This window comes from Pipistrellus kuhlii, unplaced genomic scaffold (genome assembly GCF_014108245.1).
Source record: "Pipistrellus kuhlii isolate mPipKuh1 unplaced genomic scaffold, mPipKuh1.p scaffold_m20_p_2, whole genome shotgun sequence".
Taxonomy (NCBI): Eukaryota; Metazoa; Chordata; class Mammalia; order Chiroptera; family Vespertilionidae; genus Pipistrellus; species Pipistrellus kuhlii.
In genome coordinates, this window is record NW_023425515.1 from 179,925,293 (window position 1) to 180,063,782 (window position 138,490).

Here is a 138,490-nt window from a genome sequence, read left to right on the forward strand (position 1 = left end):
CTAACGGTTGTCTTCCCAGTGTGCACACAGGCTGGTGCTCAAACTTGGCTTCCCCTTGTGTGTACACCAACACACGGTGGCCCCTGGGTATGCACCATTCAGCACAGACTCACACACACACAGCACCACCCGTCCACATGGAGGCAAGCACAGCCTCACAAATCACTTCAGCGTGTTCCGCTCTGCACCCTGCAGTGTGCTTGCTCACGGAGACAGACAGGGCTCTCTGCCGCTCACACACAGACACCCCAGCCCCAGCCCCTCGCCACAGCCTCCCGCCCCCCTCCCTCGGCTGTTCAGGGTGGAGAGGGGCTGGGAAGGTAGGAGGCTGGCTCAGCCCTTGTTCCCTCCCTCTGCCCGCTGGCTCGCTCCCACTCCCTCCCATCTGGCAGAGCCAGCCAGCACAGCCCTGCTCCAGCAGCCCTGGCTTTTCTGGGCAAACTCTCTGCGGGTTGGTCTCTGCTGATGCCGCATCAGCAGCAGCAGCGGCAGCAGCAGCAGGGGCGAGGAGGCTGCGGGCGACTGCCAACGTGGCAGACGGCGGGCAGGGCGGCAGGAAGGAAGCTGGGCCCGTTCGGCGCCCACTCACGGAGGGAGACAAAACCAAGGTGGCTGGATGAGCAAGCAAGGCAGCTGGGCAGGGGGACGGCGTGCCCGGCCTGGGCTCCGGGCCCACACTGGCCCCAGACTCACTGGGTGACCTTGGGCCACGGGCTCCTGCTTCCTGGTCCTATTTCTCCTTCAGCAAGGGAACATTCCAGACTGGACACTCCTTCCAGCTCCCAATGCTTATGTCAGTGCAGTGCGGACAACTCGGGAGGGAGACAGGGGTTAACACCGTGCCCTCAGCCTAGCCCCTTCCCTCTCAGAGATGCATCCTTTCTGTCCTCGCCTCTGCACAGCTGTCACTGGTGACAAAATGTGTACTAGCTCCCTTTGACAGAGAAGAAAACGAAGGTTCGACCCTAGCCGGTTTGGCTCAATGGATAGAGCATCGGCCTGTGGACTGAAGGGTCCCAGGTTCGATTCCGGTCAAGGGCACATGCCCGGTTGTGGGCTTGATCCCCAATAGGGGGAGTGTAGGAGGCAGCTGATCCATGATGCTCTCTCATCATGGATGCTTCTATCTCTATCTCTATCTCTATCTCTCTCTTCTTCTCTGAAATCAATAAAAAAAATAATCATTACATTAAAAAACAACAACCAAGGTTCAGAAAAGTCAGTGATGTACCCCATATTCCCTAGAGTGGCAGAGGTGGGAGAGGAACACAAGGCTCTTGATTTCATCTCTAAAATCAATGCTGTGCGGCCTCTCTCTTCTTCCAGTCATCCCACATACCCCACGGCCCCTCTGAGAATCCCCTCCCCTCCCCCCGCCCCAGCCCTGGGCCCCGCCAGAGCCACCTGGCTCTGCCTGGGGAGTCAGGGTGCAAAGGCCGGACAGGCCTCCCACCAGCATTCCAGCTGCCACTGGGAACACAGCTGTCAGCAGGGACCAGAGAGCCAAAAGCCGCCTCCCAAGCAGGCCCACATAATTGGTACATTGTCAACTCAAAACAGAGCTGCTGTGGGATCTCGGGCAAGCCACAGTCCTCTCTGGGCCCTGGCTCTGCCGCGGGTTGGGCTGGATCATTCGCAGGGCCCTTTCGGCTTGGACAGTCGCCTAGGGCGGGACCAGGAGAAACGTGATGGGGGAGCTGCCTGTACCAAGGTCCCTGCTGGCCACGTGTGTGTCTCAAGTGCTTGGGACAGCGGAATTGGGCCCCTGCCTCACCTATAGACTGGGGGTGCGTCTGGTCCTTCTCTGGGAGAGTTTGCAGGACGGATGGATGGAGAGACAGATGGATAAACAAAGGTGTGAAGGAGAAAAGGGAAGAGAGGCCCTCAGCCAGTGCTTAGCACCCCCTGAGGAGGAAGGAAAACACAAAGCAGGAGGCTCTCCCCCTACCCACCTCCTCTGTTTACTCCATAGACCACCCCTCTCCGGAGGCTAAGGGCAGTCTGTGGGGAGGACGTTGTGGGACACACACCCGCAGGGTGCTGAGTGCGGTGGGACCTGTCCTGAGCACTCTGCAGGAGGCGCCCAGCTCACCTGGGGGTGAAGGAAAGCCGCTGAGAGGGGTCACAGGCGTTGAGCTCAGGCTTCTGGGGTAAGTTGAATAGGCCTGGTGCAGTAATGCACGCTGGAGTGTGTGTCTGTACAGGTGCCCTTAATGGTCCCATTCTACAGAAGCCCACACCCAGAGGCGGAGCGCTGGAGCCAGGCCTCACACCCAGGCCTGCCTGACTGCAAAGCCCGTGTCTGTGTGCTAGGCCACAATGCCTCCCAAAGGAGCGAATTGCTAATGGTGGCATTTCAGATTTCAGTTGCTGTGACAGCAGACGAGGGAAGAGGTTCTGGACAGATGGTTCCCAATCGGGCCCCTGCCTCGGGCTGTCAGGGCAGGCAACGTGCCCTCCCCTCCATTCCTCTTGTGCGTGGGACGCAGGCAGGTCGCCCCCACACCCTCCTCACCACCCCCCTCCAGCCCTTTGGCCGTGCCTGGGCGACCCGCATGAGCTCAGCTTCCCAGCAGCCCTGCGGAGGAGTCAGCCAGGGCAGAGGCTGTCTCTGCCCTCTCGCTGCTTGGCAGTGCCAAGGGAGGCGGGGCTGCGGAGGGGCTGGGGGAGCTCCCCAGCCATCAGGCCTCCTCCGGTCCTGTCCCCCAACTCCGGCGCCCCCTGGGGTTCGCTGCAGCGGAGGAGGCTGCGACAGGTGGTGCAGGGCTGGGGCACGGCGGCCGGCCTGTCCCTGTTGCTGCAGCCTTGTTGAGCTGCCATTAACAAGTGGCCGGAGGTTGCCGTGTCTCCATGGAGACCAGACAGTCAGTGCGGCTCCTCCGGGGTGAGGGCCGTGATTAGTGAGTGTCAGCTTTGCCAGCCCTGCTCTTCCCACCGCCCTCCGCCGGCTCTGAGACAACAGGCCTGGGCGGGGGCGGCGAGGACGGGGAGGGGGCTGGGGCTCCCACAGGCGGGGGGGTGGGGGGGGGAGCTCCCAAGCCCAGCCCCAGGTGCTATGTCTTTGTCTCCCCCTGTGGCGCCTCCATCCTCCCTGCCTCCCCTCCAGATCCATCTTCCACTCAGCCCCCAGGGCGAGCTTTCTGCAACACAAGCTGAATCCCAATGCGGCCTTCCTCAAGAACTCTCCATGGCTCCCCATCCATCCCCTCGAGGCTAGGAGTCAAATTCCTTATCTCCCATTCAGTTTCTTCTTTCCTTCCTTCCTTCCTTCCTTCCCGCACTCTGGCAGCAGGTGCACGCAGTCACTAAAGCAAGCAGGATCCCTGACTTGAAGGCACTTCCAAATCAGCGAGGAAGACACTCTGTAAGTAAAATACAAACCAGCAGCTACCCGGTGACAATCATGAGAAGGGCCAGGAGGGAGATGGAGAGTGTGTATGGGTAGAGAATGATTATTTTAAGACAGCATTTGCTCTCTTCCTCTTGTTTTTATTTACTGGTGTCAGGCAGGGGACAGAGACACATCACTGTGTAGTTCCACTTATGGATGCATTCATCGGTTGCTTCTCGTGTGTTCCCTGACCAGGGATCCAACCCACCACCGTGGCTTATCAGGTCAACGCTCTCACCAACTGAGCTGCCCAGCCAGGCTGGTGGAGAGTCATTGGTAGGGGTCAGCCCAGCGAGGGCGGCCAGCATGGCTTCTCTGAGGAGGCCATATTTCAGCAGAGTCGTGGGCATTGATGGGGACCCACTCTTGGGGAGACGGAGAAGTGGAGCATTCCAAGAACAGCCTGCCCCAGGCCCCAGGCCCCAGGCCCCAGGCCCTGCCCTGGCCTGCCCCTCCGGCCCCACCTGCACCCCCACCCGTGTTTCCTATCTATCAGGGCTAACCCAAGGGAGCCACCTCTGAGTCCTCACCAACTCTTTCTTGTCCCCTGGGCTCACCTTCCATCAGTCACATGTCCTGTCAGTTCCCTCGCCCTCTCCCTCCTCATTGCCACCGCAGACCCCGTCATTTGCCCTCCGGCTATCACTCCCCCCACCCCCCCAACGGTTTTGGTCAGGGGGCTGCGTGTCCTCCGTGTGCTGTGCTCTCTGCTGGGACCTTTGGACACGGCTGTGCATGGGACCACACAGCCTGCTCTGGTTAGAGTCCTCGGGGAGGCGGGCACGCCCACAAGTGCCGGAGAGGAGGAGGAGGAGGAGCTTCCAGGGGAAAGTGTGGTGAGCAGAGACCTGGAGGAGGGTGAGAAAGTGGCCGAACAAAGGGAGAGGAAAGATATCCCCCGTCCAGGAACAAGCTTGTGGGTGGGCGGATCGTGAGACAGGCCAGGGCCTGGCCTCTAGGCTGGTGGGGAGCGGAAAGCCTCAGGGAGCATGCTCAGAGCTGCTCCCCGACACCCAGGCTCTCCCCTTCCGGTTCACTCTCCACACTACAGTTAGAATCATCTTTCTAAAATAGGCACAACCCTGTCCCTGCCCAGCTCCGGGAGTCCTGCTCTGTCCCCAGGCCTTTAAAGTCTAAACTCGGCAGCCAGGCCCTTGAGGCCCTGGAAACCGCCTTTCCAGCCTCATTTCCTATCGCTCCTCCCAGCTGACGCTGCTCGGCCACACCCGGACAGCCACATCCTTCCCGATCGCTGGGCCTTCGTCCGTGGAGCACGTTCCTCCTGGAATGGCCTCCCCACTCCCCCAGGTGGATTCTTCATTCGTCAGGGCCCACAGGGCCGTCCCTTCTCCGAGCAGGACCTGACCCTGTCTCCCAACAAGAGCCAGTGTTCGGTCTGCGCCCTTCAGTGCAGGCAGTTAATGCTCATCGAATGCCTCTTCATAGGCGCTAGGCTGGCAGCTAGACTTTAGAGAAGAACTTTGTGTTGGTGACATTATTTAATCCTCATGGCTACCTTGTAAATAAGTATCTTGTCATCACCCCCACTTCACACATGTGAAGGCGAGGCCCAAAAGGTTAAATGACTGGCCTGGTTTCCAAAGGTAGTATGGTTCGTCTAGGTCGCCGTGGTCGGCAAACTCATTAGTCAACAGAGCCAATTATCAACAGTACGATTGAAAAACATTTTTTTAAAAATATATTTTATTGAGTTTTTACAGAGCGGAAGAGAGAGTTAGAAACATCCATCAGCTGCCTCTTGCACACCCCCTCCTGGGGATGTGCCCGAAACCGAGGTACATGCCCTTGACCGAAATCGAACCTGGGACCTTTCAGTCCGCAGGCGGATGCTCTATCCACTGAGCCAAACCGGTTTTAGCTGAAATTTTTTTTGAGAGCCAAATTTTTCAAACTTAAACTTCTAACACCACTTCTTCAAAATAGACTCGCCCAGGCCGTGGCATTTTGTGAAAGAGCCACTCTCAAGGGGCCAAAGAGCCGCGTTTTGCCGACCACGGGATAGGCTCCCCAGAGCTAGCCTAGAGCTCTGTGCACTGGAGGGGAGAGCAAACGTGTGTGGGATGAATAAATAACTTCAGCTGGAACACTACTGGAGGGTTGTGAGATGGGCTCACAGACAGGTTTCTAAGGGTCAATGGGAGCCCTCTCTCTGGAGTGGATCTGGTTATCCTCCTGGGATAGACACCATGCCAGCCAGCCCCCGGCTCCTGGCCCACCCCCAACCGGGATCTGCTGGTGACCTTGAGATTCCCACTCCTTGGCTAGCAGCCCCTTCAGAATCAGATCCAGCTTCAGCTACCAGCTGTGCCCTTCGAGAGAGCTGTGTGACCTCAAGCAAGTGGCTTTACCTCTCTGAGTCTGTTTCTTCATGTTCTAAATAGGCTGAATGGTGCCCGCTTTCCAGGTTTGTTGTGAAGAGCATGAGTGACAGCCATTTTTACTTTCTCCCAACTGTCTACCATGTGCTAGGCCGGGCTTTGCCATTTACTCCTAATTAGTCTGGCTCTGAGGCCCAGGCAACCAGGGAGACGGGAGCCCCTCTGTCTCAGAGGGCCCCCTCTAGTCCAGCTGTAGTGCCTCTTCTTCACCGAGTGAGAAGCCAGATACACCAAGAGGCCATGCACACCAGAGCACACCCCTAGCCCCTTCTAGGCCTACCTCTGGGAACCCAGATCCTAGAGTCCCTTCGGGTAGTTTCAAGGGCCTAAAAGGACCATTGCCTAGTCCAGACCCCACTGTCAGGGTGGATTCCTAAGCCTGAGAGAGACGGCCAAGGGGCAGCTCTGTTCTGGGGACGGGTGACTAGAGCTTGAACCTGCAGATGGTGGGCTGGGGAGGGGATGGGAGAGGAGACGGGCCTCCGATGTATCCTTATCAGAGACCAGCTTGCCCTTACCAATCGTCACACATGCCCGTGAAGGCAGGAATTAGCGGTATTTTCCAGATGAAGAAACTGAGGCTCAGACCAGAGGAGCAACTCCAAACGTGTTCATTTCACTGCCTCTGAAGTGGCAATGCTCTACGTTCACATACTTCACATCCATTATCTCCTTCCATTTCCACAACAGCCCCAGGATATAAGGAATGGCACCATCCCACTTTACAGATGAGGAAACGGAGGCACCAAGGGTTAAGGACTTCCTAAGCTCAGGCGGCTCATGAACGGCAGACCTGGGAGTGGGGCCTTGGCTATGCTCTGACCTGTAAGCTCGGCTGTGTTTTACCATCATCATAGTTACAGCTCCGTTTCTGAGTCTGGCTGGCAGCCACTCTGCCTGTCACCTGCCTGCGGAATGGGTATGGTACAGGGGCTCTGAGTGCCCCCTGGTTGTAAGGCCAGGAAGAGGCCAAAAAGTGAGCCAAGCCGGAGGGAGGGAGGGTCTTATGGGCAAAGCTTTGAGGGCTGGAGCCTGACTCTGCTCTGAATCCTCTGCAGCCCAGCACAGCCAGGCAGGGCCCTGGGGGCTGCGCAGAGAGGCCCCCGGGCCTGAGCTCACAGCCATGCCTGCTTCCCAGCCGGCGGCCTGAGAAGATGGTGCTTTCCCAGGGCCAGAGCAGAGGCGGCCCCAGGCCCCCCCTAAAGCCCAGCTGTGGGGCGGCTGCCCGAGCTCCCGCCAGCCCCTCCTCTTCCACTCCCGGCCAAGTTGCTGCTCTGTGGTCACCTGGACCCAATTTCCTCCTTCCTGCCTCCTCCCATCGCTGGGAAGCGCCCCCAGGCTGCCCTGCCAATTTCCAAAGGCTTCTCCCCCAGGAAGCCATGTCTGCCTCCCCCCACAAGGCCCCCCATCCCAGGTCTCCTACCCCTATTTGGAACTGCAGCTCCTCTCCCGTCAGCCCCACACACAGAATCACTTGGACCATCCGCCCATTTTCCATTTGGTTCCTGGCTGAACATTGGGTCCCTCTGGCCAGACTGCGAGCTCCCTGCCCCAGGGCGGTTATCGCATCCTGCGCCTCCCTCTCCCCCCACGGTGCCCGGCAGGGAGGAGCCCGCAGGAACTGAACCTTGGTGCTCAGAGGCCCGGAGCCAGCGTCGCTGTTCTTCCAGTGTGCGAGGTCAGCCTGCGCCTCCTTTTGGCTGAAGAGATCCAGGGAGCCCAGGGAAGGGAAGATGTTGGCCAAGGTCACCCAGAGGTCAAGCTGAGACTCAAACCCAGGCCTTCTGACTCTAAGGCTCGGGCTTCTGACACGTGACCTGCATCGAGTTTCTAACCTCCCAGGCCCTCATTTTCAGGAAGGAGACCCAAAGAGTCCCTGGCAACGTATTTTCATAACCGGGGGCGGGGTGGGGGTGGGGTAACTTTGCCCCAAATGCCGTATCTGGAAAAGCTCAAAAGCGATTATTAGCCCAACCTGCCTCCATCCACCACCTCCGTCTCATAAACAGAGACCTAGAAAGCAGGGTCACACTGAGCTGGAGCTGGAGCTGAGATATTAGATTCCACGTCCAGTTCTTGGAAGAAGAATTAAGCATCACCAACGAACTCATTCATTCCACACAGATTTCTTTTTTGAGAGCCTAATCATGCCTGTGCTGAGTGCTGAAAACATAAGAGTTAAAAAAGAAAAAGAAAAAAAAAGGCAGTGGTAGCTGGCAGGAGCATGAGGGGGCTTCTAGGTATAGGAAATGGGTAACATCAGAATGTTCTATGTCTGAATCTGGGGACCATTACATAGTGTGTGCAGTCTGTGGAAATTCACCAAGCTCTCTATTTTGATATATAAAAAATATAAAAAGTTTTTTAAAAGACAGTCACAAGCATTGAGCTCACAGAGCAACAGTATACTGGAGGAGATGACATATTAAACAAGTAATTACAGAAATGATTCTTTAATTACAAGTGTACCAAATGCTACAATAGAGGGTGCTATGGGCTGTGGAGCAGGAGGACCGGATCTCATGCAGGAGCAGTCCTGGAAGGCTTCTCAGAGGAGGTGAGGCATAGGATGAATCATAAGGAAGCATGAATTCACAGTGTGGGAATGACTCTCGGTCCCTACCTCGAACCACACAAACATGAATTCAACCTGAGTCACAGACCTAGGTGTGAAAGCTAACACTACAAAGCCGCTAGAAGAAAATATATGGAAATATCTCCCTGACCTTGGGACAGGCGAGGACTTCTTAGGCATCAAAAGCACGAAACATGAAACGAAATTGTCAGGGGATGGTGCAAAGCAGCCAAGACAGAGAAGACAGTATGTGTGAGGCCCAGAGGAAAGAAGGGGCCGGCTCCGTGGGAAGAACTGAGAAAAGGCCAAGAGAAACGAAGCGTAGGCAGCAGGAGAGTGACGGGAGAGAAAGCCCTAGAAGCATACAGGGGCCAGACCATCCGGGCCTTCGTGGGCTGGGTTAGAAGCCAGGGCTTTATCCCGAGGACGCTAGGCAAACAGAGAAGGTTTCAATAGGGGGAGTGGCAGGAGCGGCAACTGAAGCAGCAGCTGGGGAACGTGTGACCTTAATCTAGGTTTGCAAAACCGAGCATTACCCCCTTTGATGTACGCCAGGATGGCAAGGTGTTGCCCACACAGAAAGGAGAATAAAAGGAAACACTCCCCTTTCTCCCTGCTCAGCAACCGGACAGGCCAGGCTTGGATTCTGCTTCCTTTGCAAATCAAGAAGCAGCTTTACAGCTTGAAAAGTCCCTTAATCCATGTGCTGGGATGAGGCAGGGCATGGCAGGTGGGGACTTGGGCTGCGAGGACCACGCCCAGCCCTGGCCTTGGGGGAGCGGGAGTCTGCCAGCTCCCACCCACACTGCCGGCTCCCGAGACAGCCCCACCGCACCCCTGCTCAGCACCCGGACCTCCTCACCCCCGCACCCCTCTTCCTCACTCCCTCGGAGGATGGCAGAGTCTCTGCCACAAAGAAAGAACCCTGAGATCAGGAGTTTCTTCCATCCGCTCATACAGAAACCAATATGCCGGAGCCAGAGCTGAAGGAGGACTTAGCCATCAGGTACCGGCAGTGTCCAGCTTTCTTATCACTCGGGTCTCCTCCCTGCAAGGTACTCAAGAAAGGCACTGACAGTGGTGACTCCATTCCATTCAACCAATGTTTATTGAGTACCTGCTGCGGGCCAGGCTCTGAGTTGGAGTTTAGAGCACTATAGCCCTAGCTGGTTAGTTCAGTGGCTAGAGCGTTGGCCTATGAACTGCAGGGTCCCGGGTTCAATTCCTGTCAAGAGCACATTCCTCAGTTGCAAGCTTGATTCCCAGTCCCCTGGTCAGGACGCGTGCCGGAGACAAGCATTTGATGTGTCTCTCTCACATTGATATTTCTCTCCCCCCAAAAGAGAGAGAGACAGACAGACTGAGACAGAGAGACAGAAAGAGAGAGAGACAGAGAGAAGAAGGAGGAGTAGGAGGAGGAGAAGGAGGGAGGGAAGGAAGGGAGGAAGGAAGGAAGGAAGGAAGGAAGGAAGGAAGGAAGGAAGGAAAGAAAGAAGGAAGGAAGGGAGGAAGGAAGGAAAGAAAGAAGGAAGGAAAAAAGGCACTATTGTTCCTGCTCTCAGGGAATTCTTGGGGTAATGGGAGAAAGGGCACAACATGACATGTGCTTCAGAGAGGTGCAAAGTGCAAGCGAGTGTAGAGTGAGGCTGCTTTCACTTGGGGAACAGGGTGTGAATATCAAGGAAAATCCCTACCAGGAGGTGACATTTGAGTTGGGTCATAAAGAATTAGTAAAACTGACAGTAAGAAGTGCCCTCGGTGGCAGAAGAAAGTGTAAAAACTACAGTGACTGTTCTGAGTCTCAGGTACTGTGCTCAGCGCCTTATGCATTCATTGCATCCTTCCAAGGGTGCTAGGAAATGGGTATTATCATTACGCCCATTTTCCAGATGTGGTAACTGAGGCTCAGAGAAGGGAACTGATAACGTTTACAGCAGGTGAATGGTGGGACAGAATGGAGAACCAGGTCTCTCTGCTTCCATGCTCTTAACTTCTACTATATACTAGTACAGTGGCCTGGGCAAAGGGCCTGCGGAGGAGAGGGGCAGGCGGTGAGGCTGGAAGCGCGGAGGGAGGGGTTGGGTGAGGAGTGTGGGCTTTATCCAGAGGAAAACAGGGAGCCGCGGCAGGTTCCTTCGTTAGTGAGGAAAAGGGTAGAGAGGTATGGCACCTCGATCAGTTTTCTGTTTTTAGAGGCTCCCTTTAAATTCAAGACATTAGAGACAGAGAACCCTGTGTAGGAGTTGCTGCGAAAAAATCCAAGAAAAGGATAGGGATGGAGGGCTGAAGAGGAGAGGCACTGGGGAGGAGCCATGCAGAATCTGGAGAGTGATCGGCTGTGGCAGATGAAGCAGGAGTCAAAGATGACGTCCCAGAACGGCACTCTTGTTCCTGAACGCAGGCCTGTGGCTCCAGAAAGAAGCCCACTGATTGGTCTTTAACAACAGGGGTCCCTCCTTACTTGTGGGGGGTGTCCAAGACCCCCGTGGATGCCTGAGACCCCAGGTTAGTACCAAACCCTTTATGTACTGTTTTTCCCCCTGTACATTCATACCTATAATAAAGCTTAATTTCTAAATTAGGCACAGCAAGATGTTCACAATAATAATAAACTTAACAATTATGCCTGATAGGTGTGGCTCAGTTGTATGTTTGTATAGGAAACCATGAACCCAGAGGTTGCTGGTACAATTCCTGGTCGGGGCACATGCCCATGTTGTAGGCTCAACGCCCAGTAGGTGGCGTGTAGGAGGCAGCCAATCGCTGTTTCTCATTGATGTTTCCAGCTCTATCCTTCTCCCTTCCTCTCTCTCTCAAATCAATTTTAAAAAAATAGAATTCTAACCATGTGCTCTAGTAAAAGTTATGTGAATGTGGTTTCTCTCTCAAAACATCTTACTGTTCCATACTCACCTTCTCACTTCAAGGAAGCACTTTAAGCTTCTTTTTGGCATGTCCAAATTGCCACCACCACTGTGCTTTCACTTTGGGCCATTAAGTAAAACACAAGCACGATGCTACAGTGATAGCTTTTTTTTTTTTTAATTTTATTAATTTTCCACAGAGAGGAAGGGAGAGGGGTAGAGAGCTAGAAACGTCGATGAGAGAGAAACATCGACCAGATGCCTCCTGCACACCCCTCACCGGGGATGTGCTGGTAACCAACGTACATGCCCTTGACAAGAATCGAACCTGGAACCTTTCAGTCCATGGACGGATGCTCTATCCACTGAGCCAAACCGGTTTTGGCGCTACAGTGATAGTTGATCTGGTTGATAACTGAGGTGGCTACAAGTGACTAACAAGGTTTCAGGGAGTGTATACATGTGGATACCTGTACTGGGCAGGACAGAGTGGGTCAGTGAGAGATTTCATCATGCTACTCAGTATGGTGCATTATTGAAAACTTATGAATTGTTTATTTCTGGAACTTTCTATTTCATATTCTCAGACTTCAGTTGACCGCAAGTAACTGAAAGTGCAGAAAGTGAAAAGGCTGATAATGGGGACTACTATATCTCCCTCCCCTCACCATGGCTCAGCTCCACAGACGGTCATGAGAAAGTTACTCCTGGAAGGTGCTTTATTCTTCTCCAAGTGCTCCTGTAGACTCATTACCTGTTTACGTATTCATTCACCTACTGTTTGTTTGTTTTTAATATATTTTATTGATTTTTTTTACAAAGAAGGGAGAGGGATAGAGAGCTAGAAACATCAATGAGAGAGAAACATCGACCAACTGCCTCCTGCACACCCCCTACCGGGAATGTGCCCGCAACCAATGTACATGCCCTTGACCGGAATCGAACCTGGGACCTTTTAGTCCGCAGGCCGACGCTCTAGTCACTGAGCCAAACCGGCTTCGGCTCACCTACTGTTTATAAATGGAGCCCTTGCTGTATGCCTGATGAGTTGGGAGCTGGGAATAGGCAGGAAACAAGCTGGCTTCTCAGTGGGTGATGGTTATAACGCTTGGGGTCTGGGTTTGAATCCCGGTTCTGCAACTTCTTTGTGCGAAGTCCTGGCTCAGCCTCCAACTCGCTGTGACCTCAGGTGGCTTACCAAACCTCTCCTTGTCTCAGTTTCCTCGTCCGTAAGATGGGGAAGCTAACAGCACCCGCCAAAGGGATTAAGGGGGTCAGTCAATACCTGTAGTCTCTGGCACCGGGGAAGCATTCAGTCAGTGTCAGCTGTTATTATTACAGGGTTCACATTTTAGTGGGGAGACGGATCCAATTACACAATTAATTATTTAATTACCGCAGTGATTAATGCCCTGCAGGAGCAGCTCAGTCTGGAGGTGAGGGGAGGCTCCCCAGAGCAGGGGACGGTTCTGCTGAGCCGAGCGGAGTGAGTAGGGGCTGGCCAGGTGAGGCGTGAGGTGGGGGGCGGGGGGGCATTTGAGGCAGAGAGGTCTCTGTGTCGGCATTTCTGTAACCTCACCTCTTTGGAAAACAATGCTGAGAAAAGCCAGTCAGGCGGATACTCTGTCCCCATTTTCTAGAAAGGGCACGGAGATCCAGCGGGGAACAGCTAAGCCATTCGCTGGTCCGTGACCCAGCCTCCTGGAAGAGTCTCTGCCCGCGCCGGTCCACGGGGCTGGAGGGGACAGGCCTGAGAGGAGCCCTTTGTCCCTCTGCCCGCTGGGCGGGAGCAGGCGAGCCGGAGCCGCAGCTGGCCACCAGCAGCTGTGGCGGCCAGAACTGCATTCCTTCCCTGCCAGCAGAGCAAGCCCAGGCTCATGTCAGGGACTGGAACGGTTCTTTTTGTCTTAAAAAAAAAAAAAAAAAAAAAAAAGGCACTTTAGTCAACATGAAGCTTTCAAACAGACACAGCCCCTCACTGTCCTCCCTAATCCCAGTCTCTCCAACTCCCCAGGGCAAACCCCAAGGCAGCCAAGTTTCTGGGAAAGGGAATGAGGCCTGGACTTGGAGTCCAAAGGCTTGGTGATGAGGCCTGGCTCGGCTTCCAAATTTGCTGTGTGACCTTGGGCAGGTCACCAGCCCTCTCTGGGCCTGCGTGTCCTCTGCAAAACAGGGAAGGGAGGGAGGGTTGGATGACATCAGGTGGGGTGGGGAGCCCAACCACCGGCTCCAGCCAGCTGCAGCCGCTTTCCTGCCCTTCGCTTGGAGGCACGGGGCCTCAGGGGTCCGGAAGCTGGGGACAGGCAGGCTTTCATCTCTGCTGGCCCAGGGTCGCCGCAGGCTGGCAGGCCCCACATCCCGAGATCGCGTTTCAGGCTTAAAGGGGCCTTCCTGTGACCTCGGCTGGCCGCCCTGCCCCTGCCCCCTCCTCCCCATGCTCAGCAGAGGAAAGCAGGCAGCATCCCGCCCAAGGTCACCAGCCGGCAAGTGGCTGTCCTTCGGCCTGCCCTTCCCTCCCACCCATGGCAGCCCCCGCTGGACTCCCTCTGCAAGCCTCAGGCCTCCCGGGCCATTAGGAATCTGCCAGGCAAGGCGTGGTCTTTTTCCTCTCTCTTGTTTCTTGGCTTGTGTTCCTGGCTCTCCAACAGCCGCCTCCTGCAAAAGCCTCCGGGTGCGTGCACAGGAAGAGAGAGAGAGAGAGAGAGAGAGAGAGAGAGAGAGAGGGGGGGGGGGGGGGAGGGAGGGAGGGAGGGAGGGAGAAAGAGAGAGAGAGAGAAAGAGAGAGATCTGCAACCATATTTTAAGTAAAAAAGCAACCAACTCCTTAATCCTTCCCTGTAACCTCGGATTCCTCGGGCGGGTTGGCTCCAGCCGCTGGGAAGGAAGGCCCTTCTGGGGTGAGAGGTCTGGGCTTGTGTCCCGGCCCACCCCGTCCTCCCCGCCCCTGTTCTCCTCCAGGCTTGGGTCTGGCTTTTGCAGCGTGTGCTCTGGTTTAGCGGGCGGAGAAAGCACGGGCAGGCGGGCGGAAACTGGTGGCTGGGGCCTCTGCCCCTCTGCCACTTGGCCGCCTTCTGTGGAGGTCCCGAGAGCGGGATTCACCACTAATCAACTGCCTCCACTCCTGCTCCCATCCCTTCGTTCTCCTGCCGTAGGAATTACTGATCTCTCCGCTGCCAGTCCCCTGAGCGCCGGCTCCCATGTTGCCGCTTCCCTGTCCAGCACGGCTAACCTTTCTTTCGGGGGAAGCCACACACTTCCATACTCCAAACCTTCATCCATCCGCTCAGGCACCTTGGTAGGGGTGGAACTCGGGGTCCCTGCCACGTCTTGCTGTGTCTGCAGAACCCTTGATCCGCTGCAGCTCCAGCGCCTGGGTCAGTGCTTGACACACAGTAGATACATGGTGTCTCTTGAATGAATGAATTCAAGCCATAAATAAGTCTCTAGGAATATTCAGAGTGATCTCACAAAAAGGACATTTGATTATGACAAATCCCCGTGAAAAGTGCCGTCCCAGCACCCTGAGAATCTAGTCCAATTCTCCATCCCTTTACTCACCAGCTCCGTCTAAAGAGTTCCTTCCTTCCCACAGCTTTTTCTCCTGCCCTGGGCCCTCTGCAGGTGACATTCCCAGGGTCTGCCACACCCTCCCCCACCTATCACCGGCTTGACTCCCTCTGGCCTGTCACCCTGTTAGGTGACCCACTGAGCCTTATTTTCAGCCCAGCCAGCATGGCTCAGTGGTTGAGTGTCAACCGATGAACCAGGAGATCACAGTTTGATTCTGATTGGACTCAATCCCCAATGTGGGGCACGCAGAGGCAGCCAATCAATGATTCTCTCTCATCATGTTTCTGTCTCTCTCTCCCTTCCTCTCTGAAATCAATAAAAAAAAAATATTTTTAAACAACAAACAACATTTTCTAAAAATAATTTGATGTTTGGTAATTTTAAAAAAATATATATTTTTTATTGATTGCAGAGAAGAATAGAGAGACAGAAACATCAATGATGAGAGAGACTCATTGATCAGCTGCCTCCGGCAAACCCCATACTGGGGATTGAGCCTGAAACCCTAGCATGTGCCCTGACCAGGGTTCAAATGGGCAACCTCTTGTTTCCTGGCTCGACGCCAAACCACTGAGCCACACCGGCCACGCTGATAATTTGTAAAAAAAATATTGAAATAGTGTTAATGAACAAAATTACAACTTTTTTTTGTCTTTTTCTATTCTTATTTTTAAATTTATTTCAAAGAGGGAGAGAGAGAAACATCTATGATGAGAGAAAATCAGATTGGCTGCCTCCTGCATGCCTCCTACTGGGGATCGAGCCTGCAACCCATGCATGTGCTCTTGATCAGAATCAAACCCGGGACCCTTCAGTCTGCAGGCCAATGCACTATCCACCGAGCCAAACTGGCTAGGGCTCCTATTCTTACTTTATAGTTAGTAGTGTTTTTTTGTTGACTTTGCATATGGGCTTGGCTGACAATTGGTGACATAATCCGGCTCTGATCTTTAAATCTCAGTCAGCCTGGACATCAAATACTCCTCCAGGAAGCATTCACTGAATCTGGTTAGGTCTCTTTTTGGTAGCCACAAAGCTTCTCTAGATGCTGCTGCTTCTTCTTCTTCTTCTTTTTTTTTTTTTTTTTTTTTAATATATTTTATTGATTTTTTTTTTTTGCAGAGAGGAAGAGAGAGGGATAGAGAGTTAGAAACATTGATGAGAGAGAATTACCAATCAGCTGCCTCCTGCACACCCCCTACTGGGGATTTGCCTGCAACCAAGGTACATGCCCTTGACTGGAATCGAACCTGGGACCTTTCAGTCTCCAGACCGACGCTCTATCTACTGAACCAAACTGGTTTCGGCTCTGGATGCTTCTTTAATGTGAATGTTTTTACTTTACTTGTTGCTTCTTTTGTTTTTAATATTTTTTAATTGGTTTCAGAGAGGAAGGGAAAGGGAGAGATAGAAACATCTATGGTAAGAGAGATCGGGCCTGCAACCCAGGTGTGTGCTCTGACTGGGAATCGAACCTGTGACTCCTGGATCATAGGTCAATGCTCAACCACTGAGCCATGCCGGCTGGGCTTTACTTGTTGCTTTTTATGCCCCCACACCAAATCTGTAAGTTCTCTGAGGGCCCAGTTAATATCTTTCCACCTCTACACCTGCAACACCCAGGGCCTGGCTCTCTAGCCTTAATTTATTCAATCCCTTTTGCAGGATCTGCACTATACAAAGTATTCTATGTTCCCATTTTATAACTCTGTTTGAGGAACTCCTACTCATTCTTCAAGACCCCAATCAAATGATCCCTCCTCCATAAGCCTGCCCCAACCCCCAGTTAAGTTCTATGCTTCTGTGAGCTCACAGCTCCTGCTGAATTGGCATCTCCCTCTTTAAATTTTTTTAAAAATTTATTTATTGGTTTGAAAGAGAGAGATATCAATTTGTTGTTTCATTCATTTATGCATTCACTGATTGCTTTTTTAGGTGCCCTGACTGGGAATTGAACCCACAACAATGGCATATCGAGACAGCGCTCTAACCAACTAAGCTACCCGGCCAGCGCTGGTGTCTCCCTCTTTTTTTTGTAATTTTTATGTATGTGTCTTCTCTTTCAGCAGATTGGGAGCCACTGGCAGGCAGGACTGGGTGGATTGACCCTTGGGTCCTCAATGCCCTGCATAGGCCTGGCCAGAGCAGACAACAAGATATGCTCATTAAATGAATAGACTAAGAGGTGTCACAAACGAGGGAAAATTTAGGCAGGATTTGGAAGGTAGGAGGAAAGAGAATAACATATACTTACTAAGGGCATAGAGTCAGTATAGATAAAAACAAATAATCCTATATAATAAAAAGGCTAATATGCAAATAGACTGAATAGCGGGACAATAGAAACAACTGAACAACCAACCGGTCTCTATGACGTGTGCTCACCACTAGGGGGTGTGTGCGGAACATAGCAGGCGCTGGTCGAGACGGGATGGTGGGGCAGGTGAGCAAGGGTGCCAAACCAAGGTGGGACGCTGGTCACTGTCATTGGGGCAAGCCTCTGGTGCTTGCACCCATTGCCAGCGCCAGCCCTGCTGGCAGCTGGTGCTGGAGCCATCACTCACATCCGCTATCATGCCTGGTGCCGGTCCCAATCACTCGGTGCCATCAGCAGTGTAAGTGGTGGCTGCTGGCCCAATTGCCCCTGAGGCCTTCTCCACCTCCCCCTGCTCCTGAGGGGCAACTGAGACAGCAGCCACCACTCGCACCCAATGCTGGCGCCGACCCCAATTGCTCTGTGCTGTCAGTGGATACAAGTGGGACTGGCACCATTAGTGTGTGGGAGCAGGGCTGCTGGCACACAGGGGACCAGGGGCAGAGGTGGGCAGGGCCAGCTGGGGGTGCAGAGGATGGGCTGAGACCCGCCCCTGTGCCTACTACAGCCTCCCTTTCAAGGTGCACGAATTCGTACACTGGGCCCCTAGCATTAACAATAATAATGGCCAACTATCACTGAGCACACCACAGTGTAGTGGGTGAGAACAGAGGTTATGTCCTGCCTCTTACCTTGGGCAAATTATCTAACTTTTCTGTGCCTCAGTCTCCTCATCTGTAACATGGAGATAGTAATGGTGTCTGCCTTATCAGGAATTAAATAAGCCAATATGTGCAAGGTGCTGAGAACTGTGCCAGGCACACCTGGACATGTTTGTGTTTGCTGTCATTGTCATCCCCTCCGTTGCTGAGCACTGTGGCTGTGCCAGGCCCTTTCATCTGGCATCTCAGTCCCCACCGCAGCCTGAAAGGCAGGGACTGTTGTGTCCTTTCACAAAGAAACGTGGTGTCAGCAGGCCACTCCCTGGGTAAGCGGCAGAAACGGGGTTTGAACCCTGGTCTCTCAGGCCTGCCGCCCACCCAAGCTCCTTGCCTCTGGCACCTGCCTGCAGAGGAGGGGGAGGAAGGGAAGATGGCACAGTGGGAAGGCGGGGAGGCTTCACCAAGCGGAAGCCTCGGGAGCAGAGCAGCAGGCGTTTTTCTAGAGCTTTCATTTCCGTCTGCCTCTTCTGAGCAGGTGAAAACCCCACAGAGGGCTCTTCACGCAGCTCTCCCTCCATCCCTCCCCCTCCCGGCGCCGCCTCATCCTGAGCCGGGAGGGGGAGGTCAGGCACGCAGCGTGGGGCGTGCAAGGGAGGGGAGCGGAGAGGTGGGGGCGCATCATTCCAGATCCTTCCCTGCAGCATCCGCCTCGGCCCCATCAAAGGCGCTCCGGGAGGAGAGAGCATTCCAGGTGGAAGGAATGGCAAATGCAAAGGCTGTGGATTAAGGATGTGGAGGCGGAGAAAGCCTTGGAGCTTGGCTGGAACTGAGGATGGGGCCCCCTGGGATTGCTCAGTGGAGAAGAACTTGTTTGACAAGAGAGGAGGGAGGGAGGGAGGGAGGGAGGGGGAGAGAGAGAGAGAGAGAGAGAGAGAGAGAGAGAGAGAGAGAGAGAGAGAGAGAGAGAGAGAGAGAGAGACACCAGCTGAACTGAGAATTCTGCCAGAGGTAGGGGAGTTAGTGACTGGAAACCATTCTAGACGCTGAGCACAGAGCTCTCGTCTTCCCCTCAGATAAGGGGTGGCTTGGAGGGGTCAGGGTGATTCCTTCTTGGTCTCATCCCCTAGAATCCCTTAGCAGGCTTCGCTCTGCAAGCTCTGTGCCAGCCACTGACTCATGACTTCTTGTGCAATTTCATGGTTTCTTCCCAGCTCTGCGAGACCAGCGGTATTCACTCCATTTTGTAGATGAGAAAACTGAGGCTCAGCCAGGTTACATAACTGGCCCAGAGTCACACAGCGTGGAAAAGGCAGATCTTGGACTCGAACCCAGGACTATTTTTCAGAGGAGGTTATTTTGCCTGTGATATTGGTTTGGGCTGCTTTCCCAGAGTACTTGCCATCCCCATAGCAACAAGAAGAGGAACTCTTGTGCTAACGGCACTTTATAATTTATGCGGCCTTATTTTTTTTCTGCTCCCCACAGCAGCCCCACAGGCAGGGCTGTTAATGTCCCTATTTCATAGATGAGAAAACTGAGGCTCAGAGAGGGGGTGTGACTTGGTCAAGACCACAGACCCAGTAAGTGGCACAGTTGGGACTCAGACCCAGTTCTGGGGACTCTAAATATCGTTTATACGCCTGGCAGAGGAAGAGGGTCTGTTTCCTGCTCTTATCAGCCTCAGGGGACAGGGAGCAGACCTGGGTTACTTTTTAGAATTGATGTGAAAGGAATGAGGATTGGCTTTGGGAACCTGGGGACTTGCTACTGACAGTGAATAATTTTGTTTGTAAATCCTCATCTGAGGATATTTTCCCATTGATTTTTAGAGAGAGTGGAAGGGAGGGAGTCACAGAGAAAAAAACATCAATGAGAGAGACCCATCGATTGGTTGCCTCTCGCATGTGCCCAGATCAGGGCTGGGAATTGAGAGGTATGTGCCCTTGACTGGAATAAAATCTAAGCTTACACACTCTCCACTGAGCCATACCAGTGAGGGGGCAGTGAATAATTTATCTCTCTAACTCTGGGTGATAACTCTCTTTGAGTAGAAGAGCCAGGGCTTGCCCTCAAGAACAGCACCCCCCCCACCCCCCACCCCCCCAAAAAAAGAAGCAAGGTTTGATTTAAATTCCAGCTGTGCTGCTTCCTGGCTGGGGAGCTTTTGGCAAGTCACTTAACCTCTCTGTGTTTCCTTTATCTCATTTGTAGAATGATGATAGTAATAGGATCTAACTTGCAGGACTGGCCATACAGATTTATTTATTTATTTTAAAATGTTTAGTTTTTTAAAAATTGAATTTAAAGAGGAAGGGAGAGAGAGACATCAATTGGCTACCAGGGATTGAGCCTGCGACCCGGTCTAGTAACCAAACAGATGACCTCTAGGTGCATGGGATGATGCTCAACCAACTGACCCACACCGGCCAGGGCATGGCTAACACATATGTAGCTCTTAGCACATAGAGGGCACATAGTAAATAGTCACTGTCAGTGCTTATTATTACCACCATTAAAATGACAGCATTACCCCCTCCGAAAGCAACTTGTCTATCTTTACTGTCTAAAAGCAGAAACTAAGGCTCCTATCTTCAAGCAAATCTCCAGAATCTTATCTAGTATAGGTAGTAACAGCTGATCTCAATAATAATAATAATAATTATTATTATTATTAGGAATTAACATTCAGCCCAGCTGGTGTGGCTCAGTGATTGAGCAGTGATCTATGAACTGGGAGGTCAGTTTGATTCCGGTCAGGGCATATGCCCAGGTTGTGGGCTCAATCTCCAGTGTGAGGCCTGCAGGAGGCAGCCAATCAATTATTCTCTTTCATAATTGATGTTTCTCTCTCTCTTTTTCTTCCTCCCTAAAATCAATAAAAAAATAAAATATATATATTTAAATATTTTTAAAAAATTTAACATTCAACAACCGCTTACTATGTGCCAATCACTGTGCTAAGTGCTTCATGTTTATTATCTTAGTAGAAGCCTCGTGCACAAAATTCGTGAATGGGGGGGGCATCCCCTCAGCCCGGCCTATGCCCTCTCACAGCCCAGGACCCCCTGGGGGATGTCCGACCGACGGCTTAGACCCACTCCCTGAGCTGCTGCAGAGGCAGGAGAGGCTTCTGCCACCAGCGCTGTGCTCGCCAGCCATGAGCCCGCGTCTGGCTGAGCAGCCTCCCCCTGTGGGAGTGCACTGACCACCAGGGGGCAGCTCCTGCATTGAGTGTCTGTCCCCTGGTGGTCAGTGTGCATCATAGCAACTGGTTGTTCTGCCATTCAGACGATTTCTATATTAGCCTTTTATTATATAGGGTTTAATCCTCACAGCTCTGGGAAATAGAAACAATTATTATCTCCATTTTATGGATAAGGAAACTGAGGCTCAGATAGGTGAAGTGGTATTAACTGTGATTTGAACCCAGGTTTTTGTTTTGTTTTTTTCAATCCTCATCCAAGGATATGTGTGTTGATTTTAGAGAAGGTGGGGAAGAAAAACATCAATGTAAGAGAGAACAACAATTGGTTGACTTCCGTTTGTGCTACAACAGGGGATTAAACCCACAAGCTAGGTATGTGCCCTTACTGGAAATTGAACCTGCAACATTTAGGTATATGGGAGATTGCTTTAAATTTATATATATATATATATATATATATATATATATATATATATATATATATATATATATATATTTTTTTTTTTTTTTTTTGATTTTTTACAGAGTGGAAGGGAGAGAGATAGAGAGCTAGAAACATTGATGAGAGAGAAACATCGACCAGCTGTCTCCTGCACACGCCCCACTGGGGATGTGCCAGCAACCAATGCACATGCTCTTGACTGGAATGGAACCTGGAACCCCTCAGTCCGCAGACTGACGCTCTACCACAGAGCCAAACCGGTTTCAGCTGGGAGATTGCTTTAACCAACTGAGCCACACTGGCCAGGGCTGACCCCAAGTTTGTATGGCTCCAAAGTCTTCTATGACAATTAGGGTCAGGTGACAACTTGCCCAAGTATAGACTCTTATGTCAGCTTTCTCCCAAATGCACCTATCGGCTGGATCTGTTGCCTCAGGTTCACCTCCCTTTATGCTGGGAAAACCAAGCACCATTTTAAGGAGTGCCCTCATGTGCCAGATTGCTCTGAATCTTCCTCTCCATCTTATGACTCCCTATTATTATCCCAATTTTTCAGAAGCATAGCTGAGGCACTGAGAGGTGTAGTGACTGCTCAAGGTCACACAGTAAAATAAGATTGCAGAGACAAGATTAAAATCCAGATGGGCTGGCCTCAGAGCCTGCATTCTTTCAGGAACTACCAGAAAAATACAGATACCCTCGGAGAATAGCCCCACTTTCAAAGCTAGGTTCCCTTCCCATTGCCACTGTCTCTATTGGCCTTGATGTCTTCCATACCCTCTCTCTCGGCCCACAACACTTCTCTCAACTACCTGCTGCCTAGCTGAGCCCTACTCATCTAGACATCGCCTCTTCAGGAAGCTTCCTCTAACCCCGCCCCATCCCTTGACATTTGCTCTTATAAACACATTGCACTTTGCCTTCTTGTTCCTTATCACAGATTCTAATTGTATTTTGATCATTTGTTTAACCACTGACTTCCTCACCAAACTCTAAGCTCTATGAGGGTCTGAGTCTGTTTTGTTTGCCATTGGAGCTGCATCACCAGCAGGCTGCCCTACATGATCAGTGTTTTATAATTTTTTTATTCAACAGATGAATTTATGAATGAACAAATAGCTACTAGGCACTTTACACACATGCCTCATTAATTGCACAATTATTCACTGAGTCCTCACAACTACCCACGTTAGAGTAGATGTAGGTGAAGCTCAGGGATCTAGAAAGTGGTTGAGCTTGGATTGAATGGAAGGTCAGTCTGACTCCACTGAATCTCTGCACAGCACCTGCTGTCTCCCAGCACCCAATGGCCACAGACAGGATTTAAATAGTAATTTATTGTCAGACCACAAGTCCCATTTAGTGCCTGGAGGTCATGACTCAGCCAGCACTGGGGCCATGTGGACACCACCCCATTTGGTGGTCTCTGTCCTTCTAAAGTCTTAGATAGCTTCCCCTTCCCACTTCCTTCTTGACTTCCTTTTTTACAGAGAGGGAAAACAATTAGAAATTACAGCCAAGGCAGCCTTTCTGGAAGTAACCATGCTGAGTGCAGAGACCCTGATTTAAGTCCTGGCATGGATACTGCCCCACTGAGGGCCCACAGTGGCGTCACTGCCTCTCTCAGAGCTTGTGACCTCCTTTGAGATTCTGTCTGGGTTGCTGACCAACCTGTCATCCCTTACTCACTTCCTGATTCTTAGGATACCAGAAACAGCCCAGGCACACCCAGAGGAGGATCCCTTTTCCCCTGAAACCTCAGTGATTGATAATAGCTTTGGGGTTGGGGGAAGGGGCTTTGTGCCAGTCTTGGGTGACCAGAGAGAGGGGAAACTGGCCCAGCACCCTCAAGACCCTCCCTGGAATGCTAAGGGTTTGGGAGAGGGAAGTCTTTCTCAGGGGACACCAGGCCTGCAAGGGAGACATAAAGGAGAGCAAACCTTTATACTCAAATATATAAAGGTTTGAGTCCCAGGGTTGATTCAAATTCCCTGGGTGACCCAGGATAAGTCATAAAGTTTCTCTTCTCCAAAACAAGAACACTATCTGCCTTACAGAGTTGTGCTACGAGGTATCTTTGCTAACTTGCGAATGTCACACATGGATATCCAGCTGAAGCCTTGTATAATCAACAAGGTTCACATATACCCACTCACGGGGTTGCTCCTATTTCTCAGGGCAAACTGAGACCCAGATAAATTCAGGAAGTAGTCTGAAGTCTCAGAGTTAGGTGAGGTCTGGACTAGAGTCCAGGTCATCTGATCCCGGCCTTTCAGAACCATCTCCCAGTCCCAGGACCCAGGGCCTTTCCCCCCCCATTGGATCCTGTAGTGGAGATCCGAGCCAGTGACTCACTCTCTCCACCCAACTTTCTGCCCCACCTGAGACCGGGAGGGAAGAGACAAAACTATGCTCAATTTGAGGGGTGTCCACAGCAAGTTCATGAGCTTGGCCCCTCCGCCCCACCAAAAATACTGGTTCTTTTCACCACTAAGAACAACAGTTAGTCTTTAAATACACTTTTTGTGTGTTTTTACACTTTCTTAGGTGGAATTTTCCTACTTTGAATTTAGGAGTTAACTTAATGTCACCCCCACCCCCCCGTCACTTGGTTCGCCCCTCGCTGTTTACTCCGATTGCGGAAGTAGCTCGGGTGGAGCTCCCGGGACTGCTCTCGGGAGTACGTCTTTTGCGTGGCTCTGTAACTGGCGTTCCGCTCGGGCCAATGAGCGGCCAGGAAGCCCCAGGCGGGTGGGGCCGGGAGCCAATCAGGACCGTTGGCGGGGTGTGGCCGCGTCCCAGGGCGGGGAATCCCGTAATGGCGGACGCGGGCCAGTGAAGCACGGCTGGGGGCGTAGCGCACTGAGCGGGGTCCGGCCGTGTGGCAGCCGCCCGGGCGGCCCGCGGGGACAGACCCGAGGTGGAGAAGGGCGGCCGGCCGGCCCGTCTGTCGCTGAGGGCGACTGCGCCAGGCCAGGTGAGCAACAAGTCCCAAAGGGCGGCCCCGCCGGGAGGGGCCTGGCCGGGCCGGGCCGCCCCTCCCGAGCGGCGCCGGGTCCTGCGGGAGTGGGCGCCTCGCCTGTCACGGGCCCGCGGAGGCCGGGGAGCGGTGTGCGCGGGGCGGCGTCTCCCTGTCCACGCTCCTCCCCAGAGCGGAGGGATCCTGGAGATAGATCCCCTGTGGGACTAGGGGGCACCGAGCCCGGGAGGTTTCGGAAGTGCCCTGCCCTGCCCTGCCCTGCACTGGCTCCGCCACCAACGCGCGTGTGACCTTGGCCAAGTCCCTTCCCTCCCCGGGCCTCAGTGTCCCGGTGTTTGAAGCGGAGACTTTGCAGTCGTAGGTACATGAGCTGGGTCCCAGAAGTTGTCTGAGATCTTGGGAGCCTCAGTTTCCACCTCTGGGCCACGAAGGAATTGAGGAGCTTTGTGAAACCCCTGGCCTGCTAAGTTGCCAAATGGCGGTTGGAGTGTGTGTGTGTGTGTGAGTGTGTATGTGTGTGTGAGTGTGTGTGTGTGTGAGAGAGAGTGTGTGTGTATGTGTGTGAGTGTGTGTGTGTGTGTGTGTGTGCAGGACGCTCTGCAGAGTCAGGATAGCGATCTACAGGGGTTTTCCACGAAGACGTGGGATGGACCCCGGAGTGTGATGGAGTGACATCTCGGTCCTCCAGGATCCTAGAGCCTCTGAGATGGGAGATATTGCCTAGTTCTCCATAGAATCAGAAGAAGAAGGAACCTCGGAGCCTCTTGGGGCTCTGCTTGAAATGTGTGCCCCAAAGAATTCAGGATGAGGAGGAGGAGGGAACATGCGTGGCGCTCCTACTGTGTGCCAGACCTTGAGGCATATATATTCTTCCATGTTTACAGCTACCCTTGAGAATGTACCCATCAGGAAAACTAAGTGAAGGAGTTCAATAACTTGGCTCACGATCACCCAGGAAGGTGCAGAGATGAGGGACATCTCTGTCCATCTCAGAGAAGTTAGCTTTGTCACAAACGGGGTGAGGGGTCTGAACCCAGACCCTTCGGGCATGAAGATAATCAATAAGCTGGGTCTTGATGTCCCCTTTGTTCAGTCTGTGAGTGATTGGGAAAGTCCATGATCTAAGTGGTAAACGCCACTTGGAAGTGTGTTAGAACCTGGGAGAGCTCAGTTTGGACCCTGGCGGGATGGCCTGTAGAAGGAAGGTCACCAGCTACCCACCGGTGGGTAGGCTTCACACTTGTCTCAGAGCGGTGCCAGCCTGGTCATTTTTCCTCCTCCCTGTGAAGGCCAAGTTCTCTTGGGATGGAAGTAAGTTCCCATTTGTTAGTTCAAAGGCCTTTGGATTCTATGAGTAAAAATAGTTCAATAGCCTTCCTCTGATTACGCATGTTTCTTTCTTTGTGGTCCCTGTTATCAAAGTTTTAGCTGATTGCAGATTGTGGACCTAGATTTGGGAGGTGGCTGGGTACTATAAATGGCAGCCCTTCATTTTTCCAGACCTCAGAGCTTTTGGTTAATCAAAATGGTAGGATTGTCAATGTGCATTGTTCTCGGGTGTCAATGGTAGGGAGGAAAATTGGAGGAGGAAGTTGCAGAGAAAGAGGGCGTTTCTTAGCAGTGGAGCCAATATGTATTTCTTTGTTTGAAATTCTAAAACAGAAGGCAGCAACTGCAGGAGGAAGGAAGGAAAGGACTGTGAAACTTCCCCCCCACCCCGTTCAAATATATGCAAGAACTGTCCCTGTCCAACTCTGCTTTTACAGAAAAAAATCAATTGTAATTTGTTCAACGTTTAGAAATTATAATCTGGAATAAGATGATTTTAGATCTTAAACACAGATAAAAAATTTTAAAAATCAGAACACTTTACTGGGTTTGTTACTTAAAAAGTGTTTGATTACAAGTGTATGTTACTTATCAGTAGATGATTATCTTTCTCAAAGAATTAACCAGCCGAAACCAGTTTGGCTCAGTGGATATCTATCCGATAGACTAGGATCGGTCTGCAGACTGAGGGGTCCCGGGTTCGATTCCGGTCAAGGGCATGTACATTGGTTGCGGGCACATCCCTGGTAAGGGGTGTGCAGGAGGCAGCTGGTAGATGTTTCTCTCATTGATGTTTCTAGCTCTCTATCCCTCTCCCTTCCTCTCTGTAAAAAAAAATCAATAAAATATATATATATATTTAAAAAGAATTAACCAATTGCAGTCCTTGGTTCTGTTATAACTATGATTTAAATTACCGTATTTTTCGGACCATAAGACGCACTTTCCCCCCCCCAGAAGTGGGGGGGAAAAGTCCCTGCGTCTTATGGTCCAAATATAGCCTACACATATATTTAAAAAAAAAAGTTTTTTTACTTGCCCGGCTCTGTGTGGTCTCTGTGTGCTTGCCCGGCTCTAAAATGGTTCTAAATGCTGCTGTTTACTTTACAGGGTTGATTACATGTGTTTATGACTGTGATGTTGGGTTTTAATGCACATAAAATATTTTAGGACACTATTTGTTTCAGAATCTTTTTTTCTTCATTTCCCTTCTCTAAAAACTGGTGCGTCTTATGGTCTGAAAAATACGGTAGTGCATTTTAACCTAAGAGGAGTTGATATAGGAATTGGGTGATGCAAATGTCACCATTACTTAAAAAACACATGGTATTTTAGGGTTTTGACATTTGTTAAAAATCTTTTTAGTGCTTTATTTTAAAGGATTGTGTACAGTGAATTACTTATAAGACTGAATTTATTGCATGTGAACATCTACCTTTATTCTCAGTATTGGTTATATTTTCCATATAATATTTAATTTTAATTAATATACCAGTCCAAAGTACCTTGTGGCTTAAAAGAATTTATTTTCTCGGACTGCAGGTGTTTCTGAATTTAGAAGTTTTTGGATTTTAGAAATGGAATATGGTACACATCCTGTGGTTATGTAGCATCCAGAGAGGTATGGGGCAGCACCTTGTAATCAAACACTTTACTATTTCTGTAGTAAAATGTCAGAATATTCGAACCAAGTGGGGTAGATAAATACTATAAATAGCCTCATGTCATTTCACATTAGGTTTTGCTGCCAAATGAATAATGAAAAACTTGGTTTTTGCATTTTGGAATTGAAGTTAAGGGATGGTAAACCTCTGTGGATAAAATTTATATGATGACAACCATTACAAGAAAAAACGTTGCAAACCAAGTTAATTTCAAAGTATGGGTTCTAAGAACAGTGTTACATAGAAGAGACTTTTTTTGTTTCTTTCATATAATAATTTTATTCTAATTAATATGTGCCAGTGTGCATTTTTCCTTAAGTACTAAAAATTGCCCCCCCCTTTTTTGAGGATCTGCTTCTGATGCTCCTTAATCATTTCTTTAAATTATATTTATTTATTTATTTATTTTTGTTAATCCTTACCCTAGGATATTTTTCTCATTGCATTTCAGAGAAGGTATAAAAAAGGGAGGGAGGAGAAGAGACAGAGGAGAGAGAGAGAAAAGCATCGATATGAGAGAGACACTTTGATTGGTTGCCTCCTGAACAGACCCCGACCCAGACCAGATTATGTACCTGGGTTGTAGGATTGAACCTACAACCCAGGTACATAACCTTAATGGGGAATCGAACCCGAGACCCTTCAGTGCGTGGTCCAGTGCTCTAACGATGGAGCCATGCCAGCCAGGGCCAAAATTCACCTTTTAATACACTCAGTGGTCCATGTTTTAGATGTTTGACTAATACTCCATTACCCCCATCCCCTTTTTATTTATTTTAATTTTTTAAATATATTTTTATTGGCTTCAGAGAGGAAGGGAGAGGTAGAGAGAGACAAAAACATCAATGATGAGAGAGAATCATCAATTGGCTGCCTCCAGCACACCCCCTACTAGGGACTGAGTCCACAACCCAGGCATGTGTCCTGGACTGGAATTGAACCTGAGACTCTTCAGTCCACAGGCCGATGCTCTATCCACTGAGCCAAACCAGCAGGGCCTCACACCCTTTCTAATGTTTTAATTGATGGAGAGAGAGAGAGAGAGAGAGGGAGGGAGGGAGGGAGGGAGGGAGGGAGAGAAACATCATGTGAGAGAGAAATGTTGATCGGTTGCCTCTCCGCAGGTGCCCCCTATGGGGATCAAACCCCCAAACCTGGACATGTGTCTTAACTGGGAATCTGACTGTTGACCTTTCAGTGCCTAGGACTACGCTCAACCAACGGAGCCACATTGGGCAAGGCTACCCTCTTTTTAAAAAAGTAATTTACAGTGTCTTATCCTCCTCTTTGTATAGCAATTAAGAGAATTGCACCTTTTCATTTAATTCAGGAAATACTTATCAGGTGAGGATATGAGTTTCACATTTGCGGAATTTAAAGCTGATGTTCCCTTCCGGGAGATATTTTAGTATAAGTTATCACTGCTGGATGGTATTTCTGGCAAAATTTTTATTTTTGCCCTAGCTGGAGGCTCAGTTGGTTGGAGCATTGTCCTGTACATCAGAAAGGTTGCAGGTCTGATTCCAGGTCTGGACACATACCTAGGTTGTGGGTTCGATCCCTTGTTGGAATGCATATGGGGGCAGCCCATCGATCTTTCTCTCTCAAAAAATAAAAATAATTTAAAATTAATAAAACACAGCCTTCTGTGAGGATTTAAAAAAAGAGAAAAAAATTATTTTTAATTTATGAAGCCTCCACAATTTGCACATCTTGGAAAAGAGTTTTCTAAAATACGTTTAATTTAGAATATTTTTATTTTAAGTGTATGCTATATGAAAAATGTGAGTTGACTAGGCTTATGAATTTGGGTGATTTCTTTAAATGGCCGAGGACCTCTAAGTGCATATTACAAAAACTCCGTCTACTCTTTACTTTTCTTGGACATGCTAACTATAGACTGTGGTGGCTGGTATTGTTGGAGGTTAAGAATTACTTCTTTCTAAAAGAAATTCTATGACAGCATGAATTTGAGAGATTCCGAACTTCAGGATTCCGCATATCCTTATTCTTCTCTTCGGGGGTCTCCACAGTTCCCGAGAACAAGACTGTCACTGTCTGGAAGGTGGAAGGAATGTGGAAAGGTCTATCAAGAGTTGCAGGAGGAGTTGGTGTACAGTTGGATTAGGGAATAGGAGCAATTCTTACCCAGATTACTCCAGTTTCTTCTATTTCATAAGCACGGATAATATTGTAAAAGGATTACAAATTAGTATACTAACATCTTCTACCAAGACTGTTGTGATTATTCTTCAATATAGGAACTCTGTCTTATACTTCTTTTGTATTCTGTAATGCCTAAAGGCCAGAGAACCAAACTTTTTTTGCATCAGAATTTACCATTTAAAAATACTCATATCTGCCGAAGCCGGTTTGGCTCAGTGGTAGAGCATCGGTCTGCGGACTGAAAGGTCCCGGGTTCGATTCCAGTCAAGGGCATGTACATTGGTTGCGGGCACATCCCTGGTAGGGAGTGTGCAAGAGGCAGCTGGTCGATGTTTCTCTCTCATCGACGTTTCTAGCTCTCTATCCCTCTCCCTTCCTCTCTGTAAAAATTCAATAAAATATATTTTAAAAAAATAAAATAAAAATAAAAATACTCATATCTGGCCCTAACTGGTTTGGCTCAGTGGATGGAGCTTCCGCCTGTGGACTCAAGAGTCCCAGGTTTGATTCCGGTCAAGGCCATGTACCTTGGTTGCAGGCAAATCCCCAGTAGAGAGTGTGCAGGAGGCAGCTGATCAATGTTTCTCTTTCATTGATGTTTTAACTCTATCCTTCTCCCTTCCTCTTTGTAAAAAATCAATAAAATATTTAAAAAAAAACAAACTCATATCTGGCCTGGGAGCTTTGGTGTCAATCCACAACCAGGATTGAGGACCACTGATAAGCACATTATAGGTGCTCAATATATACATATTGATTAATTCACTGGCATAAAGTGGGTAGTGTGAAAGAGGCCCCAGATTTTTTATTTTATTTTATTTTTTTTTTATCAAGTAAAATAGCTCTCCAAAATACCAATACACAACTTAACAGTTGGCAGATCTGGAGACCCATAGTCAGTTCATTGCTAGCTACTCTCAGCATTACCACCCTGATTTTGTGGCCTAGGCATGATTACTTTGTCAATAGGCTTTTCAAAGTTTTGTTTACTTCTCGAGTGGTGGCCTTACTAAGATCTATTTGAGTGACAATTGCCAAATGAGGAATAGGTAGAAGTATAAGATTGTTGGGGTTTTGGATGAGGGAGGTGGACTGCTAGACACCAGTGATTCCAGGGGAAGAAATATGGAAAGTTGTAATTTGACTGGGTCTCCAACACATAATAAAGTGTATAAACATAATTGGTATTCTATAGCTTTTTGTTGACTGAAGAAATGAATGGCTCTCTGGAAAGAGGCATATGAGCTGTGAAATAAGATGTCTCTTACTCATCCTTCAGAACTGAGCTAAGATGCCATCTATTCCGTGAAGTGTTTTCAGGAAAAAATGGGTGACTCCCTAGTATGTTTCCTCCTTCCTTAAAGCATTTATCAGATTATCAGATCTGTTGTCAGACAAATTATAAAACTCTTTCCCTTGTATGATTGGTGTTCAACATGCAATAAAAGATACAATAGATGCTAAATTATGGCCTTCGTTTTCTTCATTTTAGTAGGCTTCTCTTTCTTCTAATTCATGGTCTTTTTTTAGTTCAGATCAGCAAATTTTTATTACTAGAGGCCCTGTGGATGAAATTCGTGCACAAAGCGGGGGAGGGTCCCCCAGCCCAGCCTGCACCCTCTCCAATCTGGGACCCCTCCAACTGTCTGTTTAGGCCCGATCCCAGTAGGATCAGGCCTAAATGGGCAGTCGGACATCCGTCTCACAATCCAGGACTGCTGGCTTCCAACTGCTTGCCAGCCTGCCTGCCTTCCTGATTGCCCCTAACCGCTTCTGCCTGCCAGCCTGGTCACCCCCTAACCACTCCCCTGCCAGCCTAATTGATGCCTAACTGCTCCCCTGCCAGTCTGTTTGCCCCTAATTGCCTTCCTCTGCAGGCCTGGTCACCCCTAACTGCCCTCTGCTGCAGGCATGGTCCCTCCCAATTGCTCTCCCCTGTAGGCCTAGGTCTCTTTTTCCCCCTCCCCCCCAATAGCCCTTCCCTGCAGGCCTGGTCACCCCTAACTGCCCTCCCCTGCAGGTATGGTCCCTCCCAATTGCTCTCCCCTGTAGACCTAGGTCTCTTTCCCCCCCTCCCCCCCAATGGCCCTTCCCTGCAGGCCTGGTCGCCCCCAACTTCCCTCCTTTGCCGGCTTGGTCACCCCTAACTGCCCTCCCCTGCTGGCCTGATCGTCCACAACTGCCCTCCCTTGCAGACCGGGTCCCTCCCAACTGCCCTGCCCTGCTGGCATCTTGAGGCAGTCATCTTATGTTCACATGAGGGCAGCCATCTTGTGTGTTGGAGTAATGATAGGATTATTAGATAGGATAGAGGCCTGGTACATGGATGGGGGCCAGCTGGTTTGCCCTGAAGGGTGTCCTGGATCAGGGTGGGAGTTCCCTTGGGGCGTGGGGTGGCCTGGGCAAGGGAACTGTGGGGTGGTTTGCAGGCCGGCCATGCCCCCCGCCCCCCCAAGTGGAGGCCCTGGTATCTGGGATTTATTTATCTTCTAAAATTGAAACTTTGTAGCCTTGAACAGAGCCAAATCCTGCTCGCCCTGTGGCCGTAGCCATTTTTGTGATTTATTTATCTTCTATAATTGAAACTTTGTAGCCTTGAGTGGAGGCCTGGGCCCATTAGGGTGTGCAGAAAGCTTGGCTTCCTCCATTTCTGGGGAAACCCAAGCCTCCTGCTCACTCAGTGGCTGCAGCCATCTTGTTTGGGTTATTTTGCATACTTGTTCCTGATTGGCTGGTGGGTGTGGCTTGTGGGTATAGTGTGACTGTTAATTTGCATGTTACTCTTATTAGATAGGATTCTGAGAGGTAGGTCTTTCTTGAATATTGGGGTACAGTTTCTCAACCTTGACATTATTGACATTTTGGGCTGGTAATTGTATAATTGTGGAGGGCTTCTGTAATGGTGGGAGGGCATTGTAGCATGTTCAGCAGCATTCTGGGTCTGTACCTACAACTTGTGACAACCAAAACTGTCTCCAGATATTGCCAAATGTTTCCTGAAGGGCAAAATTGCCCGCCTGTAGAACTACTAAATCATGGGTAGGGGTGATATATAGTTATAGAGAGAAGTGAGTATAAATGTCCTTATGCATACACTCATATTCTTTCTTTCTGGTTATATAGTCTTTTGGATAAGAAAGAAAAATGAGGGAAATCAGGAAGTGACAACCTTAAAATAACCCCATTATTTTTATTCTGTTCAAATTTTATTTGATTTGATTTAAATATATTAGAGCAGTGCAGATAGCCGAATTATTTATGCCAACAGATCTATGTAAAATCAGTCTCTACCACTGATTAGATGGAGTAAAGAACTACTAGGATATTACTAACTTGCATAAAAGAATTTCAGAAAAGTTCATAGCTGAAAAGTTGAACACCTAAAGAATAATTAGCATTGGTTTTATAGAGAATTTGCCAGCACTTGTCAGGATCCTTTGCTAATTTTTGAGTTTCATGGCTAAAATGTATCTTTTGATGGCCCTGCATAGATACTCTGTAACTCTAAAGAACATCTTTAGGCCCCGGCTGGTGTGGCTGAGTTGGTTGAGTTGTCCCATGCACCGAAAGGTCCCAGGTTCAATTCCTTTCAGGGTACGTATCCAGGTTGTGGGTTCCCCGGTCAGGAACCCACAGGTGGAAACTGATCAATGTTTTCTATCACATCAGTATTTCCCTTTCTCTCTCTCCTTCTTAAAAAAAAAATCAATAAAACATAGTTAAAAACAACCAAACACAAAAACAACCCACACGTTCACCCAACAGGCATGCTTTCCTAAGCTCATTGTTTTTTATGATAGGTAGATATTCAAGGCTGCAATCCTTGGTCCCTGTGGGCATTCATAAAACGATGACAATTTAGTAGTAACATTTGGGGACTTCATTCTTCTTTGGCTAACTCTCCACAAATAGTGTTATAATCATTCATGTCTTAGTAACCATTAAAGTGAAGTTGAATGAGTGTTGTTTTTTTTTTCCTGTTCCCTTAGAAGTTATGAATGGTACTCTTGAGAATTCAAATGTATAGTTATGAATGGTATCTCAGAATAGTTTCCATTCATGTATATGAAACACTCTTTTTAATTTAGAAACCAAAAAATTGAATTAGAAACAAGAATTGTTGAATGCTTGCAGAAGAAATAATGTTCAGATAAAGAAGTATCCCAGAAAATTTTGATCTTCATCATGATTTCCACACACTAATAAAGAAATTGATTGCCTGTGATATTATTTTTCAAGCTGTTTTTCTTTTTTGGCAAAATGTTGAAAAGTCTGAGACATACTCTCTTAGTTATAAGAATAATTCCACTTGAACAGAATTAAGTTTCTTAGTTTGTGAGTATAGAAGACATTTTGGAAAGAAGCAGTGGTTCTAATTTGAGTGAATATGTGTGTATATGCATATGTGTATGTATATACATACTTACACACATAAATGATGGCAGCATTTAAATGTTGTAACTGATATAGTAAAGTAACAAGAGCAATTCTTTTACTCTCAAGCATTTAGAATTGAGACCCTTTTCTCCCCTGATAATGCCATTGCTCTAGCATAGGGGTGTCGAACTCAATTAGAGAAGGGGCCAAAATCTAAAATCCAGCCTAAATCGCGGGCCGAATGGTTTACTGAACAGTCATAAACTGTCATTGTGATGGAAACGCAGCGGAGTGCAGTGATGACAGCTTGGTGCGGGCCACATTGCAAGGCCTGGCGGGACGGATTTGGCCCGCGGGCCTTGTGTTTGACACATGTGCTCTAGCAAGTACTCAGTCTATAAACTTTCTCACAAATTGTAACTGTGTGAAAGAAAGTCTTATGTCATGTCCATTGATGTTCCCTTCTATTCACAATTGAGAACTGGAAGTAAATTTCCCTTTGTAAGAATACTAATAGTCTTGCCGGGACCAGTTTGGCTCAGTGGATAGAGCGTCGGCCTGCGGACTGAAGGGTCCCGGGTTCGATTCCGGGCAAGGGCATGTGCCTTGGTTGCGGGCACATCCCCAGTGGGGGGGGTGTGGGAGGCAGCTGATGGATGATTCTCTCTCATCGATGTTTCTTACTCTCTATCCCTCTCTCTTCCTCTCTGTGAAAAATCAATAAAAAAATATTAAAAAAAAAAGAATACTGATAGTCTTTAAAGAATAGTATTTCTGATGACAAAGGCATCTGTGGAATTATGAGAAGTATAAGACCAACTTTGCCCCCTTCTTTATTTTAATTTTTCTCCTTTATTTTTAAAGTTCCTTCAACATTCATTGGGTGATAATTTGTAAAGCACAGTGCTCCACTTTGATCTATGCTATTACAGTCAGTCCTCAGCACTTGAGATAAATTCTGTTATATTAGTAGCTACATTTTATAGATAAACAGGCTCAAAAAGGTTACTAAGTAACTTCCTTAGAGTCACTCAATTAATAATGCATTTGAGATTGCACCTTGTCTTTTTTTTTTAAATCTTCACCTGAGGATATTTTTTCCATTGAGTCTTTTAGAGAGAGTGGAAAGGATGGAGAGGAGGGTGAGAGAGAGAAAAACATTGATGTGAGCGAGACACATCAATTTTTTGCCTTTTGCAGGTGCCCCAATGGTGGGGGGTGGGGGGTGGGGGGGAGGATTGAGCCTGCAACCAAGGTACATGCTTTTGACTGGGAATTGAACCTGCAACCCTTTGATCTGAGGGCGGACATTCTAACCACTGAACCAAACAGGCAGGACAAGTAAATCTTTTTTTTATTTTTTATTTTAAGATATGTTTTTATTGATTTCAGAGAGAGGGAGAGAGACTAAGAGATAGAAACATCAATGATGAGAGAATCATCCATCAGTGACCTCGAACCAGCAACTCAAGCATGTGCCCTGACTAGGAATTGAACCGTGATCTCCTAATTCAGTTTGACACCCAACCATTGAGCCACACCAGCCAGGCTCCTGTCTTTTTTTTAAATGAGATCTTTTAAAAGGTAAAATTTACATACAGTGAAATGAATAGAAGTTCAAGTATATTCATTATGAGTTTTGACAAATGTAAACAAGTGTAGCCAACACCCCAAACGAGAACATTTTCATACCCCTTCAAAGTTTTCTCACACTCCTTCCGGTCAGTCCCCACTGTCTTTTAGACAGCAGCCAGTGTTCTGATTTCTATCACATATTAATTTTGCCATTATTAACTCACACTATGCACTTTTTTTTGTCTGAATGCTTCTGTTCAACATAAAAGTTTTTGAGAGTCCTCCACATTGATGTGTATATCAGTATGAACTTAAGTCTTTGATACATATCTAGAGTTCTTTCCAACAAACGGTCGCTTCTAATTTGCTTATTCTTATATCACATCCATTTTTATTTTTGCTTTGATAACCACATGTAATTTATTTCCTTTTCCTAATATCCTAGATATATTTGTTTATAAAATCTCTTTAAAATTACACGCTCATTGCAACGAATGACACGACCAGAAGTGAATAAAAAATGAACGTTTCCTCAGATTTATTTTTATTTCTGCCTTTTTTCAATTATGAAAATGATGCTCTTTGGGGGGGAAAAAAAGCCATATTAAAAAATAAGAAGCAGAGAATAAGAATCACCCATAATCCCTCCAGTTAGCATTTTGATATATTTTCTTCTTTCCCTGCACTTTGTTTACCATAGCTGAGACCACAGTTGAGGAATTTTTAGGCTTCCCTTCTTATATTAGTCTTGTCATAGCCTCTTTAATCAGTTCTTGTTATTTCAATGTTCATGCCTGTGGCCACCCTAAAGCTAAGTAGCTGGTAGGACCTTGTCAGGCAGCATGTTTGAATACTCAGCCGTACACTCCTTCATTACTAACCTCATTCTCATATGTACTACACCCAGCATTTCTTGTAGAGTAGGAGGCAATACAGTTCTGTGGTTATGAGTGTAGATTCTGGATCCCTCCATTTGGGTTCAGATGTTGGCTTCTCTGCCGGCCCATGTGGCTCAGTGATTGAGTGTTGACCCAGGAACCAAGGGGTCACTGGTTTGATTCCTGGTCAGACCTTCTGCAAGCTGCTCTCCCCACCCCCTGCCTTGGGGGTGTGGGGATCAAGCCCGCAACCTGGGATGTGCCCTGACCGGGACCTCTTGGTTCATAGGTTGATGCTCAACCCCTGAGTCACACAGTTGCCAGCCACTGGTTGCTTCTTGTATGAGCCCTGACTGGAGAGTGAACCCACAATCTTTGCATATTGGGACAGTGCTCTTCCAGCCACCTGGCCGGGGCTGAATTATTATTTTTTATATTCTGTACTCTCCATCTGAGTAATGAATTTTAGCACTTTGTTTACTGAATTGGGTAGTAAACTATTACGTTTTTTTGTTTTGTTAATACTTACCTGACAATATTAATCCCCATCTGAGGATATTTTTTCCATTGCTGTCAGAGAGAGGGTGTGGGTGGGGAGTGAGAGAGAGGAACATTGTTGTGAGAGACACATATTGCCTGGTTGCCTCTTGCAGGAGGTGAGTTTAAACCCACAGACCAGGTACATGCCCTTGATTAGGAATTGACCCCAAGACCCTTTGGTGCAAGGACTGATTCTAACCACTGAGCTACCGGCCAGGGTGAGTAAACATATTTTTTATTGGTCCTAATAAAAGCAATAGCTGCTGAGAAGTAAGTAAATACCATGTGCCAGGTGCCTTGCCTCTCCCTACACCAATCCTTCAAATTAGTTGTTATTTACGGATGAGAAAAGTGAGGCTCAAAGAAATTCAGGAATGTGCCCACGGGCTAGAATTCAAAACCAATCCAACTCCCTCCATTCTCTCTCTGTCTCTGTCTCTCTCTCTCTTTGACATTTATGATTCTAAAACATGGGCTTAAAATTTTAAAAAAATAGACTTTAGAGTTCTGGTTTATACTAGTAAGTTCTAATATTTGGTGCAGTCTCTTTTTACTATTTCATACTCTCTTTCATATTCAAGTGTCCTTTATATATCTATATCTCTATTTTTAAAAAACCCCTATGCACGCAGAAGTTCCTCTGTCCTTTGGTCTTTTTGGTTACCTTTCTAGATCTCCTCTCTTTTACCTTTTTTTTTTGGTGCTATGATGACTACAACTGAACGTTCTATTCTAGGTACAGATACACTTTGGTTTGTACGAGGGCAGGATAGTGTGCTGTTTCCAGAGCTCTGTGACAGCAGCTAGCATTTTGGTGCCTTTCGTAGCTGTGTTCAGGATAAGTCCAGGGACTCGGAAACGCTTTTCTTTAGAGCTCATCACCCAATAATTTTAGTTTGGACTATTTTTCCACTTGCATGACCTTATTTTTGTCTACATGGGAGCTATTTTTCATATTCTCAACATGCAACTTTATACCGTCATACTTCAAGCTATTGATGTAGAGTTATCTACAAATTGAGAACATTTCACTAGTTTTTTTCCTAGATAATTTCTGAAAGTGTTTAATTCAATATCAATCCCTGTATCAGAACTCTTATTTCTGTTTCTAAAATTAATTTTAGGGGGGGGAGATTAGTCTTCTTAAGTCATATTTATTTTCTGTTTTCAGTAGCCTTGGAAGAGGTTTTGTTTTTTTTTAAATTCTGTCTAATTTTTATTATATCATGCAGCCTCTCACTTCAGGTATGCATATGTTACTGATGTCTTGTAGATTTCCAAAGTGGCTGCACCATTTTCCATTTCCACCAGCAGTGTATGAGCCAATTTTTCTACATTCTCACCAATATTTTTTATTGTCTTTTTATAGTCATCCTGGTAGGTTCTAAGTGATAATTTATGTCTTGATTTGTTTTTCTCTAATGATTAATGATGTTGAACATCATTTCATGTGTTTGTTGGCTATTTGTATATCTTCTTTTCTTTGAAGAATGTCTATTTAAATGGTCTTACCTGTTTTTTTTTCCATTAAAATATTTTTATTTATTTTATTCTTTTAAAAAAATCTTTATTGTTGGAAGTATTGCAAATGTCCCCTTTTCCCCCCCTTTGACCCCCTCCAGCCTGCCCTCTTACTGGTCTTAGAGAAAGGGGAAGGGAGAGGGAAAGAGCACAACACTGATCAGCTGCTTCCTGTGTGTCCCCTACCAGGAATCAAACCAATTTCTTTTTTTATTTTTATTCTAGTTTCCTCATATTAATTTTAGAATGCCTTTTAATTTTTATTTATTTATTATTATTATTTTTAATCCTCCCCAAGGATATTTTTCCATTGATTTTTAGAGAGAGTAGAAGAGAGAGGGAGAGACAGAAATATTGATGTGTTTGGTTGCCTCCTGTATGCAGCTGGACCAGGGCCTGGGCTGGGGAGGAGCCTGCATCTGATGTATGTGCCCTTGACCAGAATCAAACCTGGGACCTTCAGTCTTCAGGCCAACGCTTTATCCACTGAGCCAAACCTGCCAGGGCTACTTATTTTTGTTAGTAATTATTTCATTATATAATCTCTCAAATACAAGTATTTCCCCATTGGAGCATAATTATATCAGCATTGTCATATCCCAATATCTTTAAATACCCAGTCACTTAAGGAGTTTTAAGCTCTGTGCAGTGTGTTCAGTGGTTAGAGTGTGGGCCCACACTCTAACCACTGAACACACTGCTCAGAGCTTAAAACTTATTTTCTCCTTGCTTGGGAGTTATGTTTTCAGGTTTTATGATGAATGTTATACCTTTTATACAGGTTTTAATGATGGAGCCTTTGCTTTTCTAAGAAAGATGCTTAGCACACTTGGGCAGCATTTTCCTTCAGGGCCTTGGCTTCCTCACAGATTAAAATGTAATGGTTAATTCTATCTTCTGCCCCGTCAACCCTCTACCCCCGACTTCCATGATGTGCTGCTCTTTATCCTGACTCACGTGTTTCATTCATTCAGTCAGGACTGATATAGGACTGCCAACATACTAAACATTGACTCCCCTATTTTCCCACTTCATGCAGATGTAAGGCCTTAGCTCCTGTTGACTTCCCTGAACGCCCTCTTTTCATACCGAGAGGTCCTTCCCTGTCTTCTCCCAGAGCTCCAGTTCAGATCCTTTGTCACCTTTGCCTTGACTGTTGTCCATACTCCCAATCTTCCTTTGCAGCTCTATTCTCTTCTTTGCTTAAGCATCTTCCTAAATATTCTGTAATCTATGACTCCATTTGTGTGACTCTTATCATTTAATGACTAAAGTACAGACTCGGCCTGATAGTTAAGGTTCTGTGATCTGGCCCAGCTTGTCTTTCCAGCCTTGCTTCCCACTACTTTTGCAATACTGTACTCATCTTTGTTCCCTAGAAATAATCTCATTATATTTTCTGCTCACACTGTCTATCCACCTTCAGCATTACTCCTTGTCTCTGCATGCCCCAATCATGCCCCCCCCCTTTTTTTTCTTTTTCTAATCCTCACCTGAGGATAAGTTTCCATTGATTTTATAGAGGAAGGGCGAGGGCGAGAGAGAGAGAACCATCGATGGGTTGCCTGCCCTCCTGCACACACTGTGACCTGGGATGGAACCTGCAGCCTGAATGTGTACCCTGATTGGGAATTAAAACCATGACCTTTGTTGTATGGGATGAAGCTCCAACCAATTGAGCCACATTGACCAGGCTCCTGCCCCCCCCTTTTTTTTTTGTCATTTTTTTTCCTTGTTTTGTTACTCCTCACTCAAGGGTATTTTTCCATTGATTTTTAAAATATATATGTTTTTATTGGTTTCTTTTAGAGAAAGAAGAAGGGAGAGGGATAAAGCAACAGAAACATTGATGAGAGAGAAACATCAAAGATCGGCTGTCCCCTACTGGGGTTCAAGCCTACAACCCGGAATTGAAGTGGTAACCTCTTGGTTCATGGGTCGATGCTCAACCACTGAACCACACCAGCGAGGCTCCATTGATTTTTTAGAGAGAGTGGAAGAGAGAGGGAAAGACAGAAATATCAATGTGAGAGAGAGAAATATATCGATTGGTTGCCTCCTGCATGCGCCATGACCAGGGCCTGGAATGGGAAGGAGCCTACAACTGAGGTCGGTGCCCTTGACCAGAATCTAACCCGGGACTCTTCGGTCTGCAGGTTGACACTCTATCCACTGAGCCAAACTGGCCAGAGCAAAAAGCATATATTTTTAAAAAGGTAAGAAGAGACAGGTGAAATTCATTTTACTAATATTTTGATAACCTAATAATTGCAAACTATTAGCATTTCAACATACAATTAATAAAAATGATGAATATGATAGTTCACATTCTTTTTTAAATACTAACTCTTTGTGACTTAGTGTGTGCTAAAGCACATATCAATTCAGATGAGCCACATTTCACATGTTTAATATCTACATGTGTATAGTGGCTACCAATTGGGCAGCATAGCTCTAGAACAGTGGTTCTCAACCTTCCTAATGCCGCGACCCTTTAATACAGTTCCTCATGTTGTGGTGACCCCAACCATAAAATTATTTTCGTTGCTACTCCATAACTGTAATTTTGCTACTGTTAATGACTCTAGAGGCTTTACTTGAATCAAGTTCTTGCTTTGGCATTAACACTTCATAAATGGTGTTGTGTTATATGTGTCATGGATAATGGTTATCTCGGTCCTTTATTTCATTAGATGTTTGCAAAATGATGATATTATAAATCTATCATTCTTCATTTATTAGCTGAAATATTTAAAAAAAGAAAAACTTTTTTTTATCAATTCTTTTATCAATTAGATTTGATTTGTGTAAGAAAGGCAGGATATATACTTGTTTTTTTCCCTTTTATTTCTTTATTTATAGATTTTCAAAATAAGTTGGTTTTCTGACATACTCTGAAGCATAGTAACTTCCATCTTGGGTAAAAACTGCTGTTTAGCTGAAACTGGTTTGGCTCAGTGGATAGAGCGTCAGCCTGCGGACGGAAAGGTCTTAGGTTCAATTCCCGTCAAGGGCATGTACCTTGGTTGCTGGCACATCCCCAGTGGGGGGTGTGCAAGAGGCAGCTGGTTGATGTTCCTCCCTCATCGATGTTTCTGGCTCTCTATCTCCCTTCCTCTCTGTAAAAAAATCAATAAAATATATTAAAACAAAACAAAAAACCTGCTGTTTAAAATTTTAATCCTGCTATTCTCCAAAAAAACACCCTTGACATTATAAGCCTCCTAGTGGAAGAATACACCACCATTTTTTCCCCCAAGCATCATGAATTTATGGGTTTTAACATATTTGTTATGTTTTAATCCAGTGAAGTTGTTCTTATTGATGCTCAGTTTGTTCCTGTAGGAGCCTATTTCGGTTGGCTGCTGATTCCTTTTGACATAACTGTAGTAGTCTTTGATAGCGTCCCTTGCTTTCTAGTCTGATAAGAGGTTCCAGACTCCTCTTGTGCATTTCCTGCCCTTTAGCCCAAAAGCTGTGGGTCCTTTCAGTGAGACAGTGTATTTGGAGACCACATTGGTACTGGCTCCTTCGTTGAATGATAAGTGAGGAAACGAGAGGCTAAAAAAAGTAGAGTGATTTAACCAAGGCCGCATGGATTTCACAGCATAATCTGGCCTAGAACCTAGCCTGGCTCTTTGCTCTATGTCATTGCTATTTTGTTTTGCTTCCTTTACCTAGCTTCTAGGGCAGGTGGTTAACTGCATTTGTGCTTTGACTCTAGTGCCTAAGACCATCAGAAAACACAGATATTTACATTATGATACATAACAGAAGCAAAATTCCAGTTACAAAGTGGCAACAAAAATAATTTTATGGTTGGGGGTCACTATATTAAAGGGTTGCGGCATTAGAAAGGTTGAGAACCACTGGTCTAGGAGAAATAGTGGGGATTTTTTGTTTTGTTTTTTAATATGGTTTTAGAGAGGGAGAGGGAGAGAGAAGTAGAAACATCAGTGATGAGAGACAATCATTGATCAGCTGCCTCCTGCATACCCTCCATTGGGGATCAAGCCTGCAACCTGGGCATGTGCCCTTGACTGGAATCGAACCCAGGACCCTTCAGTCTTCAGGCTGATGTTCTGTCCACTGAGCCAAATTAGCCAGGGCAAGAAATAGGTTTTGTAGGTTATCATTGGAGTTGCAATCAGAGCTCATTAATTTGGGCTAATTGGGGTACATCCTGTGAGATTGCTGTATGTTGTTTTTCGTTAGGTGCAGCTGTTACTTGGGAGTCATACAGTAGCTGAAACTAGGCTAATAGTGTTACCGGGTTATTTTGTTATGTAGAGGCCCTTGGACCTGGTTTAATGAATAGCTGAGAATGATGTTATTTAACGTTACTTGTATGTAGACTAGACTTTAGAAATATGCAAAAACAATTCATTAAACATTTTCCCCTGCAATCTTATTTACACTCTGTTTTACAGTCTTCTTAGAGTGCAGAGGTAAATTTCAGCTCAGGTCTGAATTTATCTCAAGTTTCAAATGTGTGGAGTTTACATTAATAAAATGTTGCTGCAAAGTTCAGAGAATTTTAGAAAGAATATTTGAGAAAGAGAAGAGCAAGAGCATCTGAGCATGAGACATCTGACAGTTTCAGCCAATCAGATTGCAATTCTTTGCATTTAAAAGTAAGCTGGCCCTAGGCACTGTGGCTCAGTTGGTTGGAGCTCTGTCCCATGCACCCAAGGGTTTCAGGTTCGATTCCTGATCAGGGCACATACCCAGGTTTAGGGTTCAGTTTCCATTGGCAGCCAATCTGTGTTTCTCATATCAATGTTCCTCCCCCACCCCCTTTTCTCTCTCTAAAAACTCAATAAAAATCATATCCTCAGTTGAGGATGAAAAATAATAAAATAAATAAAAATAAATATATAATAATAAAAATAAAAAAATTATATTTTAGGATGGACATCCTAAAAGGATACTTCTTGGTAGAGTCCAGTTTTAACAAATATGATAAGACATGATAACTGCTTCATTATAATTGAATTTTGTTTACCATGGATTCTTATTTACACAACACAGACACTTTTTTTCTTCTGCCAACAGCAATCCTTCACCTAATGTGTTTTCATATTTTCTCTTCTCCATTTTTTTTTTTTTTTTTTTTTTTTTTTGCTGCTTTCTAGACCACTTGGGAAGTATTCTTTGTCGAACTTCATTTCCTCCAAGTTTGAAAAATACCAATAGGAATTTCTATAAAACTTGTCCAGTTTTTTTAAATTTTGGCATTTAAAATCATAAATACCCAAACATCTTCATTAACACAATTTCTACAAGGAGAGGAGCTGGTAAAATGCATCTGTGTTACTGGATTGGCAGAGAAGTATTACTGTTGTCAACTTCCCACAGTATTTGGGGAAACCTTGTTGTATGGTAACTGGAGGCTGTTAATGTTTGTTAGAAAGTATTACACCAGCTTAGAAGCTAAGGGTGTGCGTGCTCTCATTGATCTATTGCTCAGGCAGGGTCCACTGTCATTCTTCTAATTGTACTTTGTAATGTACTCTCCTGGAGCTGTGTTCAGTTAAAGAGAGAAGAACAAACAGTATTTTTTGGTCAATCTCTAAAAAAACTTTCAAAATTATTCTAGTACAGTATTTAAAGATCAAACTGCTTCTTTGTTTCTCCTTCCTCATTCAGAATGTACTTAACCAAGTACATAATCCACTAGGGCAGGAGAGGGAGGTATAGGGCAAGGACACTAGAATTTAAATCAGAGTTTTCATTCCCAGTTAGCTATTATGGTATTAAGGTTTGGGGAAGGATTGGATAAAACAAATGATTAGCTAGCATAACTTTTTAAAAATTTTATTTATTTTAATATCTTGTTTTTTAATCATTAAAATGACTTTTTTTTTTTAAATCGTTCCATATGCTTTCATAGTAACAAGTTTTTTAAAAAAAATTTTTTTAAATTCAATTTGGCTATATGGGGGGCCAGGCCATAGTAACAAGTCTTAATTACATTTTTATTTTATTTCAAAGCTGATAAATTTATTTTATCTGCTGATTTTTAAGTTCAGTTTATTGCTGCATTTTAACGGGTAAAAGGGATTTTACATTTAATTTAATGAATGAGAATAGCCTCTGAAGCTAATATTTTACTTAATTAAAAAAATATTTTAAAGACAAGTGCAAAGTCACTCAGGTCAACCATGTATTAATCAAAATCAACTATTACAATTATATAAAACCTATTCAATTATCAGTTTTGCATTTTTTATTTGATAAAGGAAATCAACATACTTTTGAGAACACATTATATACAAATGATTATGCTAGACATGATCCCCTGTTCTTTTTTTAATGTATTTTTTATTGATTTTAGAGAGAGAGAGAGAGAGAAACATCAATGATAAGAGAGAACCATTGATTGGCTGCCTCTTGCACGCTCCCCACTGGGGATCAAGCCCTCAACCTGGGCATGTGCCCTGGACCAGAATCAAACCTGGGACCTTTCAGTTTGCAGACCAACACTCTATCCATTGAGCCAAACCATCTGTGGCATGATGCCCTGTTCTAAAGAAGCTTATATTCTAGGAACAAAAAGAACATGAAAGTGTTGCAATATTGTGAAATCTCAAAACTTTATGTCTTAGATTCTTTTTAAAATTTTTATATTACTAGGAGCCCAGCGTGGCCTCCTTGTTCATTGGTCGAGGCTCAACCACTGAGCGACACCAGCCGGATCTAATTGTCACATTTTATTCTTCATTATCTGTCACTCCCTTTCTCCTTCCTTGCTTTTTCTCTGATTTCTTTCCTTCATAGTCAGCGTGAGTCAGAAAGGACTTTTCCATTGTTTGGAGACCGCCCCACCCATCTTTCTATCCACTTATGCAGTATTTTATGAAGGATGATGGGTGACAGAAGTGCACCTCAGGATTAAAAGTTTGTACCTTCCCTGTTAAAGCCGTAATATGAGATGGATGCTTTAATAGAGGAATAATAGGTGGTTTTGGAAGTGGAGGAGGGCTTGATTAATTCTTTCTGGGGAACAGGTCAGGATGACTTTGTGGAAGCAATTACATTTGGACTGGGCAGGGAAAAATTAATAAAATTTCAAGAAGCGGGGGGACAAAAATGGTGGATATTCCAGGAAGCAGAAAATGTCTTGAATGAAGTCACAGAAGCATGAGAGTGCAGGAGCCCTCTGTAGTGAAGAGAGGCAGAAGTGCAGAGTATTGGAAAGGTATGTACAGAAAGGAGGCTAAAGAAGTATGTCAATGTCAGATAGTGAAAGGCCTTAAATACCACATATTTGCTCTGATCATTCTCTCCCTGATTTTTCTATCTCAATCTCGTTCTAAAATACCTCTTACCTTTAATTCTCAGATGAAAAATTTCAGATTTGCTTCTGTGTTAGGTGCAGGTTCAATCCCTGGTCTGGATGCATATGGGAAAGCAACCAATCGATGTTTTTCTCTCACATCAATGTTTCTCTCTCCTCCCTTTCTCACTTCCCTCTCTCTCTAAAAGTCAATAGCATGACCTCAATGAGGATTATAAAAAAAAACACTCACACACAAAAATTAAAAAATAAAAAATTAAAAATTGAGGCCCAGAGAGGTTAATTTAATTGTTCAAGAAAGTTTCTCAGTAACCACCTAGTCTCAAACTCTATATAGAGCACTTCCTATTATCTTATGTTGATGTTGCAACTTTCTCATTATGTAGATTCTGTCCTTCAATTAGAAGTGTTTCCACTTGGATTATTGCCCCAGTCTTTCACCCCTTCATGTAGTAACGTCTCCACACTGCTTCCAGAGAGCTTTCCAAATGCAAATTCATCATGTCACTCTCTGGCCTCAATCTTAAATAGTTCCCAGTAGCCTTCTGCACACTCCCAGTGCTGTAGTGTGGCATACAGGGCTCTCTGTGCCTCTGCTTCTGCTTCCCTTATTAGCTTCATCACTCATGACTTCCTGCACTTCAGCCACACCAAGCTATTTGCTGTTCCTGGAACACTGCCTCTGCACACTCTGCTCCCTCCACCTAAAACTTCCCCTAACTAACCTTTTTTGTCCTTTGAGACCCTCTCTCTCTCTCTTTTTAAATATGTTTTTATTGATTTTTAGGGAGAGGAATAGAGAGATAGAAACATCGATGAGAGAGAAACATCATCAATCGGCTGCCTCCTGCCCACATCTCCACTGGGGACTGAGCCTGCAACCCAGGCATGTGCTCTGACTGGGAATCGAACCCACCACCTCTTGGTTCCTGGGTCAGTGCTCAAACACTGAGCCGTGCTGGCTGGGCAAGATACCCTTTTTTTACTTACTCCCCTCTGCCCTTAGCCAGAGCTGGATGCCTCCATAACCTTGAACTTATATTTATAGTCACACATCGCAGAATATTATTGTCCACTTTATTTATTTGCCACCTTCAGTAGCTTTTGAGCTTAATGAGGGCATGTGCATTGTTAAATTATATCCAGCCTGAGGCACAGTGCCAGGAACATAAGGTTTATTGAATGAATGAAATGAAAAAACTAACAAATAATTGGATATCACTTTATACAAACCCCACATATAGTTTGAAGTCATTTGTTTGCTAGATTCTCACCAGCTTTATCCCTGTTTATAAAGGCAGCAAAGAAAGGAAAGAGAGGAGAAGAGAGAAAGGCCTGTGGGGCGGGGAGTATTGAGGGAAGGGAGGCAGGAAGCTGACTGGGGAGGGAAAGGAAAGGTCTGAGGCTTGTGTCATTTTAGGCCAAGTGCCTGGTGATTTTAATGACAGCTTGGGTTTCCTTCAAGCTTTGGACATGCGCTAATTTTTATGACTTGCCCTATTTTGACCTTCGTTAGCTTTTTTGAAAATGTATCTCCTTTGGCTGATAACTATAATTTTTTCTCTTTATATTATGGAATAAGAGCTTTGAGGTGCGTGAATAAAAGGGAGGTAGTGGATAACTCATGTTGGTCATGGTGGCCTTGGTTTTTAATTTTTGATGTCTCTTCCCTGTACTAGATTAAACCCCTGATCAGTTTCTAGGGCTTGGAGAGTATATGTATGTTCTGTCTTGTGATCTGGTGAGCTACTAGGGATTTTAATTCTAAAACAGAAGTAGAACTTGGACTATTCAGATTGGGTTCTCCTATCTGCTATAAGACTGGAGGTCCAGACTCCCTCCCCAGCCTCACCTTCAGAAGTCCAAAACACAAAAGCCACTAACTGTGGCTTCATCCATTTGATAGATATTTATTGTGCATTCTTTTTTTTCTTTTTTTTTTGTGGGCGGGGGTTTTCCTACATGGGAAACCCCTAAGTAGTTTTTTTTTTTTTTTAATAAGTTTTTATTGTTCATATTATTACAAATGTTCCTTTCCCCCCACCATTGCTCTCCTCCACCAGGTTCCCACCCCACCCTCTGCCCTTTCCCCTCTCCCCATTGTCCTCATCCATAGGTGCACAGTTTATGTTCAGTCTCTTCCCACGCCCCCCTCTCCCCTTTTCCCCAAGAATCGTCAGTTCACTCCCCTTCCATACCTCTGATTCTATTATATTCAACAGTTAATATTGTTCATCAGATTTTTTTAAATTTCCTTGGTTTTTAGATTCACTTGTTGATAGTTACATATTTGTTGTTCATCATTTTTATCTTTATTTACTTTCTCTTCTGAAAGAACCCCCTTCAGCAATTCATATAATTCTGGTTTGGCGGTGATGAACTCCTTTAGCTTTTTTTTTTATTAGTGAAGCTCTTTATCTGGCCTTCGATTCTGAGTGATAGCTTTGCTGGGTAGATTATTTTTGGCTGTAGGTTCTTGCTATTCATCACCTTGAATATTTCTTGCCATTCCCTTCTGGCCTGCATGGTTTCTGTTGAGAAGTCAGCTGACAATCGTATAGGTGCTCCTTTGTAGGTTACTACCTTCTTTGCTCTTGCTTCTTTTAATATTCTCTCTTTGTCTTTTGCTCTTGGAATTTTAATAATGATGTGTCTCGGTGTGGTCCTCTTTGGATTCCTTTTGTTTGGAGTTCTGTGCGCTTCCTGGACTTGTAAGTCTAATTCTTTCACCAGGTGGGGGAAGTTTTCTGTCACTATTTCTTTCAGTATGTTTTCGATATCTTGCTCTCTCTCATCTTCTGGGACCCCCATAATTCTGATGTTGGTTCGCTTGAAGTTGTCCCAGAGGTTTCTTACATTATCTTCAATTTTCTGGATTCTCTTGCCTTCTACAATAGCTTCTGTGGAGGAGTGTCCTCTGGCCCTTTATGTTCCATATCTTTGACTTGATTCTTGCGATCTTCCCTTCTGTTTTTAGGACTCTTGGGCTTTTCCAGCTCCTCCGCGCCTCTTTCTGGTTTTCTCCTTGCTTCTCGCTGTAGAATTTCCAGTCAGTCAACCTTCCTGTAGTTCTGGGCAATGTCCGTTTTATATTTTAATTGTATTTTATTGAAATTGTTGTGTGTGGCTGCGGCTAGGTGTTCACCTGGGCGCAGCCATCTTGGATCTCCTATTGTGCATTCTTTCTGCACCTAGCTTGGTGATAGGCATTAGGATTAGGGATGACTGGTCATCACCCTTAAAAAAAAATTCAGTCTAGTGGGAGAGCAAATAAGAAAATCAGTCATTTTAAGCGCAGTGTGATGGACTAGGCATTCACAGGATGTTATGGAAATTTAAAGAGTGTTCAAGTGAGCCAACCTTTGGTGAAGGCATGTCAAGAGATACTTCACTTGAGCTCAGTCTTAAAAGACTTTAGAAGTTGATGGGGGTAGTGGTGGGTGGTCAGACTTGAGCAAAAGTATGAAGGCAAGGCAGGCTGGTGTGGCTCAATCATTGAGCTCTGACCCATGCACCAAGAGGTTGCTGGTTCAATTCCTGGTCAGGGTGTGCAGGAGGCAGCCAATAGATGTGTCCCCTCTCATCGATGTTTCTCTCTCCCCCTCCCTTCTTCTCTCTGTAAAAATCAATTTTAAAAAACCTTAAAAAAAAAAAAAAGTATGAAGGCAAGAGAGAACAGGATGCAGTGGGGAGCTATGGGAAGGCCTGTAGATTTCATGGAAGGGTATATATGTATGAAGATGTGATAGATGAGCCATATAAAGGGACCATATTGTGAAAGACCTTTTCTACTTTCCTAAATAAAATATTTATCAAGGGATTATCAAGTAGGAGTCTTTTCACTCATTCAGTGTTAGGCGTTCAGTGTTTCTCTTACTGTTGTCTCTTGAGCAACTGAGTTTTATATTTTATTTCTTTGATTTGTTCTTTTTATGATATCCGAATTTGGAGCCTTCTTTCATTTTATGCGTTAAGTGACTCCACTTTAAGTACTATCCAGTCAGACCCTGCACTTAGGCCTTGTGGAGTGGATGATGTATAGCTTTTCAGGCAGTTGGAAGGAGGAGGACTTAAATGACCTCCAAAGGCTAATGTCAGGCCCCCATGTCAGTGTCACTGCAGTTCATGCATGGAGAGGGGGAAAGGAACTAATTATGGAGGAGGGGAGTCTAACCCTGCTTGAATGAGTAGCTGAACTTCCCGGGTCTGCCCCTTAGTCTCTAAAAAGACTTCTTACATTTGCTGCCAAAGAGGCCATAGGGAGAGCTCACATAAATACCATCCTCGCTCTTAGGTGTGTGAGCTGTCTTTCTTTGCTACCACAAGTGCAGAATAGGTCCACCAAATAGTCTTCTGGTCTCCATTGGACAGAGTTTGGCACCTTATTGTCCTCCAGAAAATCGGTTCCTTTAAGGCAGGAAACATGGCAATTGGAGGCCAGCAGACATTTATATATGGTGTAAAAACACCATATATATATATATATATATATATATATATATATATATATATATATATATATGGTGTTTTTATATATATATATCTGTGTGTGTGTGTGTGTGTGTGTGTGTGTATGTACAAAAGTACCAGTTTATCAGAATGAGCCTTGAATCATTTAAATCTTGAAGAGGGCTTAGTTTTAACTGCTGGTATACCTTTTACCTGCAGAATTCTTGTTGACTTTTAATGGTGCTGTCCTTCAGGAGGTTTGTGACGATCAGATGTTAGGCTCCTTCCTTCTGCTAACATTTGGTAACTGTTCAGAAACCATTGCATTGTTTGGGATGAGGAAACCCATGGTGACCCATGTCACTATCGTTTCGGATTATACCTTAATAAAATAGCTTTCCATAATTAGGTTGGATGATAGTAGAAGCCAGCCTTATGCAGTCAGGAACTGTTCCAACATGACTACAGTCTGAATGGCCGAAGTAGTCACAGCAGCCTCCTCCGTCTCGTTAATTTGTTTTGAGAAATGGTGTCTGTGAGGCAGAGCTGTATCTTTGGCTCATCAATACAGAGTCTGAACAGGATATCTATTTCTGTAAAATCCTTGAGAGTTGTTAAAACTCTTAGTACTTTAAAAATAATATTTTTAGCCGAAACCGGTTTGGCTCAGCGATAGAGCATCAGTCTGTGGACTGAAGGATCCCAGGTTCCATTCTGGTCAAGGGCATGTACGTTGGTTGCGGGCACATCTCCAGTAGGGGGTGTGCAAGAGGCAGCTGGTCGATGTTTCTCTCTCATTGACATTTCTAGCTCTCCATCTCTTTCCTTTCCTCTGTAAAAAATCAATAAAATATATTTTAAAAATAATATTTTTATTTGGGAGGGAAAATGCTATACATACATGGCTTCAGTTGTTACCTGTACAACATATATATTCATGCAGTTCTTGCTATTTCTAAAGCTTGGGGGGAAATTTTATGTTAATCCAAATAAAATTTTAATTTTTCTAAATACATATTCTTATCTTAATACTCATTGTTAGATTTTCTTAGGAGGTAGAAAAACAAAGCTCAGTCTTAATTTTTTATCTGTGTAAGCCTTTTCCGTCCATTTAAAAAAATATTTTATTGATTTTTTTATAGAGAGGAAGAGAGAGGGATAGAGAGTTAGAAACATGGATGAGAGAGAATCATCGATGAGCTGCCTCTTGCACACCCCCTTCCAGGGATGTGCCCGCAACCAAGGTACATGCCCTTGACCAATCAAACCCAGGACCCCTCAATCTGCAGACCAACCCTCTATCCACTGAGCCAAGCCGGTTTTGGCCTTTTCCCTCCATTTTAATAGAAGTTCTTAAGTGCCCAGACTATGACAAGCCCATTTTCAAAGATTTAGCTATGCAATTTATTTACTCTTGTTCACCAAGAAAGAGTAAAAACCAAAGAACCAGATGGCTACTGAAGGAAAAATGGAACAGCAAATTTTTGAGGGGCTAGAGACCAGAGAGCAAGAAGAATGCGGGGGGGTGGTCTCAGGGAGCTGTGATTGGTAATGACAAAATGGAAATGTTAGGCTACTATATACTAACATTTTGGCTTGGAATTGTCTTTCTAAGGGAAGCTTTTGTGATGAATGAAATGCCACAGAATTCATCTGGCTTTTTGTCCCATAAAGGCATTAGAATTTAAAACAGATCCTTTAACATGAGTTATTGGAAACAAGAAATGCCAGTTCAGTTAGGGCAGGTGGTATTTAAATACCCTTCTCCGTGGGGTGGGGCTCTTCCCACCGAATTGTTTGTGGTAAAATCACAACAAAGACCCACAAAGTACAGCTGTATGTATATTTAAAAAGAAACATCAGTTTCTTGCATTTTGCTAAGTGTTAAAGGTTAATTTAAAATATTAATGCTGAAAAGATTAATTTAAGATATTAAATCTAGTAGGCAAGAATACATGTACATATTGTAATTACTTCCTTTTTACAATTAAAGTAATTGGGTTGTATTTAATGACCTATTTACATTTAATAACTAAAAAGACTTATCTTTTTAGTATTCCCTATGTGCAGAAAGAGGTAGGGAAAACTCACTTCTGATATAATTATCTTTACTTGGGCTAAAAAAGGGAAAACAACTGTGCTTTTTAGAATGGTTAGAAGAATATTATTTTAAAACATACATATACAGTTTAAGAATTACCCATAGGAATGTATTTTGGTTCATTGTAAAAGAAGATGAAAGGTTATCTGCTTTAAAAAAAAAAGAAGTCCCCAGTGACAGGATTCGATGAGCTGAACAGAAAATAAAAGTTAAAGTGATTCTCAGAGACCCTATAGATAAAAGGAACCCGTCCGAAGTGATGGAATTCCAAATGCCTAGCTGTTTAAAAACAGAAATTTGTTTGAAAAGCATCTGAACATATTATCTGAGGCTGGCACTTTAAATGAGCCAGTGTTTATGTTGTTTAAAGTGAAAGTTGTGAAGGCTCTGAGCAGCTGGCTAACATTGGGCGTAGAGAGAGAGAGCAGTGTGTTATCCTCATTAACACCATTTCAGTTCTAAGGTAAATATGTCGGGAAGGTTTCCTGGTGTTAGCCTATAGTCTTTTTTTTCAAGGGGGGAGAAACTAGTCTGGGGTTTGGTGGCACTTGTATGTGAAAAGGAGAAATATGGGCATATTTGTCTGACGTCTTGGTTCAGGCATTTTGTGAAGAGTCAGTGCAGTGTTGTGGGAAGAGCATGAGGCGTGGACACAGATGGGCTTGGGTTTAAAAGCTGTGTGACTTTGATAAAGTTACAGAACCACTCTTAGTTTTTCAGAATGCTGCTACCTAACCTTGAAGAAGTGTTTCGAGGATTAGAGATGTTGAGTGGACACTATAGGATACAAAGAAGTTTTTTAAGAGTTCCCACCTTGACTCCAGATAGCTGCTGTTCTAACTGCTACTTCTGTTGGGTTTAAAGTTATTTTGTTTCTCAGTTCCCGTACTCATAGAGTTGTATACTCCAAAAACCTGTGCTACAAAATAGAGTGTAGTGACTGCATTAAACAAAGGTTCAGCATACCTCTTTGGAGCTCTTGGAGAGGAAGACATGACTTCAGACTAGAAGGGTCAAGGAAGGCTGCTTAGAAAGTGGTGACATTTGCCTTGGGCCTTTAAGATGAAAGGATTTTTGTTTTGTTTTCTTAATCCTCATCTGAGGACCTTTTTCCTTTGATTTTTAGAGAGGAAGGCAGGGGGAGAGACTAAGAAAAAGAAACATCGATGTGAGAGAGGACATCAGTAGTTGCCTTCTACACAGGCCTGACCAGGGCTTGGGATCAAGCTTGCGACTGAAGTATGTGTGTGCCCTCGACCGGAATCGAACCTGGCGCCCTTCAGTCCGTGGGCCAACGCTCCTTCCATTGAAAAAACCGGCTAGGGCAGATTTTTTCTTTTTTAAAGAAATGCCACAATCCCGATAATCCCTTTGAGACTGTTTTACTTTCAAAGTACTTAAAGTGAAACTACTGAATTGACTCTCGACCAAGATTTTATTTTATTTTATTTTATTTTATTTTATTTTATTTTATTTTTTTAAAATATATTTTATTGATTTTTTACAGAGGAAGGAAGAGAGATAGAGAGCTAGAAACATCGATGAGAGAGAAACATTGACCAGCTGCCTCTTGCACACCTCCTACCGGGGATGTGCCCGCAACCAATGTACATGCCCTTGACCGGAATCGAACCTGGGGCCCTTCAGTCCATAAACTGACGCTCTACCGCTGAGCCAAACCGGTTTCGGCTCTTGACCAAGATTTTAGAAGACTGATACCGTTTGTCTTATAATTAAAATCGGCATAATATAAGCAGGGGCCATCATTTCTTTCTCAGAATTTGTCTCCACACTCATGGAGAGCCTGACTTAGAAGGTAAGAGGCCCACCTTCTACAAGCCTCCCCTGGGATCAGAGAAAGAGACCAACTGGAAGAGGCCTTTGTGTGATGCTCAGTGCCGTTTGATTTGATCTGCTCTCCTTGGATTGTTTCCTTACCAAACTCCGCATCCCTTTGAACTAGTAATAATGGGGATGCCAGTTACTGAGTCCCTACTGGTGCTAGACACCCGTCTGGAAGGCTCACATATGTTATCTCATTTTATTCTGGGTGGTTGGTTTTATTTTTCCCATTTTACAATGAGGCTCAGAGATTCAGCAGCCTGAAGTCATACAGCTCGTGGCTCAGGGCATCCTTGATTCCTTTGACTGAACGTGTCTCTGGGTTCATTATTGATTTTTAAATGTGGTTAGCACCTACATGAACATTAACTTTAAAAAAGAAAAGATAGCCAAAACCGGTTTGGCTCAATGGATAGAGTGTTGGCCTGGGGACTGAAAGGTCCCAGGTTCGATTCCGGTCAAGGGCATGTACCTTGGTTGCGGGCATATCCCCAGTAGGGGGTGTGCAAGAGGCAGCTGATCGAAGACTCTCTCTCATCGATGTTTCTAACTCTGTATCTCTCTCCCTTCCTTTCTGTACAAAATCAATAAAATATATTAATAAATAAATAAATAAATAAATAAATAAAAAAGAAAAGATAAGTTTCCATTGTTTGTAATTATGATGATTCAAAAGGATAATTAAATATGTTATTCAAGTATGTTATATACTTATGGTGATATTATCTTTTCTATTTGCTATGTTTGTTTGATTTCAGAACACCTACTTTTTTCTGTTATGTCTTTCTTTCTTTTTTTTAATATATTTTATTGATTGTGTACAGAGAGGAAAGGAGAGAGATAGAGAGTTGGAAACATCGATGAGAGAGAGTCATCGACCAGCTGCCTCTTGCACACCCCCCACTGGGGATATGCCTGCAACCAAAGTACATGCCCTTGACGGGAATCGAACCCAGGACCCTTCAGTCCCCAAGCCGACGCTTTATCCATTGAGCCAAACCGGTTTTGGCTGTTATGTCTTTCTTTTAAAATTTTTTAAAATTTAGCCGAGGCCGGTTTGGCTCAGTGGTAGAGCATCTGTCTGTGGACTGAGGGGTCTCCGGTTCGATTCCAGTCAAGGGCATGTACATTGGTTGCAGGCACATCCCCGGTGGGGTGTGTGCAGGAGGCAGCTGGTTGATGTTTCTCTCTCATCGACATTTCTAGCTCTCTCCCTTCCTCCTCTCTGTAAAATATCAATAAAATATATTTAAAAAAGAAAGTAAAATAAAATTTGTAAAAGTTTATATATATATTTAATTTTTTTTTTTTTCAGAAAAAGAGAGAGAGAAACATCAGTTTGTTGTTCCACTTATTTATACATTCATTGGTTGATTCTTGTATGTGCCCTGACTGGGAATGGAACCCCTAACCTTGTTGTATGGGATGGCGTTCTACCACTGGGCTACCCGACCAGGGTTCCTGTTATTTCTTCTAAAAGTATTCATGTTAAACACTTATTAAAGATAAATTGAAATTATTCTGACTAAGACTTTTGCCATACCTTGATTGGGGACATTGCAAAACTACAGTGGAAATCAATTCTGACTTGAACAGAAAGCGTTATTCCTTGTAGAAGGAAAACAAAGGAGGGAAAAGCCCCGTGAGTACCCCGTCTTCCTGTCTAAGTCAGTTCTAACCATGGAGCAGGGTGGGGGAATCTCAAGCAGAGCATGTTGTTCTTTTTGAAGAGACAGAGACTGTAGTTCAGGAGAGGCTGAGGAATCTAAAAGCTGTGAGGTGGAGTCCTGGAAAGGTGACCTGTGCAGAAAAAAATTGCTCTAGGAGTCTCCTCAGGGTCCCCTTCAGTCTTTGCTGACCTCACACAGGCCTGGAGTCAAAGTCCAGGAAGTTGGGGAAAGATGACCAGGAATCCAGAGCAGGGAGGTGTTCGAATTCCTAGCAGCCAGAGTGAAGAGCCCATGCTGCTCACTGGGAATGTTCAGTAGAGATGGTAGAAGGCCCACATCTTGGTACTAGAGTTAAAATAGTCATAGAGTAAAGACTACTGTAGACCCACCCTTTAAAAAGCTTAAAAACAAGCCTTCAGAGGTACCAAACTGAATGAAAATAACTTAACTGCCTACCAGAATAAAGCTTACCATTCTTGAAATGAAGACAATACTAGATACTCAACATTGTAAAATCGCAATGTCCAACATCCAGTCAACAGTTAACAGACTCACTCAGTGCTTGAGTGTCGATCTATGAACCAGGTGTTCAGGGTTCGGTCCCCAGTCAGGGTACATGCCCGGTTTGCAGGCTCAATCCCCAGGAGTGGGTGTGCAAGAGGCAACTGATTGATTCATTTTCACTCGCATCGATACCTCTCTCTCTCTCTCTCTCTCTCTCTGTCTCTCTCAAAACAACAAACACAGCCCCGGTCAGTGTGGCTCATTTGGTTGGGCATGGTCCCATGCACTGACAGGTCATTTGTTCTAGTCCTAGTTGGGCCGCCTGCCTAGGTTGTAGGGTTGATCCCCCCAGTAGGGGACATGTAGGAGGTAGCCAATTGATGTTTCTCTCACACATCAGTGTTTCTCTTTCCTTCTCCCTTTCCCTTCCTCTTTTTCTAAGCTCACGCTGATTTGGCTCGGTGGATAGAGCGTCAGCATGCAGACCAAAGACCCCAGGTTCAGTTCTGTTCAAGGGCACATGCCCAGGCTTGTGGGCTCAATACCCAGTGGGGGCGGGGGGAGGCCATGAAGGAGGCAGCCAATTAATGATTCTCTCTCATTATTGACGTTTCTACCTCTCCCTCTTTCTTCCTCTCTGAAATCAATAAAAAAAATTAAAATAAAATCAAACATCCTATATAATAAAAGGCTAATATGCAAATTGTCCCCTCAACCACAAGTTTAACCAGGATTTCAACCAGGGGGTGGGACAGGCCAGCCTGGCCGGACCTGACCTGTGCACAAATTCATGCACTGGGCCTCTAATATGTTATCAAAAGAAAATAAATAAAAACATTTTTATGAAATAAATACTGGAGTAGGGATCGTATCTGTCTCAGTCTCTTGTCTCTTTTTGTTAATCCTCAGCTGAGGGTATTTTTCCCATTGGTTTTTTTAGAGAGAGTGGAAGAGATGGGGAGAGAGAGAGAGAGAGATAAAACATTGATTGGTTGCTTCCCAACTGGAACTAGGGAAGAAACCTTAGTCTAGGTATGTGCCCTTGACTGGGAATTGAACCTGAAAGCTGCCACTGAGCCACACTAACCAGGGTTCATCTCTGTTTCTATTATTTTTGTTATTTCCATAGTGTTGTTTGGTGAAATTTGAATATTGTAAGACAGTTATAGAATCACCATTTTAGGATTGGAGAGAACTTTTTTTTTTTTTTTAATTCTTACCTGAGGATATTTTTCTATTGATTTTTATTGACTTTTATTTATTTATTTATTTATTTATTTATTTTAAATCAATCTTTATTGTTCATATTATTACAAAGGTTCCTCATTTCTTCCCCCCTCCACCAGGTTCCCACCCCACCCTCCGCCCCCCCCCCCATCCCTCATTGTCCTCATCCATAGGTGCACAGTTTATGTTCAGTCTTATCCTCCCTCCCTTTCCCTGATAGTAAATCCCTTTTCAGATAGTAAATCAGTTACTTAGCATTTTCTCATATCAATAATACCTCCACATGCCCAATGATACACTTCACACAAAAGTCATCCAGGCCCCACCCAAGGCACTCACAGATCAACACCCCAGCACTATACTAACTCAACACATCCAGATCTAAGCCTTCATCACTTGATTCAGCAGACCCTCAAGTTCCCACAAAAGTTTCCAGCCATGTCTGAGAGGCAGCCGTGGGGCAGGGACAGGCGAGGAGCGAGCTGTTCCGGGCCTGGCTGCTTCGGGCCTGGCCTCTGTTGCTCTGGTTCATTCCACAACCAGCTGCTCCGGGTCTGGTCACTGCCGCTCCCGACTTAGTTGCTCTGGACTTGGCTGCTGCTGCTCCGGGCCTGGCCGCACCCAACCCGGCTGCTCCAGGCCTGGCCGCTCCCAGCCTGACAGCCGCTGCTCCGGGCCTGGCTGCACATGACCCGGCTGCTCCGGGCCTGGCCGCTCCCAGCCTGGCAGCCGCTGCTCCAGGCCTGGCCGCACCAGATCCGGCTGCTCCGGGCCTGGCCGCTCCCAGCCTGGCAGCTGCTGCTCCGGGCCTGGCCGCACCTGACCTGGCTGCTCTTGGCCCAGCGGGCCCGGGCCCGGCCGCTCCGAGTCTGGCCGCTCCTGGCCTGGATGCTCCGGGCTTGGCTACTGCTGTTCTGGGCCTGGCTGCTCCCAACCCGGCTGCTCTGGGCCCGGCTTCTCCGGGCCCGGCCACTCCGGGTCTGGGTGTTCCTGGACTGGCCACCCTGGGCTTGGCCGCCTCTGCCTCAGGCCTGGCTGCCACTGCCCCAGGTCTGGCTGCTCCAGTGCTGGCTGTTCATGCTCTGGTTCTGGCTGCTGCTGCTCTGGGGCCTGGCTGTTGCTGCTCTGGGCCCAGCTGCCACTGCCTTGTGTGATTTTTATTGATTTTAAAAATATATTCTTTATTGATCTCAGAGAGGAAGGGAGAGGGAGAGAGAGAGATAGAAACATCAGTGATGAGCCGAAACGGTTTGGCTCAGTGGATAGAGTGTTGGCCTGCGGACTGAAAGGTCTCAGGTTCGATTCTGGTCAAGGGCATGTACCTTGGTTGCAGGCACATCTCCGGTAAGGGGGTGTGCAGGAGGCAGCTAATTGATGTTTCTCTCTCATCGATGTTTCTAACTCTCTGTCCCTCTCCCTTCCTCTCTGTTAAGAATCAATAAAATATATATTTTTAAAAACACATCAGTGCCGAAAACGGTTTGGCTCAATGGATAGAGCGTCGGCTTGGGGACTGAAGGGTCCCAGGTTCGATTCCAGTCAAGGGCATGTACCTTGGTTGCGGGCATATCCCCAGTTGGGAGTGTGCAAGAGGCAGCTGGTCGATGTTTCTCTCTCATCGATGTTTCTAACTCTCTATCTCTCTCCCTTCCTCTCTGTACAAAATCTATAAAATATATTAAAAAACAAAAAACACACACATCAGTGATGAGAGAGAATCACTGATTAGCTGCATCCTGCACACCCCCTACTGGGGATCGAACCTGCAACCTGGGCATGTGCCCTAGACCGGAATCAAACCTGGGACCCTTTCATCCACAGGCTGATGCTGTATCCGCTGAGCCAAACTGGCCAGGGCAAGGTTGGAGAGAACTTTTAAAGATCATCTTGTCTACTCTCACATATTATAGAAAAAGAAATATTTTATTGATTTTGAGATGTACATTTTCTTTTAAAAAAAAGTCTTTATTGTTGAGAATATTACAGATATCTCCCTATATCTCCCCATTGCCTCTCTACGCCCGGTTCTGCCTTGCCCCATACATTTTAATTTCTCTTAGGTCATGATGCAGCTTAGCAGATAGTGGTATCTTAGATTCAATGCCATATGGTAAAAGCCCATTAGGATTGTGGCTTCTCCATAAATTCTTAGTGGTACAGTTCAAGGCTTCTGCTTAAATTATCCCCACCTGGAAAACTTTTTCCTCTTTATTTTTTATATCCAAATTCTGTTCAGATCAGATTTTTATACCAGGAAATCTCCTCAGTTCACAGTGATCCTTTCATTTTTCCTATTGTCATTATTTTTTAAAAATATATTTTATTGATTTCTTACTGAGAGGAAGGGAGAGAGATAGAGAGCTAGAAACGTCGATGAGAGAGAAACATCGACCAGCTGCCTCTTGCACAACCCCTACCGGGGATGTGCTCGCAACCAAGGTACATGCCCTTGACTGGAATCAAACTTGGGACCTTTCAGTCCGCAAACCGATGCTCTACCACTGAGCCAAACCGGTTTCGGCCCTATTGTCATTATTGACTACATCATTTATTTGATAATTGAACTTGTATTTATTTCCTATACTAGAAGCCGAATTCTTGCACGGTGGGGTCCCTCCCCCTGGCTGGTGATTGGGGCTGATTAGGGCCAGCCAGCTTGGGGCGGAGAGGCCGAGGGAGGTTGGCCGACTATGGGAGGGTTGGCTGTGGGAGTGCACTGACCACCAGGGAGCAGCTCCTGCGTTGAGCATCTGTCCCCTGATGGTCAGTGTGTGTCATAGCTATTGGCCGATTATCCAGTCCTAACCGTCACTTACGCTTTTAGATAGATACATACACACACACATACATACATACATACATACATACATACAAACTTTGGTTTTGTCTTTGCCTCAATTATAAGTTCTTAGAGTAAAGGGAGGGATTTTATACTTCTTTGTGTGTCTGCTTGATAAATATTCATTGATTGATAAGAGTATTATAATTAGTAGTTAATGAAGCTTATTAATGTTCTTTAATGATGAAGAAAACCATATATAAAACATTTAGAGGAGAAACCAAGATAGCGGCATAGGTAACCCCCTAACTTCAGCCTCACACAACAATTTCAAAAAATACAACTAAAATATAAAGTGGACATTATCCAGAACTACAGGAAAGTTGACTGACTTGAAATTCTACGACAAGAAGGAAAAAGAAAACCAGAAGGAAAATCAGAGGAGCTGTAAAAGTCTAAGGTACGGAGACACGGTGCACACTTGGGGAGAGGATGAAGCCAGAGAGGAGGGGTGGCTGAGTGCCTGGCTGGCGTTTCCTAGCGGGAAGGAGATAAAAGCTCCAGACTGTGCTGAACCCCAGTCCCGAAAGCACTGAACTCCAGTTGTAGGCCAGACCCAGGGGACCCAGGCTCATACATAGGGAGCCTGGGCTATAAGGCGGAAGCTCAGGAGAGCGGCGAAAGGCAGAGCCCCCGAGTCGCGCACATTTCATGTAGAGGACAGACTGTTGATTGAGCTGCTGGATTGCCCTAGTGGGAAAGAGACATAAGCTCGGGACTGCTTTTAACCCCACTTCCAACTGCACTGAACCCCAGTTGCGGGCTCGTTGGGGGAGAGACTAGACTGTCTGATAGTGGGCGAAACTCTAGGGCACCTTTCAGAGGTGCTTGCAGCAAGTACCAAAGGACACTGGGGAACACTGAGACTTAGGAACCTCATAGGGCGGGGCTAACTGGAAGCCAAGGCTATAGGCTCCACCCTGAAACTCCGCCCCATCCAAGCTGAACACAGAGGCTCTTGCAGTTTTCCAAGTTTAGTCAAAGAAGGCTGTCTCTTGACATAGATACAGCTGATCCTTCCACCCTACCAACTCAGGGAAGCAGCGAAAATGCCGAGACAAGGAAACAGATCACAAACGAAAGAATTGGAGGACAAAAAGCGACTGGATTTAGAGTTTAAAACCATGCTTTTTGAACTCTAATGTTTTTCAAGAATAATGTTTTTCAAGAATCTCCTAGAAAAGGCTGATAAGATAAACAAGACCTATGAAGATATGAAAAGGGATCAACTAGAAATAATAAAGGATCAGCTAGAAATAATAAGGGGTCAACAAGAAATAAAGAATACATTCTGTGAAGTAAAGAAATATTATAGAGTCCTAAAAACAGAATGGAAGATTGCAAGAATCAAGTCAAAGACTTGGAACACAGCCAGAGAACACTCCTCCGCAGAAACAAGAAGACAAGAGAATCCAGAAAGTTGAAGATAGTGTAAGAAACCTCTGGGACAACTTCAAGCGAACCAACATCAGAATTATGGGCATCCCAGAAGATGACAGAGATCAAGATAGCGAAAACATACTGAAAGAAATAGTGACAGAAAACTTCCCCCACCTGTAATTAGACTTACAAGTCCAGGAAGCGCACAGAACTCCAAACAAAAGGAATCCAAAGAGGACCACACCAAGACACATCATAATTAAAATTCCAAGAGCAAAAGACAAAGAGAGAATATTAAAAGCAGCAAGAGAAAAGCAGGTAGTTACCTATAAAGGAGCACCCATACGATTGTCAGCTGATTTCTCAACAGAAACCATGCAGGCCAGAAGGGAATGGCAAGAAATATTCAAGGTGATGAATAGCAAGAACCTACAGCCAAAGATAATCTATCCAGCAAAGCTATCACTCAGAATCGAAGGCCAGATAAAGAGCTTCACAAATGAAAAAAAAAGCTAAAGGAGTTCATCACCGCCAAACCAGAATTATATGAATTGCTGAAGGCGGTTCTTTAGGAAAAGGAAGAAAATAAAGATAAAAATTATGAACAACAAGTATGTAGTAACTATCAACAAGTGAATCTAAAAACCAAGGGAATTAAAAAACTTGATGAACAATATTAACTGTTGAATATAATAGAATCAGAGGTACAGAAAGGGAGTGGACTGACAATTCTCAGGGAAAAGAGGAGATGGGGCACAGGAAGAGACGGAACATAAACTGTGCACCTATGGATGAGGACAGTGGGGAGTGGGGAAAGGGCAGAGGGAGGGGTAGGAACCTGGTGGAGAAGAAAAAAATGAACTTTTGTAATAATATGAACAATAAAGATTTATTTTAAAAAGAATTAAAAAAAAAAAACATTTAGAACAGTGCCTGGCCCAGAGTTAAATGCTAGCTAGATGTAGAACTAGTACTTCCACAATCACTATCACTACCACACTACTACAACTAATACAATAATCTGTTCTGTGCCAGGCACCATGTTAAGCGTTTTATACATACATTAGAAGCCCAGCGTGCAAAATCGCATGGCCCCACCCACCTGCATGCACCTCACTGCACACGCAGCGCGCCCACCCGAGTGCATCTCACTACACATGAGGTCCCGCCCACCCATGCATGCCTCACCTCGCATGCAGCCTCCTTGTGACTGGTCTTTGGTTGTTAGAGCGTTATGACCTCTGGGTGTTTATTTTATAGATTATTTTTATTTACAACTTTACAAATTAGGAATCATTACTTATTTAACAGTTTAGGAAACAGACTAAGAGATTTGATTCCTTAGGTCCCAAAACTAAATTTGCCAGTGGTGGGTTAAAACCCACACCTCTACTTCTTAATGTCTGTTTTGGCTGCTCTGTGCCACTGCTTATTTATTTGGTTATGAGGGCTTTGGTAACAGCTTAGTAAACAGAGGGTAGAAAGAAGGAATGGGTACTTACTTTCTTCTCTGCTTACGGACTTTTTCTTATAAATACCACGGATTGAGTGGTGAATAGACCTTGTGAGGAGTAGATGAACCCTGCCCTTTGCTGCGAACTCTTAGTTGCTGGCAGCTTGGCTGTTAGTGACAGGTGCATGTGCCGCTTTTTCAGGAATGAATTCTTGTTACAGATAGCAGAATAGAATAGTTGATATGGAATTATATGTCTGTCTGCTCCATAATTCCACTCCGTAGTATTCAGATATAATTGTGATTGCTAGGTCTCATCACTTAGTGTATTAACAGTCACATCCAGGACTGCTGCTGCTGCCTGCTCCATGACCACACAGTGTGTTTGTTTATTGCCCTGAGCTGTCAGCAAGACATTTTGCTGAATATTCTTTTTTGTTGTTGCTCTGCAACCTTTTTTCCCTGGCCTTTCTCAGTTGTGTAAAGTAAGTTTCTTTTTTGGCCTTTCCATCCCGAAGAGGGAGCAGTTACTGCAGAGAAGCTTCAAGTATGAAGTGAGGCGGCATAGAGATTAAAATGAATGGTTAGACAGCTGGCAGGATGCAATGAGACTTACTTGGTGCCTGGTGTGTGATTCGGCTCTGATTATCTCCTTTCCCCCTCATTTTCAAACCTGCCTCTGTATCTAACCCACCAGTGGGTACTCCAGTACCTTGTCTATAGGGAGCTTAACCTAGTGCAGTACTCACTGCTCCTCGCAGGAACCAGGAAACAAAGGTTACCGCCTAGCCCCATCCTCTCCATCTCTGAGGAAGGTAGTAGAGTGAGAATAGACAATCTTCCATAAAAAACAACTGTGTGTTTCCCATATGGTAGCACCTGCCCACGTTTGGCTTCCTCCCAGGTACTCAAGCCCAGGTACTTGGAGAAGAAGAATGCATTTTGTATCTTCTGATCTCAGATTTTTGAACTCCACCAACTGGAGTTCACTCTCTTCTGTCATTGGGTATAAATAAGAAAGGAGCTGAAACCGGTTTGGCTCAATGGATAGAGCGTCGGCCTGCGGACTAAAAGATCCCAGGTTCGATTCCAGTCAAGGGCATGTACCTTGGTTGCAGGCACATCCCCAGTAGGGGATGTGCAAGAGGCAGCTGATCGATGATTCTCTCTCATCGATGTTTCTAACTTTCTATCCCTCTCTCTTCCTCTCTGTAAGAAAATCAATAAAATATATTTTTTTTAAAAAAAGAAAAGAAAGGAAGCTCTTAAAAATGAAGACTATTGGTATAATATTGCAAGTTATTTTTAAAAATATATTTTATTGATTTTTTACACAGAGGAAGGGAGAAGGATAGAGAGTTAGAAACATCGATGAGAGAGAAACATCAATCAGCCACTTCCTGCACATCCCTACTGGGTATGTGCCTGCAACCAAGGTACATGCCCTTGACCAGAATTGAACCTGGGACCCTTGAATCCACAGGCCAACGCTCTATCCACTGAGCCAAACCAGTTAGGGCAATATTGCAAGTTACTGACATATTTCTAGTAATCATATGAACTGATTTGTTGAGATTTGGTACTTTTTTATGTTGGTACTTATTTTTCAAAGCAACTTAATTGTTTTTCATGTTAAATTCCTCTGATTATAATGCTCAGTTGATGATTATAGCTCAAAGAAATCTGAAACTTGAGTACCCACAAATGTTAGGGGTAAGATTTCCCCATTTCTGATTAAAATCATTTATAATTTATATTTCTCTAATCAGGGTCTAAAGGTAAGCCCATTTAGATGGGTAGTATGGAATATTTCAAACCATTCCATTTTGATGAACTGGCTATTGCTAGAAATTGGCATTAAACTGGGTCAGTAAAATGAACTTTGTGTCCATGACAAAGTCATCAATGATAACATTGTAGACCTCTGTATAATTTAAGTGGATACATAACAGGGAACTTGAGCCAAGATAGAGATACAAGAAATGTTTTATGTCAATAAATCTTTTCTTTGGAGTTCAGAATACTTTGCAAACAAAATCCCAGTTTCATATAGCATCTTTTAAGAGGTTTTTTTTCACTGCAGCTCACAGCTGAACTAGAGGATAAATTGAGACTCCCCTCCCCACCTCACTCCACCCCATACCCCCAATTGCCAGACATCATTAGACTAAGGACTAGAATCCAGGTTTCTGACTCACAGTGTGTGTGGTTTGTTTGTTTTTTAAAAAACATATATTTTATTGATTTTTTTTTTACTGAGAATAAGGGAGAGGGAGAGTTAGAAACATTGATGAGAGAGAAACATCAATCAGCTGCCTCCTGCACACCCCCTACTGGGGAAGTGCCCACAACCAAGGTACATGCCCTCGACCAGAATCGAATCTGGGACCCTTGAGTCCGAAGGCTGATGCTCTATCCACTGAGCCAAACCGGTTAGGACCAACTCACAGTTTAAATCTATTTTCTTTTGAACAACCAGATGGATCCTACTCAAAGGAAAGCCTAATTTTGGCCATTTAAGAGGCAATTTTCAGTGGAATAGGTGAAACTAGAAGAAACCAATTTTGAATGGAAAATGATTCCCCCAAATTTTAGTTTTAAGAGCAAAGCTGTGATTAGAGCTTGAAAAGTAATAAAGGTGGTATTTCCCCCAAAAAGATAATAGGAAATTATAGAATTACCAGGTGTGAATGGTCCTTGATAAATATACAGTGTACTCAAGAAGTGAGATATTGGCCCTGGCCTACTTGCTCAATGGTTAGAACATCCACCTACAGACCCAAGGGCCACTGGTTGATTCCTGGTCAAGGATGCATATCTTGGTTGCAGATTCCCCAGCACCTCACGCCCCCTGTCAGGGCATGCGCAGGAAGCAGCCAGTTGATTGATGGAACTTTCTCACGTTGATGTTTCTCCCCACCCCCCCTCTCTTTCCCCCTCCTTCCCCCCTTTCTCTCCCTCCCTCCCTCCTTTTCTTCCCTCCCTCCTCTCTCCCCTTCCCCCACCCCCTCCCTCATCATCCCTCCCTTTGACTCTCTAGAAATCAATGGAAAAACATCCTCAGGTGAGAACTTTATTTAAAAAGTGAAATACTAGTCCTAACCGGTTAGGCTCAGTGGATAGAGCGTCAGCCTGCGGGCTGAAGGGTCCTGGGTTCGATTCTGGTCCAGGGCATATACCTTGGTTGCGGGCACATCCTCAGTAGAGGGTGTGCAAGAGGCAGCTGATCGATGTTTCTCTCTTATCGATGTTTCTAACTTTCTATCTCTCTCCCTTCCTCGCTGTATAAAATCAATAAAATATACTTTTTTAAAAATAAAATAAAATAAAAAATAAAAAGTGAAATACTAGAACTTAGAAGTCCTGTTTCCTGGGCTGCTTTCCCCCAACCAAATCAGGACGAGAAGGAGCCTTGCATTTAGTTAATGTAGGTCCATGGCTGGTATTCCTTTATGAAGTTAGAAGTTTCTCCTTGTTTTACATCACAAGTACCGGTAAGCTCTTTTTTCTTGTTTCTTCCAATCAGATACGTTCTTTCTGTCTACCCTGGGAGTTCCATTTCTGTCTTCCTCTTTTCCACATTACTCCAGTGACCTAAACTAATTTGTCAGTAACACCTTGTGTTTGGAGAGAGTCTGGTTATATTTGTAGATTCAGCTCCACACTGAATTTCAACAGGATGTGGGTGGTGCGTGAGTCTATAATGAGGCATTCCTGCTTGTGGTTGTTGCATGGTAGTGAAGATGGCTATATTCAACCAGTAAAGTCTTGCTGCTTTAAACAGTTTAGTAGATAAGCTTAGATTACAGTAAGCCTGTGTGCTGGCTCTCATTTTTAAGTTAAATGATTGTTTGACTTTTCAATTGAAATTCTTTATGCATATTCTTTAACCTAAAGAATCTTATCTCTTGAAAGAGAAAACTGGTCTACAAAGTAAAGCTCTTCTCATGTGCCCCCATCCAAAATGCTGTTAACTATAGGACAGTGGGAAATGCTGAAGTGAAAGCAGAAGTCCCAATTGCCACACATACAACATCCCCCCATGTTGTCGCCCTCTGCTATTGCTGGTCAGCTCTTTGGAGGTATGTGTCAAAAAGGAACTGCCTTGAAAGGCATTTCTGTTGTTACGGTTCCTGGTATAGCTCAGATATACTTGCTTTAGGATGTGACTATAGAAATATAATGCTATCTAAATGGAATGTTTATTTATTTATAATAAACATCATTGCCGGGATGAGCAGTCATCTGTCTTCTGTCCTGTTAGTAACAGGAATTCAGAATATGGGTTACAAATGCTTCCTCCCCTCTCAAATGCAGTCTTCCTTTATTACCTTCTTCCATCCTACCAATTCCAGCTTCTCACCTCCTCCCACTCCTGTCCCAGTCCGTAGAGTTTTATGTGAAATGGAAAGGTTGGACATCGCTGCTTTATACTGCCAGGCCCTGGCTAAGGAATGCCTGAGTCTTTTCTTTGTTCTCTCATTCTCAAGTCCCTTAGGCTGAAAATAGTCAGGGGTAAAGATGGGGTTTGCTGTTGAGCCTGGCTGGATGTTTAGAACTGGCCCAAAGCTTTTTTTTTTTTTTTTTTTTACTTTTATGGGGAGCCAACTTCTAAATTGGTCTGGGAGCCTCCCAGGGTGTAAATAATTGAACCTCGGGACTCTGTGTGAACCATTCTTTGGGCCCATTCTGGATCCTGCAGGTTCTGGTAACTAGGTGAATCTAGACTGGAGAAGGGCTTGATTCATGGCCAAGATTCACCTAAACCTGCCACTGACTTTGCTTCAGAATGCAAGTGAAGGTTAGCTACGTTATGGCAGGTTAGGCAGAAGCAAATTCAATTTTAGAGCTTCTGAAAGAGCATCTAGCTTAGTCCTTTTATTTTGCAGATGAGGAAACAGTAGCACAGAGTGAGAATTGCCTTTAATGTAGAAGGCATTGTAAAGTCATCCATTCTGCCCTGTCAACATGAACATCTAGGAATGTCTCCCCTAAAATGCCCGACAGCTGCTCACCCAGAGGATGGTCTGGGGAATCATAATTTGTAAGGAGAGGACAGCTGTAATGAAAAGGAACTAACGGAATTGAAATCTCTTTCTCCAACTTTTATCTTCTCAATGGTTCTAACTTAATTCCTTTCCCATGTAACATCCCCCAAGGTAAGACCACCTCAAACCCCCAAATTAGCCAATATCACTATAGCATATACTTTTCTTAATCAAAGTAGAACTGAAAAAGAACTACATTGATTCTATAAAAACATGGCATTCTATATTCTTTCATGTATTTAAAACTTCTTTTCTGAGCTATGAATCGCTATTTTCTTGGTTTTCTTCACTTTCTCTTCTTTTCTGTGACTGGCCCTAGCATTTAGCTCTTCCCATGAAACTTTTTTTAAAAAAACACACCTACATTTTATCACTTTGTGAGTCTAATTGTACAAACTCCCAGGAGTTTTGGTAGCAGAACTCACCCCTGTAACCTGTCTGTTGTCTCCTTCTGAGCCTGTGAAGTTTCCCTCCAGCCTTCTCGTGCCCAAATGTAAATTCTTTGCTTCTGTTAGAATGATTTGTCCAAAATGCAAATATGATCGTGTTAACTTCCTTAATTCAGTGGTTCCTTAGCCCTCTGTGCTTCAGAAATTTTCCACTAAGTGACTACTGATGATAGAGGAGCCTTTCGCGGCTGGATTTCCATGAGAGAATTAATCCCCGATATCATTAGACATCCATTATATGTAAATGTGTTACTTTTCTCCAATGCATCTGGAATGGTGCTAGTTATGTACAGTCTTGAGGAGAATTGATAAAAGAGCCTCTGGAATAACTTTTTTGTTCTGTGGTTCAGATAAGGAGCCCAGTATGAAAGAGTGGAGGAAAGAGAGATAAGTTCTTCAGTAGGACCAGAAGTATGACTCTTCCAGAAAACAAACCCACCGAATTTCATTTTTAAATGTGTGTCATCTTTACATGTATGTCACATTGCATTCTACTACATAATAAATCCAGGGTTTAAAATGTTGTAAAATATTTATTAATGAGCCGGGACCGGTTTGGCTCAGTGGATAGAGCGTCGGCCTGCGGACTGAAAGGTCCCGGGTTCGATTCCGGGCAAGGGCATGTACCTTGGTTGCGGGCACATCTCCAGTAGGGGGTGTGCAAGAGGCAGCTGGTCGATGTTTCTCTCTCATCCATGTTTCTAACTATCTATCCCTCTTTCTTCCTCTCTGTGAAAAATCAATAAAATATATTTAAAAAAAAAAATATTTATTAATGAAAAAGTTGATTTTCCAGGAACATTTTCCCAGGGTTCGTAGAACTACAAATAACTACATTTTTTACCCCTGAAGTGGACATTTTATATACGCTATATTACTTACTATCTCTAGGGAAATTGCCCAAGATCACACAGCTAGTCAGTCAGTGTTCTAACCCAGAATGTCTCAACTCTACAACTTGAAACTGAGTTGAGAGTCAAGAACCTAAAAGTCTTTGCCCATTTCTAAGTTTATCTTCACCAGAAGGTAGGATTTATTTTTTTGTAGTCAAATTATTATTGTGGTTCAAATCATGAATAATTCCATACTTTGTATGCAAAACATAACTAACCTTGATTATCCAAAACAGAAGTAAGCAGTGATGCAGGTCGTTCCATATAACAGGGACTCTTGTCTCTTTTTGGTGGCTCTGAAACATACTGAATGACTTTTTAAGTAGCAGATATACTTTTCTAATTGTTTTGTCTTGGTGGTTATTTACATATTGTCATTTCTTTTTCTTTTTTTAATATGAAATGCTTCACGAATTTGCGTGTCATCCTTGCGTAGGGACCATGCTAATCTTCTCTGTATCGGTCCAGTTTTAGCGTATGTGCTGCCATTTTTTTGAGTACTCTTTAGCTGGTTATAGGAGCTGGCTTTTTTGGCAAGAGAAAGCCATCTTGCTATTGAAATTTTGGTTTTAGGTAAATCCAACCCAGGTGACAGAATTGACTCTTTGTGTCTGCTTACCCGAAGCACGTGGGAAAGCATAAATGCTAAAGAACTGAGGCCTTAGAAGCTGCCCCTCACTCCCTGCCTTCCCAATCTGGCATTCACCTAGGCATCTGGAATCCAGTTCCTATTAGGTGTTCAGAGAGAACTTCTGGAATGCCCTGTCAATGGCCACATTCAACACAGAATTTCAAGGAGATTTGGCTCTTTTTGCTCCTCTGAGAAGCTGGAACAAGACTGAAATTATTGCTAATGGGGGGAACCACAGTGGCTGTTTTCAATCATCTCTGACTGCACCGTTGAATTTCTGGTTCTTTCAGAAAGCTTGAAATATGGAAGTCTAAGGGCATCCCCAGGGTGGTGTGCAGAGCCCTGTGAGGTTCTTTTATTTGCAGCCTCCTGCCTCCTTTGCTGTTCTAAACTTTCTTTTCTCCATGAATTACTAATGATGGCATCTTAGAACCCGAAACCCTTTCCATTAAGTAAAAGAGGAGGAGAATTAGACTAGAAGGAAAGTCCAGAGTTAGGGTTAGAAAACCTACTGAGTCAAAGGGGAACTTTGCAGAGGAACGGAATGAAAATTATTTCCTTAGTAGACAAATATTCAGGAAACACCTCTGCACCCCAAAGATAGGCACAGCTGCCTCAGTGCCTATTAAAGGGAGCTTCAGAGTTATGAGCAAACAGCTGATTCTCTTGGTTCTTGGGCTGTTGCTGTTGGTGACAGGAAACCTTGTTCCCCAAGCTGCTGGCTTCCTGTTTTATTTTTACTCTTAGCAGATCAGAATGTCCATAACAAGGAGCAGTCTGTTCCCAAGGCTTCGACTCCCCCTTTGAACCTGAAGGGCTTTTTAAAAAACTTTTGGTTGGACAGTATGTTGGTTCACTTTTAAGATCTCTGATATTTAGTTTGTTTTAAACGTTTTGCATTCACAATCAACTTTTTGGTGATGAACTGGTGTTATAAGATTTGATGTAAGTAAACCTCTCTTTTACTATGTTGTTGTTGTTGTTTAAGAGGAGTTTGCAATATTGGGGACTTGGGTATGTTGCCTTTATGTTTTGCCTTTTTATTTTCCCTAGCATGAAAGTCACTGGGCTGTTTGGGATAGCTTTAGTTTTACAAAATAGGGAAATAATACAACAGCCCAGTGTGCCATGGCTGTAGTCATATGCATTTTGTTGAAACTAAAACCGGCTTCTATCCTTGTAAAGCTAGCAGTTTGGTAATCTAACTCTAAAACAATAGCTCAAAATGAACCCGAAGCTGGGGGATTTCCTAGGGAAAGGGCGGGCAGGATAAGAAACAGTACCTGGAAGGTTTCCAGATCTGCTCCAGACACTTCCTGCTGTCTCAAGAGCCTTTGGCCCAGGTGTGCTGAGCCAGATGGGAGGGAGAGGGGACTGCTGGGTGGAATAAAAGGGACCAGGGGATCCTAAAGCACAGTGTGCTCGGTATCGTGTTTGACATATTGAACATGTAAATTTTTCCTTAATACTCTTTCTGTCAATTTACAGACTAGTAAACTTCCGTAGTGCTAAGAGATACTGGCAGCTAGTATTTAGTTGTGCATTAGCAGTCATCCATCAGGGAAGAGCTGGAGAAATTATGTCCTGATGTAGATCCATGGAATCACTATTGGCAACTGAATTTCACTGTGGAGATGAGATTATCAGATGACAAAAGCTCTTTTTTGATCCTTATGATTGATCATTTGGAATCTGATCTGCCGTGGACACCCCAAGAATAGGATCTGTACCTTCTAGAATCTGCTAAATGGGCTCTTTTCTGACCATAACTCCTTGCCTCTGGAGATTCTTGTTGGTTTGGGCATAGTTGTTTTAAGGTTTTTTTTTGTTTGTTTGTTTTTTTATGCTGTCTGTAGTACCCAGCAGTCACCAGTGCAGAATTTCTGCACTTATCCAGCAATCCTTTACCAAACCCTAAAAAGGTGGTGGTTGGGGGAGGTGTTGAGGGGGTTCTTAAAAAAAAAAAAAAAAAGAATAGGGAGAGAGAAGATTTTTTAAAGCTGTTTTAGATCAGAGCAAAACAAAAAGACCTACACAGCCCTAGTGTGCCTGGAATTTGTGGTTGAGTAATACTTTCCTGTTATTTCTTTTTTAGGTTGTTTTTCATCATTCAGAACGTTGCCTGAAGCGGGTCCACCATGCCGTTAGTAACGAGGAACATCGAGCCAAGGCACCTGTGCCGGCAGACGTTGCCTAGTGTTAGAAGCGAGCTGGAATGCGTGACCAACATCACCCTGGCAAATGTCATCCGACAGCTGGGCAGCCTGAGTGAGTGCCGCAGAGAGCCTGTGCTTTGCCCTCAGGGGTCGTTGGTGCTCTTTATTTAGTTCCCTTCCCTCCTGTGTAACTATTTCTCCCCCATCTGCCCTCCCTAGGTAATGCAAAAATGTGTCCCACCCCCTCTCCCAAAGAGAGGCTGCTTTTTGGTACAGACGCTTCCCCTCAGCCCTTCCTTCCTCTGCCACCGCCCTCCAGGCTCCCTCTCCACCTGCTTCTAAAGAAACCCGTAGGAAGGGCGGCAGGAAGGGCTGCAGCAGACACTGCAGATGGAATGACAGAGCAGAATTCTGCGTGTAAAGTGGGAGGTTCACAGAACCGTGTCTTGGGTTGGGGAATGTGCCTGTGATTGCACGAACTGTTCAATGTAGCCTCGGATGTGCCAATAGTCACATCTCCCCGACCTCCCCCACCCCCTGCTTCCCAAAGAGGAGGAAAGCAAACATGCACTCGGAGAGCTTCTGGCTGACCTGTCTACCCCGGTACACATTTAATAGTGCTGCAAGCCCCCAGGTCCAAGTTCAGGGTACAAATGACTCTGCAATCTCTGGGGTGTTGGGAGTTTTGCAAGCTGCGTGAACACACAGTGACCCAAATTGTAGCTGGAGCCATTCTTCTCCAGGAGGATGTGGGGGAGGGTGTAGTCCAGTCTGGAGCTGAGGGAAAGCCAGCTCAACTGCATCTTTTTTTTTTTTAATTGGCAAGAATGAATGAGACTGCCTTGGGTGGGGTACATACATGTGGTTTGGATTTCATTCGGAATCAGGCTGACTTTGTTTGCTTGAAGTTGAGGTATGGGAAGGGCAGATGCTTGGGAAGGCTGTGCGTTTGTATAGTGCCACTTCAGCCTCCCTTAAGAACCGCCATCAAAATGACATTTCAGTGGTCTTCCTCAGCAAAGGCATCTTGGTGTGAGTTATTTCAGAATTCACCCCTCCTGTCAAATCACTGTCCTTAGTAAAGGCAGTGGAACAGAAAGCCTGCATTCCCCCAGATAGCAATAGACCCTGCCTTTAAATGGGGGCCTGAGGAGACAGAGCTCAGTGACCCGATGATAGATGGGGTCTGCGATTCCTAAGCCTTCACCTCGCTCAGAGGCCATCGAGGTTGATCCGGGTCTTAGGGAAGCCTGGATGGGCGTCATGAGGAAACGAAGCGCTGTCGATGCCTGTCTTACACAAAGGAACGTTGACAGCAGCGCAACAGCAGTGCAGCTGACAAGGAAGCACATGAAAGCTGCAGAATGCCTCGCTGTGCTTAAAAGCATCATTCCTGCTTCTGTCACCCTGAGAAGGCCAAATGGGTGGAAGGCAATCACACACGGGTTCCTTCGTCACAGGACAAAGGACATCTAGCTAACGATGCTGCTTATTCGCACTCAGCAAGAGCTGTGCTCTCTCAGGTGTTTTTCAGGGTAGCGTTGATGGATGCCATTGCTCACTCCCATCTGTAATCAGACCGCTCCTATCTTAAGGAAGCGATCTGAGGGCCAGGATCAGCTTGTGCCTACAGAAACAGGATTTCCTTACATCATGGAGCTAATGACGTTTTATTTATCCTATAAACAACTATTGAACACGCTTTATGTTCAGTGCTGAGGGGATACAGCAATAAGAAATGGTCTCTGGCCCTAGCCGGTTTGGCTCAGTGGATAAAGTATCGGCCTGCAGACAGACGGGTCCCGGGTTTAATTCTGGTCAAGGGCTCATGCCTGTGTTTGGGTTTGATCCTCCGTAGGGGGCGTGCAGGAGGCAGCCGATCAGTGATTCTCTCTCATCATTGATATTTTTGTCTCTCTCCCTCTCTCTTCCTCTCTGAAATCAATAAAAAAAAATTTTTTTTAAAAAAAGAAAGAAAAGAAATGGTCTCTGCCTTCCAGGAGCTTATAATCTACCAGAGGAGACAGAAATAAATAAATCTTAAAGGGAGAATGGAGAGAGGGTGAGAAGGAAAGTCATATTTGTTGACTGCCTACTTTATGCCATGTTTTAATAGGATCTTGACATAGATTATCTCATTTAATCTTCTCAATAATCCTGTAAAAATAGATGATACTTCTGTTTTTTCAGAAGAAGGAATGAAGGCTCAGAAAAGTAAGATAACTTGCCTAGAGAGACAGCAGCCAGTAAGAGGCAAGTCAGTCTCTCCTGTGAGTTGCTAAGTTCAAGGCTCCTTGAAGATATCGCTGCTCATCAAGGATTTCTCATCTCAGTCCCCTGCACTCTGTCTCTGCCAGTAGGGCCCTGGTTCATGCCTTTTAAAAAAAATTTTTTTTAATTGATTTTTTTACAGGGAGAGGAATAGAGAGTTAGAAACATTGATGAGAGAGAAACATCGACCAGCTGCCTCCTGCACACCTCCTACTGGGGATGTGCCCACAACCAAGGTACATGCCCTTGACGGGAATCGAACTTGGGACTCTTGAGTCCACAGGCCAACACTCTATCCCCTAAGCCATACCGGTTAGGGCTGGTTCAGACCTTTGTTGACTCTCACCTAAACTATTGCCCTTTCCTCCTTCTGGTTTCCCTTTCTCTGATCAACCCCTCAATCTATACACCTAAAAATCTTAAGCCTATACCCCTGCCACAGTCATCTATCCAAAATGCAAACATCGCTTTTTACTTTTATAATTCTGAGTTGTTTGAATTTTTAGAAGTTGAGGCTGTGTTAACTTTTGTAATTTAAAAAGTGTTTTTAAACTAAGAGTACAAATGTTAACTATTTATCTCCCCTGTACCTCCCTGTGGAATTACCTAAAAGGTTCCTTGGTCTGTTATCATTAAAGACTCTTCAAGTCCTGCTTTCCTTTCCAGCCTCATTTTCTGCAGTCCATCTTCTCCTATGTAACAGTCTTTTTAAAGGATTTAAAAGGAAAAAAGAGGGGGCAGAAGGCAGGAAGAAAGAATGATCAACTCCTTGTAGGTCTCTTAGAGCATATTCACACCTTCATCCAGTCCCCTGGCTGTTCCCCTACCTCAGAGCCCTTGCCACCCTGAGAGCTGAGCTCCTATTACTTGCCTGTATTATTACCTGTCACATTAGATGGAAAATTATACATCTTAAAAGTTCTTTGAAGGCAGAAATCATTGTTGTTTGTCCTTGAACCCCAGTCAGTATCTGTCTTATATATTGAATAGAATACTTGGCACCCAGTAGAAGCTCAGTAAATGTTTGTTGAGTGATTCATACCTGTATTCTCTCCACCACCTTATGCTGTTGGTGCACAGTGAATACAAGGAAGGAAGGAATACTACCTATAGGCGTGGGCACACAGCTGGGGATTGGCAGGGTCAAGGAAGGCTGCACAGAAGAGGTTACCTTTAAACCAGACCTTGGCAGATGCCGGGATTTCACCTCCCAGAGAGGGAGCAGGAATGTGCTTCAAACTCGTGGTCTTGGCCTCCTGTGTGTGCTGCAGCCGAAGTGCTCCGTCTCGTAGGGAAGGTGTGATGATGGAATGGATAAGGCACAAAAGTAAAATTCCATAGCTGCGATTGCTTTGTGATAGCATATCCAGAATTCGTGTTTTCTCTTAGTGCAGTGAGATTGGTATTTCACGTATTAGGTTGCTATATCTTAGGAAATAAAGACACAGCCAGCCAGCCAGCACTTTGACCACCCAGGAGAGTGCCACCCCATTTGGGTCATTAAGAAATGCTGACTTTGTGATGTTGACTTTAATAACCAAGTGTACTGGGGTCACGCCATCTGGGGAGGGAGGTGCTTCAAGAGTCCCACTCAGGCTTCAACACGAGTAGCTTCACATTTTTTAACAACTCAGTTTTACCTGTTCCAACTCCATGTAATATTTAGTTTGAAGAGTTCTACTGCAAAGGGAGAAAAATGATGACTGATTTGCAAAACATGATGTCCATTATGAATGTCCCGATGTGATAGTGAGTAATTTGAATGAGTGAAATGTATTGTAACTCTGAACAAGGCACGCTGGCTTTCTCCTATAGGTGAAGTAATTTTTAGTACTTGAAGAATAGGGACTATCAAATAACTGACTGGAATTATATTTTAAATTTCTTCTAAACATACAAGACTTTTAGATATTCACACTCTTAAAAGTCATCTGATATGGTTGAGTAATATAAGGAAGAATCTCATTGTAACAACTTACATTTAATCCTGTGACAACTTGGTGAGGTAGATACAGTTAGCCCTGTTTTACAGATGAGGAAACTGAAGCTGAGAGATTGTGATTTGCTGAAGAGTGCACAGATATAAACAGAAAGAAACAGACTTAAATTTTCTGGTTTGAGGACCACTGCTTCCACGATCTATCATCTTGTAGTTCTAAGCATACCTTGGGCCTGATGGAATGTGAGGGGGGGAGCCTTCACACCACCTCACTTTCTCTTCAAATAGCATTCTCGGTGTTGCCATTTTTATATGTTGGGTTTCTTTGTAAGATTTTTATCTTGAAAACCACCGTGCCACACAGTAAGCCTCTACTCCCTCTATCACTGCTCCCTTCACCGAGGAGCAGGAAATCCCAGGTACTCGCATGGTGGCCTAAAGATAAGTTAATTTGGGGTTTTCTTTTCTTCCAGAACAGCTGGATGGACAACTAATATTTCTGAGCCTGGTTTATTTTCCACACATAATGTTGCATGTTTCTCTGCTTTAGCCTTACACTTACAATTTCCTGTTACCTGGATGAGCAGGATACAGTGTGGTTTTGAGCTTGTCAGCCAGTTTGAGTCCTTTGAGCCAGGAGCTCCCCAGAGCTGTTTAGATCACAAAACCGTTCAGTATGCAAAGACTTGCTCCTTTCCTTGATTAGAGACTCCTTATTGACTAAATTTACCAGCAGTTCATAATATGCAGTTGATTAGTCTCATCCTTATTCGCCAGGTTACACCGGGAAGGTGAACTACAGTTCACCCTGAAGGTGCAGTTTTGGACTGTCCCCCCACCCCCGAGTGTGGACTAGGCATAAATGAAGTTTAGAACCTAAAAATCAGGGTCCATTTTGAATAGTTCTCAAAGAAATTATCTTTTGGTAGAACATGGTTACTTATGCCTGCCTCCATAGTACAAATAAGAAACTCAGATGGGCCGAAACCAGTTTGGCTCAGCAGTAGAGCGTTGGTCTGCGGACTGAAGGGTCCCAGGTTCGATTCCAGTCAAGGGCATGTACATTGGTTGCGGGCACATCCCCAGTGGGGGGGGGATGCAAGAGGCAGCTGGTCGGTATTTCTCTCTCATCGACGTTTCTGGCTCTCTATCTCTCTCCCTTCCTCTCTGTAAAAAGAAAAAGAAAAAAGAAAAGAAAGAAAGCAAAAGAAACTCAGATGGTACATTTATTTATATGCACCACTTTTCGTTCCTAGCAAGAATGTGCTTTGTGGCTTGGAGTGACGATATGAAGGTAGCGTCACATTGCTCTTGTGTTTCTCTGGCTGCAAATTCTCCTTGCATTCCAGGGTTGAAAGTACAGAAATTGATGGAACTCTTTTCTTTTTCTAAAAACAAGACCTTGTGAAAAGAGACCGCTGGTATGCTGTTTTTTCCTGGAGGGCTTGAAAGTTTTAGCTTTTCACTTTTTCCCTGAGATGTGGATTTGAAGGATTATAACCTAGAGCAAAGACTTGCAGAACTGTAGGTTATAAAACACAGAATAAGCTTTTCACCCCTTAAAAGAAGTTGTAAGTCTCTGCTGCGCGTTGCTGGTAAGTTCAAAGCTCCTCGAAGATACCACTACTCATCATGATTGTTCAATGCACTTTTAAAGCTCCACTGAGGATGTAATGTCTTGTTTTCATGTTAATTGTAGACACCTAGAAAGTCCTTCTAACTTCCCGTCTGTTTTCCAGGTGCTTTTACAGAGTAGCAAGGGGTTAAGGGCTATAGGCAAAGGTGTAGACATATTGCCTACCCTTCCAGGATTCATTTTTTGTATTATACCTTTCAGTTTTATTCAGATTGCTTTGAGTTTTGTGACTGTTCATTGTTTGCCAAGAAGCCTAAGTTGTAGGACATATGCAGAGTGCCCAGCTATGGAGGCTGGGTCTCTGTCTCCAGGAGCAACCGTCTGCATATAACCCAAACAATCCGGAGGGAGGGAAGGCTCTTTCGGAGGTGGGGAAGATGGTCTTTAGTAGCCAGTTTTTCTGACCATTTATGTCACTTTCATGCACTAATGAGCTGGCTTCTTTGTTCGTGCAGGTAAATATGCAGAGGACATTTTTGGAGAGCTCTTCACTCAGGCAAATTCCTTTGCCTCTCGGGTAAGCTCCCTTGCTGAGAGGATTGACCGCCTACAAGTTAAAGTCACTCAGCTGGATCCCAAGGAAGAAGAAGGTAAGGCAGCTGAGCTCAGCATTTGCAGGCTCTGCTGAGCAGTTTCTTATAATTTTTTTCCTGATTTGTTAAAAAAAAAAAGTGAGAGGAGAAATCACAGAAACCTATGGAGTTCTGCTTTGAAGCAGCACAAGCTTGGGTGGCATAGAGAAATCTTTTTAGCTCTCCCACACTCCCACACACTCCCTCTCCCATTCCCCCAATTCCTTCTTTCTCGGATTCCCCTCCCCCAATCTTACTCTGCTACCATAAAAGTACTTGGAAGATTCATTCCTCCTCAGGAGAGGCCTGCTAGATCTGGCCACATAGTAAACCTTTGTGTTGCCTCATTTTGTTCGGCCTGAAATGGCTGGGCTGCTGACAGCCTGTGGGGCTTCCCCAGAGGGGGAGGAAAGAAGCCTGGCTGCAGATAGCCGCGGCCAAGAAATGGAGCAGCTGAGGCCTCTCCGGCTGGCGTGACTCAGTGTTTGCTCAGATAGCCTGTCGTCCATTTTCTAATGCCTCCATCTTCTCTCAGTGTCGCTGCAAGGAATCAACACCCGAAAGGCCTTCAAAAGCTCTACCGTTCAGGACCAGAAGCTTTTTGACAGAAACTCTCTGCCTGTGCCTGTCCTGGAAACATACAACACGTGTGATACCCCTCCGCCTCTCAACAACCTCACCCCTTACAGGTAACCCGGCCAGCACCGCCTCTCTCTGACCTGTGGCTAACAACATTAGGTTGTCTTCTTATTTGAAGATTTGTGTACGTCAGAGAATTGCATCAAAAAGCTCACCACCTACCCCCGAGTTCTTGTGGCAGCAGAAACTAACATCATCACATAAGCAGTGGTCACTTATTCTTGTTTGGTTTCTGAAATTCATACGTTGAAAGTTGGCTATATTCTTGTATGCCACAAGTTTAGTTTGATATAGCAGATCCATCTTGGATTCCATCCAAGGAATTTAGTTATGTTAGAACCAAAAGGACTTTGTTACAAGGCAGTCCTGTAGTACATCCCAGGGGCAACATTCGAGCAAGGCTCCCAGTTACTCAGAAACCACTAGCTTACCAGATGTTGGGGTGTTTTCATGGGGCCGGCCTTGTGGACGGGCTGCTCTGGGCCCTGGGGGGCCTCCCAAAGCTTATGGAGTGACGGGCATTGTTCCAAATGAGTATTGCTCACTTGTTGAACAGTCCCCTCGGAAAGGAACTGCACTGCCGTGGCTGGACTTTAAAGAAGAAGGTAGCCCTTCCCCTCTAAGGGTCTGGTAATGTTATCCTGCAAGTAACCACTGAGCAGGACAGAAGGCAAATATTTATACTGCTTGCATCCATAAATATCTTTGGAACAGGTAAAAAGTAATTACAGCTAGCTGGAGGCAGTATCTTCTGTGAGACATGGGTGTACTACACAGAGGAACGTGGGGGTGGGTACCAGTGCGCAGGAATCAAGGACACCTGCTGGTCCAGGGAGCCTGGGATAGGAGCATGGTAGCTTCTGACACAGATATTGAGAAAGCATCTGGCATCTATCGTATATTTTTATTGTGTGAAATTATACGTGTCCCTTGACTTCCAAAGGGACTAGCTGTCATAGTAGGGCAGAGATTTGACTCTGCTCTATTATTTAGTTGGATTTGGGCAGTGGGAGTACACACCTGAGAATATCAAAGTGATATGTATGATACAGGGTGTGGTAGGATAGGATAAACAATATAAAACAAGTTTATATTTTAAATAAAGGTATTTTCCTCTTTAATATGCTTTCAGTTATCTGAATTTGGCTTAACATAAATGAGTGGAGATGTAGCTAACACAACAAGATTTAATATAAAAAATCATCAGTGTTTGATTTGGAAATGCTTTTTGTGTGTTGTGATAGAATTGGAAGCCAGGATGTAGAATTGCCTTTTCAGTTCTTTTTAGTTCAGAGTAGTGTTAAAATAAATGTCCTAAGTACATGCTTTCTGGAAAGTGAGAGAGACTTATGCCAAAGTGTAGGATTCCACTAGGGTCATCGAGCCTGGCAGATAACTCTTACCTTAACACTCAGTCACTCACTCTGTTCTGGCACAGCCACTAAGAGATGGTTATTAAATATTGTAGTCATAAAACATCTGTCCATCTGTTCTCAGTAGGGCCCCCTTGTGGTTGGGGAGCTGGGGGGTGCTGGGTGGATGCTGAGCTATTATAGAAGTAAGCAAGAAGTTGGAGTACTGTGATTATGTGTTTTCACAGAGGAATACCAGCTGCACACATATATACATTGATGTGTGTATATGTACACATGTGAACCTACACATGTGTGCACAGGTTTCAGGTGAGTGGGAAGCCACTAATGCTTCCTAGAGAGCCAGGGTAATTGGTGCAGGGAAAGGGAACCAGTAGCAGAAATCCCCTCTGATAGCTAGGGTATCTTCAGGGAGATGTCAGAGGCCATGCAAATCATTAGAAATAATCGGGTTTCCTGCTGCTATAGCCCATTCTTTTCCCCGACTATGCAAATTCCTCCACCAGGAATTGAAGGTAGGGCTAAGATTCTTTAAAAGCCAGATAAATAAGGAGGTGGCGTTGAAGGGGCATTGGACCGCTGGTATGGGAGAGGAAGTAAGCAATCAATTTGAATGACTTGATTCCTGAGTGTGAAAACTGCTAACTGGTAAGTATTTGGAATATTGGATTTGGTTAGGAGCTCTTATGTCTACTGACAGCTACTTGTCTTCATTTCTATCCCAGGGACGATGGGAAAGAAGCACTCAAATTCTACACAGACCCTTCGTACTTCTTTGATCTTTGGAAGGAGAAGATGCTGCAGGACACCAAGGATATCATGAAAGAGAAGAGAAAGCATAGGGTGAGGGGAAAGGGGCCTCTGTTCTACACATCAGTAGGCACGGTTGTGGAGGGGGGATAAAAAGGAAGCCAGTCTTATGTGAAGTAATCATTCTGAGTGGCTGCTTGCTTGGATGCCAGGTGAAACACTTAAAAAAATGTGTCCACTCCAAGCACAACCAAGATGAAAGTATAAATCACACCAGAATTGTGTTTGTTCCCCCCAGCACTATTAACAATAGTATATTCAGGCTGAGTTTTAGAAATTGACTTTTCTATTCACCATTTATTTCTCTTGCAATTTGCACCTGACTCTGCTGGACACTCAAGCTAGGCCAGTCCCTTCCCTGCCAGTTTTGCAGCTCATTTCTGAGAGATCAGCACAAGGCTCCACAGTGTTCGATTTGCAACAGGAGCAGTTTAACACCTTCACTGCTGGTGGCTAGTAGAGGTGGGCGGTAGGCCTGGTTTTAGGAGATGCTCCCCTTAGACTTCCAGTGATGTGTGTAAGCATATATGACCTATCAGCCGCAACCTCACACTCCCGTTAGCATGGCTGCCAGGAGAGTGCCAGGGGCTAGTTCAGCTGCACAGGCGGAAGAAACCCTCATTGGTGGTTTTAACTATTTCCTTATATCTTCCCCGGATAGCTATAGCTATCCTGACTCCCATCTCTCTTAGCTGGCCTTTGTGGCAGAGTAATTCTATTATAAATTCTGTAGTTACTGTATGTTGTCTAGGTAAAGTGTCTATTGAGTGTGTATCCATGGAGGTGGGTGGAATTTTAGAGAAGAGCATTGGAGAATGTTTTACATAGGATTTTCTGTCCCTTTTTATTACAGAAAGAAAAGAAAGATAATCCAAATCGAGGTAACATAAACCCACGTAAAATCAAGACACGTAAGGAAGAGTGGGAGAAAATGAAGATGGGACAAGAATTTGTGGAATCCAAAGAAAAGCTGGGGCCTTCTGGGTAGGTGATCCTGTTTTGTACCATTGGTAGCGTTCTTTGAAGGGGTGGGGACCTCAGTCTGACAGCTTTATGTGACACCTTGCACACCCCCTGCAGGCTGGCTGTATGGCTTAGATTGATATCACTGTTAACTACTTTAAAGTGCATCCATCTGGTGATTAAAATTTGCTAAGTTAATCAAGACTCAGCAGTTTAAATGAGGTGTGGGGGGGAAACCACGGCTTCTAGTGCCCTCACTCCGCCAGGCACTGGTACAACCAAGGGCCTCAAAGGAAAGACTGGGAGGGGAAGAAAAGTGGTCTTGGGAGCCCTTTGCCTCCAGAGCAGTGATCTGAAGGCAGTGCCTAAGCACTGGGCCTCTCCCAGGAATGGGGAAGGCCCAGCAGGGAATCTGTGCACATCACCAAAGCAACTTCTCAGCCGCCTTTGTCAGTCTCAGGAGAGAAGTTGGCCAAGGGACTGAAAGCAGGTCTCAGAGACAGTGTGGGAAAGGTCGCTCAGCCAGATTGAGGCTATAGATCTCCATGGAGAAATAGTAGATGTCAGTCTGACCCCATTTCCCAATACCAAATTACACGAGAGGTCTAAAAGGAAAAAAGAATGGTCTCAACGCTCGGTTTGATGCTTATCCTGGTGCCCAACCTGTGTGACATTCAAAGTCAAGTCACCACCACTGCCTGGTGTGAATGCCATCCTGGTTTTCCCCACATACACTGTATCCTGCCTGTCCGAGATCCAGCCCAGCCCATGCCAGGCGTCTAAGAATGATAAAAGGAAAGAGTTGAGTTGTTCTTGCTTTTAGAAATAACTCTACCATGAAAATTTTGACTTTTAAAAATCTTGACACTTCTGACACTTGTTCTTTCTGGATTAAGAGATTTGATTTAATGGGTGATAAAGATGGTGAGAGGAAAAACGAACCTTTTTCTCTGCAGGGAAATCAGCCCTGAGGGTCCTCCATTACCTTCACCTCCCAGTAAAAGGGCCATTTCATTCTGTAGTGTCCCATCCTGTTCAGAGAGGCCCTTGTCATAGGTTCAGTGATTCTTAAGGCCAGAAGCTTGCATGTTCAGAATATGCCTTCTATTTTTTTAAAAAAATACTTTTTTTTTTTTTTTTTTATTGATTTCAGAGAGAGGGGGAAAGATAGAAACATCAATGATGAGAGAGAATCATTGATCAGCTGCCTCCTGCACACCCCACACTGGATATCGAGCCCACAACCGAGGCATGTGCCCTGACCAGGAATTGAACTGTTACCTCCTGGTTCATAGGTCTACGCTCAACCACTGAACTATGCCAGCCCGGCAATATGCCTACTATTTTGTGGGGTTGAGGTTTGTTGTTTTGTGTGTGTGTGTGTGTAATGGGTTGGTGAAAACAACTTTGCCTCCCATTTCCCTGTTCTCAAAGAGATTTGGAATTGGGTTGCATGGTTAGTTTACCTGGACACGCTAGTTGGCGAACCTATAAAGAGATGTGTCAAGACTACAGGGCTCCAGGCCTGGGGATTTTTCATATCAGAGCAGCATTTGATTCAGTTCCCTTCAACTCTGTTCTCCTTGGGGTCTACTTAATTTTATTTTTTTTAGAAATAAACTTCTGTTGTTTAAATATATTATTTTAGAGAGAGAGGAAGGAAGGTGGGAGGGAGAAGGGGGGAGGGAGAGAAACATCAATGATGAGAATCATTGATCAGCTGCCTCCTGCACGCCCCCTACTGGGAAGCCTGCAACCAGGCATGTGCCCTGACCAGGAACCAAAGTGGTGGCCTCCTGGCTCTCTGAGTCTGTTTTAGAGGCTTTTGTTGTGGAAGTGGGGGAGGGGAGCACAGCTAGCTGCTGCTTCGTATTTTTGTGCTTGTTTGTAGGTTTGCTGTTGTTCACCCAGAGCAAATTTGCCCAAAGCCCAGTGCTCTGAGGGGCAGATTTTCATAAGGCAAGCCCTAGCATCCCTCTTTAATTGGCAGCTCATTTTGTTATTGATAAGAGAGTGCTGGCGGAGAGACCACATCTAACAACCACCAGCACCTTGGACTTGTCCTCAGCTTGCTTTTGCAGTCAGATGCCTCCTTGGCCTTAGAGCACTGCAGAGGCTTGCCGACCTCAAAACCAGGCTGTGTGCCAGTCACGTGTTTGCAACTAGCTCATTAGCCTTGGGGCTTGGCTCTGCCCTTTGCCACAGACATACTTGAGGATTCGGGTATAGGCTGCTCCTAACATCGGGAGAGAATTTAAAAGAACTGCCGGGTTCGACAAATCCAGCACTGAAAAAGGAACAGCATGGTTTTGATAATGTGGGTTGAATCCCATTCTTACAAACAATCCAGCAGAAATACCTGGGAGATGCTAACGATGGAATATTTAGTCTTAAAATAAAATTTCAATATAGCAGAAACTATATGGGAAATATACTTATTTTTTTCTTAATACCTTTTGTATCAAATGCATTTTTGTGGGGTCTTTTTAAAAAATAGGAGTATCGCCGAAACCGGCTTGGCTCAGTGGATAGAGCGTCAGTCTGCGGACTGAAGGGTCCCAGGTTCGATTCTGGTCAAGGGCATGTACATTGGTTGCGGGCACATCCCCAGTAGGGGGTGTACAAGAGGCAGCTGGTCTATGTTTCTCATTGGTGTTTCTAGCTCTTTATCCCTTTCCCTTCTTCTCAGTAAAAAATCAATTTAAAAAAAAAATTTTTTAATGGGAGTATCACTCAGAGTTTTTAGAAAAGTTTTAAAATTGAGTTTGAGAGAGAGAAGAAGGAAGAAGCTGAAGAGAGAAACATTGATGTGGATTGAGGACCAACCAAGTAAGCCACTCTGGCCAGATTTTTAAGTGAGTTTTTGTGTTGGGTTCATTGTCAGGTATCCGCCCACCATGGTGTATCAGAATGGTAGCATCGGTTCTGTTGAAAACATGGATGTAAGCAGCTACCCACCACCACCGCAGTCAGACTCCACCTCTCTGCCTTCTTCCTTCTCTGAGGAGAGCTTACCTCCGCCGCCAGCAGACTTCAGGTAAATGGTGGTACCTTTCCCATCTACTCTGAATGGTTAGAAACTCAAGAACAAAATAAGAGTTCCAAATCCAGGCCAGGAGCACTAAAATAGGTTCAGGCAAATCTATCTAGATAATAGAAATACTTAACATGTATTAAGCGTTTGTAAGGGGTCAGGCATTATACCAAACAGTATATGTTATTAAATTCCTACAAGAATCCTCTTGAGATAGGAGCCCATTTTACAGGTGAGTAACTGAGAAGGCTGAGAGGTCAGTGCACTTACCTGAGGTCACTGAGCCAGCAAGAGGCAGAGTCCAACCTGATTGAAAGCAGGTCAGCCGGACTCCCGAGCCTGTGTTCTTTACTACTGCCTGCCCCTGGAGAGATAGGAGTCCCCAGACTCACCTCTGGCATGTTCCTTAGCTATCACCCCGCCTGAATCGAAGTGGTATATTTACCGCCCATAAAATATTTATTTATGACATCTTGTCCGGTTATCTAGGAACTTAGCAGACAGTCACTTTTTTCTTCTGTTGCTTCTGGTTCATTTCCCTGTTAGATAGACTCTCCAGAAAGAATGAAACAAAGGGACGGAGAGATGATAGTTAAAATCTGTTCATTTTTATGCTCGTCCGTGTCCCTGGCAGAGACATGCAGGGGAAGGGTTAGCAAGTCGTGGCTGGCGGGCTCGGAGGAGTGTTCGGTTTGTTTCCTCAGTCCATCACTCTTCCCTTTCGGTGCCTGGCTCACGTCTCTCCTCGGACTCTGTCAGACAGAGGTTGGATGTGCTGAGGACCCTCAGATGGAAACCTAAAGCAGATGCTCTAAGCATCCCACCCGCCCCGTTCTTCCTGGCTCTTGAAACCACTAATCCCAAATCTCTGCCTCCCAAATCACTTCCTGCCGGCTGTCCTGTCAGGTGCAGCTCAGGCTTGAAGGTCTGTGGTAAATGGCAGCTTTTCTCAGAAGTAGCTGTTAGCACAGGGCAAATACAAAGGAGGAAAGGAAGCCCTGAGAGCCTGCAGCCGAGCAGAGCAAACCGGGTGAGCTGCAGCTTAGCCCTCTCTCAGCCGGGGCCAAGTTTGGTGGCACATCCACTTCCTGTCTCCGCGGACCCTCAGACCCTCCTCCTCTCTCAGGTGTTTGCGCATGAACATGAAAGTACCATTGCCTAAGTCTGTGCCCCTCAGGTTTGGTCAGCGTGGCTGGCGTTTCCTGCCTCACAGGATGGAGTAAATGTCAATAACCTGAGGAACGGAGGGCGGGCGGGCGGTGGTTGAATTTTATTCCAGTTCTTTCTTGCATCCTTTGTAGTCCTGGCTCTAGGATTAAACTGGCCATTCCTGCTGAAACCGGTTTGGCTCAGTGGTAGAGTGTCGGTCTGCGGACTGAGGGGTCCCAGGTTTGATTCTGGTCAGGGGCATGTGCGTTGGCTGCGGGCACATCCCCGGTAGGGGGTGTGCAAGAGGCAGCTGGTCGATGTTTCTCTCTCATTGATGTTTCTAGCTCTCTCTCTTCCTTCCTCTCTGTGAAAAATCAATAAAATAAACTGGCCATTCCTTTCGGGGGTGGGAGGTGTCAGGAGAGTGCCTTTTCTCGCAGAACTAAAAGTTTGAGGGGAACCAGGAAGTGATCTTGGCTTGCCCTTATCTGATCCCAAGTTTACTTCTTTCAGGTAGTTTTTCTCAATCTCTGCTTAAGACTCCTCTGCTAATGGGAAGGAAGCTCATTACTTTACAAGACAGCCCGTTTGATATTGGTCTGTTTTAACTACTCCCTTTTTTTTTTTTTTCCTATTTGAACCAAAATGAAATGATACAATCAACCAAAATAAATCTAGGCTTATAGAGTAGCTTAACCATGGATAGTATTTGCATCCTGAAAGTGATGGTGGGTATTTTTATTTGTCCTTTTAGCTACCCAGCAGACAACAACCAGAGGGCGTCTGGCTTAGCTGGACCCAAAAGATCCAGTGTGGTCAGCCCAAGCCACCCACCACCAGCTCCTCCTCTGGGCTCCCCACTGGGCCTCAAACCCGGCTACGCGCCGCCCTCGGCCCCTCCGCCTCCGCCTCCGATGATCAACGTGCCTCCTCCACCTCCACCTGGAGGACTTGGGTCCCCGGTGACCCCACCGCCACCCTCACCGCCCTCTTTCCCACCTCACCCCGATTTTGCTGCCCCTCCCCCTCCTCCCCCACCGCCGGCGGCTGACTACCCGCCACCACTTCCCTTATCCCCATCAACCGGAGGAGCACCTCCTCCTCCCCCCCCTCCTCCTCCTCCTGGGCCGCCTCCTCTCTTCTATGGCGGCGCAGATGGCCAGCCTGCCGCACCACCACCGCCGCCGCCTTCTGACGCACCCAAGTCCAAGTCCTCCTTGCCTCCTGTGAGCGACGCCCGCAGTGACTTGCTCTCGGCCATCCGCCAAGGTAAATGCAGCAGTGGGTCCCAGACCAGGGAGCACTGTCTTTCTGCAGCTGGGATGACCGGTGGAGGGTGGGTGAGGGGTTTGTGCCCTTCCCAGGGAGGAGCTTTCATTGGATGGGGAGAGATGGGACCTCAGGCCTAGAATCAGCCCAAAGAAAGACTTCACCCTAAAAATAGGGGGATTTGGATTTCTTTCACGTGGTTTAAAGGGAAGAATTTTTTTTTATATATATTTTATTGATTTTGTACAGAGAGGAAGGGAGAGAGATAGAGAATTAGAAACATCGATGAGAGAGAGTCATCGATCAGCTGCCTCTTGCACACCCCCTACTGGGGATATGCCCGTAACCAAGGTACATGCCCTTGACCGGAATCGAACCCGGGACCTTTCAGTCCCCAAGCCGACGCTCTATCCACTGAGCCAAACCGGTTTCGGCAAAAGGGAAGAATTCTTAACCTGAGATCTTTGAATTTCTTGAAAATGTGTGCTTTGTGTTTGTTTGCATCCATTTTGTACCCCAGAGAACCAGAATCACATCCTGGAGGTACTTGTTCCACTGAACTCAGTCATTCCTGTCCTTCACCTTTTCGCCTTCCATCCCCTTCCTGCCTACTCTCTTCCCCTCTTCCTCACCCATTGCCTCCTCCCTCTTTTGTCACCTCTCCCCTCTCTCTTCCCCTCCCTCATGGAGCATTTACTCTCTCTGTCAGAAGCCAGGCTCGATACCCGGGGCTGGAGTGGTTCCTTCTGCTTGGAGGATTGTCTAGAGGAGACAGCCTAGGGCAGCTGAGCTCTGTGGTAATGATGAATCGGGCAGACCGTGTGCTACTAGTGGGGTGTGGTGGCCAGTCCCCACTAGCGGAGTGGGACCCTTACTAGCCTGAGAGCTGACAGGGGAAGATGGCAACTTCCTTTCAGAGACCCCTCTGGCACCAGGGCCACCGTTTTATCAACCTCCATCTTTGTTTTTTTTCTTCCTCCTTTCCGAGAGCATCCTTCTTTTTCCTTCCTCTCCCATATTCCACCAGCCCATGGCCATTCCCCCTGCCTCAGGCCTGGATGGATTCTGAGGCCACTCACCTCCGGGCCCTCTGCCTCTCCGCAGGCTTCCAGCTGCGCCGGGTGGAGGAGCAGCAGGAGCAGGAAAAGCGGGACGTGGTGGGCAACGACGTGGCCACCATCCTGTCGCGTCGCATCGCCGTCGAGTACAGCGACTCCGAAGACGACTCCTCCGAGTTTGACGAGGACGACTGGTCGGATTAGCTCTTCCTGCCTGTGCCCGCCTCTTCTCTTTTCTTCCTACCTGCCTTTTCAATGCCACCCCCACAGTCCCGGGGGAAAGAGGGAGGGGGCGATTTCAAGGGCCAAAGCCTTCCCTGAAGCTACCAAAGATATATCCATGTGCTTCCTCCAAATCAACATGTATTTCCCACCTCCCCCAGTCAGCCCCGCGGGGCCCTGAGGGTCAGTAGCTGAGGTGTTCCCTCGGCCCTTCATATTGAAGAGAAGGGAAAACCCCAAAGCTGACCCCTTTGAGTGGGTGGGAACGAGTTGGTGCCTTCCCCAGGAGCCATTTCCACTGTGGTCTCAGCCGTGCCCTCAGCTTCTTAGAACAACGCCAGCCACTTCCTGTCCTGAAGCCTGTGTGGACACGGCTGGCCCTGCCCCTGCCCTGGAGGTCAGCAGGCCACGTGCCCCAGCAGCCATCTGGCTGCACCCCCTGCCCGGTCTGCAGGGTGAGGCTGCCTTTGCTAAGCTCTTTCTGTATCTGGATTCCCTTTTTCCCAGGAGCCATCAAGCCCCTAAAGAAGGTCTCAAACCCCTCTGCCCAGAAATGATGCTTTTATGAAGAAGGAGGGTTTGCCTCCCTCCCAGGCCCCGTCTCCTGAGTGTGGTGGTTGGGTTCCTTTACGCACCCCTCTGCGGTCACCAGGTGCCTCTGGGCACCACCGCCCAGTTCTGACCTCATACCCATGACCAAACGCCCTGGCACACGGGGATGGGGCCTCTGCTGCTGGCAGGACCAAGCTCAGAGACCTGGACTGCAGTGCTGGAGGCACGGTGGCTCGCTGTGGGTCCTACCCTCTGAGTGACGCTCAGGTCTATAGATGGGAAGTGACTTGCTCAAGGTCATGCAGTTGGATCGTAACAGGGCTGGAGCCGAGGGTGTCTGATTCCAAGTCACCTGTGCTTTCTGGGACCAACTAGGGCCTGGGCCGAGCGTTCTCAGCTCTGCTGCTTCCGACCTCACCATAAGGGGGAGCGGGGGGTCCCAGCAGGAGGGCTCGGGGCCTGTGCCAGGCCCTCAGTGCTGCTCAGACCCTTATGGCCTCATAATATTCTGCTTCCCCTTTGCTATCTACCAGCCACTGGCCTTGGGAACTGCCCAGTCGGGGGACTAGAGGTAGTGAGAGAAGGAAGGGGGTGGGCAGCTTTGACAGGTGCTGTTTTCAATTCCTCTTCACTCCTCCCCGTTTTATTTCCCCAATTTCTGCCAAGTGTGGAAACTGCAGTCCCTCAGGCTGGCAGCCGTGGCAGGCAGCTGCCTGGGGGGCCTGGCAGCCCCGAGGAAGGCTGAAATCAGCAGAGGGACAGTGGGTCTCATTTCCAGCTCCCTCCTCAGCACCCAGTGACGTTCCTGCCCTCCCCCCGTTCCCCGAGCTAACACACAGGTGCTATTATTCCAAAAACCTGGTCTGCTGTGGCCAGCAGGGAGGTTTCTTCTCTTCTGCCCCAACTATTGTGCAGCCTCTTATGCCGAAACCGGCTGCTCCTGGCTGCTCCTGCTTTCAGAGCCTGAAACAAAGAGAAACAGGATCTGCCTGTGCCCCGCACAGCAAATGGTTGTAGTAATTGCCAAAGCCCTCATAAACCCTCCGGCTGAGGAGCGTGTGTAATCATGGGTACCGCGCTGTGCCCGCCGAATGCGCCCCCTCTGCCTCTTTTCCTTGAACTCGGAGCCGTGGGGCCAGCATGCCCTCCTCCTGGGGCTGCCTCGGCCCCTCCCCCCTCCCCAGGTCAGTGTCTGGCACAGGGCCAGCACCTGGCACTCGTGCTGAGCACGCCAGGCTGTGTGTGCCCTGCCTCGCTTCCCACCTGCACTTGGAAGCACAAGGTCCATTCTTCAGAACCTAAAATGGCTGTTGGAGGCGGAGGGCAGTGGCTCTCCAAATAGGAGGCCCGGGGCCTGGCCAGGCCAGGGCCTGGGCCTAATGGCTCTGACTAAGTCACTCCCATCCCCCTCCTTCCCGGAAAAGGGGAGTCAGTGCCACTCGCTATCGTTCTGCTCTGACCTTGGAGGGGGCGGCGTTGGCCTGGCTGCTGGAATGGACAGTCCGCCCTGGAGAGGTCTGGGGGCAGGGGGAGGCGGGGAGGGGCGCTGCCTGCGGAAGGTAGGATTAGATCATTAGCTCAGTGACCTCCTAGGGGTTCGATGTGCTGTGTTCTCATCCTACAGCTGGTTTGGTAATGATCTGCAAGTCCCGGAGAGCAACAGCACAGCTCTGCCTGACGTTCTCATTAAAATCTATGCAGCCAAGCTCTGCGCTTTGTAGCAGCGGCTTCCTCGGCGGGGGTGGGGGAGGGGTGGCTGGGACCCAGTCAGCTGGGCTCTGCTTGTGCATTGGTTCACCCCCAAAACGCTGCTTTAAACCCCGGGCCCCTTAGAATGTAAAGGACCCTATGCAGGTGATCGTGTGTCTTTAGAATCCTGTAATTGTGGAATGCGAAGTTTAGTGATTATTTAAACCGGGCCCAAGCTGGTAAGCGAATGGAACAATGGCTCACAAGGACTCTTAAGTGCTGAGGCCAAGAAACCACCTCCCTTTCTGGCCTGCTCAGCCAGGGAGCCTGCCCCCATTCCTGGGGCCCAGGGCCCCGCTCCCCGGCAGGCAGGCGTGTCAGAGTGATTGGTGGCTTTGCCCAGGTGGTGAGATGAGTACATTCCAGAGGCGCAGCCTTTGGGGGGGGGGGGGGGGGCTCCTGTCCCTGGAAGCTCGGACGGCCCTGCCTCCAGGAGCTCAAGCCTCAGAAACGACCTGGCCAATGTCACCGCCGAGCCCAACGGTGTTGTCAGGCTAATGTGAAATCTCCTCCCGTGGCGCCACTCCTCCGGCTCCACAGCGCCGGCTCGGACAGATTGAGGGCTCTTGGCTTTGGTGACCCTCTGCTTACGCATTCCCCCGTGCCCCGCTCTGCCCTCCCCGCGCCTCCGCCCCGCAGCCCTCCGCCGACCAGGGGCCACCTCCTCTGCCTCAGTGAGCGCGTGGGAACAATCACTGTGGTGACTCCTAGTTAACTCGCTCGCGAAACTAACCGGTTTTTACTTTCTGTCTGGAATGATGTACCTGTAGGAGAGTGACCATATGCTCCCAAAGTGCCTTCTTCTCTCTGATACAAACAGAAGCACCTGGACCAAAGGACTGGGGTGTGTGTTCCACATCGAGGTCTTAGGGAGCGAGCACGTGTGTGGTGGGGACACAGTCTGAAATGGGTCCCTTCCCCCCGAGGGTGGGGGAGGAGCTTCCGCTGGAGATCTGAGCGGCCGGTGGGGGTAAGCCAAGCCCCTCCGGACCCTTTCCCTTTGCCCCACTGCTCCCGGGTCCTCAGAAAGATGTCCCGTTTCTTAAAGCCCCGTGGCTCCCAGTCTGGTCTCTGCTTCCCTGCCAGGCTCATGTACGTTAGCTCCCAGTGACCTGAAGATTCCATGTAACTATACGTGCACCTACGTAAACCTACGCCCATGCTTTCAATAACTCGATAAAATCTTTGTCGCCACTCGGCACCTCGGGGGTGTGTGTGTGTTTCATGGGAGAGGGGTAGAAGCGGGCGACACGGAGCCAGCTCCCAGGGGGTGTGGGAGCGGCAGGCCCAGGTGTGACGGTCACCCTGGGGGAGGTGGGATGAAGGCAGGACACCCAGGTCTGGGGCCTAGACGCCCAGGCCCCTCTGCCCGCCAGGCCGCGGGGAGTGCGCTGGGACCGGGAGACGCGCTGGCAGCCCGAGCTGCGCAGGAGAGGAGCACAGGCTGAATGCTGATGCCGCCTCCCAACATCTGGCCGGCATCTTGTCTGTTTCTCAGACCCAAGCAACTTACCTTAAATAGAACAATTTCCAGTGGAATCCGATGAAAGGTTTGGGCTGCCTGCCGCACGCCCCTCTCCCCAGCGCGGGGCTGGGTTTATGTTCTGACCCAAAAAGTGACCTGCCCAGGAAGCAACGGTTGTGGTGGTTGCGAGCACAGCTGCTGTGGGTACTGTCCCGGGGCAGGAACTGACACGGGTTCCGCCGGGCGGGAGAGGGCGGACCCGGCTGGTGGCCGGTCATGCCTGCGCTCCAGGCACCCACTGGCGTCCCCGGAGAGGGGGCAGAAGTTTTGAATTGTCAGCAACTGCTGCGCCAGCCGCCCCGCTCAGGGCTGGAGGTGGGGGTGCAGGGGAGGGGGCCGCGAGCAGCCAGCCCCCATGTTGCCCCGGCTCCACCCTGCGCTCAGGCCTGTGTTTAGTCAGCACTTGGCTTCCCAGGGCCGGTGCCGGACAGGCCGCCAGGCGCCGGCCGCGGGAGAAGACAGAATGGTGGGGAGCCGCCCTTGCCGGGAGCTGGAGGGAGGAATGTGGTTCTGGGAAGCCAGAGTCCGCGCTGGCGTTCCCGTGTCTCCCCTGGAGCTGTCCCTCCGCAGCGCTTCCCCGCGGCCCATCCTGAGCAGAAGGAGCCTTCGCCGAGTGCCACCACCTGCCCCAAACCACAGACATTTAACCTCACCCTCAGGAGGCCAGGGGCCCCCAAACTGCACGTGAGAAAAACAGGCCGAAGGGGGAAGCGCGTTGGCTAAGCTCACAGCTGCCAGGAGCGGCCCGGTTCCGAGCTGGCGCTCTGCTCACCGTGCGGCTTGCCCGCCTTCAGAATCTGCAGCTGGAAGCGTGGTGGTTGGTGTCGTAAGGGCCATGTTCAAGGGTTTCCCTTTTTGTCCACTTCTTCCAGGTGCCGGTTTACAGGTAATGGTTGGTTTTGCTTTGAAATCAAGGGAGCTAGACTGAGGTTCCAGCCGTTGTAGACCTTCCTTCGGAGTTGGAAATACCTGCCCCCTAAACTCGCTGGGTTTCGGACGGGGCTCCCCACAGACACACCCTGCTTGGTACGGGCGCACACCTGTTCAGATGCACACATTCATGCACACTCAGAGGTAGACACGCAAATAGACACCTACCCACGTCCGTGGGCACAGGGACACTGGCACACCCACAGCCCTGCTCCTGTGTAAACAAAGACATCCGCACACAGTTACAGGAATACACACAATCCCAGGCAAACCGCACACCCCTCCCTGCTCACTGCCAGTTCCTCACTGCCCCCTCCTGGCCGCCCAGTGGCCAGGGCAATCTGGCTCTGTTTCCTGTAAATTCTAGGGGTGGGTGTCGGCTAGTCCCCCCAGATCGCCAGGCAGAGAGCATTTTCAGGCGCTCACCAGGGGCTGCCCCTCGGCCCCAGGAGATGAGGGGATCTGAAGCTGGAGGACAAAAAGCCTTTCACAGCCGAAGAGCCATGTGGGGAATCGTCAGAACCGCGGTGTCGGGCGTTCTGCCACTGCACACCCTCCCCTACAGACAGGAGCGGGCGTGCGGGCTGAGGTCAGAAGGCAGATCTTTAGGCTCCCACCTTGCTCCCTCTCTGGGATATATATACACTTGATTTCATAGAGGAAGGGAGAGGGACAGAGAGGTAGAAACATCAAAGAACCCAGCTGGTGTGGCTCAGTGGTTGAGCATTGACCTATGAACCAAAACAAAAGGTCACGGTTAGATCCCTGGTCAGGACACGTGCCTGAGCAGCAGGCTTGGTCTCCGGTGTGGGGCATGCAGGAGGCAGCCGATCAATGATGCTCGCTCTCATCACTGATGTCTCTCTCTCTGTGAAGGAAGGGAAGGAGGGAGGGAGGGTGGGAGGGGAAGGGAAGGGAAAAAGAAAAGGAAAGGATAAAAGAAAAAAGAAAGATCAGAGAGCATTGTTAATCAGTATGCGTCTTGACCAGGAATCAAACCGTGAAGTCCTGGTTGATAGGTTGACACTCAACCACTGAGCCACACCAGCCAGGTGGCCTCACCTATTCAGTGAGGAGTTGACTGTGATGACATAGGCAGGCCCTTCTACTCTGGCTTCTCATCGTCTTGGGCACTGACACCTCCCCAGATGTGTGTGCCTGAGTAAAGCACACCCATAAATGTGACCAGACCAACACAGAGTTTTTTATTCCTATTTTACAGTTGAGAAAGTGGTGCACAGAGAGGCACAGCAACTTGCCCAAAGTCACACAGCCAGTTGGTATCCAGCATGGAAATAGAAACTCTTTTTTCCACTGCCCCAGGCTGCCTGAAACAGAGCAGAATCTGATGTGGGCTTGTCTCAGAGCCAAGAAGACAGGAGCTACAGAGGCCAAAGCCAGAAGCGCTGCCAGGCAGCTTGGAACGTGAGGGGAGGAGGGGGGCCCACCACTGCCCTCCCCCCCCCCCCAACGGACTGCACCAGCCTTCAGCTTCCCTTTCCGGTGCAGAGCCAGAGGCAGGCTGCGGGAGTTTCTCCCTAGGCGGTGGTCACTGGTAGCGGGTTCAAATATTTACAAGCATGTGAGTGCGGTGCACAGTGTGCCTGGACTCCACAGTGTGCACTCACACACATGTAGGTATATGGTCATGCATGCCTGCACATATACTTAGGAGAACATTCATAGGCATGTGTATGTGTGTAAACAAGCCTGTACATGTGACTGCATTTGTGTGTTTAGGTAAAGTGTGTGTGTGTGTGTGTGTAAGTTTATTTATTGATTTGAGAGAGACAAGAAGAGAAAAAGAGGAACATCAATTTATTGTTCCGCTTACGCATTCATTGGTTGATTCTTGTATGTGCCCTGACCAGGGATTGAACCTACAACCTTGGTGTAGGGGGATGATGCTCTAACCACCTGAGCTACCCGGCCGGGCTTGAAGTGCGTTTTGATGTACATACAAATGGTCTCAGGATATCTGGAAGGCGCATTTATGCACATGTCAGATTTTGAATGCTTACTGGGTTTGTTCATGAGTGTGCTTGGGTATGTGCGAATGTTCACATTCATTTGTGTGAAGAGGGTGGGGCATGTCCATGCACACGTCTGATGAGCGTGTACGTGTGCAGGAAGGGATGGCTTCATAGGACCGCATACATGTGAGCTGGAGGAGGGCCCTCGCCAGAAAACAGGATGTTGGTGTCCCCTGGCCCTGGCACCGGGGTGCCCTGCCTGGCTGCAGCCAGGCCCTGGGCTTGCAGCACCCTCGCCCTGCGCCTGCACTCTATTCCCCAGACCCTTCCTCCTAGCCAATTTGCAGCCTCTCGCTCCCAGCTCCCGAGAAGGCCTGCAGCAAAGTCAAGGGGCTGGTGGCCAATTAGCGAGGGGGTTAATCAGGGATCTGGGGACCCCCGGGGGGTGGGAAGCCAGAAGGCAGACGTGGGGTTGGCAGGAGCTGCGGCTGCCTGTCATGAGGCTGGAGGAGGGGAGAGGCAGGGAGGGGAAGCCGAACCAGCTCAGCTCCATGGAGCTGGAAACGGAGGGCCTGCCGCCGGTGAATCATGGCTGCTGAGCACTGATAGCAGCGGGGAGCCTGTGCAACTGTGTGCACTGCGTGCAAAAGGGCACGTACCGGCCTCCAGTAAATGTGGTCCTGTCTGCGAACGTGTGTACATGGCTATGGGTTCTGTTTGTTTACAGGTACAGTCTTGGGTCTATATGTGGGTGTGCAGTGGTGTGCAAACAGGTATGGGTCTGCATGTTCAGACCCATGTGCACACATGTATACAAGGATAAGTCTGTCTCTGTGTGTATATACATGTATGCAAAGGCACGTGTGAGTTCCTGCATGCAACCACGTGCACGTGAAGTTGACATGATCTATATACATGTGTGCAATGATATATCTATGTACAAATGTGTACCAGTGTTCAGATAATCTGGTTATAGATGCATGTCTGGGTGAGTAGGCATGTGTATGTTCTCTGAACAGCCAGGGGCCTGGACCACCACGTGGGCCTGCATGCATGTGCCTGTGTGCACAAAGGTCTCAGCGTGCAGGGAGCTGGGCTGTGGGGGCTGGAGGGCTCCAGGCTCCAGAGGAGAATCTGACAGACAGACTTGCCACAGCCCCAGCCCCGGGAGCCTGTTTTCCTGCCTGCAGAAGCTGTGAGCCCGTGAACTCATCTTATATTAATAGCTGCTGTCTCCTCACTTATTGCAGGGAGAAGCGGTCATGGCCCCAGCATGGGCTCAGCACTCGGGCTGCCCCCCCTCCCCACACAGGCCCTGGGAGGAAGGGAAAGATGGGCCCCACCTCCAGCCCAGGGCCCACCCCAGAAGGCAGGCAGGGCTCTGGGCCCATCCCTGCTTCCCTCAGTCCAGGGGCCCAGCTCACCCTCCCAGGCCTCTGTAGCTGGGTGGGGTTGGAAAATTGGCAGAGACAGAGAGGCTGCAAGTCTTGGCTACCCACCCTCAACACACACACACACACACACACACACACACACACACACAGGCATGCGGTGTTGAGCAGCCCCAGGCTGCGCACCAGATGAGTCTGAGGCTGAAAGAGACAGAGAAGGCTTCAGTTTGAGGGGCAGACATGTCCCTTCTCTCAGGGACCCTCAGTGGGAGGGGAACACACAGCCTTGCCTCCAGGGGGCCCCATTCTCACAAGGAAGGCAGGACTTCTCTATACACGTTTGCTCAGAAGACGTGCAGCGAGGGGTGTTGTATAAGCACGTCCCAGTCACAGGGCTTGGCCACGGAGGCTCCCTGGCCTGGGAGCAGGGCGCGCCTGAGATGTGTCTGAAGACTCTGAGGAGAGAGGAGCCATCCCATGGACACGCGGGCTTCGACCTGGAGGCAGGTTCAGACCCCCCTCGGGGTGGGCCCAGGACCCAAGGCAGAGAGTCCAGATGCAGGCCCAGAAACACCTGCTCCCTACACACCACACCCGGACAGACGGGGTCCGCAGCATGGGGGCCCCCACAGGCCTTCCCCATAGGAGGCTGGCCAGCATTCGCCCTGGAGCCAGAAGCTGGGATGGGGAAGCCAAGGACCATGCCCAACCAGGGGGGTGAGCACTGGTCTGTCACTCTCCTGGGTCTTAAGGGGGGGGTTTCTGTGGAGCTTCCAGAGTCTTTCAGAGACCCTTCCCCACACCACTCTGCTGTGTGAGTTCGAGCAAATGGCTATTCCTCTTCAGCCTCAGACTCCCCGGCTGCGCCATTCGGGGAGGAGGGAAGCGGGGCAGAATGCTCTGAGGCCCATCTCCAGGCTTTGCCCAGGGGGCTGGGCGGTGTGCCAGCCAGAGCTTCCTCTCCAGCCACACCTCAAACCGGCTTTTGCCCGTTCCTGGTGAACACATTGCTTCTGGTTCCCAAACCCCTTCACTCAGCGTCCTGCACACTTAGTCTCCAATGCACCCGAGGGTACATGCACATGCTGACCATCCCTCACCTTGGCATAAAAAAAGAAGCAATTCCAGCTCCAGAATGACAAGACCCCACCAACTACCTCCCAAAGGGGGCCACTGGCTCCGAATGAACCCCCACACCAATCGGGGTCAGAATGCCCGAGGTCCCAGGCTTGGAAGGGAAGGTAGTGGGAGGCCAGTAGACAGGGCAAACGTCCCAGAAACGCGTTCCCTCGGTCCATGCACCAGTCCCCCCGCATCCTGTTTTCTCATCGGTGAAATGGAGAAGATATTACCTGTGTCCTGGGGTGCCTGTCAGGCATAAATGCGGTAACGCGTGCAGTACGCTCAGCACAGTGCCTAGCACAGCGTATAAACCCGCGATCAGAAGGGGTTGTTGCTAAGGAAATTGACAGCTTTGGGTATATACTTCATGCTAAAGCTCCCAACAAAAGCTAATATGGGCGGGATGGGGGCGGGGGGCATCCTCAGCCAAAGAAGCTTCCAGCATGCTGGTTCCTGTCCCCCAGGGAGGTGGGGTCCTTGTCTGGTAGTACCTGGGTCTGAGCAGAGGGGCCTCATCAGATGAGCATCCTGGGGTGGGAGTGCCACCTGCCAGCCACACTCCATCCTAGGTCTCCAGCTTCCCCTGTCCCCCAACTGGCACCCAGGTGTGGGGTAATCCTCCCACCCCATGGTGTCTCCCCTCAGGCCCCACTCCATCCCCTCCACACACAGACAGCGATATCTATTACAAAATCAGTTTTTATTGAGGGCTGGGGCAGGGGCAGGAATAGGGAATGCACTGGGGGCCACACCCAGATTGGCAGAGAGGGTCAGGTGTTGGCTCGCATCCTGCCTCCTCGAGGGCACCTCAAAGGGAGACCTGGCTCCCAGGCCGTGGCTGTGGCGCTGGACACCAGGCTAGAGAGTGGGGTTGGGGTTGCCACGTTTTAGCCTGGCTGCTTGGCCAAGCTGGTGTTCCCCAAACCGCCACCAGAGGGCAGCAGGCCCCCAGCGCAGAGGAATTCTCGGTTGCTCAGGTGATGGCTTCTTAAAAAAATAAAAAACCAGAGGCTGGTGTGTTCCCCTCACAAACCCCAGAGGGGCGGGCCTGGGGAGAAGGTTCTGGTTTATGTGATCTCTTCAATAAAAAATAAGCGGAAATAATAACAAAATACGTGGTTTCTCTTTCTCCCTTTCCCCCCCTCTAGGAACTGAGGTCAGAAATGGGGGCGAGGGGACTGGGAGTACCCTGGTATGGCCTGGATTTCAAGGTGTTGGTCTCTTTTTCCCCCCTTTTACCCATAAATAAATCCATTCATAAATAAATAAATAGATAAATAAATAAATAAATACTAGATATTCTCTTTGTGCTCACACATCTATATATATAGATAAATCTTTCTTTCTTTCTTCTATGTAGGCAACTGAGTGGCTAAATCTCGGACTCTAGCTAAGAAACTCAAAAGTAAAGTGACAGGATCAAGGTCAAGGGAGGGAGAAGCCCAGGGACTTGAAATGGCACTGAACAGCACCCAGCAGCATTCTGGATCTCCAAGCCAGCTGGGCTGTGGGACTTTTCCGAGTGGAACCCTGACCATCGGAACATTCTAGAACCATGGAGCCAGCCGGGCCCTGCAGAGATCTGAGCGGAATCCTGTGAAACACCCAATGTCCCAGACCTCCAGAACTCGCGGGGTCTTGGGGGTGCGGAGCTGGAGGTTGGAACAAAACCCTGGAGGGCCTCCCACTCTGGAATTCTGTGGTGATCAGGGTGAAGGGTCACCAGGACGCGGCTAGACGTCGCTGGGGGAGCGGGACCGGAAGGGGATCTTGGACGAGGAGCAGCAGCAGCAGACGGCCCACAGGACCTTCTGCACGTCCTGGTTGCGGAAGGCATAGATGACGGGGTTGATCATGGAGTTATAGGTGGCAGGGAGCAGGGTGAGATAGGTGTAGAGAGACGGGGAGTGGGCATCGCCCAGCAGGCAGTAGACGGTGAAGGGCAGCCAGCAGGCGGCAAAGGTGCCGAGCACCACGGCCAGGGTGGCAATGCCCTTGCGGGTGGCCACGTAGTGGGAGGCGGGCAGCAGGTGCCGCTGAAGGGCAATCTGCTGGGCGTGGCGGCAGACGATGCGGCAGATCTGGGCGTAGAGCTGCAGCATGATGCCAAACACCATGAAGAAGGCCACGGCCAGGACCACCAGATGGTTCTTGGAGAGCGGGTAGACCACGCCGCACGTGGTGGGGGCGTCCAAGCAGTTCCAGGCCAGCACGGGCAGCAGCCCCAGGCCCAGCGCGGCCCCCCACACGAGGGCCAGCATCACGTAGGTCCGAGTCATCGTGGTCTCGGAGTAGTAGGTGAGGGCGTTGTACAGGGAAAGGTAGCGGTCCACGGTGATGGCCAGCAGGCTGCCGATGCTGGCGGTGAAGGCCATCGCCAGGACGCCGACCAGCACCAGGGTCATCTCGGCGGAGCCAATGCAGAAGACAGCGGCGAAGTGCAGGACCAGGCCCAGGCCTGCCAGCAGGTCCGCCACGGCGAGGCTGCCCACGAGCAGGAACATGGGGGCCCGGAAGGCGGGGGTGCCCGCGATGATGGCCACCACCAGCGCGTTCTCGCAGGACACCAGGGTGCCCGAGATGCACAGCACCACATCCCACGCCCTGGGTGAGGGCAGCGGGGCGGCCGGGCCCGTGGGCCCCTCTGCCAACCCCATGCTGCTCACGTTCACGTTGCCTGGGCCGGCCGAGAGCCACGCCAGGGGGCTGCCTGCACCCCACATCCTGGCACCTGTAGGAGAAAGGCCCTGTGAGAGGTTGGCACGGCCAGGATAGGTGCTGGGGAGGGGGGTCAACAGGAGCTGAGGTGCCTCTCTGAGTACTTGGTCTCTCTCCACAAGATGCTCAGCTGGTCCCAGGGTCTTGGCCCCCCACTCATGCCCCAGGATTCCCTCCCAGGTCCCCAGGCCAGCACAGGTCTCTTTTCCTGGGGACCCTGTCCTAGGATCTTCACCTCCCTTCCAGCTCCCTGCGTCCTGCAGGCCTCTTCCTTCCACGTGTGTGGCTAGCGCCCAGCCAGATGAGGGACTACCACCAGTACTAGGAGATGGGAACTTGTAAGACCCAGGAGAGGCTGGGAAGGCAGGGCTGGGGGAGGGAAACGCATCCCAAGGCTGAAGACAGCTCTGCTCCCTCCCATCCATCTCGGGAGGATGACGAGGATGACGCTCAGTTTCTGAGCCTCTCCAGACCCCTCAAGATCCTCAGACCGGCCGGCCCCAGGCCCCGCCCCTAGGGGGTGCGGGTGAAGCTCTGGCCAGCCCCCACCAGCACTCCTAGGCTAACAACACCTGGGAACTCGGCTCCACCCGCACACATACAGGCCGGACCCCTCTTTCTGCCCACACCCCTGGGTCTTGGGAACAGACACCCCCAGCTGGAAGCCTGGATGCCCGAGGCAGCAGACCCCGCCAGCCCAGACACCTGGACCTGGGGCCTGACTCCGCCCCTGCCCGGAAGTCTGGGTCCCTCAGCCAGACACCTCCTCCTTCCCAGACTCCCAGGTCCCGTCCAGCCGCCTCCTGCCAGCCCGACCTCAATGACCATCAGTCCCCCCAGGGCCTGGGGTCCTGGTAGGAGTGCTCACCCCCCGCTGGGTCACCGTGCCCAGGGCGCTCAGCACCCGGCGACCGGGTCCCACCTGCTCGCCCAGAATCTGGGTGTCAGGTCTTGACCTCCGACCCTGGCCCGCTGCCGGGAGCCTGACAGCCGCCCCAGCGCCCCGCGTGCCCTCCGGACGCCGGGGACCGCGGCGGGGACCCCACTCACCTGTCGGTGCGGCGCGGCCGGGCCCGCGGGAAGGCTGCGGTCGGGTCTGGCGGCGCAGGGTGTGAGCGGACCACGCGACCACGGCGAGCCCCCCGCAGCCGCGGGAGCAGCGGCGTGAGTCACCCGCCCGCCCCGCCCCCGGCCCCCGGCCCCCGGCCCGCTGACGTCAGAGGCCGGCGAGCCAATGGGCGCGGCGCGCTCGGGCGCAGCGCGCGTCGCGAGGCCCGTGAGCGCGGCCCGCGCGCCCGCTCCCCCATTCATAAAAAGCGCCGCGGCCCGGCCCCGCCCCCCCGGCCGGGCGTCCTTGACGCCGCCCTCTGCGGCCCGGGGTTCGGGCGCGGGTGGGGGAGCCGGGAAGTGTCAGAGGGGCTGCGGGGGCGGGAGGGCCGGGGAGGGGCCGGAGAGGCGGGGGTGATGGCCCTCAGGTGGCCGAGGAAGGCGGATGAGATCCAGGTGACGGAGGCCCAGTGACGGGGCTGGGGCCTCCCCGGTGAGGGGTGAGGTGACGTGACAGGGAGCCTCGCGGGGAGGTGGGCGGCAGTGACGGGGCGAGCGTGGTGACAGGATCTTGGGGGATGGTGGCTGAGGATGCTGACGTAGAGGGAAGCCTCCAGGGCAACCATTCCAGGGTGAGGATGACGGTGGCATGATGGGCCCGGAGATCCCAGGGCGGCAGAGGCAGTGGCAAGGGAAGATGGAGTGTTCCGGGGATGGAACTTGGGGTCACCCTGACCTGTCACGGTACTGAGGCACTGAGGTGACAGAGCTCCCTCAGTGAGGGGGCTGTGGGGTGCTCGGGTGAAGGTAGAGGTGACTGGTGAGGGGCCCAGGGGACGGACAGGGTGACAGACAGGGTGGAGGGTCTGGACGGAGGTGAGCAGGCAGTAAGTGCTCCAGGGCAGGTCTTCATGACGCTGAGGCTGTCTAAGAGGCTGGGCGACCTCACTCATGTCAGCTCAGCAGCACCTTCACCGCACAGGAAGGCTGAGTCTGGCAAGATTTCAAAACCTGAATTATTTATTCAAGAATCTGGAAAGCCAGCAGCATGGTGTGTATGGGGGGAGTGAGGGGCGGGGGAGAACTTCCCCGAAGCAGCTGGAGAGAGGGAGCCAGGAAGAACTTGGAAGCAGAAAACCCGGCAGCTCAGTCCCAGGACAGGCCCCTCTCCACCGCCCATCTCAGCATCCTGGCAGGGGGCATGGAGAAGCAGCCCAGTCCTCCCCATCGCTGTCTGTCCCTCATCCCAGGTTTCTCCAGAGGGGACAGATATGGCCGGTCCTGGGGGAGAGGAGCGGCCTGCACCTCCTCTAGCTTTGATCCAGGCCCCACTGAATGGGGGAGGAGGGAGGAATCGGTTAGGGCTTTGGGTCCCAGAGACACCCAGATTCCAGGGCCCCCCCTGACTTCTCCCGAAACACAGCCCCATGCAGTTGCTCGTTCGTGTGGGGAAGGAGGGAGGAGGTGGGGGGCCAGGGAGAGGGCTGGGCCAGGAAAGAACGCACTCAGATGGATACCGTGAGTTTAGGGTGCTTAGCAGACAGGGGTGGTCAGGAGGGTAGGCTGGACTCAAGCCCCAGAGCCTCCATTTCCCAGCTGAGTGACTTGGGATGACTGTTACACTCTTTGTGTCTGTCTTCTCGTCAGCAGATAGGAGATGTTCCTATCTACTCATAGGACTGCTGGGAAGGGCCTGGCACGTTGTCAGTGCTGGCTGTGTGGGTACCAACAGCATATCTGGCAGGACATCCAGGAGGCACAGGTATACAGATAGTGACTGAGGTCCAGGGGTAGATGGTACCACCTAGGGGAGGAGGCAGAGAGTAAGGAGCCTCATGGAACCCCACCATGAAGGGCACAGACTGTGGGTGAACATATTCCTGTTTCTGGGCCTTTGCACTGGCTGTCCCGTCTGCCTGGAACCCTTCACCTCATTAAGGTCTCTGCGCCCAAGGCACTTCTTCCGAAGCGACTCCGCTGACCGGCATCCTAGATTAGTGCTCTCCTCCAGTGCCTGGCAAGTAGTAGATGGTCAACAACTATTTTGTTGACTGGATAATTAAACTAAAAAGCAACATCTAGAAAAAGAGAAGGAAAACAGAGAGCAGTAATACCCACGGTGCCAGGGAAGGTGGGGGTGTCAAAGAGAAAAATCTAGGGGCATCAGCACCCCAGGACTCAGGTTCCCACTTCCTCCCCATCCGAGCTGGGTCCCAACAGCTGTCCAGCTGGTCTCGGAGAACGGTGAAAGCTGCTGGGAGGCTGGCCAGTGTGTTGGAGACTGTCTTCTGCTATTCCGAGTGGCAGAGATCCTTGTTTATTCATAAGTTATTAATTATCTCATGAAAAATATGCACAATGACCACAGATTAAGTCACTGCAGAGTCTTTACTCCTTTTTGCGCCAATATCGGCCTTTCCTGTAGCCCGGCCTCCTTCACTCTGTTCTTGCATTCCACTCGCTGTTTTCTTGGGGTATTTTGCTTCTGTAGGTCATGTCCTGCAAGCTTGTGCTTGGGTCCATTTTTCTTTACATTCAAGGAATCACAAATAATGTCAAAGCCAGTTGTTTTACCACCACCAAAGTGGCTTCTGACTCCAACCGTAAGCTGGAATCTGGGCCGAAGCCGGTTTGGCTCAGTGGATAGAGCGTCGGCCTGGGGACTGAAGGGTCCCGGGTTCAATTCTGGTCAAGGGCATGTACCTTGGTTGCAGGCACATCTCCAGTAGGGGATGTGAAGGAGGCAGCTGATTGATGTTTCTAACTATCTCTCTCCCTTCCTCTCTGTAAAAAAAATCAATAAAATTAAATAAATTAAAAAAAGATGGAATCTGGCTAGTTTGTCCCAACTTTCTGTCTTAGCTACCACTGCCTTCCCAGCGGGGAGGACGTCAATGGCTAAGTGGTTGATGAGCCAGTACTTCCTGGTCTGGGGAGTTTCTGGGTCATTCATGGTGGAGGCGGGTCCTCAGGCAGGCAGGGAGGGGAAGAGTGCAGTGACATTTCTAACCCTGAGATCCCAGAGACCCCAGTGGGCCTATGGATTTTCACAGGCACACTTCCACCGCCAACGCTGCCACCGTGCCGACAGGCTAATGGAGGCCATCAACGCCAACCAGGCCTCTCTTCTCCAAAGATCTGCCCTCTAGAGCAGTGTTTCCCAAAGTGTGGTATGCACACCCCCAGGGGGTACGCGTTGCACCGGAGTTTGGTGGGGATATGCACTGCCCCGTGCTTAGCTGCGCCTAATTCTACGTTCTCATGAATACGAGGGGTACTCAGCATTAAGAAAATTATAGAAGGGGTACACGTATGTCAAAAGTTTGGGAAACACTGCTCTAGAGGAAGAGGCAGCCCTTCCTTCTCTCTCCTCCTCTGCTCCAGCTCCTCGCTTCCCCCCACCATCAATGCCTTCTCCAATCCTTTCCACCTACCAGTGCTTACCACAACTCTGCATCCCAACTTCATAGATGAAGCCTGTAGGAGCAGAAAGTCTTGCCCCTAATTACACAGCAAATGACAGAGCTGGATCTGAAGCCAGGGCTGTCTGTAACCAAGTCCGGTGGGCCTTCCCATGCTAGCTTACGGCCACCATCTCCCCAGAAGTGACATTTGGCCAGGAATGACAACACCTGAAGTTCCCCAGGTGACCAGCAGGTGGCTGTGAGCATTCAGTTCCAGGTAAGACTTCCCAGTGGGTGGAGGCTCTCAAAGGAGGTTTGTGTGAGTGAGACAGACCCGGGTAAGGTCCACATAAACGCCTTGGCCAAACAGAGGATCTGGGCTTCACCAGTGCAAGCATTCTTAGCACAGACCTATTCACTCCCTGGGCTCAGGCTGGAGTGGGTGTGCGGTGGAGAGATGATTTGGTCACATCCTGCATTTTCCACGTTCTGTATTTATTGAGCGTCTGTCATTTGCCAGGCATTGTTCTAGGCCCAGAGGACACAGCAATAAACAAAAATCCCCCAAATTCCTGCCTTCTTCTTGGAGCTTCCAGCCTAATGGGGGGAGATGGACAATCGCAATCAGGTGCTCAATATGGTATTGAGTAGGGACCCCTTGAGGGTCTCCCAGAGCAGTGGGACAGACAAACATGCACACAGACAGACACAATATGGTACAGTGTGGTTATTTCATAAACAACTACTTAGCCCTATGTGTGCTGGGAATTAACTACGGAAGAACATAGACACTTTTTTTTTAATCCTCACCCAAGGATTTTTTTTTTCCCCATTGATTTTTAAGGTGAGAGGGAGAGTGGAAGAGAGAGGGAAAGTCAGAGAGAAACACCAGTGTGAGAGAAACACATTGCTTCCTGCACATGCCTCCTGCAAAAGCCCAACCAGGGCCAGGGCTGGGGAGGAGCCTGCATCCAAGGTAAGAGCCTTTGATCAGAACCGAGCCCGAGACCCCCTTGGTCCACAGGCCAGGGCGCTGTCCACTGAGCCGAACTGGCTAGGGCAGAAGACAGACATTTTTCCTGCCTTCATGGGACTTACAGCCTAGGAAACAAATGAGTTTTTTAGGTTCTGAAGGGAAAGAAGGTGTCATCATGTGACATAACGAGGAAGGGAGACCACGGAGGGAGTCCTTTGAAGAGAGAGCAGAAGAGTTTCGAGGAGTGAGCACAGCAAGTGCAAAGTCTCTGAGGAGGAAACGTGTTGAGGGAGGGAGAGGAGGCGAAGGAGCTGAGGGTAGGAATTGAGCGCAGGGAGGTGGGTGGGATAAGGGGTTGAGGGTAGGGAGGGGAAGAAGATCATGTAAATCATGGAAGCCATTGGTGGGCTGATGCAGAGAGTGATGTGATTTGACTTCCATTTCAAAGGATTGCTCCGACTGCTAGATGGGGAACAGACCTGAGTGGGGAGCAGAAGGAGGAGCCCCGCTAGGAGTCCTGCAGTCACCCAGGCAGGAGATGGTGAGGAGGGGTGTAGGGTGCAGGAAGCAGATGATTCGGATCTACCAGCGAGACCAGTGCTGCAACAGCTCCGCCCGGCTCTGAGGCAGGCGGAGGGCTTCCTGCAGGAGGTGGCCTGTTAGCGATGTCATGAAAGATGAGCTCGCCAAGCAGATGGAGTCGGGAGAGAAAGAGGGCTCTCCGGGACAGAACAGCTAGAGGATAAAGGGGAGGAGGTGTAAGGTGCAAGGTGTGTTGGGGGAGGGGCTGTTCTATTTTCTTGGGGGACAGGAAGGTGTTGGGGTCAGCCCCAGACATGCTGGGGAGACTTACAGAGCCAGGAACTAAAGGGCTGTGGAGGCCAAGCCATGATTCACTGGGAGAGACATGGCCGCATTCATGGTTTCAGTAGAGCCCTGCACGGTGAGGGCCAACTTGGGGAAGGGCCCAGAGGCTGAGACAGGGAGGCCAGCAAAGAGAAGATGCGGGGCTAGGATCAGGGAGATATGAGGAGGCAGGGGGTGAAGATGAGACCATGGCTCCCAATCGGGTGACAGGGGACAAAGGGACCCTCCTGGGTGGGGAAGAGGGACCAGATGGTTTCAGGGGCCTGAGGTACTCAGGTGCCCAGGAAACAGATGGACCCAGAGGGGAGAGCAGCCTCTGGCCATTGGATCCTGGGCTACATCCTGACACACACACACACACACACACACACACACACACACACTGTAACCATGTGCCCCTGGGCAGGTGATGTCACTTCTGAAACCTGCAATTGGGTGATAACACAGCCCATACCAAGAGGGTAGTGGGAATTAGATGAGAAGCTACAAGGAAAAGCTCTTAGTAGGATGTACATTCAGCTGGGGAGGGCGCAGGAGGCTGAAGATGGAGAGATACTTGTTTGCTTTCAAATGGGAATTGATGGCAGAGGAATGGCTGAGCTGACCCTAGGAGAGGCAGAATGGGGTTCCAGACTGAACTGGGCCACTAGCGATGAAGGAGGAAAAGAAGCAGAGGGGGGAAGAAAAGGAGGGGGGACAGGAAGAGGAGGCCCTAGCTGGGGTGGCTCAGTTGGCTGGCATTGTCCTGTGCACTGAAAGGTTGTCAGTCAGACTCCTGTCAAGAGCACATGCCCGGGTTTCAGGCTTGATCTCCAGTAGGAAACGTGCAGGAGGCAGCAAATTGATGTTTCCTTCTGAAAATTAATAATAAGTTTTTTTTAAATATATATCTTATTGATTTTTTACAGAGAGGAAGGGAGAGAGATAGAGAGCTAGAAACGTCGATGAGAGAGAAACATTGACCCCCTACTGGGGATGTGCCCGCAACCAATGTACATGCCCTTGCCCGGAATCAAACCTGGGACCTTTCAGTCCGCAGACCGACGCTCTACCACTGAGCCAAACTGGCTTCAGCTAATAATAAGTTTTTTAAAAGAGGCAGAGGAGGCATTCTCTAAGGAACCTGAGAAGTGGCAGAAGTGGGAGAGGGACCAGGAGAGGTCGGTGCCAGGGCAGGAGTCAAGGCAGAAGGGAAAGTGTGAAGAGGCTCACTTGCCCAGAACCATGAGGCCCGTGACTTGGTCAGAGGATGCAGTGGGCTGGAGGCAGACATGGTGCGCTGAGGGGCAAAGAAAGGAGGCTGCAAAGGTCGAAGCCAGGCCAAAACCGGTTTGGCTCAGTGGACAGAGCATAGGCCTGCAAACTGAAAGGTCCCAGGTTGGATTCGTATCTTGGTTGCCGGCACATTCTCAGTGGGGGGTGTGCAAGAGGCAGCTGATCGATGATTCTCTCTGATCCATGTTTTTAACTCTCTATCCCTCTCTCTTCCTCTCTGTAAAAAATCAATATGATATATATATATATTTATAAAAAAAAAAAAAGTCGAAGCTAGGTGGCAGCCAGAGCCTGGGCCAGCGGAAGCGGGTCCGCAGGGGGGCCTGGTTGGAGGGTGCACTTCACAGGGTCCCGCCGGCACCCAGCCTGGGCGGCAGGAAAGCGGCCTTGTTGCCAAAACCGGTTTGGCTCAGTGGATAGAGCGTCCCCCTGCGGACTGAAAGGTCCCGGGTTCGATTCCGGGCAAGGGCATGTACCTTGGTTGCGGGCTCATCCCCAGTGGGGGGTGTGCAAGAGGCAGCTGATTGATGATTCTCCCTCATCGATGTTTCTAACTCTCTATCCTTCTCTCTTCCTCTCTGTAAAATATCAATAAAATATATATTAAAAAAAAGAAAGTGGCCTTGTCTCAAACACAGATTTTACCACTAACCCTAACTACACAGTCACCCTTTCTGGGCCTCCGCCTCCTCACCTGTGAAGTGGGCACACCTCCTACCCCGCAGTTTCCGGGAAGCTGCCCTGGCCGCAACCAGGACCCGGTGGCGGGGGGTCCTGGACCCGCCCTCTTTTGTCTGAGCCCCGCCCCTGACCGCGCCCCACTGCCCACACCCTATATGGCCCCGCCCAGGCCCCGCCCCGCCTCCTGGCTGCGCCGCTGGCCCCGCCCAACGGCCCCGCCCCCGCCGCCCGGTCTGGTCCGCACACCCCGGCGGAGCCAGCCCAGAGGGGACGCGCCGCACCAGCTCTCCGCCGACCCCAGCCCCGCCCCGCGCCCATGGCCGTGCCGGGACCCCGAGCTTTACGGGCTGCGCTCTGCGGCGGCTGCTGCTGCCTCCTCCTGTGTGCCCAGCTCGCAGTGGCTGGTAAGGCGGGCCAGGGGCTGGTTAGGAGCGGGCAGGTGGTGCGCCCTTCGTCCAGCCGCCCATCCAGGGGCATCAGGGCTGGGAGGAGTGGAGAGGAGTGCAGGGCCCCAGGTGGGTAAAGGCCCTCTAGCTGTGTGTGGTGCCCGGTGTAAGTACATAGTAGGGAGCTTCAGGTGCGTCTGGGGGAGGCAACTTCCAGTGTATCTGGAGCCACAGGTACAGGCAAAGGAAGGGGACGCTGGGTGGATGTCAGGAGGTGCTAGGTGTGTGCTGTGTGTTTGTGGAAGCTCCAGGTGTGCCGTGGGGATTCAGGGAGCCAGGTGAGTGTGTGTGTGTGCAGATGGGAAGCGGCACGGTGGTAAGGAAGGGGGGCTGCAGCTGGGATCCAAGGAGTGGCTTCCACCCCGCTCCCAGGCAAAGGAGCTCGAGGCTTTGGGCGGGGAGCCCTGCTCCGAATGAACATCTGGCCGGCGGTGCGGGGGACCTGCAAGCAGCTGAAGCTCTGTGAGCACTGCGTGGAGGAGGACAGGGCGCACAACCTCTCGGGCTGCGTGTGGGAGCAATGTCAGCCCGAGGAGCCAGGTATGGCATCCGGCCCTCCCCGAGGTGAGCACCCCAGTTCTGAGCCCCAGGGCCTCGGCCCCTCTCCCCACGCCTCCCCCTCACTTCCTCCCACAGGACACTGTGTGGACCAAGCCGAGGTGGCCCAGGAAGGCTGCTCCGTCTACAACCACTCCGAGTCGTGTCCAGGTAGAGGGGCTCCCCCTGGCCTAAGCACAACTGGGGGGCGGGGGGAGGCAGCGATGTCCCCAGACAGAGCCTGCCCTCCAGGAGAAGTTCCTCTCTCGGGGAGCGGACCGTGCCTGTGGGCACCTGAGTCTGGTTTCAGTCCTGCCTTTAGCTCAGAGAGCTCCTTCCCTCTCGGCCAGTTTCCTCGTCTGCAAACGGGCTCAGACGGAGGATACAGGACAGGTGTGCGGAGCTGGCGGCGGGGCAGTTAGCTCTTCTCAGTTAAAGCACAGTGAGGACTCCGGAAGCAAACAGGGAGGGCTTTCTGGGGGAGGTAGCAGGAGATGGAGAGAGGGCACATTGGTGGAAGGAGCTGCATGAACTCAGGCCTGAGAGGGTGCTGGGTGGATCTGGGCCTGGGACAGAGGACCGAGGGCCTGATCTGGTTCAGAAGCCCTGCTGTTGGCCAGGCCTGGGGTCTTGATGGGAGGTGGGGGTTGGGAGGGCTGGGTTTTTATGGATTCCCCGTCTCTTTAGCTGCCCACCACCACCCTACCCATGAGCCGAAGACAATCACAACAGGTAGGTACCGCCTAGGGGAACTGGGCAGGGGCAGGACCAGAGGTGCAGGGAGAGGCAGGGCTGGGCTCAGGCACTGACAGGCTTTGTGACCTCAGACCTGTGACTTCTCCCTCCAGCCTGTTTCCATGTCTGAAATATTGTCTGGGCACCACCTTCCACTGCTGCTGTGGGGGCTTATGACAGGGTGTGTAGCCCCCACTTCCCTGTCTGATGGCAGGAAGGAGATAAGCAATGATGGTTCCCATCCCTTCTCCCCAACGCGGCTTCTGAGAGTCAGGGTGACCAATGAGCGTATGGCTCAGTTTGCCAATGAGATGCCCACTGTGACCACCCACTGGTCCAGAGAGGGTCACAAAGCAGGTCCCCAGCAGCACAGAGGCAAGAGCCCCACCCTGGGGCCCCCCCTGCCCCTTGGGACCTGGAGTCCAGCAGGCTTGGCGGCGATGGCCGAAGAGGCTCTTGGTTAATTAAAGCCAGAAACGTGATCTCGGAGGCTGAATTATTGATGGTCATCTCCCTCCAGCTCAGGCCCCAGATCAGTCTGGTCTGGCTCATTTCTGCCCTCCTCTCTCCTCTGCCCCAGAGAGGGCTCCCTCAGCTGCCGCGGGGACCACCTTTGCCCTTCGCATTCTCAGCCCTCCTAACACAAGCTACACCCTCTGGGGAGTGGGCCCGCTCCCAGAGGGCCCTGTCCACTCCCCCAGGCTGATCTCCCACCACCAGCCCTGCCCTGCCCTGCCCTGGCACCGGGCCCAGGCCTGAAATCAAATCCCTATTGAGAGTCGATGGCTAAGGCTCAGGCTGACAACCATGGTCCCTGCGGTGGGGCTGGGAGGGGTTAGGGGACACCGTGTACGTCTGGACCACGTCCTAACTGTGAGGAGACTCTAGACAGGGCTGGCCCTCAGGACCTGGCTTCTCCCTCCGACATGCATCCTCTAGCCTCCATCTGTCCACTCCGCGTGGTAGACGGTGTGTGGGCCTCGCTCCCTCCCTTTCTAAGGTAGGGTTCTGACCGGGGTAGCTCCAGGGTCCCAGAAGTCCTGGGAGGAGACCATGTCATCTGTACCTGGACTTTGAGCCTCGAGATCCAAGGTCAAAAGGGACCTGGATGTCTGAGTCCTGGGTCCATCCTCAGCCTCTGGGGCCAGGATGGCGGGGAGTCTGGAAGGGAGCTCGGTCGCCATCTGATCTGTGTGGCCGGGAGGCAGAGAGGGTGTGAAGCGCATCCAGACACAGAGCAATTCCGGAGCAGAGCCAGGGCTGCAGTGCCCCTGCCCCCTACCCCCAAACTGCCCACAGGACCCTGCTAAGGCCCGCTGCTCCGGCCCCCAGAGTGAGGACTGGGGCCCCCGAGTGAGGACTGGGGCCCCCAGGTGTGGGTGACTGGGTAGGCCTGGGGTCCCGGTCCTCAGTGGCCCGCTATGACTCCCACCCTGCAGGGGGTCCTCCTGTCCCCGAGGCCCACAACCCCGGCTTTGACGGGGCCAGCTTCATCGGAGGCATGGTGCTGGTGCTGAGCCTGCAGGCCGTGGCCTTCTTCGTCGTGCGCTTCTTCAAGGCCAAGGACAGCACCTACCAGACGCTGTGAGTGCCTGACCCGCCAGCCAGCCAGCCAGCCAGCCAGCCAGCGAGGCCGGCTCACCCCCGCCCGCTCCTGCCCCTGGGGTCCCTCTGAGTGACAGCGTGCTGTCTTCCCTAAAGGCAATGACTCCCTCCCAGTGTCCCCCGTGTGAGTTACCCCTCCCCCCTCCAGTTGTGGGGTTCTCTCTGCCAGGAACTGGCTCAGCCCGGGCCTGGTTCTGAGCGCCCTGCTGAGCCCGCTTGTCTCTGTTCCCTCACGCTGCCGGCAGGGAGGAGAACCAGTAGGTGACAGCCCGGGCGCGACTCTGGCCTTGGCAGGACCCGGGCTGTGTGTGCTGTTTGGTTTTCCTCTGCGCAGGGGAGCTGCTCAGGGCCCCCGTGTGCCGTGTGTGCTGTGGGGCGGGTCGCTGCAGCCTCCAGCAGATGTTTGCTCTCCCGGCTGCTGCCTGCTCTCTGGGGTGGGGCCTCGGCCCGGCGGAGGCAGAGCCCCCTCCGAGCTCCCTCCATGTCTGGCCTCTGCAGAATCTGACCCCCTTCAGGCCTGGATCCCACCCTGAGGGGAAGGAGGACGAAGCGGTGGCTCTCTCCGCCCCCTCGGGGGCCCTGGGAATGGGAAAAACTTTGGCCGCCAATGTCTGGCCCCTGAAGGCACCGAGCGGTCTCGGTGTCAGCACCTGGGCCTGGTACCTGCAGCTGAGAGCATCGTCAGCCGCCTCCTGTCTCATCCGTCATCCCCGTGGGCCCCCTCCGGTACCTGCTTGGCACTGGGGCTGTGCCCGCCTCTTCCCACAGGCCTGGCCTGGCACTGCCCCGAATAAAGGAACTCTTCCCAGCTGTGCTGTGTGTCCGGGTCTGGGCTGTGCGTGCATTGGATGGGGGGATGCCGCGGTGAGAATTCAGCCTTGGGCGGCTGCTGTCACCTGTGAAAACATGTCCATCTGTTGTATGTGTGTAACCCGCCCCTCCCCCGCCCCCTTACAGATAAGAGCACAGGGACTCAGGAAGATAAGCATGCTTGCTCCAGATCACACGTGGGACGGGGCAGGGCGGGGCTGGAATCCAGGTTTTTCTAGCTCCAGGTGAGCCGTACTTCAGAACTCCCAAGCATCTTCCCGGCTCTCTCCTCCGAGATGGAGGCTCCCCATAACTCTCAGCAGCCACTTCCTCACTCAGGCCCTCCGGGGAGGCCCCTCCAAGCCCTCCCTCCCTCCCTCCCCTGGGGCCAGAAGTCTTCCTGACTAATAGCATCTCCCTCTGGAGGGCGCATGCCGGAAGCCAGGCATGTGGCCAGGAGTCTGATCCATGATCCCAGGAAGCTGAGAGCTCAGCCTGTGGAACCTAGCTGCTCTGTGCGGACGGGAGCAGGTTATTGAATAGCTCTGGCCTCAGTTTCCTCATCTGTCAAGAGGGGGAACAGCAGTATCCATCTCAGTGGGACTGGGGAAGGTTCAGAGCAGGCGCACATGCCCCATCAGCTTCATGCCAGCGCACCCACCCACCCTGCCCGCTGCGCAGCCTGCAGCCAAGCCTCTGTACCTCTTCTCCAGGTCTCCGCTGCCGCTGGGCCTCCACGGGGAGTTCTGGCTGCTCCTGGCCTCACAGGGCTCACCCCCTGCACATCACTCCATCATCCACACAAAGCAGACCACACACACTTCCCCCAGGGCTCACCACCCTCCCAGCCCCCTGTGAACCTCCAGCCACTTGGACCCGCCTCCCGTTACATGCCTGTCTTTCTGCTCCAAGCCTTTGCACACGCAGTTTCTCCCTGCCTGGATCCCCTCCCCGGTTTCTCCCTTCTCCAACCAGCACTTAGGAGCTGGCAGGGCCCTGACCAGTTTGGCTTGGTGCATAGAGCCTGCTGACTCAAGGGTCCCAGGTTCGATTCTGGTCAAGGGCATGTACCTTGGTTGCGGGCACATCCCCAGTAGGGAGTGTGCAGGAGGCAGCTGATCGATGTTTCTCTCTCTTCAATGATTCTAAATCTCTATCCCTCTCCCTTCCTCTCTGTAAAAGATCAATAAAATATATTTAAAAAAAAAAAAAAAGAGCTGGCAGGGATAATGCCCATTCTCTCTGGGACCAAGGGAGGAAATGGCCCGCCTCCCGCTGGCTCTCCGAGCAGTTAAGAACATTTACTCACTGAGCGTTTTCTTTTCCTAACGTAGTAAATGCCAGCAAGGAACAAAAGGCCTCTACAGAAGTTTATATGAAGAGTGAGAATTGCCCTGGCCAGTGTTGCTTAGTGGTTAGCGTATCGGCCCATGCAACAACGGGTCGTGGGTTTGATTCCCAGTCAAGGGCAGGTACCGGGGTTACAGGCTGGATCATTGGCTGGTCTCCCTCACACTGATGTCTCCCCCACTTCTTACCCCCTCTCTTTCCCCACTCTCTCTGAAATCAATGGAAGCCCTGGCTAGTTAGCTCAGTGGTAAGAGCATAGGCTGTGCACCAAAGGGTCTCAGGTTCGATTCCCTGTCAAGGGCAAGTACCTGTGATGCAGATTTGAGCCCTGAATCTTCTCCCAACAGAGGCATGTGTGGGAGGCAACCAATGATGTGTCTCTCTCAGATTGATGTTTCTCTCCCCTTTTCCTCCTCCCTTCCTTCTACTCTTTCTAAAAATCAATGGAAAAAAATATCATCAGGTGAGGCTTAACAACAACAAAAAGAGTGAGCCTGCCCTGACCAGTTTGGCTCAGTGGATAGAGTGTTGGCCTGCGGACTCAAGGGTCCCAGGTTTGATTCTGGTGGGGGGCATGTGCCTTGGCTGCAGGCACATCCCCAGTAGGGGTGTCCAGGAGGCAGCTGACTGATGTTTCTCGCTCATTGATGTTTCTAACTATCTCTCTCCTTTCCTCTCTGTAAAAGATCAACAAAATATGTTTTTTTTAAAAAAGAAAGAGTGAGCCTTAGCCGGTTTGGTTTAGAGAATAGAGCATTGGCTTGCAGAATGAAGGGTCCCGGGTTCGATTCTGGCCAAGGGCGTGTACCTGGTTGCAGGCTCCTCACTCATCTGGGCCCTGGTCGGGGCTCATGCAACCAATCGCTATGTTTCTCTCACATCAATGTTTCTCTCTGTCTTTCCCTCTCTCTCCCACACTTTCTAAAAAATCAATGGAAAAACATTCCTGGGTGAGGATTAAAAAAGAAGGGAAGACTGAAGGTCGCTGTCCCACTGGTCTCACTCCCCAGATGTGACCATGGTTCTTGTGAAACTTCAGCCTTTTCCTGTGATTCTCAGCAGTTAGCTTCTGTAAATACACAGAGGGGCTGTGCTGTACATATTGTTCTGCAACGTTGACCCTTCCATCACCCCTCAGATTTGCCCCGTGACTTGTCCACATGGTGATGACATATTGGCCTGCATCCTGCCTATGTCCAGTCGGGTCATTTCCACATTGGATAGCACTGGTATAAACAGCATCATGATAAACAGGCTTGCCCGCAGATCTTGGCACACCAGCGGGAGAGTCTGGGGAGGACAGCTTTCCAAAAGTGGAACATAGGGTCCTCCGAGCACCCATGTCACAGGTCCATCCTGCCTGGGAATCTGGCCTCCCCTTTCCTGAAGCCCCAGTGTCCTTCAGCCTTCCCCACCTCCACAAGCTCTGGGACTAGCATAGAGGAAGCCCTCAGGAGGGTTTGATGAATGAATGAATGAGTGAATGAATGAACAAATGAAATTCCCCTCACATTCCCTACCACTGTGGTCCCTCTCCAGGTCAGACCTCACTCCTCACCTCTGGATCATGGCTGTTGCCTCCTTCCTGCCTGGGCCGCCCATGCAATTGGCCTCGATTAGCACCTGTTTCCTAGGCCCCGCCAGGGGCTCCCCAAGGGACTTAGGGTGGGCATGACGTCACTTTGCGAAGGGTCCCTCTCTCTGGGGGAGGGCATGGGGCTTGTGCAAAATCGCACCTGAGTGCCAGAGTGAGCGCCAGTCATGTCCTGTCTCTGGGCCTCGGTGTCTCCTTGCTTATTCCTTCATTTAACCAGTATTTGTTGAACACCTGCTTTGTACCAGGCCTAAAACCCAGGGTCATAAGAATGACCATGAGCAGGGCTGTGTGAGGATAGGAGGCGACATACAAACGGGGCCCTGGGGCGGGGGGACGGGGGTGTATGTGGATGCAGCAGCTCCAGTAAGTGGAAGCAGTGGTCTCAGGCACAGCTGACAGGGTCGGGGAGGGATTCCTAGTGAAGGTGACCTTGGGGCTGGAACTTCATGCACATGTGGCTTCACAGTGAGGCGAAGAGAAGGGCGTTCCAGAGGGAAGGCTCAGAACGAGCTGAGGCCCAAAGGCGGAGAGTCCCCTGTGAACGCAAAGGTCTGGCAAGAAGGCCCGGGAGGCCTGGCGATCGGGCCGGAAGTTGGACTCCATCCCAGGTGAACAGGGCAGGGACGGGGCTCATTCTCTTTGGGGCCGAGGGAGGAAGTGCCCCACCACCTGTGGGCTCCAACCTGGGCGGGTGTGTCTGGGGAAGGACAATGGACGGAAGTCCTTCTCCACGTTCCTCCACCAGCCTGGCCCCTTATAAACTGGCATCCTCTCTCCAGGGCACGCCAGTGGAAGAGCGAGATGGGCCTCCTTCGGACTCCACTGTCCCTGTTGCTCCTCTTGCTCAGGGAGCCTGCCTGCCTGAAGACAGAGGACCCCACCGGCTGTCAAGGTAGGTCCCGGACTGCAGGGCCGCGGGGAGCAGGTGGGTGTTCGACAGCCTGGGCTCCGCAGAGAGTGCGGAGAGTGCAGAGCTCTGAAAGCTCTGGGAGGCGAGTGTCCCCACAGCTGGAATCTGGGAGACGGAAAAAGCCCACAGAGAGGTCTGGGAGAGAGACATGCCCACGCCCCCCACGACCACTCCGTGCCCACCCGGCCCTGCATCTCCCTGCAGGACCCAGGGAACTGGAAGCCAGCAAAATTGTCCTCCTGCCCAGCTGCCCTGGAGCCCCAGGGAGTCCTGGGGAGAAAGGGGCTCCGGGCCCTCGAGGTGAGTGCTGCCAGGGAGCGGCGGGGGCCTGGGGGGCTGGGGGACCTGGGGGGCCTGGGGGTCCTGGGGGTCCTGGGGAGCCTGGGGGGTCTGAGGGGCCTGGGGGGCCTGGGGGGCGGGTGGCAGCGCAGCAATCACTGTGCGAAGAGGCCAGGACCAAAGGGCCAGGAACCCATGGGACACCGGCCTCCAGGCGGGGCAGCCGGTGTCCAAAGGTCAGCTCTGTGAGGTGAGTGGAGAGTCTCCCCCATTTACTGAGGGCAAAGTGAGACCCCAGGAGCAGAAGGCCCCTGTCCACCGTTACAGCCAGTGAAGCGCGCGGCTGGGACTGGACTTCTGGCTGCAGATCCCTGTGGTTTCGGCCCCGGGTTTGGGCGAGACTCACAGCATCTGTCTCTGGATTTCAGGGGAGCCGGGACCACCGGGCAAGATGGGCCCCAAGGGTGAGCCGGGTGAGTGTGTGGGACCCGGGCCTCTTGTTCCTCTGCTCTGTCGCTCAGCTAGAGGGAGAGTGCACGGGGGCTGCTGCTCGGCCATTGGCTGTGACCGCCCGCCCGCAGGGGGTGGACGGCCGAGAGGAGCAGGCATGATTAGAAGGGCCTGGGCACTCTCCCCTCCCCTTGGGGGCACTCAGACCTTAGAGCCAACACCCGGTCTTTCCGTGGCAGGAGATCCGGCGAACCTGCTCCGGTGCCAGGAGGGTGAGGCAGCCTTCCGGGACCCGGGACTTGGAACCAGGTGGTGCTGGGATGTGGGTCGACCGCCTGGCATGGGCCAGCCCCAGAGCCCCTGTCAGCGGGCTCCTGAGGTCCCACAGAGCCTCTTCCGTTGCTCATGGGGTAGAGGTGGGGCATAACTGAGGGGGGGGGAGGGCGGGCCCTCAGTCCCTCTCCCCTCCCCCAGGTCCCAGGAGCTGCCAGGAGCTGCTGAGCCGGGGTGCCACCTTGAGCGGCTGGTACCACCTGTGCCTACCTGAAGGCAGAGCCCTTCCCGTTTTCTGTGACATGGACACCCTGGGAGGTGGTTGGCTGGTGAGTGTCAGAGAAGAGACACCCACGCCAGGTCCAGCGGGCAATTCTGCCCCTTGTCCCCTAGGGGGAGTCAGAGCCCACTGGAGCCAAGGCATTTCTTAGACTTAGAAGAATTCATTGACAAAAGGTGACTGCTCCCAGGGGATCTGCAGTCAGAGAAGGCTCCACAGACAAGGTGACATTTGGCAGGGCCTTGAAAGCAATTCTCAGAACAGAGGAGGTGCAGAAGGGCATGCCAGGTAGAAAGACAGTTCAGTGCAGGAGGGTTTGGGGACCAGGTGGGTGAGCTGAGAGCAGGTCTGAGTGGTTGGCTGAGGTCTTCTGGTGCGGGTCCAAGGCCAGTTCGCGGAGGGCCCTGACTGACTGACTGACAGGACCATGGGGGTAACTGGAGCCACGGGAGACATTTCAGCAGGGAGTCGCCAGGCCAGGCTTATGCTTTAGGAAGATGGTAGTGTGGAAGGTGCACCGGAGTGGGGGACAAGAGTGGACACCGGGACACAGGTTAAGAGGACGCAGAGGCCCGGGCAGGAGAAGACAGTGGGTGGTGGCAACAACAGAAGTAGAGGCACTTGGACTGAAAGATGGAGGAGGAAAACTCTTCAGAGCCTGGGGACTGCTTGGTGGAAGGGGAGTCTCTGGGTGAGGTCAGGAGTCCAGCTTGGGCCTCTGGGGGTGACCTCTCTGGTAGAATATCTTGGCTCTTATCATAGTAAATCATAGCACGTTATTTTAAATCTGGCTCCCAGCAGGACTGGCCATCTCAGGAAACCAGGAGTGTTGATTCTATCCAGTTCAGTCTCCCAGGGCTTGCCCGGCTTTGGGTGAGGCTGAGAGTCACTAACCATATTACTAGCACCAATGTAGAGTTCATCAATCTACGCACAGGCAAGGCTCACTTGGACTCACACTGTATCCACAAGCCCCCAGTCCAGAGAGTCCGGGCGTGTTTGCCTGCTCCTCCTCCTCCTCCATTCCAGCCCGGAGTGATGGCTGTGCTGGCCTGCTCTGCCTCCAGGTGTTCCAGCGGCGACAGGACGGCTCTGTGGACTTCTTCCGCTCTTGGGCCTCCTACAAAGCGGGCTTTGGGAGCCAGGAGTCCGAATTCTGGCTGGGCAATGAGAACCTGCACCAGCTGACTCTCCAGGGTACGTTCCCAGCAGGGCCAGCGAGCCTGAGGGGCATTCCTCTGGCATCGGGGTCTGAGAATTCCTCCCCCGTGCCCACCCCTAGGGACCTGGCAGCTGCGTGTGGAGCTGGAGGACTTTGACGGCAACCACACCTTCGCCCACTACGAGTCCTTCCGCCTCCTCGGAGAGGCGGATCACTACCAGCTGGTGCTGGGCAAGTTCTCAGGGGGCACGGCAGGTGAGCGGCCCTCAGGCGGGGCCCTGGGGGAGGGGCACAGGGGAGGGAGGCTGGGTACTTGCCCAGCACAGCCTCTGCCTCCATGGTGACCCAGGATAATTCCTCTCCTCCGTGGGCCTGTGTCCTCCTCTGAGGAAGGGCAATCAGGAGGCAGGTGGTACCGTAGTAAAGCATTTGGGCTCTGGGGCAAACAGACCTGAGCTGGAATCCACCGCTGTCATTTACTAATTTTGTGAGCCTGGGCGGTCCCTTCCAGGCCAGAACCTCGATAGCTGCAGTGGACCAGGGGGGGGGGGGGGGGACCAGGAGGGGGGGGGGATGGACCAGGAGGCTGGGTGGGGGGGAGTGGACCAGGAGGCGGGGGGGGGGGGAGTGGGCCAGGAGGTGGGGGGATGGACCAGGAGGCGGGGGGGGGGGGGGTGGGCCAGGAGGCGGAGGGAGGGGGGGTAGACCAGGAGGTGGGGGGGGGTGGACCAGGAGGCGGGGGGGGGGGAGTGGGCCAGGAGGCAGGGAGGGGATGGACCAGGAGGCGGGGGGAGGAGGGGGGAGTGGGCGGGTGGGGGGGTGGACCAGGAGGCGGGGGGGGGGGGGGGGGGTGGGCCAGGAGGCGGGGGGGGGGGGGGTGGACCAGGAGGCGGGGGGGGGAGGGGGGAGTGGGCGGGGGGGGGGGTGGACCAGGAGGCCGGGGAGGCTGAGGGACGCTAAGGCCCTGTGGTGTGCTAGCATTATCTGCTTTGGAAGAGGAACCAGGGAAGGCTTTTTTTTTTTCTTTTTTTTTTCCTTTCTTCAGAGCAACTGTTGAGGAGAGATTTGAAAGAGGGAAGTGATTTTGAGGTGCTGCCTCAGGGAAGCCCCCTTTCCTGCCGCGCATCTAAGTCCCTCCCAGCTCTCCCTGACCGCGCTGCTCAGGCTGCTGCGGGGAGCTGGGAAGAGACAGGAGCAGGGGGGTGGGGGGGCTGGGGACTCGGAGAGGGGCAGGGCGGCGGGAGGAGCTGAGCTCAGGCCCAGTGCCCCTGCGGCCACCACCGCTCCTGGGTATGCTTCCCCGCGGGGCCTGCAGACACCCACTCTCCTGTGAGGTCTCCCCTCCCAGGGGGCCAGGCAGGGTGCCGCCTCCCACGAGCCTCCCCTTCCCTCCCTGCCAGGGGACTCCCTGAGCTTCCACAACGGGAAGCCCTTTTCCACCTACGACGCTGACCACGACACAGCCGGGGGCAACTGTGCAGTGACCGTCCACGGCGCCTGGTGGTACCAAGCCTGCTATCACTCCAATCTCAACGGCCCCTACGCCGCGTCCCCCGCCGCGGCCCACCAGTACGGCATCGACTGGGCCACGGGCCTGGGCGTGGGCCGCCCGTACCGCAGGGTGCGGATCCTGCTTCGCTAGGGCCCCCTGGCAACCAGCCGCTTATCTCTCCCGAGCAGCTTCCGGAGGCTCCGCCACTTCTCCCCGCCGCCAACTGCCTCTGCTCTCCAGTCCACATTGTAAAAATAAAACCGTTTAACCCCTTCCGGGCTTCCCGTTACTGGGGAGACACTCGAGAGGGCAGAGGAGGGACGTGGGGCTCAGCTGCATTCAGGGAAGGCGTTTCTCTCCGCCAGGAAGAGGGGAGGGCCAGCTCATGCAGGAGGAAGGCTTTCTCTCCTGAGGTGTGCAAGCCCCGGCCAGGGAGACCCCGAGGGAAGGATCAACACGCACGGACGGCGCCCCTGGGCCCTGTGGGTCCCACAGACGGGCGGTTTTGTGGCAGAAACTGCACAGCTTTCTCACCCTCTCCTAGCCCGTGCCTGTCCTTTCTGGGTTGTCTGTTTCCGCCCACCAGCCCCGGCAGTAAACCCAGTTCTCATCCTTGGCTTCTTCTCAGGGGGTTCCACAAGGGGCAGGTCTAAACTCGGGGTCAAACTGAGGGCCACAGGTAGTGAAAACGCCGTTGCTGAGCTAGCATTCATCAAGCAGTTAATTCACCAGAGCCTCGTTCTAGAAAGTGGCAGAGCAGCCGAAACCGGTTTGGCTCAGTGGATAGAGCGTCAGCCTGCTGACTGAAAGGTCCCAGGTTCGATTCCGGTCAAGGGCATGTACTTTGGTTGTGGGCACATCCCCAGTGGAAGGTGTGCAGGAGGCAGCTGATTGATGATTCTCTCTCATCGATGTTTCTGGCTCTCTATCCCTCTCTCTTTCTCTCTGTGAAAAAAAAAAAATCAATAAGATATCAATATATATATATTTAAAAAAAAAAAAAAAAGAAAGAAAGAAAGTGGCAGAGCAATAAATAGTTAAGCGTCTGATATCTGCAGTCTGATAGGGAGTCCCGGGATTGCATCCTGCTGGGTCACGTGACCGAGCGATCTTGGACAAGTTACTCAACCTCTCCAAGTGCCCAGTTCCTGATTTCAGAGTCCACTGAGGTTTGGACCAGGTCGCTGCCTCGCCAATCCGCACGGAAAGGGCAGAGCTTCTTGGGAATTTGGAGATGGGGAGCTGCGGTGGTCCACCAGCTGGCGTTCTGGGGTTCTTCTCCAGGCGGGTAGAGAAAAAATGCTGTGTGGGGCCTCTTCTCAGGCCCCGAGGTCACATGAAGTGGAGGTAAAACCCAGCAGGTTGGTTTTTGGGGGAAGCAGCCTCATGGCCAGAGGGCTAAGGGGAGGGCTCAGGTGCCAAGTCCCGAACTAGGGCTGATGGCCTCCTGGCAGGTGGGTGCTTGCCTGGAGCACACCCTGAAGTCTCCATTCATTGCACAGACCCCTGCCGGGCGGGCCTGCAGTCCACACCTCGCCCTGCCCTGGCCGGCGCGCACACACTGTGTCTGAGCTCCTGCGGCGAGCCATCCCGGCGGGCGGTTGGCATAGACAGTGGCACAGGCTGTTCCGGAAGTGGCGGGACTCAGAAGTTCTGGCTGCAGAGGAGGGAGGGAGGGCGAGTCCGGGCTGCCGGGAGCGGAGCTGCCCCAGGCCGAGGGTGGAGCTTTCCCGGCCGCGGGAAGGGCCGGGCCGGCCTACCAGCGAGGGCAGGCGAGAGCGACGGCGGGCGCTTCCCGCGGAGTCTGCGGCGGACGGGGTCCGACGGGACCGCCCACGTGACTCGGAGCGGCGGGCCGCCGGATGCCCCAGATTCCCGGACCCAGTTCCCGACTTCGGATCCTCAGGACCTTCCAAGTCGGAGCCTGGATTTCGCCCTGGACTCCAGAGTCCGAGGAACGGGACCTCCGGCGGGACTTCAGATCTCCAGATCCCGTAGGAGAGTCAGGATCTCCGGATCCCTGGGCCCGTCACCCCCGGCTTCTGCCCTGAGCCGGGTGCCCAGGACGCGCCCGCCGCCCGAGCGCCCCCGCATGGCGGGGCCGTGCCCGCCGCCCGGGGCGCAGGAGTGCGCGGGCAGCTGCTGGCAGGACCCTCTGGCCGAGGCGCTGAGCCGGGGCCCGCCCGTCGCGCCGCCCTCCGGCCGGGGCTGCGCCCGGAGCCGGCCGCTCAGCGTGCTCTACGTGCTGACCCGGGAGCCGCGGCCCGCGGAGGAGCGCGACGGGGCAGCCGAGGCCGAGCCGCCGCCCCTCCGCTGCCTGCGCGAGGCCTGCGCGCAGCTCGCGGGACCGCGGCCCCGGCCGCAGCTGCGCACCCTGCCCTTCGGGACGCTGGCGCTGGGAGACACCGGGGCGCTGGACTCCTTCTACAACGCGGGTGAGCGCTGGTCGAAGGGGGCGGGGCTAAGCTAGAAGGAGGCGGAGCTCAGACAGAAGGGGCGGGGCTCATGCCGGAGGGGGCGGGGTTCGTGTCGAAGAGGGAGGAGCTCAGGCCGAAGGGGCGCGGGGCTCGGCGGGGCGGGGCGGGGCCGCGATGGGGGCGAGGTCGGGGGCTGCGCAGTGAGCTAAAGCTGAAGGACTCGGGCGGGACCTGAGAAAAGGGAAATGTGGGGAGTCAGGAGCCCGCCAGGCTCGGGCTAGGACTTAGCGGATCAGGCCCGGCCCCGGGCTCGGGGTTGGGACGTAGGCTGTCTGGATGGCACCGCCGGGGCAGCGGGGCGAGGGTCGGGCGGGGCTGGGAGCCCGCATGGTGCGGTAATTTAGGAACTGGGGTGGAGACTCCTCGGGACGGTCCTGCGCGGAGTCTGTGAGGGCGGGTCCTGGGAGGTGGGCTTGGACTAGCCTCGGACTCCACGAGGCGGTGCAGTTCGGGGGTCCTAGCACGCTGCTTCGGAGGACCGGGGCTAAGAAGCAGAAAGGAAAGCGAGGGACCCAACTGACTGGGTTCTGGGCAAGGGAGGTTAGGTCAAGAGGGCCCCAAAACCCCGAGGCAATGGGCGGGGCTGGAGGCGGGGCAGACCGCTCGTGGGTGGGGCCAGAGGCGGCCTGTCCCCTCCACCGCCCCTCACGCCCCGCCTCTGGATACTTATTTGTTTATCCAAGAGCCCCGCGCCTGCGCTTGCCCTGTGCCCCTAAAATCGCAGCCTAAAAAATGAAGGCCCACCGCCCTCGAGGGACCTGCACAGAGTCATAGACAGACTTACAAGTCACATAGGTGTCAAAACACGTCCTCACAGACCCGGTCACACACAGATCCAGGCACAGTTAGCCACACACACACACACACACACACACACACACACATACATACACACACACGCACACCCGGTCACACACAGATCCAGGCACAGTTAGCCTTACCCTCTCTCTCACACACACACACACACACACACACACAAACACGCACACCCGGTCACACACAGATCCAGGCACAGTTAGCCTCATCTCTTTCTCACACACACACACACACACACACACACACAGATCCAGGCACAGTTAGCCTCACTCTCTTTCTCACACACACACACACACACACACACACACAGATCCAGGCACAGTTAGCCTCACACACACACACACACACACACACACAAACACGCACACCCGGTCACACACAGATCCAGGCACAGTTAGCCTCACTCTCTTTCTCACACACACACACACACACACACACACAGATCCAGGCACAGTTAGCCTCACACACACACACACACACACACACGCACACGATACACATACAGCACAGTGTTATCTACACACAATGCTGGTACCTTTCGAGACTGGATTGCGGACCCAGAGAAGTGGACGTACGTGTTAGCCCCTCTTGCTTCTCAGATGGCCCAGAACAGGCTCTGGGCTGGTGCACAGCCTGCTCTCCTCTGTGTAAGAACCAAAAGGGCCCTAAAAGGGGGAAGCAGAGGCAGGAGTCACTGGATCCTGCTGCAATCACGCGGGAAGGCAGGCTGAGCCAGGATGGAGCCCCAGCCCCTACCCACCCCGCTGGGCCCGGGGCTCAGGGCCTCCACTGTGTGCTCGCAGACGTGGTGGTGCTGGAGGTGAGCAGCTCCCTGGCTCAGCCTTCCCTGTTCTACCACCTCGGGGTGCGTGAGAGCTTCAGCATGACCAACAACGTGCTCCTCTGCTCCCAGGAAGACATCCCGGACCTGCAGGCCCTGCGGGTAGGTGGCCGGGTGGCTGAGGGGGCGGGCACAGGGCGGGGGTAGGGCCGACCCAGAACACCAGTATTTGTCTGTTCCCTGCAGGAGGACATTTTTCAGAAGAACTCAGTGAGCAGAATCCACCCCCACTCCAATGTGCCCTTTGACTGCCATTATGACCTCTGACTCCCCACTACCTTCCCTGGCCTCCTCAGTCAGCTAATCTCCCTAACACCCCTCCATATCTGTGTGACTCTCTGCTCCCTATTGCCTTCCTTCCTGCAGCGTGTCCCTTTCCTGCTATTCCAGTTCCCACTGGTGCTGACCTCTGACCCCCTCACCGCCCCTCTCTAACCTGGTGCTGACCTCTGCTCTCCACTGATTCCTGCCTCCCTCCCACTAGGATTGTGTTGGCAGCTACACGCTGATCCCCTATGTGGTGACAGCCACTGGTCGAGTGCTGTGTGGTGATGTAGGCCTCCTGAGGGGCCTGGCGGATGGGCTGGTCCAGCCCGGGGTGGGCACGGAGGCCCTGCTCACACCACTGGTGGGCCGGTTTGCCCGCCTGCTGGAGGCCATGCCCACGGACTCTTGGTAAGGGGGACCCAGAGAAGGTGCAGCAGGAGGAGGCTGGAGAGGGTGCAGTGACCCGGACAGGCCCCGCCATTCCCTCTCTCTCCCTCCCTCTCTCCCTCCCTCCCTCACCTGCTTTGGCACCAGCGGCTATTTCCGGGAGACCATTCGGCAGGACATCCGGCAGGCCCGGGAGCGGTTCAGCGGGCAGCAGCTGCGGGAGGAGCTGGCCCGCCTGCAGCGGAGGCTGGACAGCGTGGAGCTGCTGAGCCCTGACATCATCATGAACCTGCTGCTCTCCTACCGAGATGTGCAGGTGGGCAGAGAGGCCGGCGGGGCCGAGCTCATCCTGGCGGGGCCGCTCAAGTGACCTGATGTCTCTGAGCCTCAGTTTGTGACGCAGACGGCCCTGCCACTGCCTCCCGTGGTAGTTGTGAGGTTGGGGCACACGGTGGGTTCTCCCTGTAGGGGGTGCTGCCTGCACTACCTGCCAGGCCTGAGGGAGCTGTGCAGGGGATGGTGGGTGGGAAGGTGGGGTGTCAGGGGTGGGAGGAGACCCCCAGCTTAAGGCTTTCCTCAGGGTCTGAGGCCGAAGGGACCCACCAGAGGCCATTGAGTCCGTGTGTGCTGCTCCCTCCTGCAGGACTACTCCGCCATCATTGAGCTGGTGGAGACGCTGCAGGCCCTGCCCACCTGTGACGTGGCTGAGCAGCACAACGTCTGCTTCCACTATACGTTTGCTCTCAACCGGTGAGTGGCCAGAGCCACATGGGAACAGGGGTCCCTGCTCTCTGAGGCCATTGCTGTCTTAGATCAGCGCTGTCCGAGGGATCTGCTGACCGGGGTCACGCGGATGTCAGATGGTCCTGTTGTCCCATTACTGCTGCCCATGGGGAGGGGAGGTGACCCTTGCAGAGGTCACAGCTGTCCAAGGCCACCCCTCTTCAGAGTCACTGCAGCTAGAAACCACTTCCATGTGGGCTCACTTCTTCTAGAAAAGTCAGTGCTGACCACAGTCGCTGCCATTCTGTATTCATTGCTGTCAGCTCCCTGGAAGGGTCCCTGCTGTTCAGCCTCTGGGGACCCCCAGATGGAATGGGACGGGGCCATCCGGCAGGTCCCCAGCCCATCTGCCCCCCCCCGCCCCCCCTCCAGGAGGAACAGGCCCGGGGACCGGGAGAAGGCACTGGCTGTGCTGCTGCCCCTGGTGCAGAGGGAGGGCCCGGTGCCGCCCGACCTGTACTGCATGTGTGGCCGCGTCTACAAGGACATGTTCTTCAGCTCCGGCTTCCAGGATGCCGGGCACCGGGAGCAGGCCTACCACTGGTAAGGGGGCACAAGCCAGTGGACAGTGGGCTGCGGGCGGAGCTGTGGGCATCTGTCCAGCCTCGCATCCTGCTGCCCACCTCCCAGGTATCGGAAGGCTTTTGACGTGGAGCCCAGCCTTCACTCGGGCATCAATGCAGCTGTGCTCCTCATCGCTGCTGGGCAGCGCTTCGAGGACTCGGAGGAGCTCCGGCTCATTGGTGAGCCCCCATTCTGGCCCCCTGTCCTCCCCACAGGGGCTCAGGGCAGGGAGAGAGAACGCTGGGCTGGAGCCAGGACTGAGTTCATCCCCGTTTGGATCTCGTCCGCCTGAATCTACACCTGGGTCCCCGCACCTGTCCGGGGCCCTCAGGAGCCCTTAAAGCTCGTGACTCTTGGCTCCTAAGCTCACATCTGTGTTCCTTCCACATGCACGTGCTCCCAAACCCTCACCCGTGGCTGAGCCCCTACTCCCACCTACATGTTCACTCACACCCGTGCTCCAGCCCACGGGAATGTGGTGGCCCTCACTTGGGCTCCGCCCACTACGGCCATCACTCTCACTAGTGCTCCTGCTCCTCACTCCCAGGCATGAAGCTGGGCTGCCTGCTGGCCCGGAAAGGCTGTGTGGAGAAGATGCAGTATTACTGGGATGTAGGCTTCTACTTGGGAGCCCAGATCCTTGCCAATGACCCCATCCAGGTGGCACAGGCTGCAGAGCAGCTGTACAAGCTCAATGCCCCCATATGGTGAGTGGCCTCCTCTTCAGTCTTGTGCTCTCGGCTCCTGCATCTGTGTCCACTGGCCTGAGCCCCGAGCCAATGGCCTGGTCCCTTCCAAACCAGTGCCCATGACACCTCATGCCCCCACTCAGCCCGCTGTCCCTGGCCGTGCTAGCCGGTGCCGGGCTGAGCTGAAGACACCACTGTGCCCACAGGTACCTGGTGTCCATGATGGAGACCTTCCTGCTGTACCAGCACTTCAGACCCACGCCGGAGCCCCTGGGGGGACCCCCACGCCGTGCCCACTTCTGGCTCCACTTCCTGCTACAGTCCTGCCAGCTGCTCAGAGCAGACAGCCCCCCAGGGGACCAGTGCTTGGTGAGGCCTGCGGCGGGGTGAGGGGACCTGCGGGAGGGGTTGGGCCCTTCTGACCCACGCCCCCACCCACACACCCCCTTGCCACCTGAAGGTTCTTGTCCTGGAGATGAACCAAGTGCTGCTGCCTGCGAAGCTGGAGGTTCAGGGAGTGAACCCCGTGAGCGCAGTAACCCTGAGCCTGCTGGAGCCTGAGACCCAGGTGAAGCCACCCCTGAGGCCCCCTGCTCAGCACCCAGCATATCTCCTGAGCCTTTCTTCCATCCCTGGCGCCCTCCTCTGACTCCCCTTCTTCTCCCAGGACGGCCCCTCCAGCTGGACCTTCTCCAGTTCCTCCATCAGCGGGGTCAGGTGAGGGCAAGGCCCGGGGCAGGCGGGTGGGGGCGCTGCTCGCTGGCCTGGCGCTCACCTGCGCTCTCTCCATCCCTTCCCAGCGCCTCCAAGCGGGACGAGCGCTGCTGTTTCCTCTACGCGCTGCCCCCGGCCCAGGACGTGCAGCTGTGCTTCCCCAGCGCCGGCCTCTGCCAGTGGTGGGTGCGCGGCCCCGGGGAAAGGGGGGTGGCGGGCGCTGTGAGGGCTGATGTCCGGGGGCGGGAGGGAGGGAAGGAAGGGATGTGTCCATAGGTGCGCTCGGCACAGGCGGGGACCCTTGGCGCCCAAGGAACTCCTCTGGCCAGCCTGACCCCTCTCCGCTCTCAGGTTCTGCGGCCTGATCCAGGCCTTGGTGACGCACCCGGACCCCAGGGCGCCCGAGGAGGAGGCGGAGGGCGTGTGGGAGGTGCTGGAGGTGAGGAAGGGGGCCTGGGAGCTGGGGAGGGAGAGGGCTGAGCCCCCCGCTGAGCCCCGGCTCCCCGCCCCGCAGTTTGACTACGAGTACACGGAGGCCGGGGAGCGGCTGGTGCTCGGCAAGGGCACCTACGGGGTCGTGTACGCAGGCCGCGACCGGCACACGCGGGTGCGCATCGCCATCAAGGAGATCCCGGAGCGGGACAGCAGGTGTGCGCGGGGCGTGAGCCCGGGCGGGACCCGGAACTGGGGGGGTCGTGTGGGCGGGGCAGGAAGGGGGCGCTGGTGCCCTACTGGGCGGGCCCAAGTGGGCGGGCCCTTGGACCAAAGAGTTGGAGCCCCAGGGGCCCAGGCCCGCAGTCAAAAAGGCGGGGACCGGCCGAAACCGGTTTGGTTCAGTAGATAGAACGTTGGTCTGCGGACTGAAAGGTCCCAGGTTCCATTCCGGTCAAGGGCATGTACATTGGTTGCGGGCACATCCCCGGTGTGGGGTGTGCAGGAGGTGGCTGATCGATGATTCTCTCATGGACATTTCTGACTCTCTATCCCTCTCCCTTCCTCTCTGTAAAAAAATCAATAATATATATATATATATATATATATATATATATATATATATATATATATATATATATTTTTTTTTTTTTTTTTAAAAATTTCCTCAAAAAAAGAAAAGAAAGGCGGGGACCAGGAGGGTGTGATCTGGCTGGAGGGGCCTGCGGGCCGGGGGGTGAGGTGGGGAAAGTCGGGGAGGGGATTGTGGGCGGAGCAGATCCTGGGGGCGTGGCCTGGCTGGTGCTGGTTGGAGTTGGCTAGGCTTCTCCGCCCCAATCCGGCCTGTTCCTCTCTCCACCTGCTCCAGGTTCTCGCAGCCCCTGCATGAGGAGATCGCGCTGCACAAGCGCCTGCGCCACAAGAACATCGTGCGCTACCTGGGCTCCGCCAGCCAGGGCGGCTTCCTCAAGATCTTCATGGAGGAGGTGCCCGGAGGTACCTGTCCTGGGATGGGAATGGGACTGGAGGCGTGGGGCGTGGGGCGTGGGGCTGGGGCCAGACAGGGGTGGAGCGCCCCTAGGGGAAATGAACCATAGCGTGTGTGGGGGCGGTGGCGCCCAGAATTAGCTGACGCTATGCAGTTGAGTGATGGAGTCTGGGCCCTGGTATGGGTGTGTCCGGGCAGAGAGCTGTGGGCTGGAGAGAGAGGGTGGCAATGATGACCTTGGCCTGCACCTGCCCAGGCAGCCTGTCCTCCTTGCTGCGCTCCGTGTGGGGACCCCTGCAGGACAACGAGAGCACCATCAGCTTCTACACCCGCCAGATCCTGCAGGGACTCAGCTACCTGCATGACAACCGCATTGTGCATCGGGACATCAAAGTAAGCCCTGGAGCTGGCCCACCCGGCATGCTGGTGGAGAGGGGGAGGGAGGGATATGGCCCCAGACAGAGGCTGGCGGTTTAGACTTAGCTGGCAGATCCTCTGCGAAGGGTGGGAAATTCATCAAGAAGGTGCCCTAGAGAAGGAGACCAGATCTGAAGCCAAACCAGGTGCCAGCTCCCAGAGGGGCAGAGTGCGATGGCCGGGGAGGAGGTTGAGAGAGAGGCAGGGTCAGATTGTCATTCCCGGGAGATGGGATCCTGGAGGAGGGTCCAGTTCTGGTGTCAGCACCCCGGCTTATGTCCACTGAGCACAGTGTCCGCTCTCCTCAGGGAGACAACGTGCTGATCAACACGTTCAGTGGGCTACTCAAGATTTCTGACTTCGGCACCTCCAAGCGGCTGGCAGGCATCACTCCTTGCACGGAGACCTTCACAGGTAGCGAGTGCGGGGTGGTGAGTGGGAACGCTGACCTGGGCCAGAACTCCTGGGGCCTCCCCAGCAAGGCGCTTCTCCTGGGCATGGAGTAGACTTAACAGGGTAGCACCCGGGGCGGGCGGCTGAGCCGGGAGTGAGGTGATGGAATCTGGAACTGGAGCTTGGGGAGCTGGGGACATGGAGGTTAGCGCCTGAAATGGAACCCGGAAGTGCTGATGCGGACCAGCGCTGGTGGTAAGTTCAGAGTGGATGGTGGAGTCCAGGTTACACGATGGAACCCACTGCCAGCGATGGAATCCATGGGTGGGCTGGACCCCGAGATGAGTGAGGAAACTCAGACAGACAGATGTTGGAAACAGGATAGGTGATGGGAGCTGTTTGGATGATAAGGCCTCGGTGAACATCGTTACTCCCGCTCCTGCCTAGGGACCCTGCAGTACATGGCCCCAGAGATCATTGACCAGGGCCCGCGGGGGTACGGGAAGGCGGCGGACATCTGGTCGCTGGGCTGCACCGTGATCGAGATGGCCACAGGCCGCCCACCCTTCCATGAGCTGGGAAGCCCGCAGGCTGCCATGTTCCAGGTGAGGTCCCTCGGGCCCGGGCCCAGGAGGCGGGCCGGGACAGACTGTGCCTCGCACGCCTCTAAACTTCACTCTTGTTCACCCTCCCGGGCCCTCCCAGGTGGGCATGTACAAGGTGCACCCGCCAATGCCCAGTTCTCTGTCCGCCGAGGCGCAAGCCTTCCTCCTACGCACGTTTGAGCCAGACCCCCGTCTCCGTGCCAGCGCTCAGGCCCTGCTGGGGGACCCCTTCCTGCAGCCCGGGAGGAGGAGCCGGAGCCCGGGCTCACCTCAGCACGCCCCGAGGCCCCCAGGTACTGCGTGGGTGCATGCCGGGGCGAGGGCAGAGGGCTGGGCTGCTGAGGGCTGGCGAGGGGCCCAGGCTGACCGCCTTGTCCCTTCCTCAGATGCCCCTTCCGCCAGCCCTCTTCCCTCAGCGGACTCCGCCACCCTGTCCCAGACATTCCCACGCCCTCAGGCACCCTCTCAGCACCCGCCCAGCCCCCCGAAGCGCTGCCTCAGCTACGGGGACACCAGCCAGCTCCGGTGAGAGCCCAGGGACCTGGGACGGGCTCACTCCATCTGGCTTTGTCCTTGTCCTCCCTCCAGAATAAGCCCTCCCTCTAAGGACCTGGGCACCGTGACCACTCGCAAGGATGGCACTTGGTGCCTACTTCCCAATTGCTCTTCCTTGTGTTTAGTGAGGGTGCCTCCTGGGTGCCAAGTTTCTCTTGTACGCCCGTGAGATGGGCCTGGGAGTCAAAGCCAGAGCCAGGATCCAAACCCTGGGGCGGAGGCAGCTGGACGGTACTGCCTCCCGCCCTCCATTGGCTGCTCCCCGTTGCACCCAGGGTGCCGGAGGAGCCCGGAGGAGGAGCCGAGGATCCCGCGTCCCCGGAGGAGAGCTCGGGGCTGAGCCTGCTGCATCAGGAGAGCCAGCGGCGGGCCATGCTGGCCGAGGTGCTGAAGCAGGAGCTGCCCCAGCTGGCGGAGGATCTGTGGCTGGAGCAGGAGCAGGTGGGCGGCCCGCCCCAGCGCCCCCTGGTGGCGGAGCGCAGCAGGACGCCTGCTAATGGCCTTCCCCAACCCCAGCCCCTCACCAGCATCCCTCTTGGCTCCAGTGGGAATGCCTTCCTTCTCAGGACCCCCTGAGCCGGAATCTTGTGGAGCAGCTGCTGCACTGCCTCGGGGCGCACATCCACACGCCCAACCGCCGGCAGCTGGCCCAGGAGCTGCGGGCCCTGCAAGGGCAGTTGCGGGCCCAGGGCCTGGAGCCCGCCCTGCTGCACAGACCCCTCTTTGCCTTCCCCAATGCGGTAAGTGAGTTTTCTCAGTTAGGGCTGCCCAAGAACAGCTGATGAACGATGTTGGAAGACTCCATGTCTTCTCCGCAAAGATGGAGCCGTTTGGGAAGGGACATTTGGGCAGTCCTAGCTCTCCAGCCCCTCCCTTGACATCAAGCCCGTCCACCCCACTTGCTCCAGGCAGACTTTCTAGGCCTTTCCAGCTCCCGCCCCACCTCTCTTGGGGGCTTAGCAGTCTCAGTGGTGCCATCCTCCCCCTCAGGTGAAGCAGATTCTCCACAGGCGCCAGATCCGCCCACACTGGATGTTCGTGCTGGACTCGCTGCTCAGCCGCGCTGTGCGGGCAGCCCTGGCGGTGCTGAGCCCAGGTGGGCCAGGGGCAGAGGGCCTGTCTGGGGGGGAGGGTGTGGCCCTTGGAGGCAGGGAGTGTGATCACCTGGCCTGGCCCAGGCCTGAAGGAGTGGGTGGGGGAGGGACCAGACGGACACCTCCCAGACTGACACCACCTGGCAGTGCACAGAGCTCCCCAGGCCCTCTGCACCCTCTGCCCGTGTCTGAGGCCCCAAACGCCCGGCCTAAGCTCGCCTCCCTGTGGCCGGCAGGAGTGGAGAAGGATGCGGCCCCGCAGAGCTCAGAGGAGTCCAGTAAAGAGGAGCCCCCGCCCAAGCGGCAGGACACCCCAGTGCAGCCCAGCCTGCTCCCAGGGGACCCCGAGCAGAGCCCCCCTCCCCTGATGGTGCAGCTGGGCCTCTTGCGGGCAGAGACGGATAGGTAAGCCCCCTGGGACCCACCCATAGCCTCTGTGTGAGCATCACCCGCCTCTGCCCTCCCTTCTACTGGCCCTCTGCCTCCAACAGGCTCCGCGATGTCCTGGCTGAGAAGGAGAGGGAGTGCCAGGCTCTGATGCAACAAGCTCTGCAGCGGCTGAACGAGGAGGCCGGGACCTGCTCCCTGGACTCAGCGCCCCGAGGTGAGCAGAGGACACTGGTGGGGGATAGAGGACACCAATGGCGGAGGGAGGGCACCGATGGCAGAGGGAGGGCACCGATGGCGGAGGGAGGGCACCGATGGCGGAGGGAGGGCACCGACGGCGGAGGGAGGGCACCGAGGGCAGAGGGAGGGCACCGATGGCGGAGGGAGGGCACCGATGGCGGAGGGAGGGCACCGATGGCGGAGGGAGGGCACCGATGGTGGAGGGAGGGCACCGAGGGCAGAGGGAGGGCACCGATGGCGGAGGGAGGGCACCGATGGCGGAGGGAGGGCACCGACGGCGGAGGGAGGGCACCGATGGCAGAGGGAGGGCACTGAGGGCGGAGGGAGGGCACCGAGGGCAGAGGGAGGGCACTGAGGGCGGAGGGAGGGCACCGATGGCGGAGGGAGGGCACCGATGGCAGAGGGAGGGCACCGAGGGCAGAGGGAGGGCACCGACGGTGGAGGGAGGGCACCGACGGCGAAGGGAGGGCACCGAGGGCGGAGGGAGGGCACCGATGGCGGAGGGAGGGCACCGATGGCGGAGGGAGGGCACCGATGGCGGAGGGAGGGCACCGATGGCGGAGGGAGGGCACCGATGGCGGAGGGAGGGCACCGAGGGCGGAGGGAGGGCACCGAGGGCAGAGGGAGGGCACCGATGGCGTAGGGAGGGCACCGATGGCGGAGAGAGGGGACTGAGGGTGGAGGGAGGGCACTGATGGTGGAGGGAGGGCACCGAGGGCGGAGGGAGGGCACTGAGGGCGGAGGGAGGGCACCGATGGCGGAGGGAGGGGACTGAGGGTGGAGGGAGGGCACTGATGGTGGAGGGAGGGCACCGAGGGCGGAGGGAGGGCACCGATGGCGGAGGGAGGGCACCGATGGCGGAGGGAGGGCACCGATGGCGGAGGGAGGGCACCGATGGCGGAGGGAGGGCACCGACGGTGGAGGGAGGGCACCGACGGCAGAGGGAGGGCACCGATGGCGGAGGGAGGGCACCGATGGTGGAGGGAGGGCACTGAGGGCGGAGGGAGGGCACCGATGGTGGAGGGAGGGCACCGATGGTGGAGGGAGGGCACCGATGGTGGAGGGAGGGCACTGAGGGCGGAGGGAGGGCACCGATGGTGGAGGGAGGGCACCGATGGCAGAGGGAGGGCACTGATGGTGGAGGGAGGGCACTGAGGGCGGAGGGAGGGCACCGATGGCAGAGGGAGGGGACTGAGGGCGGAGGGAGGGGACTGAGGGTGGAGGGAGGGCACTGATGGTGGAGGGAGGGCACCAATGGCGGAGGGAGGGGACTGAGGGTGGAGGGAGGGCACTGATGGTGGAGGGAGGGCACTGAGGGTGGTGGGAGACAGCTTGTGGTGAGAGCACCCGATTCACCTGATTTCTCCTCCACAGCTGCTCGAACAGTGGACCAGGGCCTGGTGCAGTGGCTACAGGACCTGAACGTGGATTCAGGCACCATCCAGACAGTGAGGGAGATGGTGCTGGCTACCCATGACCTCTACCAACCCAAACTCCACCTCTGCCCCTCTCTCAGCTCTTCTCACTTTCCCCCTCTGACGCAGAGGATCTCAGCATGAGAGGAACAATTAGGATTCCCTCCCATTGTAAAGATGAAAAAGCTGAGGGCCAGAAAGGGGTGGGACCTGCCCGAGCATGCTGATAGTAAAACAGAACGAGGCCCTTGCTTCTCTGGACACATTTCTCTCTGATTTTAATCTCTTCCTGTTTCTGTGTGGGCATCTCTGTCCACAACCAGTTGCTGAACCACAGCTTCACCCTCCACGCCCTGCTGACCTGTGCCACGAAAGACGACCTCACCTACACACGCATCAGGTACGTCCTGCGCCCCTGGGTGACCCGTGTTTATGATCCCCCCCCTCCCCGCAACAGGCCTGCCCGTTTCCCTTTCTGGAAACCATGGGGACACCAGGCTCCCTTGGGGACCGAGGGGGCAGTAGGCAGACAGTGGGTGTCAGAGAGAGCCCAGGTCTTCTGGCTGAGCCACGCTGATTTGCTACCCCCAGGGGAGGGACGGTATGCCGCATCTGGAGAGCCATCCTGGCGCAGCGAGCAGGATCCGCGGCCGTGACCTCTGGCCCCCAGGAGGCGGAATGAGGGCATCGGGAGCAAGAGGCCGGACCCACGAAGGGTGAACGGAGAAGACGCCAGCAAGTTCTGACACACCCACCCCAGGGCCCAGGGGCAAGTGGCAGGGGCCAGGTGCTGGCAGGGGCAGCCCAACCACAGAGATGCCCAAGCTCACTGACAGAGACTATTAAATGGAGCACTTTTGTACCTTGGGCTTCGGCCACTTCTGAGGTGTGTGGGTTCCCGAGACCAGCTGGCTAAGGTCTTTACGTCTGAATCCAAAGTGCCTTCCCCTGGCCCCTACGCTTCCCTCACTCGTCCCTGCCCTCACCCCATCCCCTGCCCCCGAGCAGACATCAGCCCCGCGTTGCCCTTGGAATAGACTTTATTGACTTTCCCCAAGGGCAGCCCTGAGAGGGGGGTCCGGAGCGAGGTCTGCCAGGGCGCGTCCGGCTCCTACGTCCTGGGCACCAGGTTGGTCCGGAGAGGCAGGAGGCCGTCCACCCACTCGCACGGCCGCTCCAGGAGTGTCTGCCACAGCTGCTTCTCCTCGGGCGTGGAATCCATCCAGGGCACCTGGAGCCCGTAGCTGCTGCCTGGGAGAGGGTGGAGGTCACGGTCACGCCAGACACCCAGGTCCAAGGAATGCCACCGTTCACCAAAGGAAAAGCGCCCGAGGCCGCTCAGGAAGCCCTGCCTCCCCGCACTGGTTGCCCCCACGGTTCCTGCCCACTCACCGGTGCCCAGGCTGAGGCGTGTGGCCCCCAGCTGGCGGCTGGCCAGGGCCCCGTGGTCCCAGAGGGAGAGCTCGGCGCAGGCCTGGCGCAGGTCGGCGGGCCCGAAGCCATCGTACACCATGGTGTGGTTGAACACCGGGCTGAGGCTCCGTCGCACCACGCGTGTCCGCTGGCGGCTGGCCCGGCTGTCATCGGGCAGCACCGAGCTGGGGGAGGCGGCTGGCATCAGGTGGCCACCCCCTTATGCTCCCAGAACCAACCTGTGCTCCCTGCAATGTCCATGTCCTCCGGCTCCCGCCTCCATGCCCTAGGACGTGCCCCAGCCTCCTCCAGGTCTCCTCTGAGGAACAGCTCTGCTGGCCCCCAGCTCACAGGCCTCAGGACTCCCTGCGGTCTCCCTGAGTAACTTCCAAACTTGGTAAAGCCCTGGGGCCCTTTCTGCGAGATAAAATACTGCTCAGGCCGAAGCCAGTTCAGCTCAGTGGTAGAGCGTCGGTCTGCGGACTGAAAGGTCCCAGGTTCGACTCCGGTCGAGGGCATGTACATTGGTTGCGGGCACATCCCCGGTAGGAGGTGTGCAAGAGGCAGCTAGTTGATGTTTCTCTCTCATCGACGTTTCTAGCTCTCTATCTCTCTCCCTTCCTCTCTGTAAAAAATCAATAAAAATATATTTAAAAAAAACCCACAAGGATCAGGACATCTCTGTGACAAATTTCTCTCAGATCTCAGGCTCAAGCAAAAAGTTTTTCACAGCTAAACTTCACATAGCTATATATATATATATATATAAAAAATACTGCTCAGAGATTCGGAGCCTAAGAGGAAAACAGTGCCTGGTCGAGTCAGGGCTGGGATCTCAGAACCTGTTCGGCCTACCTCCATTTCATTCTCTGAGGGCGGGGCAGAGCCTGGGGCCACCAGAGGTTCCCCGGAGCTTACTTTGAAAACCACAGCCTGGCCTGGCAGGATCTCCATGGAAGGGCCCCTGTGACCCCCTGCACCCCCAGGTCTCAGCCTCAGCTTTCCGAGTCCTATCGGTACCAGCCACTGAATGCAGCCCTTAACTAAGGTGTCCTCAGCTCTCTGGACCCAAGCTGCCCCTTCACCCCTGCTCAGAGGTCAGAGCCCAGACTAGGAGGTCAAGGCTGGGAGGTTAGAAGGGGTGGGGAGCTCCACTTCAGGCAAAGGAAAGTGGGAACTCCCGGCGGCCCTCACCATTGTATGTAAGAATCCAGGGATCCCGCACGCAGAGGCACCAGGTCCTGAGCTTCCTTCACCCAGAAGTGCAGCTCCCCGCTCAGGGGCAGCCCCGCGCCTGCGGGAAGGCGGCTCAGGCTTCGGACAGAGCCCTCCCCCCCTTAGGGGACAGGAGTGCCCGCCTCCCAGGGGGGCCCCCAGCTTGGTCTCTGTGGGCGCCACTCACCCTCGGAGCCCGCGGGGACGTATTTGAGGGACAGAGAGAGCCGCCCGCGGCTGGGAAGGTCGTCAGGAGAGGGCGAAGCCTGCGGGAGGGGCGGTCAGGAGCAGGAGGGGACCCCCGGCGGAGGCCCAATGGGGGTGAGCAGGGAG

At 50.9% G+C, this 138,490-nt stretch overlaps 6 protein-coding genes and 1 non-coding gene across 18 annotated transcripts in view; 4 read left to right on the top strand and 3 right to left on the bottom strand.

The window, feature by feature from the left end:
• The first annotated feature begins 24,230 nt into the window (after positions 1–24,230).
• On the top strand, positions 24,231–92,830 carry WASF2 (WASP family member 2). Of its 6 annotated transcripts, XM_045584974.1 has the most exons (11): positions 24,231–24,399; positions 66,258–66,281; positions 72,334–72,506; positions 74,585–74,647; positions 78,696–78,830; positions 79,348–79,501; positions 81,550–81,667; positions 82,488–82,618; positions 85,482–85,634; positions 87,535–88,049; positions 89,154–92,830. In XM_045584974.1, the coding sequence occupies exons 3-11, from the start codon at positions 72,377–72,379 to the stop codon at positions 89,309–89,311; spliced, it is 1,557 nt and encodes a 518-aa protein (XP_045440930.1). In that variant the 5' UTR covers positions 24,231–24,399; positions 66,258–66,281; positions 72,334–72,376; the 3' UTR covers positions 89,312–92,830. The 6 variants fall into 6 exon arrangements, with proteins under 6 accessions (XP_045440930.1, XP_036304255.1, XP_036304260.1 ...); XM_036448362.2 differs by lacking the exon at positions 66,258–66,281 and having other exon boundaries at positions 24,232–24,399; XM_036448366.2 differs by lacking the exons at positions 24,231–24,399; positions 66,258–66,281 and adding an exon at positions 59,377–59,401.
• LOC118725002 lies at positions 69,999–70,108 on the bottom strand. Its single transcript, XR_004989770.1, has one exon. It is a non-coding gene; the product is annotated as a U6 spliceosomal RNA (small nuclear RNA).
• A 6,424-nt stretch (positions 92,831–99,254) lies between the features above and the next one.
• Positions 99,255–102,540, bottom strand: GPR3 (G protein-coupled receptor 3). The gene is made up of 2 exons (XM_036446451.2): positions 102,340–102,540; positions 99,255–101,302 (listed from the first exon to the last, which is right to left on the bottom strand). The coding sequence occupies exon 2, from the start codon at positions 101,292–101,294 to the stop codon at positions 100,305–100,307; it is 990 nt and encodes a 329-aa protein (XP_036302344.1). The 5' UTR covers positions 101,295–101,302; positions 102,340–102,540; the 3' UTR covers positions 99,255–100,304.
• A 7,211-nt stretch (positions 102,541–109,751) lies between these two features.
• On the top strand, positions 109,752–113,676 carry CD164L2 (CD164 molecule like 2). 4 transcript variants are annotated; one of them, XM_036446452.2, is made up of 6 exons: positions 109,755–109,943; positions 110,358–110,525; positions 110,622–110,693; positions 111,210–111,254; positions 112,697–112,841; positions 113,108–113,676. In XM_036446452.2, the coding sequence occupies exons 1-6, from the start codon at positions 109,856–109,858 to the stop codon at positions 113,121–113,123; spliced, it is 534 nt and encodes a 177-aa protein (XP_036302345.1). In that variant the 5' UTR covers positions 109,755–109,855; the 3' UTR covers positions 113,124–113,676. The 4 variants fall into 4 exon arrangements, with proteins under 4 accessions (XP_036302348.1, XP_036302345.1, XP_036302347.1 ...); XM_036446453.2 differs by having other exon boundaries at positions 109,756–109,943; positions 113,361–113,676; XM_036446455.2 differs by lacking the exons at positions 112,697–112,841; positions 113,108–113,676 and adding an exon at positions 111,842–112,046 and having other exon boundaries at positions 109,752–109,943.
• Positions 113,677–117,536: 3,860 nt separating this feature from the next.
• FCN3 (ficolin 3) lies at positions 117,537–121,739 on the top strand. The gene is made up of 8 exons (XM_045584975.1): positions 117,537–117,611; positions 117,734–117,829; positions 118,237–118,281; positions 118,498–118,530; positions 118,733–118,860; positions 119,879–120,008; positions 120,094–120,228; positions 121,374–121,739. The coding sequence occupies exons 3-8, from the start codon at positions 118,260–118,262 to the stop codon at positions 121,613–121,615; spliced, it is 690 nt and encodes a 229-aa protein (XP_045440931.1). The 5' UTR covers positions 117,537–117,611; positions 117,734–117,829; positions 118,237–118,259; the 3' UTR covers positions 121,616–121,739.
• Positions 121,740–122,601: 862 nt separating this feature from the next.
• MAP3K6 (mitogen-activated protein kinase kinase kinase 6) lies at positions 122,602–136,391 on the top strand. 4 transcript variants are annotated; one of them, XM_036448321.2, is made up of 30 exons: positions 122,602–122,826; positions 122,968–123,900; positions 125,562–125,701; positions 125,786–125,809; positions 126,084–126,274; positions 126,401–126,569; positions 126,897–127,003; positions 127,409–127,579; positions 127,667–127,779; positions 128,148–128,307; positions 128,496–128,658; positions 128,750–128,857; positions 128,957–129,006; positions 129,090–129,185; positions 129,355–129,442; positions 129,518–129,651; positions 130,304–130,431; positions 130,680–130,816; positions 131,149–131,254; positions 131,681–131,838; positions 131,939–132,131; positions 132,225–132,363; positions 132,669–132,834; positions 132,960–133,133; positions 133,384–133,489; positions 133,724–133,892; positions 133,979–134,091; positions 135,489–135,562; positions 135,853–135,929; positions 136,121–136,391. In XM_036448321.2, exons 2-30 carry the CDS (start codon positions 123,558–123,560, stop codon positions 136,209–136,211), a joined length of 3,888 nt encoding a protein of 1,295 aa, XP_036304214.1. In that variant the 5' UTR covers positions 122,602–122,826; positions 122,968–123,557; the 3' UTR covers positions 136,212–136,391. The 4 variants fall into 4 exon arrangements, with proteins under 4 accessions (XP_036304214.1, XP_045440932.1, XP_045440933.1 ...); XM_045584976.1 differs by lacking the exon at positions 122,602–122,826 and having other exon boundaries at positions 122,898–123,900; positions 126,401–126,562; positions 126,890–127,003; XM_045584977.1 differs by lacking the exons at positions 122,602–122,826; positions 129,355–129,442 and having other exon boundaries at positions 122,898–123,900; positions 129,518–129,610.
• Positions 136,303–138,490, bottom strand: part of SYTL1 (synaptotagmin like 1) — a 9,392-nt gene continuing 7,204 nt past the window's right edge. The window contains 6 exon segments of the mRNA XM_045584978.1: positions 136,303–136,532; positions 136,535–136,591; positions 136,594–136,776; positions 136,922–137,127; positions 138,137–138,236; positions 138,345–138,423. Coding sequence (XP_045440934.1) covers positions 136,372–136,532; positions 136,535–136,591; positions 136,594–136,776; positions 136,922–137,127; positions 138,137–138,236; positions 138,345–138,423 — 786 coding nt within the window. The 3' untranslated portion in view covers positions 136,303–136,371.

Coding starts and splice junctions, on each gene's coding strand:
- MAP3K6 (XM_036448321.2), top strand. CDS start 123,558: ATGGCGGGGCCGTGCCCGCCGCCCGGGGCGCAGGAGTGCGCGGGCAGC. Junction 127,780..128,147: donor GGAGGAGCTCCGGCTCATTG/GTGAGCCCCCAT, acceptor CCTCACTCCCAG/GCATGAAGCTGGGCTGCCTG. Junction 133,893..133,978: donor TTGCGGGCAGAGACGGATAG/GTAAGCCCCCTG, acceptor TGCCTCCAACAG/GCTCCGCGATGTCCTGGCTG.
- FCN3 (XM_045584975.1), top strand. CDS start 118,260: ATGGGCCCCAAGGGTGAGCCGG. Junction 118,861..119,878: donor CCCTGGGAGGTGGTTGGCTG/GTGAGTGTCAGA, acceptor CTCTGCCTCCAG/GTGTTCCAGCGGCGACAGGA. Junction 120,229..121,373: donor GTTCTCAGGGGGCACGGCAG/GTGAGCGGCCCT, acceptor CCTCCCTGCCAG/GGGACTCCCTGAGCTTCCAC.
- GPR3 (XM_036446451.2), bottom strand. CDS start 101,294: ATGTGGGGTGCAGGCAGCCCCCTGGCGTGGCTCTCGGCCGGCCCAGGC.
- WASF2 (XM_045584974.1), top strand. CDS start 72,377: ATGCCGTTAGTAACGAGGAACATCGAGCCAAGGCACCTGTGCCGGCAG. Junction 81,668..82,487: donor AAGAGAAGAGAAAGCATAGG/GTGAGGGGAAAG, acceptor TTTTTATTACAG/AAAGAAAAGAAAGATAATCC. Junction 88,050..89,153: donor GCTCTCGGCCATCCGCCAAG/GTAAATGCAGCA, acceptor GCCTCTCCGCAG/GCTTCCAGCTGCGCCGGGTG.
- CD164L2 (XM_036446452.2), top strand. CDS start 109,856: ATGGCCGTGCCGGGACCCCGAGCTTTACGGGCTGCGCTCTGCGGCGGC. Junction 109,944..110,357: donor TGCCCAGCTCGCAGTGGCTG/GTAAGGCGGGCC, acceptor CCCCGCTCCCAG/GCAAAGGAGCTCGAGGCTTT. Junction 110,694..111,209: donor CCACTCCGAGTCGTGTCCAG/GTAGAGGGGCTC, acceptor CCGTCTCTTTAG/CTGCCCACCACCACCCTACC.